Source organism: Heterodontus francisci, chromosome 15 (genome assembly GCF_036365525.1).
Source record: "Heterodontus francisci isolate sHetFra1 chromosome 15, sHetFra1.hap1, whole genome shotgun sequence".
Lineage (NCBI taxonomy): Eukaryota > Metazoa > Chordata > Chondrichthyes > Heterodontiformes > Heterodontidae > Heterodontus > Heterodontus francisci.
The window spans coordinates 84,058,613-84,202,791 of NC_090385.1; the positions used below are offsets into that span (position 1 = coordinate 84,058,613).

Sequence of the window (144,179 nt, forward strand, 5' to 3'; positions counted from 1 at the left end):
GAAGTTTCTCATATCTGGTTTCTATCTTTAATGCCCATATCCAACGGTCAAAATTAATTTGCTTCACCCTCTCAAATTCTAAGTATGTCTGCCCAGCCAATCTCCATAAGTTCCTAAACTTCTGAGGTAACTTCAGGGACTAACTCATAGGCAGCGAGAGTAGCCTTTTTTGCCATCTCATAATCTGCAGAAGCCTCTTCAGGAAGCATGGCATTAGCTTCATGAGCTCTGCCTACCAACCTACCAGTGTCCAACTTTCTTTCGGCCATTTTATCTGTTTGGCTATTTTTTCAAAAGATATGAAAAATGCCTCCATGTCCCTTTCCTCAAACTTAGGAAGAGCCTCTATAAATTTAAATGACTTTTCGCTGGGTCCTGAGATAAATTCAGATTCTTCCTGACCCGAATTTTCCCTGGATTTAAGACTGCCCTTTTGTCTTAGTTCCATTTCTTTTAACTTAAATTCCCTTTCTTCTCTTTCACTGTCTCTCTGAAATGATCTCTCTTTCTCCCTTTCCTCCAATTCAAGTTTTCTTATTGCTATTGCTTTTTCTTTTTCCCTTTCCTCTTTTTCCAATTCAAGTTTTCTTAATTCTTTTCCAGTCTCAAGTTTTTTAATTTCTACCTGAATCCTAGACAATACCACTTCATCACTCTAAGACCTACTACCTTCTTGTTCTTCATATTGTCCTTCATCATCATCATCATCAACAGCAGCAGCAGCTTCTTTCAATACTTTCTGATGTTTGGCTATTATATCAATTAGCTCCACTTTTTTGGCACCTAATTTCAATTCCAACCCCAATTTCACTGCCAATTCTTTTCATTTGTTCTTGGTTAAAGTTATCAAGTCACTCAGGGAAACAATCTGCTTTCCCAAAAACTCTGCTGCAAACGCTAATGCCATTACAATGGTATGGCCTGTATCTTATTATACAAGAGACCTGGTTCTTTTATTTCTTTGTAATTGGTGTTAGATTTAGATCCCAACAATTGAGTTTCCAATTGATATGATCCCAAATGCAAGAGAAATTAAATACGATGCCAGATGCAAGACCCCAATTTAAATATGTTATCCCAGAGACAAGTAATTAATATGATTCCAAATGCGAACCCTCCAAATTAGTCTGATTCTGATCCCAGACACAAGCGCTTAATTAAATATGATTCAATCCTGGACGAGCCCCCAATTTAATATGTTACGACCGGCCGCTCAAGTCAAAGCCCCCAATCAAAAGATATGATTCTGATTGTGGTGGGAGAAACACACTGTTGATTCAGTCCCACCCCTCCACAGATCGCCTAAGATATCATTTTATACTTTCCAAATTAAAGAAAAACCCAGCCAAGCTGTACCATCTATTAACCCCCAAATGAAGCGAACCAAACCAGTTGTCTTTAGATTAACAAATTAACTGTTTAATTAGAAAAACTAAATTCTTAAACACCGCTAAGATATAAACAACATTTAAAATTGAAATATTAGTGTCCTTGCAGATTTACGCTCCTGCCGAAGTAAAATTTTCCAATGTGAAACAGTCTGAGGTTGCTTGAAGTTCTCTCAGCCATCCGATGGGGGTGGGGGGAAGGTTCTTCAACAGTAGACAGTCCATAGTCTAGTTTAGCAGTTGAAATTATGCTTTTCTTCTCCAGCAATGAATTCAGCAATTAACAACTTGCAAACTCTTTTTAATGAATTTATTTGGCTTTAGAATTTTTGAGGGATAAAAGATTGTCACAGTCTAACTTCCCTTCCTTCAGTTTAACTTATCAGAGATCTCTGTTCCATTCATGCTGGTCCAGCTGTCTGTCTGTGTCTGCCAACTGTCTCTCAAAAGCCTGACTTTGACTCAGTCCCTGCAGCTTGCTGTTTTAAAGTGGTACCAATCCTTTTCCAGCCTTAAAGACATACCACATATTTCCTGGAAAAGAAAAAAACACTTTAGGATCATAAAAGGTGGTACAGAGGGAAGTTCACCTGATGGCATCAGTCGTCAACAGCCTTGCAAAATTGGGAAAAAGTTCCATATTCACAAAGTTGGATGCATAAGGCGGGTTCTGGCAATTACCTTTAGATGAGGAGTCTAAACTGTTAACCGCTTTTATCATGCCCTTTGGCAGATTCTGCTTCAACAGATTGCCTTTCGGTATCGTTGGCACCAGAGATATTCCAGCCGACAATGTCAACAATCCTAGAAGGGTTGGATAGAATCATCTGCCACATGGATGATGTTCTGATTCATGGAGCAAACCAAGAAGAGCACAACACAAGGGTAAAAGCAGCATTACATAGATTACAGGAGGCAGGGCTCACATTAACTGACAAGTGCGCATTCTCACAGTTGACTGTGAGGTTCCTTGGTCACACACTGGTTAGCACCGCAGCCTCACAGCTCCAGCGACCCGGGTTCAGTTCTGGGTCCTGCCTGTGCAGAGTTTGCAAGTTCTCCCTGTGATCACATGGGTTTCCTCCCACCGCCAAAGACTTGCAGGTTGATAGGTAAATTGGCCATTGTAAATTGCCCCTAGTGTAGGTAGGAGGTAGGAGAATTGTGGGGATGTGGTAGGAAATATGGGGTTAATGTAGGATTAGTATAAATGGGTGGTTGATGGTCGGCACAGACTCGGTGGGCTGAAGGGCCTGTTTCAGTGCTGTATCTCTCCATGTCTCTATGACTCTATAATTGATGGGTCTGAAATTACGATAAATTCCCAGAAGATGAAGGCAATAAATAATTTCCCAGAGCCAAGGAATGGAACAGATCTATAGTGATTTATGGGTATGGTTAACCAGGTAGGGAAATCTCTGACAAATCTAGCAACTATTAACGAGCCTCTACAACTGCTAAAGAACAGCAGTGCCTGGTGCTGGGGAGACGGACAGAAAGATTCTTTTGAGAAGATCAAAGAAATGTTGACTTCACCGGACATTTTGGCACATTATGATCTAGAACTAGAGACCATTATTGCAGCAGGTGCATCGTCAACAGGATTAGGTGCTGCCCTGTTCCAGGTTCAAAAAGATGGACAATGCAGGCCAGTGCATTTTGCCTCTTGTTCGCTGTCAGAGACAGAACGAAGGTACACAGTGATTGAAAAGGAAGTATTAGCAGCAATGTGGTCATGCGAAAAAATTTTGGACCTCAAGGTCAAGATCGAAACTGACCACAAGCCACTAGAAATGTTGCTTAATTCCAAGGAGTTAACAAAATTACCCCCAAAGGTACAGAGATTGCGACTACGACTAATGAGGTATGACACAACAACTGAATATGTCCCAGGGAAAAAGCAGGTGACAGCTGACGCACTATCGAGAGCATCAAGGGATTTACCTGAACTGGGAGATGTCTCATTTTTGGAGGAAGTGGAAGTCTTTGCTTTAGCGATAACCCAAGATTTGCCGGCAACTGCTCAAAGATTATGCCAAATTCGAAACCTACAGAAAGAGGACGAAGTCTGCGAAAAAGTAAGACAGTTCTGCCAAGAAGGTTGGCCAGAATATATGCTGAATAACCCAATCCTGCAAAAGTATTATGAGCAAAGAAGCCCTCTTACTATTGTCAACGACTTACTAGTCTGCGACGAAAGACTAGTTATTCCTAGTGCTTTCCGATTAGACATCCTAAAGAAACTAGACCAAGGGCACTTAGGAATCACCAAGTGTAGAGCAAAGAACTAGGAACTTGGTATGGTGGCTGGGGATTTCCAAGGAGATTGAAGACATGATCTCCAATTGTATTACATGTGCTACTACCAGACAGGACTCCAGAGAGCCACGGATGTTGACTTTGTTTTCGTCCGGGCCAGGGGAGTGCCTAGGAATGGACCTGTTTGAATTGTCGTGGATTATTACTTTAGATGGGTTGAAGTCAAACCAATACATGGCCAGAGTTCTGAAGCCGTGATAAAGTCACTGAAAGAGGTTTTCGCCACACATGGCATTCCAGTACTAGTGATCTTTGATAATGGTCCACAATTTGCAAATTAGACATTCCAGCAGTTCGTAGTAACGTTTGGGTTTGTCCATGTTATGAATTCACTGAGGTACCTCCAGGACAATGGAGAAGTGGAGAGAAGCATTTGAACCATGAAAATGCTACTGAAGAAGAACGAGGATTTTCAGCTAGCACTGTTAAATTACCGATCAACGCCACTCCAGAAGGGGCGCCATGTGAGTTGCTAATGGGTAGGAGGTTGAGGACACAATTACCCACACTCCCAAGAACTCTTCAGCCACGAGTCGGTGCCGACGACCGGGAAAGGGTAAGGGAGAGTGAAAAGAATAAAAGGTCATCTAAAACAGAGAATCATGATAGGCGTTACAGAGCAAAGAATCAAACAGACCAACGACCTGGAGATTTGGTTTGGATTAAAGACCAGGGCTGATATGGGGGAAGTGATAGAGAAATCTCCATATCTTCGGTCCTACAGAGTTCAGACAGACCAAGTATGGATAAGGAGAAATAGAAAATCTTCAGTACTGTCACATCTGAATAAAGAATTGAAAAAAGATCAAAAGAATCAGCTGCCAGAGAGAGCTGATGAGCTGGTGACACAACCAACAACAGATCACCCACACGACAGTGAAGACAGAGAACATGAGTCTTCCGATAGTTCCACTCACACACAGGAAAGTGAGGGAGAAGAACTGAAAGACCCAATACCCCAAACAAATGAAAGAAGAACATGATATTGCAGAGTCATGATAACCCTATAGAGTTACAGACCTGATGAATGAAGTCAAAGAATTGGGGGGAGATGTACATAAGTGGTTGCTGGATAGATTACGTATATAGACCATAAGCATCTCACAGGATGTGATGTCACGGGTCTATACCTCATGCTAAGTGTTCATGTAGATACCCTGATAAGAAGAACCCTGAAAATAAACTGTTAATTTGGCCCAGAGACTGTTTTCCTTATTCAATTCAAATAGCACATTGACAAGATAGTACAAAATCTTGTTACTAGGAGTTGGAGAAACATGATTTTGCAGCACAGAACTGCTTAGAATTTGCTTCTAAAGATCTTTTATTAATATTACTCAGAAGTCCTAAAGAAGGCTTGTGTCAGCAATAGAAAAATTCAGACTGATATTGAGGGAGGAGGGGGAGAAAGTGTCTGAGGCTGGAGTTTAGATACATTGTTGGGGTAGAATCCGGTTAGTGTTAAACCTCAGCTTAAAATGCCATTCTGATGTCTTTCAAAGACTGTAAACATTTCCTAGTGCTGATATTCCTCAACTTAGTGACTACAAATTCAACCCTCATTTCCCCTTTCAAAAATGAAAGAAGTTAGGAAAGGACTTAACAATTTCCCAGTTAAAAAATGTACTCCAAATACACACACATAAGGCTGGATTTTACAGGCCCCGCCCCCTAGGACGGGATCAGAGATGGGGGGCACAGAGTATCGCAATGGGTGGCGGGAATGTGGGTGGGGGGGGGGGGTGCGGTGGTGGGCCGGAGAGCCCATCGCCTCCCCGTCTCCCAGGGATGTACCCAGGGCGGGATAGGCTGATGATGGACCTCCTGCCCAGAGGCCAACTGAGGTCCTTAAGTGATCTATTAACAGCCAATTAGGGGTCTTTTCCCGCTGCCACTGGCACCTTACAAACAGCAGGGTGGCCTCCTCCACGTGAGGAGCATGTCTTGTAAAATGAGGCACCCTCCTTGTGGGCTTGGGGAGGTTTTCCTCCTCCATGGGCAGTTTGTGGCCCATGGAGGACCCACAATGGGAACCAATTCACCCTCCAGGACCCTCCTCCCCTGGACCGCAAGACCACCCCCAGCTCCCCCTCACCGGGATCTTGCAGAATGGCCCAGGTGACCCCGCCTCACCTAGCTCAGGTCCGGGGTTCCACTGCTGGGCCTGGGTCCGAGAACTCTGCAGTACCGACAGTGACCATTGCTCCCGGTGGCACTGCCAATACTGCTGAGCTGCAGGCCCTCTGACTGGCTGACAGCTCATGGAGGCGGGATACCCGTCTATAAAGGCACGAGGATTCTGCCTCCTGAAACTTACATTTAAAAATACTGGAGGATTACTCGGGGGACGGGGGGGTGGGGGGGGGCACAAAAATGCAGAGGCGGGGCTCCCCCCATCTTTTCGGCCTGGTGTCGGTAGCCCCGCCTCCTACAAAAAATTCAGCCCATAGTAAAATCTCATTTGAACTAGTTGATGCAGTGTTCAGTGAAGTATGTGAACAGGAGAAATAATTAACATTTATTTGACATGTATCAGATGCATGAATATTATAACATAGGCTATATAATTTACCATATTTGACAAGTCTAACACAATCCAACAAAATTTCATGTTTGTGTATAATCTGATCAGTTTTGGATTAGAACATTTCCAGGGTACCCAATCATATATTTTATCTGTGTGGCACAGTGGCGCAGTGGTTAGCACCACAGCCTCACAGCTCCAGCAACCCAGGTTCAATTCCAGGTACTGTCTGTGTGGAGTTTGCAAGTTCTCCCTGTGTCTGCATGGGTTTCCTCCAGGTGCTCCAGTTTCCTCCCACATGCCAAAGACTTGCAGGTTGATAGGTAAATTGGCCATTATAAATTGCCCCTAGTATAGGTAGGTGGTAGGGAAATATAGGGACAGGTGGGGATGTGGTAGGAACATGGAATTAGTGTAGGATTAGTATAAATGGGTGGTTGATGGTTGGCACAGACTCAGTGGGCCAAAGGGCCTGTTTCAGTGCTGTATCTCTAAACTTATCGCATTCTTTTCTTTATATTTGTCAGCAGCAATGAAATTTATTTTGAAAGGAAAAAAAAACATGCTTTATCATGTCTCTCAGATACATCCTAAACTGCTTCACATACAATGAATGAACTATTTTGAAGCACAGTCACTGTTGCTGTGTAGGCAAATGCAGGAGCCATTTTGTACACCGCAAGTTCCCACAAACAGCAATGAGTTGAATGATCAGTTTAATCTGGTTTTGGTAGCGTGAGTAAGGGAAGAATATTGGACTGACACTGTGGAATTCCTTCCTTTTTTGAATACTACTGTGGGATCTTTAACATTAATCTCTCAGTGTCATCTTAGCAATCTCTCAGTGTCATCTTAGAACATATCCTAAGTCTTGGAGTGGGGTGAGAATACAACCAACTAAGCCAAGTTGCTACAAGTTTAGGGTCTTGCCTTAGATTGTCTCCCAGATACAGTGCTAGTCATTCCCATAAGTGGGCTGAGCATTAGGAGAGTGCACGTATTGTTAAATATTTAGCTTTCTGGCGGTGTTATAACCAAGCGATAGTTACAGGGGATTCAATTGTAAGGGGAATAGATAGGCATTTCTGTGGCCGCAAAAGAGACTCCAGGATGGTATGTTGCCTCCCTGGTGCTCAGGTCAAAGATGTCTCAGAGGGGTTACGGGACATTCTGAAGGGGGAGGGTGAACAACCAGTGGTCGTGGTACACATTGGTACAAACGACGTAGGTAAAAAAAAATGAGGTCCTAAAAGCAGAATATAGGGAGCTAGGAAGTAAGTTGAAAAGTAGGACCTCAAAGGTAGTGATCTCAGGATTACTAGCAGTGCCACGTGCTAGTCAGAGTAGAAATAGCAGGATATATTGGATGAATACATGGCTAAAGAGATGGTGTGAAGGGGAGGGTTTTAGATTCCTGGGACATTGGGACCAGTTCTGGGGGAGATGGGACCAATACAAACTGGACGGTTTACACCTGGGCAAGACCGGGACTGATGCCCTAGGGGGAGTATTTGCTAGAGTGGTTGGGGAGGGTTTAAACTAAAATGGCAGGGGGATGGGAACCTTTGCAAGGAGTCAGAGAAGGGGGGATCAAAGAAAAGAACAAAAGACAGTAAGGGGAATAAGAAAAGTGATAGGCAGAGAAATCAAGGGCCAGAATCAAACAGGGCCACAGTGAAAAATAGTGGGAAGGGGACAAGTAATGTTAAAAAGACAAGCCTTAAGGCTTTGTGCCTAAATAGGCAGAGCATTCGCAATAAAGTGGATGAATTAATCGCACAAATAGATGTAAACAGGTATGATATAGTCAGGATTACGCAGACATGGCTGCAAGGTGACCAGGGATGGGAAATGAACATCCAAGCGTATTCAGTATTTAGGAAGGACAGACAAAAAGCAAAAGGTGGTGGAGTTGCATTGCTGGTTAAAGAAGAAATTAAAGCAATAGTGAGGAAAGATATTAGCTCTGACGATGTAGAATCTGTATGGGTAGAGCTGAGAAACACTAAGGGGCAAAAAATGTTAGTGGGGGTTGTATATAGACCCCCAAACTGTAGTGGTGATGTTGGGAATGGCATTAACAGGAAATTAGAGATGCATGCAACAAAGGAATATCTGTAATTATGGGTGACTTTAATCTGCATATAGATTGGGCAAATCAAATTAGTCACAATACCGTGTGGAGGAATTCTTGGAGTGTATACGGGATGGTTTTCTGGACCAATACATTGAGGAACCAACTAGAGAACAGGCCATCCTAGACTGGGTATTGTGTAATGAGAGAGGAATAATTGATACTCTAGTGTTGCGAGACTCCTGGGGATGAGCGACCATAATATGATGGAATTCTTCATCAAGATGGAGAGTGATGTAGTTGATTCTGAGACTAGGGTTCTGAATCTTAGTAAACTATGAAGGTATGAGGCGCAAGTTGTCTATGATGGATTGGGAACCGTTGCTTAAAGGGATGATGGTGGATAGGCAATGGCAAACAGTTAAAGAGCACATGGATGAACTGCGACAATTGTTTATCCCTGTCTGGTGCAAAAGTAAAACGGGAAAGGTAGCCAAACCATGCCTTACAAGGGAAATTAGAGATAACATTAAATCCAAGAAGAGGCATATAAATTCACCAGAAAAAAAACAACAGACCTGAGGATTGGGAGCAGTTTAGAATTCAGCAAAAGGGGACCAAGGGATTGATTAAGAAGGGGAAAATACAGTTTGAGAGCAAGCTTGCGGGGAACATAAAAACTGACTGTAAAAGTTTCTATAGGTATGTGAAGAGAAAAAGATTGGTCAAGACAAATGTAGATCCCTCACAGTCAGAAACAGGGGAATTTATTATGGGGAACAAAGAAGTGGCTGACCAAATAAATGCATACTTTGGTTCTGTCTTCACAAAGGAGGACACAAATATCATACCAGAAATGTTGGGGAACACAGGGCTTAGTGAGAGGGAGGAACTGAAGGAAATCAGTATTAGTAGAGAAATGGTGTTGGGGAAATTGATGGGATTGAAGGCTGATAAATCCCCAGGGTTTGATGGTATGCATCCCAGGGTACTTAAGGAAGTGGCCCTAGAAATAGTGGATGCATTGGTGGTCATCTTCCAAGATTCTATAGACTCTGGAACAGTTCCTACAGATTAGAGGGTAGCTAATGTAACCCCACTATTTAAAAAGGGAGGTAGAGAGAAAGCAGAGAATTATAGACCAGTCAGCCTGATGTTGGTTTTGGGGAAAATTCTAGAGTCCATTATCAAAGATTTTATAGCAGAGCACTTGGAGAGCAGTTGTAGAATCGGGCAGAGTCAGCATGGATTTACGAACGGAAAATCATGCTTGACAAATCTACTAGAATTCTTCGAGGATGTAACTGGTAGAATTGATGAAGGGGAGCCAGTGGATGTGGTTTATTTGGACTTTCAGAAGGCTTTCAGCAAAGAAACCATGCATTTCTCTCATTCATTTCCATTCATTCACCAGTCTTGAAGCTCATTAAGATGGTCTGATCTGGGGGCGCCAGGGTTGCTTTAATTTCCCCCTTTTCTTTCTCCAGGAGAGTTCGTGCGGGAGCGGGGGTTGGTGAATGGTGCGGGTCTATCCTGTACTCTCTGATTCATGCAAAGACTTTTGGCTTCAGGGGATGGGTGCTTCCCATTTCCTCTGACTATGGAGGAGGAGCCTCTGTAACTCTCCCCTTTGTTCTCGGGACACTGCTACCTGCAAGTATTTGTTCCAACTTTTTGGGCGGCACAGTAGCGCAGTGGTTAGCACCGCAGCCTCACAGCTCTAGTGACCCAGGTTCAGTTCTGGGTACTGCCTGTGTGGAGTTTGCAAGTTCTTCCTGTGACTGCGTGGGTTTCTACCAGGTTCTCCTGTTTCCTCCCACAGCCAAGGACTTGCAGGTTGATAGGTAAATTGGCCATTGTAAATTGCCCCTAGTGTAGGTAGGTAGGAGAATTGTGGGGATGTGAGAGGGAATATGGGATTAATGTAGGATTAGTATAAATGGGTGGCACAGACTCGGTGGTCTGAAGGGCCTGTTTCAGTGCTGTATTTCTCTATAAATCTATTAACTGCATTTTCCAGTGCCCCTTCAACTAGGTGAGGCATCACCCTCATGGTTTCTCTGTCCCCTAGAGGTCTCACTTTGTCCCTGCAGGTTCCTGTAACTGCTGTCAGCAACTCTGGTGGGGTGCTTCTAGAGTCTGCATTTATATAAGAGGATGTGGGTTCTAACTTTTCACATTCTTCTGGGTTGGTTGACCGTGTGGTAGGGTTTTCATCTGGGAGTCTTCCTGGACTTCCTTTAACCTGCCTTCTGGGATACTTTTTCCCCTTCTCTTTGTAAACTTTTGCTAGCTGTGTGCCTGTCTGTCCCCTTTTGTTCTTGGCGGGGGTCACTTACAGTTCACCAGCCCTCTGCTGGAGGGTCCTCCTAACACCAGTACAGGACTTAGGGGTGCTGGTTTCACTGTAGATTGGGGTTTCCCCTCAACTTGGCACACGTGGCAAGTCCTGCAGTACTCCACCACATCCTCATGGAGTTCTGGGCAGTCAAACTGCTGCTTTACGCGGGTTTTGGTCTTTCGTACACTGGCATGTACAGCTACTGTAGTCTCGTGGGCCCTTCTTAATATTTTTCCCCATACCTTTATGGCACCACTAACTGGCAAACTACTGTTCACTCCTTGCCCTCAGGTCTGTGAGGAGAACTCCATCAGCACCTCATTCTTTAAATAGTAGCAGTCAGGGACTCCCGCTGCTTCACTTTCAGACTGGGCAGCCTGTGCTAACCCTCACAATACTGGGTCGGCTCACTGAGCCTCACAGAGGGAAAATGCATTTAATTCATTCCCTGGATCTCCTAACTTTCCAAAGAAAGTCTTGGACAGGCAGACCTCATGGTCATTTGCCTGCAGTGTCAATGCAGTCTCCTTTAGGGGAGCTGGTTCGATCATGGCCTGACCCACTACACATTCAGGGACTCTGCAGGAGACCGTCTCCTTCCACCACCCTGTCTCTCTGACCTCCTGTGGCCTTTCTTTCACTACTGGGGCGGGGGGGGGCTACCACCTTCACCCCTGCCAGATCATTACCAAGGAGCAGGTCAACCCCATCCACAGGCAAACTAGGGACAATCCCTACAGTCGCCGGTCCTGAAACTAGGTCACACTCCAGGTGCACCTGTTGTACAGGCATAGATATACACTGCCCTCCAATACCATTCACCACAATTTTGGTGTTTACTGAACTCTCTGGGGGAAAGGTCAGGCCTTTTTCCAGTAAAAGGGATCTGGTGGCCCCTGTGTCCCTGAGAATCACTCTTGCCCCACTTGAGGGATATGGGATTACTTTCCCTTCAGATACAATATCCTGATAACCGTCAGGAATCCTATTAACTTTTCCTACACTGGCCGTAGTAAGCTTCCTGGGTTGCACCCTGACTGCAGTTAAAGCCACAGCCTGTTCAGTGTTTTCCATCAGACCCTCGTCTTCACTGAGCAGGTGACCCCTGATTAACCCTACTGGTTTCCCCTTTAATTTCCAGCAGTCAGCTTTTAAATGCCCTGCTTTGTTATAATGGAAGCACACAGGTCTCCGGGTCTCACTCTTGCTCACAGCACCTTCCTTATTGGCTGGAGGAGGGCCCTTTCTGTCTCCTGCTTTCATTTCTCTTTCAGGACTGCCTGGACTTCTGTCACCTTCCCACCCTTTGTCCCTTTTGGACTTGTGGGGGTGATCAGGAAAGCTTTTCCCCTGGAAGACCGACTGATGTTTTAATGATAATTCATCGGCCAGAACGGCTGCTTGCTGGGCTCCCTGAATCTGCTGTTCCTCGACATGAATTTTTATTGAGAATGGGAGAGAGTTTTTAAATTCCTCGAACAGGATTACTTCTCTGAGTGTCTCGTAGCTGAGCTGTATTTTTAAAGCCCTCAGCCACTGGTCAAAAGTCAGCTGCTTACTTCTTTCAAACTCCAGATAGGTTTTATTGGCTTGCTTTTTGAGGGTTCTAAAGGTCTGGCGGTAGGCTTCAGGTACTCATTCATATGCCCCGAGGATAGCAGTTTTGGTCAGTTCATAGTTTGATGAACTCTCCTCTGGCAATGAGGAATAGACTTCATGGGCTTTTCCAGACAGTTGGCTTTGCAGTAAAAGAGACCAGGTCTCAGCTGGCCATTTTAACTGCCTTGCCATTTTCTCGAAAGACACGAAAAATGCTTCCACATCTTTCTCATTGAATTTGGGAATCAATTGGGTGAGTTTTAGCAATCTTGTACCCAAGCCTGAATTCTGATCCTCCATATTGGCCATGCTTTCACTCGGGTTACTCTGTCGTTCCCTAGCTAACTCAAGCAGCGTCAGCTCTCGCTCCTCAGATTCTTTCCGGAATAGCCTCTCTCTCTCTCTCCTCTTTCTCTCTTTCCTTCTCCTGTCTTTAGAACATAGAACATAGAACAGTACAGCACAGTACAGGCCCTTCGGCCCACAATGTTGTGCCGAACCTTTAACCTACTCTAAGATCAAACTAACTACCTACCCTTCATTCTACTATCATCCATGTACCTATCCAAGAGTTGCTTAAATGCCCCTAATGTATCTGCTTCTACTACCACCGCTGGCAGCGCATTCCACGCACCCACCACTCTCTGTGTAAAGAACCTACCTCTGACATCTCCCCGAAACCTTCCTCCAATCACCTTAAAATTATGCCCCCTGGTGATAGCCCTTTCCACCCTGGAAAAAAGTCTCTGACTATCCACTCTATCTATGCCTCTCATCATCTTGTACCCCTCTATCAAGTCACCTCTCATCCTTCTTCGCTCCAATGAGAAAAGCCCTAGCTCCCTCAATCTTTCTTCGTAGGACATGCCCTCCAGTCCAGGCAGCATCCTGGTAAATCTCCTCTGCACCCTCTCTAAAGCTTCCACATCCTTCCTATAATGAGGCGACCAGAACTGAACACAATATTCCAAGTGTGGTCGAACCAGGGCCTTATAGAGCTGCAGCATAACCTCGCGGCTCTTAAACTCAATCCCCCTGTTAATGAAAGCCAACACACCATCCACCTTCTTAACAACCCTATCAACTTGGGTGGCAACTTTGAGCGATCTATGGACATGGACCCCAAGATCCCTCTGTTCCTCCACACTACCAAGAATCCTGTCTTTAAGCCTGTATTCCGCATTCAAATTCGACCTTCCAAAATGAATCACTTCACACTTTTCCAGGTTGAACTCCATCTGCCACTTCTCAGCCCAGCTCTGCATCCTGTCAATGTCCCGTTGCAACCTACAACAGCCTTCCACACTATCCACAACTCCAGCAACCTTTGTGTCATCGGCAAACTTGCTAACCCAGCCTTCCACTTCCTCATCCAAGTCATTTATAAAAATCACAAAGAGCAGAGGTCCCAGAACAGATCCTTGTGGAACACCACTGGTCACCGAGCTCCATGCTGAATACTTTCCATCTACTACCACCCTCTGACTTCTATGGGCCAGCCAATTTTGTATCCAGACAGCCAACTTTCCCTGAATCCCATGCCTCCTTACTTTCTGAATGAGCCTACCATGTGGAACCTTATCAAACGCCTTGCTAAAATCCATATACACCACATACACTGCTCTTCCTTCATCAATGTGTTTTGTTCCATCTTCAAAGAATTCAATAAGGCTTGTGAGGCATGACCTGCCGCTCACAAAGCCATGCTGACTGTCTCTAATCAAACCATGCTTTTCCAAATAATCATAAATCCTGTCTCTCAGAATCCTCTCCAATAATTTGCCCACTACCGACGTAAGACTGACTGGTCTATAATTCCCAGGGTTATCCCTATTCCCTTTCTTGAACAAGGGAACAACATTTGCCACCCTCCAATCATCCGGTACTACTCCAGTGGACAGTGAAGACGCAAAGATCATCGCCAAAGGCACAGCAATCTCTTCCCTCGCTTCCCGTAATATCCTTGGGTATATCCCGTCTGGCCCCGGGGACTTATCTGTCCTCATATCATTCAAAATTTCCAGCACATCCTCCCTCTTAACCTCAACCTGTTCGAGCATATCAGCCTGTTCCACACTGTCCTCACAAATGACCAGGTCCCTCTCACGAGTGAATACTGAAGCAAAGTATTCATTTAGGACCTCCCCTACCTCCTCCGACTCCAGGCACAAGCTCCCTCACTTTCCCTGATCGGCCCTACCCTCACTCTGGTCATCCTCTTGTTCCTCACTTAAGTGTAGAACGCCTTGGGATTTTCCTTAATCCTACCCGCCAAGACTTTTTCATGTCCCCTTCTAGCTCTCCTAAGTCCATTCTTCAGTTCCTTCCTGGCTACCTTGTAACCCTCTAGAGCCCTGTCTGATCCTTGATTCCTCAACCTTAAGTAAGCTTACTTCTTCCTCTTGCCTAGTAGTTCCACATCTCTTGTCATCCAAGGTTCCTTTACCCTTCCCTGCCTCATCGGGACAAACCTATCCAGCAGTCGCAGCAAGTGCTCCCTAAACAACCTCCACATTTCTGTCGTGCATTTCCCTGAGAACATCTGTTCCCAATTTATGCTCCCCAGTTCCTGCCTAATAGCATTGTAATTCCCCCTCCCCCAATTAAATATTTTCCCATCCCGTCTGCTCCTGTCCCTCTCCATGACTATAGTAAAGGTCAGGGAGTTGTGATCACTATCACTGAAATGCTGTCTCACTGAGAGATCTGCCACCTGGCCTGGTTCGTTGCCAAGCACCAAGTCCAACATAGTCTCCCCTCTAGTCGGCCTATCTACATATTGAGTCAGGAAACCTTCCTGGACACACCTAACAAAAACTGCTCCATCCACCACTAAGGAGGTTCCAATCAATATTAGGGAAGTTGAAGTCACCCATGACAACAACCCTGTTACTTCTGCACCTTTCCAAAATCTGCCTCCCAATCTGTTCCTCCATGTCTCTGTTGCTATTGGGGGGTCTATAGAAACCTCCCAACAAAGTGACTGCTCCTTTCCTGTTTCTGACTTCCACCCATAATGACTCAGTAGACAAACCCTCCTCGATGACCTCCCTTTCTGCAGCTGTGATACTATCCCTGATTAACAATGCCACTCCCCCACCTCTTTTACCTCCCTCCCTATTCCTTTTGAAACATCTAAACCCCGGAACATCCAACATCCATTCCTGCCCCTGTGCTATCCACGTCTCCGTAATGGCCACAACATCGTAGCTCCAAGTACTGATCCATGCTCTAAGTTCATCACCCTTATTCCTGACACTTATTGCGTTAAAATGGACACACTTCAACCCATCATACTGGCTGCAACTTTGTCCTGTCAACTGTCTAACCTTCCTCACAGACTCTCTGCACTCGGTATCTGCCTGTTCAACAGCTACCCCATCCACTGATCCGTGGCTCCAGTTCCCATCCCCCTGCCAAACTAGTTTAAACCCTCCCGAAGAGCTCTAGCAAACCTCCCGCCCAGGATATTGGTGCCCCTCCAGTTCAGATGCAACCCGTCCTTCTTGTACAGGTCCCACCTTCCCCAGAAGGTATCCCAATGATCCACATATCTGAATCCCTCCCTCCTACACCAGTTCTGTAGCCATGTGTTCAGCTGCACTCGCTCCCTGTTTCTAGCCTCACTAGCACGTGGCACCGGTAACAATCCTGAGATTACTACTCTGCTCGTCCTGCCTTTCAGCTTCCAACCTAACTCCCTATATTCGCTTTTCAGGTCCTCATCCCTTTTCCTAGCTATGTCATTGGTACCGATATGTACCACAACCTCTGGCTGCTCCCCCTCCCCCTTAAGAATTCTGTGGACTCGATCCGAGACATCCCTGACCCTGGTACCCGGGAGGCAACATACCATCCGGGAGTCTCGTTCGCAACCACAGAATCTCCTGTCTGTTCCTCTAACCATTGAATCTCCTATCACTATCGCTCTCCTATTCTCCCCCCTTCCCTTCTGAGCCACTGAGCCAGGCTCAGTGCCAGAGACCTGGCCACTGTGGCTTTCCTCTGGTAGGTCATCCCCCCCAACCGTATCCAAAACGGTATACGTATTATTGAGGGGAACGGCCACAGGGGATCCCTGCACTGTGCGCCTATTCCCTTTCCCTCCCCTGACAGTCACCCAGCTACCTTTATCCTGTAATTTAGGTGTCACTACTTCCCTATAACTGCTCGCTATCACCCCCTCAGCATCCTGAATGATTCGAAGTTCATCCAGTTCCAGCTCCCTAACGCGGTCTGCGAGGAGCTGGAGTTGGGTGCACTTCTCACAGGTGAAGTCAGCAGGGACACAAGTGGTGACCCTCACTTCCCACATCCTGCAAGAGGAGCATGCAACTGCCCTAGCTTCCATCCCCTCTGCACTAAATTGACAACAGATATTTAAAAACAAAGGAAAACCTTACCTTACCAAACCCTCCACACAAGAGTCCTTTTTTTTTTGGTTGGAGGAGGAGGATGGGTGGGAGACACTACACGTGTAGTGTTTCGGGTTTAGCCACTGCCCGAATATATAGGTTTACTTACCCAGCAGTCCCCTTGTCCGCCGAAACAAAAGGTAAGTTATTTTAAACTGAAACTCACCTTCCCAGCTGACACCTCGCTCGCACTATCGCTGCTTCAGAAAAAGCTGCTGCATTCCATTTGGAAGGCTCTTTCTTTCTCTTCCCATTCCTTCGAGAAGGCTTTTTCTTTCTCCCTCTCCTGCCTCTCTCTCTTTTTTCTTTCCTCTAATTCATATTTCCTCTGTTCCAATTGTATCTTTGCTAATACTACCCTGTCGGATTCTGCTTCTAAGCCTGTTTCTCCTTCTTCAGATTCAAGGGAAAAATGATGGGCTACTAGCCCTAGGAGTTCAGGCTTCCTAGCCTTGCTGCTTACAGTGATTCTACACTGCTCAGCCATTTTTCTCAACTCCTCCATAGACAGTGCTTTCAACTTATCCCACGTTACTTCACCCTGGCCTGGAGAGCTACTTGCTTCACTTACAGACATGTTAGCATACAATCACACAATACCTGTATTGATTTGCTCTTTTTGATTGGGAACTATTTGGCTTCCCATGTCAATTTTCACTCGTTTGTTTGTGGGTAACAATCCGGACGCTAGCATCCAATTTCTGTTACCACCAGCTGCGCAATGTGTCTCGGGGTCTCTTGCTGTATTCACCTGGTTTTATTGTAACAGTGTTTAATTTTGAACACACTGTGTTTTGAGCTCACCTTTGTGATTCCTTGTTCACAGTATCCAATTATCAAACAAATAACTGAGCACAAACAGGTTTTCTTTGGTTTAAAGCAGTAAGATGAAATTTATTAAACCTTAAACATAAACTCTGATACGGTTCATGCCTATGGATATACGACACTAGCATTCACACGCGATATAAACACGCAAAAAAAGGGACAGAAAAGAGCAGAAGAAAAGATAAGTAGAACAGTTTGAGGCAATATCTTGTTACTGTTTCTTGAGCTTGCTGTAGTCCATGATTGAAGATATGGTCTTGCGTTTTGTTGGGGCCCAGTATTAGTCTTCTTAAAACCCTGTTCACGTTGGAAAACTTTTCTCTCTCTGAGTTTACGTGTCTTCAATGATTTCAGTTCCCTGAGAGATGAACAGGCAGGAGAGGAGATATCCTCAGTCCATGAGCGCATGGCATTCTGATCCCTTTGTCTGAAGTTCAAATTTAAAAACTCCAGCCAGCTAGTCATGTGACCAAAACTGGCCCGACCACTCCTGTGTATTGGAGAAACCACTGCTGGATCCCCATTGCTTCAACATTGTCTGTTACCATGGAAATGTCTTTCTGGTCAGGGCTTGCAATTTTAAGTTTTAATGTCCGTGTGACGAAATAATGTGTGCGTCAGTCTTGGCAGGTGGGGTTTGCCTGATACTCGGTCTCTGGCTTATTGTGCCATTCCACTCATTTTTCTGCTCATAAACACTTCTTTAGCCATTTCCTGCATCTGCTACAGCCATAATACACATTATCCTTAAGAGGCACAGGCTAGCTTTAAGTAGTGGAGGCTAACTTTAGTGGTTCTAGCCTTGTGCGAACTTAGGCCCCTTGTTGAAGCATGCAGCCACTCAGTAGCGTGCTTAGCACTGGGCTGCATGCATCCCTATGAATGGGTGCGGGTTAATCACACATCACGATCCCCATTCCTGATTACTGGCCTTTTCCAAAATTTCCACCTTAATACACTGCACTCTATTTTTATATTTAAATGATGTTTTGGCTGGGAGCTTCCATTTCTTACCGTAAGCCAATCAGATACAAGGACAGTACATAAAATGGGTAGCAATCCATCAGGGACTTATTCCTATGATCTGTTGTGATCTCTTGGGCCCTTTTTGAGATGTCAAAAGTATTACAATGTACCGGCAATGCTAGGAATGTCAGTTTTATTTGCCGATAAGTTAAAGTATCCAGGCTGCCATTAGTTTCTTCAAGATTTGCCACAATTCTGCATCATTACTTAACCTCAGCTAAAGTATCAAGAAAGGATGCCTGCTGACATTCCGATCCATTCCATTATGCATTTTAAATATAACAATATAATGTCCAAAATAATCAAAAAAATCTTTAGGACAGTTTCATGCAGTGCAGAAAGTGATTTCTATAAGTCAACTAATTTTCCAAGTGCTTGACCTGGTACAGACATTAACAGATTAGGGGTGACTCCAACTCCTTGCCTCAGACAGTTAAATTGGATTTGCAATCTTTAGTTGTAACTTCTGAAACCAGTCAAAATAAGATCAGATCACAATCTAATTACACCAGTTTATTGGCAGAGTGTACATCAGGCCCACGAGGTACAGTTACCTGGGTCAGATGCTACCGAGTTCAAGGGGGTAGTCCCCTTGCCCAACTCCTTACTCACCAGAATCTAACTCCAGTTGGGGCTATTAATATCTCCACACCTCACACAGGAGCACAGGTAAACCACATACGGTCACAGCAATTCTGTCTGAAATTCTTCTTTCTGCTATTTTAACAGTTCCTATGCCAATACCCCACAGTGTAATTGCAGGGTCATTGCATGTTCCTTTACAAACAGTTGGAAGCTTTTGTTTGCACTGTTTGAATTTAATTATTTATTTTTAAACTCACGTTTTTTTAACTTTAATCAATTTAAGCAGCATCACTAAAATAATATAAATAATGTTAATGCTACCCCAAGAGATTTTTGTCTCCATGTTTCCTTTAAAAAATGAATGACATTATATTGCAATCTCATGATTTATCTAAGAAAAGGCCTTTGTAAAGTAACAAATATGAGGTGTAGAAACCATGTTCTCCTGCAGGGGGTATAAAAACACCAGGGAGCTTCTTTTTCTAACCTTCCATTAGCCAAGAAATACAGTATCAGGAGAAAAGCGAAAAATTTACTTCCCCGACGTTCAATACTGTATTTCCTTTTGCTATAAAGTAAATATGAATGGCAGGGTTAACAATTTATAAAATAGGATGAAAGGATCAATATACTGAGAACCCCAAGAAAGTCATTAACACTGCAAAACACCATCTGTGTGCAAAGATCATAATGCCATCTGCTGGGATTCAGTCACTGCTTTGTGTCAGTCAGTATGACAACTATTAATTGTAATTAAGGAGTGGCATGTGTTGTCACTTTTAAAAAAAATGGAATTGAATATTTAGAGTATCCTTTTAAAATGCTTCTCTTCATAAAAAGCTATTATTGCAGTCACAGAAAATACATTTCAGTCAAGCGAAGCAGTCTTTTCGTGCCTGTCTTAACTCAGTCTGTGATTTAACAGATCTTATAACTGAACAATGATATTTTTTAGCAAATGGGACACTCGCACATTCAAAAGAAAGTTGTTGCAGTATAAGAAAATATTGGGTTTAATTTTGACTTTGGGTGATACTGAGTCACCAACCCATTTTATATCTCTCCCAATATTGAAGTCAATGGAGGTACAAATCAGGAGGGATGTAAAATGGGCTTAAGATTCATTGTCACTCATTTTGTATCATCGCACAAAGTCAAAAATTATCCCCCTCGTATAGATAATTCTACACTAGATATAAATTTAACTGAGAATACACTTAAATTTGCATTGTTCTTTTTAAATAGGTCATTTAATTTAGGGCCTGTTTAATGAGCTGTAATATAGGCCTACGAGCAGATGTAGCTTAGTGTTGTGCAGATTAATATGAAATGTTATACACTCGGATATCAAGACCCAGTTAGGTTTTGCAAGCTGCTTTGTGACCATGCATCTCCTGAACACTTTTCCCCATGCCATGCAGATTAAACTGTGAAAGGACAATATTGTTGATGTTTGTTGTGCTTTACAATTATGGATGATATTGAAGTTTTTCAAGTGTAAATCTTGCATTCCTGAATTTAATTTGCTTTAATTAGAACAGAATAATTCCATGATTTATAGATTAATATTATTGGCATTTCACTTCTGCATGCAGTAGAATCTCTATGACCCTTCATCATGGAAGGGACCTATTAGTGCATTATGGACACTGATTGCTGACAAAGAGACCCACATTTTGGTCTTACCCATTTGGCACATAACACCCGAGGCATGGGAACAAGGACAAATACAATCGATTTGAATTTAATATTTGCTGGGATGTGAGGTCAATTTATGTTAGAGGGAGGGAGACTGTGTGCTGACGTGACAACTTGCATAAGGCTTTGTTCTACAAATGAAATTGAGAGCACAGTAAATGGAGGTCTTGCTGTACAATAATATTAAATGAGCAAATTAAGTGAATATTAGTATTGCAACATCTGACATCAGAGATTTGTTTTTTACAGATTTAATTTACCTCATATACTGATCAGTATTTATGATTTTCAGCAAAACATATTTTTCACCACTGTGTGAACAAGATTTTAAATTAATATTCAGATCACTTACTGTGGGCAGGGCCTACTGATATGCCCCAGAGACATGATTGCATATGCCTTAAAGCATTGTGGGATTCATGGAGTTGATGCAGAGATTCCATTTTTGAGCAAGATATTTTATTCTACACAGATTGGTTAAATAACTAGAATGCTGTGGTACAACTGGAGCTTAAAGAGCTAAAGCTGATGCTGTTGAGGATCAATGTTCTTTTGAAACAGTCACTGAATTTAATTGTAGTCATTGTTGTGCAATAGACTAATGAATACACACAAATAAACCCTACTCAATGTAATTGTGAGGTTAGCTAATTAATTGGAGCCTTAAATCATACTGCAAGATCGCCTCTAACTGTTCAGTTGCACTTATTTCATGTAAATGGAGGCTGAGGTTTTTTTTGTATTTTAATTAAACAGGAAGATTTTTATTTAAAGCTCAAGCTGATATAGGAATATTGGAACAAGAGTAGGCCATTCAGCTGCACGAGTCTGTCCCACCAAGCCTGATCTGTGTCCTAACTCCATCCACCCGCTTTGGTTCCATAACATTTGCCTGACAACAATCCATCAATCTCAGTTTTCAGATTTTTCAATTGACAAAGCCTCAACAGATTTTTGGAGGAGAAGGTGCTAGATGTGTGAGCAATTTTGAGCTATCAGTGTCCATAATGCACATAATGTATGCAGCAGCTAACAGTCTATGCAAAGTAATAAATTTTAAATGGGGGCTTTTAACCTTTGAAACTCCTTTGATCATCTTAAACACCTCAATTCACCCCTTAATTTTTTATACAAGCCTAGTCTATGCAACCTGTCTTCTGAATCTATGCTTCCCCCTCTTCAAAGCTAATATCTCCTTCCAAGGTGCAAGACAACTAACAATGCAAAGTAATAATGCTCAACTGTGGGCTTTTAAACTTGGCAAGATATAAGTCTTTATGTGGCAAGGTGAAATTTCTTGCTTATTATTAACTCCTCATTGTAACTGACTCTGATGTAATAAGCCTAGGATTTAGCCTTGCCCCAGTGGCAGCATGCTCACCTCTGAGTTAGAAGGGCATGACTTCAATTACCTCCTGAGACTTGAGCACAAAATTTAAGCTGGCCCTTCAAAACAGCACTGAGGTAGTTTGCATTGCCTAATTATGCTCTGGTGAAGCTCCTTGGAATGTTTTTACCACGTTAAAGGTTCTGTATGAATGTAAGTTGTTGTTGTAGGTGCTGTCTTTTGGATGAGATGGGTGGAAGGTTATCGGAGGGAGGTGGAAATATGGAGTAATCATTTCAGCCATGAACTTATTGGATGGCGGAGCACGCTTGAAGGGCCGAGTGGCCAACTCCTGCTCCTAATTCGTATCTTTATATGAGATGTTAAACTAAGGCCCCATCTGCACTCTCAGGTGTTTGTAAAAAAAGCTATGGCACTACTTTGAAAAAGAGCTGGGGAGTTCTCCCTGATGTCCTGGCCAACATCAGTCATCGTTACTGAAACAAATTAGTTGGTCATTTATTTAATTGTTGTTTGTGGGATCTTGCAGTGTGAAAATTGGCTGTTGTATTTCTTACATTATAACAGTGACTATATTTCAATCAATTGCAGCAATTGGCATAGATGCATTTATGAGGAAGCTAGATAAGTCCGTGAGGGAGAAAGGAGTAGAAGGTTATGCTGATAGGGTTAGATAAAGTACAGTTGGAAGATGCTCATGTGGAACATAAACATCGGCATAGACTAGTTGGGCGGAATGGTCTGTTTATGTGCAGTAAATTCCATGCCATTCTATGTAATTGGCTGTAAAGTGCTTTAGGACTTATTGCGATCATCAAAAGCACTATATAAGTGTAAGTCTTTCTATCTTTCTTTCTCATAACAATTTTTTTTGCTTCACCTAGCTAAAACTCATAATCAATAGAGAAACCTCAGAATTGACAAGATGAGTCTGATCATAGAAACATTGACTGGAATATTCCCTTTGAGTTTGTCACAATGATTTGTGAGTATAATCGGAATAGAAATCTCGCCTGGTATAGAATAATATCAATACAATACTAGGGAGGCTTCAATTGAGCTTACACTGAATCTTGTCAAGAAACACTAATCTTTATATCTTAACAGTGTTTTGCAGATTCATCCATATTTTTAATCTCTAATTTTCATGCAAGGGGAGATGTCCCACTTGCAGATAACCTGCTTCCAAACTAGCAGCCTGAAGCTGTATGATCTGGTCATTTGCTGTGTTTCTTTCTTAATGTACACAGGCTACCAAGTATTTTAACAAGCTCTGTAAGGGTTCAGTATTGTAAAGTCCCTACTCTTGTATGTATGTGTACTCGCGTGTGCATAAACCTAAGGCAGTAGATAAGATTATCTCTGTAGTAAGGCCCTGATCCATAAAGATCAGGAAGATCTTAAGTTTGCAGAGTTAGCTGGTCTCAGCAAGAAGTGGTGTTAGGGCTGCTACAATTGGCCTCAGTGCCACTAGGCTATGTAGGGGAATATCATCCAGGGTGCCCACTGCAGACTTTTGGTTAGGAAATGGTTTTGGCAAAGGCCCAATGTTAGGTTTCTGTCTGACCTCGCAGCTGGGGCTTTATTGACAAATGAAAACCTGAAAGAGGAAGAGAAACTTACTTTTAAAATTAAACTTTTTTTGCAAGCACATGAAATTATTCTGGTTTTGCCAGAAAAATGAAGTTTTTATTATATACTTACAGTGCATTTATACCACAGCTACATGTCTGAAATCAAATGGAGTATATATGCACCTTGAGAGTAACAGCAAGTTGTAGGTTACTAGGGCACAGTTGGCTCAGTGACATAACATGCAGTATTATGACATTATCAAGTTAGCATCTATATTGACTGCATTACAGTCTGTCATTGCATCACCAACCCTCCAAGATTATCCTGGAGTCTCCAGGAATTAAAAATCAATCTCTTCAACGCTGTTGCAAGGAACCCAGGAAAAACATCATAGGGATATTAAAATATTGTGTGTTTTTTTTTACATTTTCTTTAAGCAGTTTTGTTTATTCATTGCAAAAATATTGGGGATGGGGTAAATATGCAATTTTACTGAGTGGCTCCTTGGCGATAAGGGCTATCCCTTTATACCTGGCTCATGACTCCACTCCTCAACCCAACCACATGTGGTTAGCATGTATACAACAAGAGACATGCTGCCATGAGAAACATCACAGAGCAGACATTGGGATGTTAAAGCAATGGATCTGATGCTTCGCCTGCTCAGGAGAAGCCCTCCAGTACTCGCAGGAGGGTGGGGTGGGGGGGGGGGGGTCCCTATTTGTGGTATTCTGCTGTTCCCGCCACAGCCTAGCCATCATGACGACACAGCCTTGCCACCAGGGATGCAGCAAGCACCTCAGGAGGAGGAGGAGGATGGGAGATGGAAATAGAGGAGGAGGAAGAAAGGAGGGAGCCAGCATATCCAAGTTCCTCTGGGCTGTTCATGATCGTCTTATTCGATTCTAGTTCCCATGAACACAACCCCAAATCCTCATTGTACAGCAGTCATAGACTTTATCAATCCTCTGGTATGGAAAATGACAGTGTCCTCTTGGTCACAATGCTGAAATAAAAGCCACTACGAAACAAAAACTCCATACCAACTAATTGCAGCATGGCTGGTAGAAGGCTGCTGACTTTCAGTGGGGGAGCCTGCAGATGGCTTTACAGGATGGCCTTGAGCAGCTATGGGTCTAGAAGGCCTGGCTCTGGACTGCACCACCTCGACATGGGCAGCTGCAGTCTGGGCTGACTGACTTACAGGCAACAGCAGGGGACACTGCTGGGGTGGCAGTGATGGAAGCAGGAATGCTGTCATCCTAAGAGAGGATAGTAGGTTCATGCTCCAAGGAGACACTGCCACTCCCTCTCGGTGGTGCCTCAGAAATCCGAGTGAGCTGCTTGAACAGAGATTATTGGACTGCTGTGAGACACTGAAAGCTGGTGTCCATAACCATGATGGCAGCAGTGTGAGCCTGCATGGCAACAAGCTGACATGTCATGACCTCAGTCTGAGCTTCCCCCGCAGCACTGACATTGGGTAGCTTGTGCTTAAGCTGCAAAGGAAGCTGAGACTACAGCCATCAGGCACTGCATCATGGTGAAATCCACAAGTGTTTTCATGGAGTTGGCCACCACTTCCATGCTGGAAAGGCTGGGCTTCAAGCTCTGTGCAAAGCTCTGAGTCAGAATGGTACCAGGCTCCTCCATGCTCCTTGACAGTGACATCAGCCTTTCTGATAGGCTGGCCAATGCACCAAGCATTTCACTATGCATGCCCATCAGCCTTTTTCTGTATGCTGCCCTTTGAAGTCCTCGTCTGAGTCCTCTGCAGCAGAAGTCATGTGCGACCTTGTTGTCTGGGAGCTGGCACCTGCGCTTTCCTTCCCCCCTGCCATGGCTGAAGGTCACTTATGCCCGGTTACTCACCATGCACAGATCCTGCCTCTAAGCTACCCTCTAATGTTTGTGCAGTGCCAGTATCTGAGCTGGTGGCTGTGAGTGTGAGAGCAAAGAAAAAGAACAAAGAAAATTACAGCACAGGAACAGGCCCTTCGGCCCTCCAAGCCTGCGCCGATCCAGATCCTCTATCTAAACATGTCGCCTATTTTCTGAGGGTCTGTATCTCCTTGCTTCCTGCCCATTCATGTATCTGTCTAGATAGATCTTAAAAGACGCTATCGTGCCCGCGTCTACCACCTCCTCTGGCAACGCATTCCAGGCACCCACCACCCTCTGCGTAAAGAACTTTCCACGCATATCCCCCCTAAACTTTTCCCCTCTCACTTTGAACTCGTGACCCCTAGTAATTGAATACCCCACTCTGGGAAAAAGCTTCTTGCTATCCAGCCTGTCTATACAAGAGCAAGTGACAGTGTTTCTTCTTCATCTTGTTCTGCTTCTCATGCACTTTGTGTTCCCGCAACAGTGCTTGACGGGTGGCAGTTCTTAGATATCGAAAGGATAAAGACACAAAGATAGGGTTTGGGTGAAGGAACAGGGAGAAAGCAAGAGGTGCAAGGTTACACATTCTGCAGCTTGTAAATCAGAAGAGAATGTGAGATGAGGGGGAAGTGGGATGTGAAAAGGTGGATTAGGTAGGAACACGCCATCACCCTCTACAGTTGCAGCCCCGATTCTGTCCACGGCCTCAGTCGTGGCCATACCAATGATTGCCAGCACTTTCTCCTCCATGAGGGGGTAAGGGCATGTAGCCATGCCTGTCCCCTACCTGTTAGGTGCTGCTATGGGCTACCTTTTCCTGCAAGAGAGAGGAAAGTGTGTCAATGAGTGTGGAGCAATATGTTTTGGTGATGAGCCTGTCATTGTTGAAAAGCTAACAGTGGGCTGGATTTAGTTGTGCCAGTGGTGCTCCCGGCATTGGGCCGAAAAGTGGGTGGGAACCCTACTCAGCCTTTTGGAGCCCCCTAGTGTGATTCAATGGTGCCCAGGCAATTAACAGCCCAATGCTGGGATCCCACCTCCCAGAGCTGCTAGCCAATCAGAGGGCCCACAACTCAGAAGTATTGTCAGCAGCACCGAAAATGGTGACCACTGCCTGTACTGCAACAGGCCTGGAAGCAGGCCCATCGCTGGAGACCGGGACTAAAGGTAAGTGAGGCGGGGTCAATTGGACCAGTGTGGCAGGCCCCAGCAACAAGTGTTGGGGTGGGTGTTAAGGGAGATGGGTTGTTTGCTGGCCCCTCTCTGGGGCACAGATTGCCCATGGAGGAGGTCACCCCTGACCGCCCCCCACGAGCCTGCAGGGAGGCGGCCCCTATGGCGGAGTCCCCTCTGTCGCTGGTTTAATTCCACCGGTGGCAGGAAGAGGCCCTTAAATGGCCTATTATTAGCCATTAATTGGCCTCTGGGTGGGAAGGCTATCTTCGGCCTTTCCTATTCCCGAATTAATCACATTGCGATGGGAAAGCGACAAGCTGTCCGCCTCCTGCCTCCCGTTGCAATTCAATGGCCCCCTGGCTTCCTAGCCCATCTCTGGGGGAAACACAACAGCCAGCCTATTGTATGCAAACTTTGAGATGTGGGTGTGAGACTTGCAGTGGCGCTAAGTGTGTGAGGGTGAGATGCAAGTATGAATGTGACATCTGAGTCATACTTGATAGAGACTGTTGGTAACTGAATGGAGGAGTTACGGCAAATTTAACAATGTGTGAGAGTAGTGGTTCATTTGTAAGCATCTGGCATGTGAAGATGCATCCACTAACTTTGACTACTCACATGAGGTTATGAGGTTATTAAACTTCTTCCTGCACTGCACCCAAGCCCTTGGAGCTAGACTGCTAGTATTGATCATTATGGCCATCTGCCACTTGCCTGCCTATTCTACTAGCCTATCTATGTCCTGTTGCAGTTGATTGGTATCATCCTCACTGTCTGTCACTCCTCCAAGTTGGTATCATTGACAAATTTTGAAATGTTACTCTCTATTCCAAGTCATTTATATATCTCAAAAAAAAGAAATGGTCCTTGCACTGAAACTTGGGGAACGCCACTGTCTACCATCCTTCAGTCTGAAAAACAACCATTTACCACAGTTTTCTGTCATTAAGGGCGGCACAGTGGTGCAGTGGTTAGCACCGCAGCCTCACAGCTCCAGCGACCCGGGTTCGATTCCGGGTACTGCCTGTGTGGAGTTTGCAAGTTCTCCCTGTGTCTGCGTGGGTTTTCTCCGGGTGCTCCGGTTTCCTCCCACAAGCCAAAAGACTTGCAGGTTGATAGGTAAATTGGCCATTATAAATTGTCACTAGTATAGGTAGGTGGTAGGGGAATATAGGGACAGGTGAGGACGTGGTAGGAATATGGGATTAGTATAAGATTAGTATAAATGGGTGGTTAATGGTTGGCACAGACTCGGTGGGCTGAAGGGCCTGTTTCAGTGCTGTATCTCTAAATCTAAAGCCATTTTTAAAAATCCATATTGCCACTGAACCATCCTATTCCATGAGCCTCAATTTTGGTAACCAGCCTTTATGTGGTAATTTGTCAAATGCTTTCCATAAAGAGAAAATCCGTTGCATTCCCTTCATCAACCTTCTCTGTGACTTCATCGAAAGATGACACAGAGTTACTTTGGCCACATTTTTGTACCTCTCTAACCATTATTAAAATTTTCTGAAGGGGAAAGAGTGGGACAATAAAATTAAATGAAAATACCTCGCATCTGGAATTTCCATGAGCGTTCCCTGGTGGGAGTTCGGGTGAACCACGGAGAAACAACATAAACGTAACAAGATTCAGAGCCCTAACATTTACCAGAAATATCTCAGCACAAGTCTCCAGCTATGTGCACACTGTGTCTGATTTATGTAAGATCACAATATAATCAGAAATGAGGAATGTATTTCAGCTCATCTTTACTCATCCATCCAGAATGACCTACTTGGGAGTTGGAGCAGACCTGCGGGAGACAGTCAGGAGCAACAAAGCATCTATAAATAAAGCCTGTGGATCGGAGTGCAGCTTAACCTACCTAGGAGTCAGAGCAGATCTTCAGGAGACAGTCGGGAGCAGCGGAACACCTATAAATAAAGCCCAGGGTGCGGCCTAACCCACCTGGGAGTCGGAGCAGACTTGCGGGAGACCGTCAGGATCAACACCACCATTTCAGCTGCTGTGAGCCAGCAGGCATGCAGTTTGAAGAAATTAATTGTGCCATCACAGGAAACTAGTAAGTTGATTGGGCGGTATGTGCTTGGTGTAAGTGCTTGGTGTATTAATAGCCAGCTTAGGACACTGGAGTTAGGGATGAGCTATAAATAAAAAGAACTAAGACTTTAAAATAAATACCTAAAACAGATACCTGTCTAATTAAGAAACATATCACTGTTAGTTGTAGGTGTTACTAGCATTTAATAAGCACAGTAAATTACAGTATACATAGGAATTATTCTAAGTTAATTCAGAAAGTAATTAAATTAAATTAACTAAATTGCATAAGTAACAGTGGCAGGACAGGTGGTTTGCAGCTGTGGAATGTGGGATCTCCTGGACGCCAATGCAATCCAGGACAAACACGTCTGCAGAAAGTGTAAACAGCAAGAGGAATTCCGGATCAGGATTATTGATCTGGAAGGTGAACTGCAGAAACTGTGCAACATCAGGGAGGGGGAGAGATACTTGAACTTTGTACTAGAAGACAGTTATATGCCTTAGAGTAGCATCATCTGTTTTGGTCAGTAGTGAGGGACAGGAGGGTGTGACCATGAGTGAGGCAGGTAAAGGGACCAAGCAGACACTAGTGGAGGAGCCTCAACCTTTGCAATTGTCAAACAGGTTTAAGGTGCTTGCAATCTGTGTGAACGAAAGCGAGGTCTGCTGGGTAGACAAGCAGATTGGCCATGGCACCATGGTACAGGAAGCTGTTCAAGTGGCGGAGGGGGGAAGCAAAGAGGAAAGTAGTGGTAGTAGAGGACAGCTAGTGAGGGGGATTGACACTGTTCTCTGCAGCAAAGAGTGAAAAAGTTCAGAAGGCTGTGTTGCCTGCCAGGGTTCGGGACATCTGCTCAGGGTTGGAGAGGAACTTGCAATGGGAGGGGGAGGATCTAGCCATTGTGATCCATTTAGGTACCAATGACATAGGCAGGATAAGGAAAGATATTTTGCTTAGTCAGTATGAGGAGCAAGGCACCAAATTAAGAAGAAATTCAAAGTTAATAATCTCTGCATTATTAGCTGAGCCATCTGCAAATTGTGTTATAATCAGGTGAGAAAGATGTCTAGGTGTCCCTCTCAGCCTTCACCTGGTCTTACTGTAACAGGGTTTAATTTTAAACACACTGTATTTTGAGCTCCATCTTGGTGAATCCTTGTTCACCGCATTCCAATTATAAGGCAAAGAAATGAGCACAAACCGGCTTTCTTAGGTTTAAAGAAGAAAAGTGAAATTTATTAAAACTTAAACTTAAAACTCTAATTCGGTTAACACCTACGGATACGCGATGCACCCATGCTAGCATGCATATGTGATACACACTTGCAGAGAGGGACAGTAAAGAGCAGAAGAAAAACTAAATGGAAAAGTTTGAGGCAATATCTGAAGAGTTGTTACAGTTCTTCGAGCTCACTGTAGAGTCCTTGCTTGTTGGTAATTCTTGCTTCTTGTTGGGGCCCAGTATTCTTCTTAAACCTTGTTCACTGTAGGAGACTTTTCTCTCTTGGGGCTCATGTGTCTTCAATGGATTCCAAAGCTGGTGAGAAAGAGATGGGAGCAGACAGGAGAGAGATGTTCTCAATCCAGGTGCCAGGAGCCTTTTGTGTTCAAACACTGTTACTCCAATTTAAAACTCTCAGTTCAACACTCTGCAACAGCCAGTTAGTCATGTGACTAAACTGGTCTGACCATGTCTGTTCTGTGTCTTGGGAGCAATGACTGGTTCCTTTGTTCCAACACTGTCTGCTAGTATGCAAAAATATTTTTCCGACTAGGGGCCTCACAATTCCTTGTCACAGGCCCTCTTTTCTTCCCAGCAACAATTTGAAGTTTAATGTCCATGTGGCAAAATTAATGTGCCTCATTCTTGGCAGGTGGTGCCCTGCATGATAATTGGCATAGGGCAAATAAGATTAGAGAGATGAATGTGCATCTCAAAGACTGGTGTAGTAAATGTGGGTTCTGTTCGTGGGGCACTGGCACCAGTACTGGGGAAAGTGGGGGCGATACCATTGGGATGGTCTATACCTGAACCATGCTGGGACCAGTGTTCTAGTGAGCCGCATAACTAGGGCAGTAGAGAGAGTTTTAAACTAAATAGTGAGGGCAAGGGATCAAATTTGGGAAGAGGTGATAAATCAAAGAAGAGAGACAAGGCAAGAGGGAAAGGTATTTATATGGGAAATGATAAACAGACTGTGACAGGAAGGGATAGAGAGTACAAATCTAAGAGTAAATTAGCAGAAAGGGCTAGAGGCTACAAAAATAATAAAAGGACAAGACTAAAGGCTCTGCATCTGAATGCTCGTAGCATTTGAAACAAAACAGATGAACTGAGAGCAAAAATAGAAATAAATAAGTATGATCTAATACCCATTACAGAGACATGGCTGCAGGATGACATTGATTAGGACATGAATAATGAAGGGTACATGATATTTAGGAGGACAGGAAACTAGGAAAAGGTGGAGGTGTGGCTCTGTTAATTAATTATGGTATAAGCACAATAGTGAGAGATGACCTAAGTTCGGAAACCAGGATGTAGAAGTGGTTTGGGTAGAGATGAGAAATTATAAAGGCAAGAAGGCACTCATGGGAGTGGTGTACAGGCTCCCTAACAGTAACCACATGGTAACATAGAAACATAGAAGATAGGAGCAGGAGTAGGCCATTTGGCCCTTCGAGCCTGCTTTGCCATTCATTATGATCATGGCTGATCATCCAACTCAGTAACCTGTTTCCCCCCATATCCTTTGATCCCTTTCACCCCAAGAGCTATATCTAACTCCTTCTTGAAAACATACAATGTTTTGGCCTCAACTGCTTTCTGTGGTAGTGAATTCCATAGGCTCACCACTCTCTGGATGGGGTATAAAGGAAGAAATAATGTGAGCTTGTCAGAAAGGTTTGCTGATAATCATGGCAGGTTGTAATCTATGTATAGACTGGAAAAATCAGCTGGGCAAAGGTAGACTAGATGAAGAGTTCATAGAATGTTTTCAGGATAGTTTCTTAGAACAGCACGTTCTGGAGTCAACCAGAGAGCAGGCTATACTAGACCTGGTATTGTGCAATGAGATAGGATTAATTAATGACCTCTTAGTGAAGGTGTCCCTAAGCAGCAGCGATCATAATATGATTGAATTTTGCATTCAATTTGAGGGAGAGAAGAGTGGGTCTAAGACTAGTATTTTAAACTTAAATAAGGGCAATTATGAGGGCATGAAAGCAGATTAGCTAAAGTGAACTGGCAAATTAAGTTAAGGGATAGGTCAATAGAGATGCAGTGTCAGACATTTAAGGGTATACTTTATAATACACAGAATAGATATATTCCAACGAGAAAGAAAAATTCTAAGGGGAGGACCCACCATCCATGGTTAACTAAAACAGTTAAAGATGGTATCAACCTTAGAGAAAAAGCATACAATTGTGCAAAGATGGGCAACAGGTCAGAAGATTGGACACAATATAAAAACAGCAAAGGATGACGAAAATATTAATAAGGAGGGAAAAATTACAGTACGAGAGAAAGCTCGCGAGAAATATAAAAACAGATTGGAAGGGTTTCTATAGATATTTAAAAAGAAGAGTTCACAAGGTGAGCATTGGCCCTATAGAAAGTGAGTCTGGGGAATTAATAATGGAAAATAAGGAGATGGCAGATGAATTGAACAGGTATTTTGTATCGGTCTTCACTATAGAGGATATAAGTAACATCCCAGAAATAGCTGTAAATTAGGAAATGGAAGGGACGGAGGAACTCAAGAAAATTACAATCACCAGGGAAGTGGTACTGAGCAAATTGTTGGAGCTGCTGGCTGACAAATCCCCGGGTCCTGATGGACTTCATCCTAGGGTCTTAAAAGAAGTGGCTAGTGAGATAGTTAATGCATTGTTTTTAATTTTCCAAAATTCCCTAGATTTGGAGAAGGTTCCATTAGATTGGAAAATAGCAAATGTAACTCCTTTATTCAAAAAGGCAGGGAGAAGAATGAGAGGGGATCTCGTAGAAACCTACAAAATTCTAACTGGACTGGACAGACTAGATGCAGGAAGGATGTTCCCGATGACGGGGGAGTCCAGGACTAGGGGTCACAGTCTAAGGATAAGGGGTAAGCCATTTAGGACTGAGATGAGAAGGGATTTCTTCACCCAGAGAGCAGTGAACCTGTGGAATTCTCTACACAGAAAGCAGTTGAGGCCAAATCATTAAATATATTCAAGAAAGAGTTATATATAGTTCTTAGGGATAAAGGGATCAAGGGATACGGGGAGAAAGCAGGAACAGGGTACTGAGTTTGGATGATCAGCCATGATACTATTGAATGGCGGTGCAGGCTCAAAGGGCCAAATGGCCTACTCCTGCTCCTATTTTTCTATGTTTCTATGAGACAGAAAGCAGGAAACTACAAGCCAGTTAACTTAACAAGTGTCAAAGGAAAATATTAGAAACTATTATTAAAGATGTTATGGTAAGGCACATAGAAAAATTCAAGGTAATCAGGCAGAGTCAATATGGTTTTGTGAAAGGGAAATCATGTTAACCAATTTAGTGGAGTTCTTTGAAGAGGTAACATGTGCTGTGGATAAAGGGGAACTGGTGGATGTACTGTACTTAGATTTCCAGAAGGCATTTTATAAGGTGCCACATCAAAGGTTGTTGTGGAAGATAAAAGCTCATGGTATAGGGTAACATATTGGCATGGATAGAAGATTGGCTAACTAACAGGAAACTGAAAGTAGCATAAATGGGTCATTTGCTGGTTGGCAAGGTGTAAGGAGTGGTTTTCCACAGGGATCAGTGCTGGGGCCTCAACTTTTTACTATTTATATAAATGATTTGGATGAAGGGGCCGAAGGTATAGTTGCTAAATTTGCTGATGACACAATGATAGGTAGGAAAGTAAGTTGTGAAGAGGACATAAGGAGGCTACAAATGGATATAGATAGGTTAAGTGAGTGGGCAAAGATCTGACAAATGAATAATAAGGTGGGAAAATGTGAAATTGCCTATTTTGGCAGGAAGAATAAAAAAGAAGCATATTATTCAAATGGTGAGAGATTGCAGAGCTCTGTGATGCGGAGGGATCTGGGTATCCTAGTGCATGAATTGTAAAAGGTTAGTATGCAGGTACAGGTAAAACTAATAGAATGTGAGGGGAATTGAATACAAAAGTAGGGAGCTTATGCTTCAGTTATACAGGGCATTGGTGACACTACATCTGGAGTACTGTGTACAGTATTGGTCTCCTTATTTAAGGAAGGATGTGAATGCGTTGGAAGCAGTTCAGAGAAGGTTTACTAGACTAGGCTTACCCACTGTTTTTTTTCATGTTTGTACTTGCGGCTGTTCAATTTTCAGTCCGTTAACACCGTTTCTGTACTAATGCTTTGTCTTTCAACACACCATTAACATATCTTTGCTCCATGACCTTCTGGTCAGCTATTCTGTGACCTTGTCCTATCTACACCTTCTCCTTTGTTATCTCTTGCCCCACCCCCACTTTACTTGCTTATAACCTTTTACATTTCTAATATTTGCCAGTTCTGAAGAAGGGTCACTGACCTGAAACGTTAACTCTGCTTCTCTCTCCACAGATGCTGCCAGACCGGCTGAGTGTTTCCAGCATTTCTTGTTTTTATTTACTAGACTAATACCTGGAATGGGTGGGTTGTCTTATGAGGAACGGTTGCTCAGGCTAGGCTTGTATCCTCTGGAGTTTAGAACAGTAAGAGGCGACTTGATTGAAACATATAAGACCCTGAGGGGTCTTCAGAGGGTGGATGTGGAAAGTATGTTTCCTCTTGTGAGAGAATCTAGAACTCAGGGTCACTGTTTAAAAACAAGAGGTTGCCCATTTAAGGCAGAGATGAGGAGAAATTTTTTCTGTCTGGGTCGTGAGTCTTTGGAACTCTCTCAAATGGCGGTGGAAGCAAAGTCTTTGAATATTTTTAAGGCAGAGGAAGATAGATTCTTGATAATCAAGGGGGTGAAAGGTTATCGGGGGTAGGTGGGAATGTGGAGTTGATGTTACAATCAGATCAGCCACGATCTTGTTGAATGCTTGAGGGGCCAAGTGACCTACTCCTGCTCGCAGGGTAGTGGCGTCCACTGCTCCAGCTTGCGTTCCGTTCCAAGAATTAATCACTTTTTATGTGAAGTAAACCTTCCTGACATCAGTCCTTAATTTACATTTTACTAGTTTGAACCTGAGTTCTGCTCTTGCAAATTAATTTAGGATAATTTTCTGGATTTACATTTTACACATCATTTACAATCTTATATACCTCCGTTAGATCACCTCTCTGACATCTCCTTTCAAGCTCAAAGACCCAAAACTTCTCCAATATTTCCACATAACTAAGATTTCTAACACTAGGGATCAACCTTATGCTCTTCTCTGCAAAACCTCCAGTGCTTCAATGTATTTCTTGTGTCTCGGAGGCCAGAACTGAACACAGTGTTCCAGGTGCAGTCTGTCCAGAGCACAATAATGTTTTATCATGACCAGCTTACATTCTACTCTTTTGGCTATATCGTTCACTTTTCTATTGTTGTTGCAGATTGCTGCTCTGCATTGATTGGACAGGTTGAGCATTATTTCTACTGAGGTGCCTGGGTCTCTTTCAATTTCATCATGAGCTATTTCAACATGGTTTCATGGAATCCATGTGTTGTATATTTTACCTTTATAGGTGACATGCCATAGACATGTCTGCATTAAATGTCATCTGCCATTGTTCTGCCTGCCCACTTATATATTTTGTACAATGCATTCTGTAATTTTTAAGTTGCCTCTTCCAATTCATCTGCCTCTCCTAGTTTGGTATGATCTTCAAATTTGATCAATTTGTATTGGGTTTCTGAGTCCAAATTATTGATGCAAATGAGAAGTAGAGGTCCCAAGACAGACCCCTGAGGCATTTCACTCAGTACTTCACCCCCACCCCAACATAATTTCTCTATTGAGTCGCTGTTGTTTTTCTATCCTGCAGCCAATTTCATATCGATAGCCAAGTTGTTCCCTGAATCCCCACAGCTTATTGACCAGATAAGAAGACAGCAATATGCGATGACGGTGTGGAATCTGAGCATTTCATTGTACTACAAGTGCTACAAGGATGTTCACAATTCACTGTGTCAGAGGCTAAAGCTTCATCCTGACCAGAGCTCGGAGGATTATAGCGAGAGGTGTGCCACTAATTCTTCAGTCTTGTTGTGGGTGTGTTATTTACTTAAACAAGTCTTTCCATAATCTTTGCAAGCCTATTGTGCACTAAGCTATCATATCAGCATCCTTTGAACCTTACATTGGACCATCTCTCATGGGGGACAGTTTGTCAATGAAGCTTTTACTTCAGTGCATAATTATTAATAATGATTGCCTTAAGCCTCACAAATTTGCTTGCACATCACATTGTGCCATTCTGTAACAATGAGTGATGCACTGCAGCTGAAATCATAGTTGCTTTACACAATTAATGCATATAATGTCCTTAATATTATAATAAACCTTTTAGAACCAGTGTACAGTATGTGTACTGTGTTTGTTCAGGATCTGCCAACGGGCACTTTTATGGCACCTTTTGCATTCCTATTGGGTCATTATGCTTAAATAATATTAAGCGCTTATTATGGAAATGTCTTCTGGACAACTTGAAACTTGGTTTAATGATTTATTGTATTACTGTTTGTCAATTTCTCTTTAATACAGATTTTGATTAAATTGGAACCTGTTTATATTTTGTTCATACAATGTCACAGAAAGCAGTAATAGTAAGGCTTTGCCGTAATGTATAGGATGGACTTCCCTGGACAAGCAACAGGAACCATATCAGGGTTCTGTACTGTTACACTGCATGGTGTTAGATAGTTACGGTTTATCAATAGTTTGTGCACACAAGGGGTCCTTAAGTCTTCCCTCCAACATAAGGTCAGAAGTGGGGATGTTCGCTGATGATTGCGTGGTGTTCACAACTCCTCAGATACTGAAGCAGTCCGTGCCCACATGTACCAAAACCTGGACAACATTCAGACTGGAGCTGATAAGTGTCAAGTGTTAAGGTCAGGTGGAAAATGCTGGGAATGGTTTCCCTTTTTCACCCTTCAACTGACTGAATACAGCATTTTTATTAGAAATGTGTTTTAACTCTTGAATGTTTTAATGGTCAACAAACAGACGAATGACAGATTTTCTTGTAGGTTTAAAGAAAGATAAATGTTTATCAAACAACACCCAAAAATATTCGCAACTCCACCCACACTCACATGCACACAGAGACACACACACACAAGAAAAGAGAGAGATTAAAAGATAACATGTGTTCAGGTCTGATGGGTTTTAAAAGTGTTCGTCGTAAACCTTGCATTCTTCCCCAGGGGGTGAAGATTTAAAGAACAGTGCAGGCCTGTTTTTCCTTTTTCCTGGTTCACTAAAGACAAAACTTAGAAAGTTTCAGGAAAGTGAATGCATTATTGCAGACTTCATTTTGTTGCATCTAAGTCACAGTTCAATGTCGAAAACATGGTACAATTTCTCAGGTACAGAGTCTCAAAGCCATTTCCACTCTCTGCCTACAGATAGTTTAATGTTGTGTTCTTGGCAGGATCCTTCTTCTTCCACTGGAGCAAATGGTCTCCCTCTCTCTCTGACTCTGCCTTTGTCTGCCCAGCATATACTTTTATTAAGTTCCTTATCAGACCCCTGTTTTTTTGTCATGTGACCATGGTTATTCTTTACCATTGTCCTCATAAATGGTGTCTGATGGGGCCATTCTTCGACAATGGGATCTGGCATTACCCATCTTCATTACATTTTGATAAAGTAGAATTTTTTCACACCCATTCATTTGAGTTTGAATATGGAGACACCATGTCTGCCATCTGCTATGTCATTGTTAACCCAATTTGTTGAAGAGAGGTAGCCATTAACACATAATGCGCCTTTTACATTTTGATGCCTTTTCCAAGGCTGGTCCAGACATAAAGATTGACTCAGGGTTCTTGTAGTTTCCATGTGTATTGGTAGTACAGGATAAGGTCACCCGGTGTCTCCTCTCCATCTTGTTTTTCAGGAAAAGTGCCCATTTTGTGTTTTATTTATAAGTTCAATATATAGCTCCTTGCATGAGCGTGACACAAGTAATAGTCACACCACACAAGTGCTGGGCAATGGCCATCTCCAACAAGAGAAAATATAGCCATCTCTCCTTGACATTCAACAGCATTACCATCGCTGAATCACCCACTATTAACATCCTGGGGTTACCATTGACTATAAACTTAACTGGACAAGCCATATAAATACCGTGGCTACAAGAGCAGGCCCTGGGAATTCTCCAATGAGTAACTCACTTCTTGACTCCCCAAAGTCACCATCTACAAAGCGCAGGTCAGGAGTCTGATGGAATACTCTCCACTTGCCTGGATGAACACACCTCCAACACTGAAGAAGCTCAACACCATCCAGGATAAAGCAGCCCACTTGATCAGCACCATCCACCATCATAAACATTCAATCCCTCCACCAACGGTGCACAGTGAACCATGTGTACCACCTACAAAATGCATTGCAGCAACTCGCTAAGGCTCCTCCGACAGTATCTTCCAAACCCTCGACCTCTACCACTTAGAAGAACAAGAGCAGTAGACACATGGGAGCACCACCACCTGCAAGTTCCCCTCCAAATCACACACCATCCTGACTTGGTACAATATCACCATTCCTTTACTGCATCTGTGTCAAAATCCAAGAACTCCCTCCTTAGCAGCATTGTGGTTTTACCTACACTACATGGACTGCAGCTGTTCCAGAAGGCAGCTCACCACCACCTGCTCAAGGGCAATTAGAGATGGGCAATAAATGCTGGCCTTGCCAGCAATGCTCACATCCCAAGAACTAATAAGAAAAAGTCTTGTCTACACCAACCTACACATAAGCTTAGCAAATAAACAAAGATCTAGAAATCTGATCACTGTGCCCATTTTAAAGACATGTGATGTGTGTCTAAGGGTCTAATACGGCAAGCAGCATGCATACACTCAATCCACACTGGAGGTACTCTGTCCGCCATATTGGATTGAGCTCCTCTAGGTGTACAGGGCCTGGGCCAGAGGCATGTAAAAATCTCATTATAATATTGAAATAAAAGATCTGTGCTTGTTGTAGTACCTTTTTGTGAAATTGAGCTGCCCTAGTGTCTGACTCGTTACATGACAAACTCGCTCAGCAAATCACAGCACTATCGGACAGCAAGAAAACTGCAGCAGTGCTATTTAAAGGGCTCATCTACTCCATACAGTTTGGTTGCTTGTTTGTCCTTTTAGGCTACTGGTTAACTTTTTTAAAGCTATTTTCTGGCTTCTACAACTGATTTCTGGCAAGGTTTTGCTGTTGCTGGACTGCTTTTATTTGCCCCTCAGAACAGTTTTGTTGCAGTTATGGTAGCTCTGCCTTTGGAGTTGGAGGATGAGGGTGAGCAGCAAAGAAGACAGGACACAACTGGGAGAAGAGGGAGGAGGAGGGCACTACACAGAGGCCATACCCACAGCAGGGAGCATTTCTCTTACTTAAACTCCACTGAGGAGCAATGTGTCAGGTGGTTTCATTTCATCAAGCAAGCTGTCACTGAGCTATATCGCCTGCTGCAGCCACAACTCTAGCCTCGAACCAGGGCATTGTCATGCAGGCCCCCATCTGCCAAGAATGAGGAATATTAATTTTTCCACATGAACATTGATTTTGAACTGTTACTGGAGTGAAGAAAGAACTGGGTTAAAAAAAACACAATGGATCCTTGGCTGGAGAGACATTTTTTTGCATATTAACTGACAGTACTTGAAAAGGACAAAGGGGCTACTCCCTGCTTCAATTTAATCCACAATGGACTTTTGATTGCAAGACATTAAGCTCTTGGCTGATCTTTGACCTCAACTCCACTTTCTCGCCCATTCCCTTCGAGTTTAAAAATTCATTTATCTCAGCCTTGAATATACTGGGGTAATAAATTCCAAATATTCACAACCCTCTAAGTGAAAAAATTCCTCCACATCTCAGTTTTAAATTATCAACCCCTTATCCTGAAATTATGTCCCCTGGTGCTAGACTCTCCAGCCAGGGGAAACAACCCATCAGCATCTACCCTGTCAATCGTATAAGATTCAATGAAATCACCTCTCATTCTTCTAAACTTCAGAGAGTATAGGCCCAATCTACTCAACCTCTCATCAAAGGACAATCCTCTCATCCCACAAACCAATCCAGTGAACCTTTGCTGTACCATCTCCAAGGCAAGTATATCATCCTTCAGATATGGAGACATAAGCTGGTCCAAGTGTGGTCTCGCCAAAGCCCTATATAATTGTAGCAAAATTTCCTTATTCTTGTACTCCGATCCCCTTGCAATAAAGGCCAATGTGCCATTTGCCTTCCTTATTGTAGCTGTATCTGTATGCTAACTTTCTATGTTCCTTGTATAAGTATACCCAAGTCTCTCTGAACATCAACATTTACAAGTTTTATGCCTTTTAAAAAATATTCTGCTTTTGTATTATTACCATCAAAGTGAATAACCTTTATCATGCCAACTGGCTTTGTTGAATGATGATTTTCTTTAATCCACTGACTGGAGATCTGAATTTATATTTTCTGAAGAAATTTAAAAAAAGAATAGATAAAAAAGATGATTTTGCTGACAGCTTAGGATGGCCACCTAATATACAACGCTGCATCCTACATTGCAAGGCCTGTGAGGAGGTATACAAAATGTCTGCTCATTTCCCAGCAAGAACCAAGACCCAGGAAGTTTAAGGGAACTACCTGTTCTTTTAGCAAGAGAGAAATACTGCTATCTGCTATGTTTGAATCAGAGTGACTGCCATGAACTCACTGTCCTTGCAAACTACCATCTTCAAATTCCCTTTCCTCTTCAAAGTTCTTGAATGCGTTGTCACCTTCCAAATCCATTCCCATCTTTCCCGGTGCTCCATGTTTGAACCCATCCAATTAGATTTCCACCCCATCACAGTATCAAAACAGCTCTTATCAAAGTCACAAATAACATCCTACGTGACTGTGACAAAGGCAAACTTTCCCTCATCTTTCTCCACCTGTCTGCAACCTTTGATACGGTTGACCATACCATCCTCCTCCAACGCCTCTCCACTGTCATTCAGCTGGGTGGGACTGCTCTCACCTCGTTCCATTTTTATCTAATCATAACCAGAGAATCATTTGCAATGGCTTCTCTTCCTGCTCCCGCATTGTTTCCTCTGGTGTCCCCCAAGGATCTATCCTTGCCCACTTCCTATTTCTCAACTACATGCTGTCCCTCGGTGACTTCATCCAAAAGCACAGTGTGAGTTTTCATATGCATGCTGACAACACTCAGCTCTACCTCACCACCACCTCAACTCCTCACTGTTGCTAAATTATCAGACTTCTTAGCCGACATCCAGTACTAGATGAGCAGAAATTTCCTTCAATTAAATTTTGGGAAGACTGAAGCCATTATTTTTAGTCCCCACTCCAAACTCCATTCCCTAGCTACGGACTCCATCCCTCTGCTTGGCAACAGTTTGAGATTAAGCCAGTCTGTGTGCAGCCTTGGTGTCACATTTGACCACGAGATGTGATTCTCACCTCATATTTGTGCCATCACTAAGACCACCTATTTCCACCTCCGTAACTTTGTCCAACTTTTCCGCTGCCTCAGCTCATCGGCTGCTGAAACCCTCATGCCTTCAGTACTATTAGACTTGACTATTCCAATGCACTCCTGGCTGATTTTCCACATTCTACACTCCCTAAACTTGAAATCATCCAAAACTCTGCTGCCCGTGTATTAACTCGCGCCAAGTCCCGTTTGCCTATCACCCATTGGCTCCCGGTCAAGCAACGTTTTGATTTATAATGCTTCAGTGAAGCACCTTTGGATGTTTTATTACATTAAAAGGTACTAAAAAATATAAGTTGTTGTTGTGATTATGAGGTGCTATCCCAATGGCTGATGACTTTCTGTGAAAAAGTGTAGCATCAAAGAGCCCCAGCAGAAGTAAAGTCAATGGGAATCAGGGGGAAATTCACCTCGCCAAACAAAGATAGTTGTGGCTGTTGGAGACCAATCATAGCAGCCACAGGACATTGCTGCAGGAGTTCCTCAGTGCAGTGTCCTCGGCACAACTATCTTTAGCTGCTTCATCAATAGCCTTCCGTCCATCATAAGGTCAGAAGTGGGGATGTTTGCTGATGACTGCACACTGTTCAGTACTATTTGCAACTCCTCAGATACTGAAGCAGTCCGTGCCTGCAATTAGCAAGACCCGGACAACATTTAGGCTTGGGCTGCAAAGTGACAAGTAAAAATCACAACACACAAGTGCCAGACAATGACCATCTCCAACAAGAGATAATCGAACCATCTCCCCTTGACGTTCAACAACATTACCATCACTGATGCCCCATCATCAACTTCTTGGGGGTCACTATTGACCAGAAACTTAACTGGACCACCCACATAAATACTATGGCTACAAGAGCAGGTCAGAGGCTGCGTATTCTGTGGCAAGTAACTCACCTCCTGATTCCCCAAAGCATGTCCACCATCTGCAAGGCACAAGTGAGGAGTGTGATGGAGTAGTCTCCAATTGCCTGGAGAGTGCAGCTCAAACAATACTCAAGAAGCTCTACACCATCCAGATCAAAGCTGCCTGCTTGATTGTCACTCCATTCACCATCTTAAGCATTCACTTCCTCCAACATGAGTGCACCATGGCTGCATTGTTACCACAAGATGTACTGCAGCAACTCATCAAGGCTTCTTCAACAACACCTTCCAAACCCACAGCCATGACCACCTAGTTCAATAAGGGCAGCAGGCACAAGGGAACACCACCATCTTCAAGTTCCCCTCCAAGTAACACAACATGCTCACTTGGAAATATATCACCATTCTTTCACTGTTACCAGGTCAAAATCCTGCAACTCCCTCCCTAACAGCACTGTATTTACCTATACCACATGGACTGCAGCGGTTCAAGAGGTAGATCATCACCACTGTTACGGACAGAATTGAGAGAGAACTGAAACCTCAGTTCTTTCCCATTCACTGTCTGTAATCAGTGTGTTTTTGACAAGGAAGATGTGTGTGTTTCTTTAGCCTTGAGTGTATGGACAATGTGAATAACCAGCGGTACACCTTTTGTGGGTTTAAATAAAGAGGATTATTTTTATTCATACGCTCACTTTGAAAGTCTAATGCTGCGTCACTCACTCACCACTCACACACACACACACCTGTGAAAGAAAGCTGTTAAAAAGGGTAGTGCAGTTTAACAAATTACAAGCAAAGGAATAGTTCATAAGTCACGTGATTTGGCTCGTCTTAGGAAAAGGCATGCATTGCGGGCCTGGTGATGAAGGCGTTTTCATTCCTGAAGTGTTGGTGGATTTTCAGCAGGACGTGAAGTTCATCACTAGGAGGTTGGTTTTCTGCACTGGTGGACTTGAAAAGGAACACATTCGGAGCCCTTAAGATCTTATAGGCTCCAGTTCTTTTAAGGCACAATGATACTGCCTGGTCTGCTCGCTGCTTTTTCTGCAATCAGTATTTTAAAAGATTTTTAAAAGGAGCCAAACATGGCTGCCCCGCCATGTGACTTCTCTGTTCCTTTTCCAAATATGGTGGGGGTCTAGGTTGATTAGCCTTATCCTGTTTATTGTTCTAAGACATTCATCCTGAGGAGGGTTAAGACAATCACCTTCTTTGTTTCAGTAGAAACCCATTCAATTCAGGAATGTCTCCCTATGGTTTTAGAATGGGTGTTGATGACACCTCTTAGCCTGGAAGGTATTCTTCTATCCTTTCGGATAGTGAGTCAGTTTTTGAATACACAGGTCAAGGTCAGTTGAACTACGATGGCCACCTTTGCAGCCTATGTCCACTTTTAATATCTATTGAGATTCATTTAAGACAAAAGGGAAATTCAGTTCCAGAATAAAGACCATGTGTAAAGTTATCAATCGGACATGGCTGTACTGGGCATGACACACCTCCACTGTACGAGAAAAAAAATGCAATTTCAATTACATTTTTTTTTACATTGCTTTCCTGGTAAAGCAAGAGAAATATGAACACACGTATTCTGTGCACAGTCATTCCACACATCAATCTTATAACTGCTGCAGCTGTCATTGTCTGTAAGAAACAGTTCTTGTTCAAGTTTGGAGGTTTTTTTCATCATCCCTCCTTTGGATTAGGTACCATTAAAAAAAATTGCATTTCTTTTGGTTGCGTGTCATCAAATTTGGTTAGAGTTTCTCCCGCACCAATTGGTGGTACTTTGGGCATGTGAATCTCAATAAACATGTGGTTGTTGGTGAAGGCTGGAGTATGCAAATTTCCATTACTGCTGGTGGAGGTTTCCCTGTCTGTACAAGCTTAAGTGCTGTTTCCACAACACATGGCTTTAACAATTCAGGTTCCGGCATATTGATAGTTCTTATTTCTAGGCTGATAGTGCGTGATAAATTGTTTTTAGCCCCTGTGGGGCATCTGGGATTTCTTCCTGGCCCTTATTCTTGCTGAGTTCTGAATCTAAATTGTTGGGTTTGATTTGCTTTCCATTTGGAAAATGACATTTGATTCTTCAATGGGTAGATCCTTACTGACCTCACTTTTAGTTTTCTTGTGATTTTCACAAGTGTGGGTTTACCTTCGGGCATTTTTCCATCCCTTTTTCCTTTACTTTGGGGAAGGTTTTTTCCCTAATCTGCCCCATGTCCTCTAGGACACTACTGCTCACAGGTAGTTGTCCAGCTTTCACTGCACTCCCCTGTGGCACTGCAACTAGGTGAGGCATCTCTCTCACTGTTGGCTTGTCTGTTTGGGAACTTTCCTTGTCCCTATTTAAATTTGTAAATAAAATTTTCTGCTAACCATCTCTCTGGTGTGTTTCCTTCAACCTCTGCTGCTTTCATCTCAGTTCTTTTTACTTTCCTCTGGCTCTATCTTGGCCTCTTGTGGGATTTTTGAGACTTCCCCAGCCCTCTACATCTGTGCAGAATTTCATTTGTTCTGCTCAGTTTCCCCAGTCTCCATGGACTGTTCTGGACCCTCTGGAAACAATACCATGTTTCCTGCCAAGTCATTGCCCAGCAAAAGGTTGACCCCCCTGCATTGTTAAGCTCAGAATGACTCCAACTGTCACTACCCCAGTGACCAACTTACTCTGCAGATAAACTTTAAGGGAACCCTTAAGCATTTACCAGTAAGCCCTTTCACCAATACCGTAGTACCTGTTCTGCTTTCAGGGGTATCTCTGTAATCTTGGCTGCCAGTAGTGTTTGAAAACAACCAGTATCCCTGAGGATGGTTGCCTGGTGCCTGTGATACAACAAGAGTCGGTTTTCCTTGATGCAAAAAGTTTTTATAGGTGTTTTGATCCGATGCCACCTTAGCACACATGCTCCCCACTTTCATCGCGACAGATACTGGCTTGACTGCAAAGCCTCTTGTTGGTTTTTTCAAGTACCAACAATATGTCTTGATGTGCCTAGATTTCCCACACTGAAAACACAGGGCATGCCCCTACTGGGTTTACAATCTTGTCTCCTTCTTTTAAAAGTTGGAGACTGTTCTGTTTTTCCTTCTCAGCTCTTCTTTTCACTTGAGCCCCTTTCTGCTTCATCTATATCCATCCTTTCTCTCCCTAGCCTGTAAGAGTTACTAGACACAAGTTCATCTGGAGTTGGAGGTCTGCGTGTTATTCATAGCTATCTGCAATGATGGCTGCTTCCCTGGCTTTTGAAACACTTTGTTCTTCTATATGAGTTTTAAGGCTGTATGGAGGCAATTTTTGAACTCCTCCAACAGGATTACCTCTCTTAATCCCTCGTACGTGTGGTCAATTTTGAATGTCCACACCCACTGGTTGAAGGTGAGTTGTTAAATTCTGTCAAATTCAAGGAAGGTTTGAATGGGCTTTCTGCCAGTGTTTCCAAACTTCTGGGTGATAGGCTACCAGTACTAACTCAGAAGCATTCCACAGAACCAAAGAAGAACCATCGACACATTATGGCATGGAAGGAGGCCATTCAGCCCATCATGTCCTTGCTGGCCGAAAAAACTAATTGCCCAATCTAATCCCACCTTCCAGCACCTGGTCCATAGCCTTGCAGGTTACAACACTTCAGGTGCATGTCCAGGTATCATTTAAAAGAATTGAAGGTTTCTGCCTCCACCACCATTTCGGCAGCGAATTCCAGACAGCCACCACCCTCTGGTTGAAAAAGTTTTTCCTCATGTCCCCTCTAATCCTTCTACCAATCACCTTAAATCTGTGCCCCCTGGTAATTGACATCTCTGCTACGGGAAACAGGTCCTTCCTGCCTACTCTATCTAGGCCCCTCATAATTTTGTACACCTCAATTAAGTCACCAATCAGCCTCCTCTGTTCTAAGGAAAACAACCTTAGCCTATCCAATCTTTCCTCATAGCTGCAACTTTCAAGCCCTGGAAACATTCTTGTAAATCTCCTCTGTACTCTCCCCAGATCAATTATGTCCTTTCTGTAATGTGGTGAACAGAACTGTACACAATACTCCAGCTGTGGCCTAACCAATGTTTTATACAGTTCCAGCATTACATTTTGTATTTTGTATTCTATACCTCGGCCAATAAAGGAAAGCATTTCATATACCTTCTTCACCACTCTATCTGCCTGTCCTGCCATTTTCAGGAACCTGTGGACATGCACTCCAAGGTCTCTCACTTCTTGTACCCCTCTCAATATTGTCAGGCAAACCCCCTCAACTGCCAAGACTGAGGCACATATTAATTTGCCAGGTGAATGTAAAAACTTAAAATTGCCGGCCCCTGACTAGAAGGACATTTGAATAGTAACGGACAGTGTTGGAACAATGGAGACCCAGTCATTGCTTCCCCAATACACAGAAGAAGTAGTCAGACCAGTTTTGGTCACATGACTGACTGACTGTTAATGGTTTTGAATTTGAACTTCCAACAGAGGATTTGAACTCAGAAAGCCGTGTGCTCCCAGTTGGAACTGAACCTCCTCTCCAGTCCTGCCAGTCTTCATCTCTTTCCCACGGAACTGAATCTTGTGAAAACACGTGAACCTCAAAGAGAGAAAAGTCTCCTATGTGAACAAGTTTAAGAAGAACACTGGGCCCTGACCAACAGCAAGACTACCTACAATCAAGTGAGCTCGAAACACAGTAAACAAGAAATTCTTCTGATATTGCCTCAAACCCCTCTCTCTATATTTTCCTCTCCTCTTGTCTGTCCCTATTTGCATGTATCGCATGTGCATGCTTGCGTGGGCTTGTCGTATATCTGTAGGCGTGAACTGTATTAGAGTTTAAGTTTAAGTTTCAATAACATTTCATCTTTCTTCTTTAAACCTTAAAACTTGTGTGAATTGGTTTCTTTGCCTTATAATTGGAAAGGTATGAACAAGGATTCACAAATAGGGAGATCAAAATACAGTGTGTTTAAAATTAAACCCTGTTACAATAAGACCAGGTGAAGACAGTAAAATACCCCTAAACACCTTTCTCACCTGCTCATAACAATATCCTCCCGTTTATTGTGTATTCCCTTGCTTTGTTTGCCCTCCCCAAATGCATTTCCTCACACTTCTCTGGATTGAATTCCATTTGTCATTTTTCCGCCCACTCAACCAAACCATTGATATAATTCTGGAGTCTACAGTTATCCTCTTCACTGTCAACTACACGGCCAATTTTTGTGCCATCAGCAAATCTCCCGATCATGCCTCCCACATTTAAGTCCAAATCATTAATATATACCACAAACAGCAAGGGACCCAACATTGAGCCATGTGGAACACCACTGGAAACTGCTTTCCAATCGCAAAAACATCTGTCAACTACTACCCTTTGTTTCCTGTCCCTGAGCCAATTTTGGATCCAACCTGCAACATTCCCCTGTATCCCATGGGCTTTCATTTTACTGACCAGTCTGCCATGTGAGACCTTTGTCAAATGCCTTACTAAAATCCATGTAGACCACATCCACTGCACTACCTTCATCAATCCTCCTTGTTACTTCTTCAAAAAAACTCAATCAAGTTAATAAGACTTGACATTCCCTTAACAAATCTATGCTGACTATCCCTGATTAATCCATGCCTTTCTAAGTGGCAGTTTATCCTGTCCTCAAGATAAAAATTTTTGTTTGCTTGTAGTTTGAGGACCTCTTGGCCGACAACAGGGAATAAACCTCTTGGGCTTTTCCTATTAACTGGCCTTGCAGCATGAGAGTCCTTATTCCTTCAGGCCACTTCAACTGATCTGCAAGCTTCTCAAAGGATACAAAGAAGGCGTCAATATCACCTTCTTCAAATTTGGGTACTAACCTGGAATACTTTAAGACATCAAAGCTTGTCTCTGGACTGGGATCACTTGAATTACCAGCAGCTTCTCCACTGCGTAAAGACAATTTTTTCCTAGCCAATTCAATCTGTTTCATATCACTGTCTTTTTGTGCTTGTAATTCCTTCTCGAACTTTTCCCTGTGGAAAGCTCTCTCTCTCTTTGTCTCTCCTGGCATTCTTGTTCCTCCTATGTCTCCTGAAATTCTAACTCTAGCCTCCACTCTTCCAGGTGAATTTTTGCTAGGGTAACCAGGTCTGTTCAGATTCTATATCTCCTGCCTGTTCCAGTTCTGGGGTGAGGGAAAAATGTTCAACCAGCATTTTTAGCATCTGGGGGCTTCTTGCCCTTTTCCTCACAATAAGTCCTACCTGGTCAGCTACTGCTCTGAGCTGTTCAACGTTTAAGATCGCTAACTTATGGCAAGTTAAATCCACCTGTTCCATGAATGATTTCACATTGAAGTCAGTGATTCTATTTTCTATTGTTAATATACACAAAGCCTGCTGCTGCAGTCCTCTTTTTTTTCAAATAAAATTATTGAACTTTTCCTTCTTGCTTCCAATTAATTCCTTTAAGGTCAGTTTCAACTCATTATAGTCCAATTGGTTCAGATCCTGGATGCAGCTCCCAATTCTGTTATGGACAGATTGTAGAGAGAACTGAAATATCCAGTTCTTTCTCCTTCACTATCTGTAATCAGTGTGTTTTTGAGAAGGAAGATGTGTGTGTTTCCTAACCTCTAAGTATATGGCCAATGTGAATAACCAGCAGTATACTTTTCATGGGTTTAAATAAAGAGGAATATTTTTATTGACACGTTCAACCCAAAGATCTAACACTATGTCATTCACTACTGACACACACTTAAGAAAGAAAGCCGTTAAAAAGGATAGTGCACTTTAACAAAATACAAGCAAAGGAATAGTTCATAAGTCACATGTTTTGGCTCGTCTCGGGGAAAAGGCATGCATTGCGGACCCGGTGAAGAAGGTGTTTTCACTGCTGAAGTGTAGTTAGGTGGATTCGATAGCTGGAGTTATATATCGAAGTCAATGCAGGAGCCTGCGGAAGAGGTGGATTTTCAGTTAGTTGCTTGTAGTCTCATCATTAGGAGGTTGGTTTTCTGTACTGGTGGACTTGAAAAGAGACAGGCTCGGAGACCTTAAGATATTACAGCCTACAGTTTTTTTAACACATGATGGTACTGCCTTGTCTGCTTGCTGCTTTCTTCTGCAGTCAGTATTTTAAAGATTTTTAAAAGGAGACCAACATAACTGCCCCACCGTGTGACTTCTCACAGTTCCTTTTTCAAATATGGTGGGGGTCTAGGTTGATCAGCCTCATCCTGTTTATTCTTCTAAGACATTCATCCTGAGGAGGGTTAAGACCTTCTTTGTTTCAGGAGAAAACCATTTAATTCAGGAATGTCTCCTTATGGTTTCAAGATGGGCGTTGATGACACCTCTTAGTCTAGAAGGTTTTTTTTGTCCTTTCAGACAGTGGGTCAGTTTTTGAATACACAGGTCAAGGTCAGCTGATCTTCAGCAACCACCTTTGCAGTCCATGTCCACTTTTAATGTCCATTGTGATTCATTTAAAACAAAAGGAAAATTCAGTTCCAGAAGATGCTGCACTGAATAGAGTCCATGTGTAAAGTTATGAATAGGACATGCCTGCGCTGGGCATGACAACCAACTTCTCAAGGGCAATTAGGGATGCTCAATAAATGCTGGCCTTGCCAGTGATGCCCACATCCTATGAATGAATAAAAACATACTGGAAGGGTGACCTTGAGCAGCTTAGGGCCTAGAAGGCATGGGCTGCAGCAATCAGGACTGGTTGACTCACAGGCAATGCCAAGGGCACTGATAGATTAGATTAGATTAGCGATACAGCACTGAAACAGGCCCTTCGGCCCACCGAGTCTGTGCCGACCATCAACCACCCATTTATACTAATCCTACACTAATCCCATATTCCTACCAAACATCCCCACCTGTCCCTATATTTCCCTACCACCTACCTATACTAGTGACAATTTATAATGGCCAATTTACCTACCAACCTGCAAGTCTTTTGGCTTGTGGGAGGAAACCGGAGCACCCGGAGAAAACCCACACAGACACAGGGAGAACTTGCAAACTCCACACAGGCAGTACCCAGAATCGAACCCGGGTCCCTGGAGCTGTGAGGCTGTAGTGCTAACCACTGCGCCACTGTGCCGCCCATATATGATAGAAGCTCCTGAGAGAGGGCAGCATTCATGTTCAGTGGGATCATGGTCATTCTCCTGAGACAGCGAATTAACAATCCTAGTTATCTGTTGGAGAACAGGTTGATGAACTGCTGTGACACCCTGTAAGCCCTTTTGCTTGCTGGTAACCAGAACAATGATGGCAGCATTCTGAGTTTGCACTGCAGCATTTGGACCTTTGCTGGAAGCTGCTTGTGCTGCATGCAAGTGGTGCCATTAGCCATCAGATGCTGCATCATGGTGGGTTCCATAATTGTGTTGATGGAGATGATCACCCATTCCATGTTGGACAGGTCAGGCACCAAGCTCTGCGCAAAGCCCTGTGCCATGTTGGTGCTGGACTCCTACATGTTCCTTGACATCGTGTACAGACTTTTTGGCAGACTTCCCAATGCCCCAAGAATTTTAATGTGTAAACCCATCAGCCTTCTTTGTAGCCTGGCCCATTGAATTCCTCATCTGACTCCTCTGCAGTCCAATTAGTGTGTGACCTCGACTTCTGGTGAGCTGGCACCTGCACTATAAATTTCCCCAACCCGTGTCACATCCGCCCCATGCTTTCCACTATATTTTGCGCACTGTCTATCTGAGCTGGTTTCTGCAACAGTGAAATCAAGTGACAGTGTGTCTTCAACTTCACTGTTTTCTTCCTCTTCCTCCACTGACTGGAAAGGTTCTATTTCTTGAGTATCTGAAATGAAAGGAGACAAAGATTGGGTTGTGTTGAAGGGAGAGGAGAAAGTAAGAGTGCATGCTTACACCATCAGCAGTTTCTCAGTCAAAAAAAAAGGCCAGTTGAGGGAGAAGTGGAATGAGAGAAGGAAGATTAGACATGAGGATACCATCATCTTCAATTGCTTCAGTCCCATCAGTAGCTACAACCTTAGTGATGCCTCTCCCCATAATGGCCAGGGCCGTCTCCTCAATTGTGTTTGGAGTATGCAGGCATATATCTCCCCCTCCAGTCAGTTCCTGCTGTCTGAGGTTCTGCAACACCTTCTCCTGCAAGAGAGAGGGAAGTGTGTCAGTAAGTGTTGTGCAATCTGTTTGGATGCTGCGTTTATAATGGTTAAATAGCTGATAGTGTGTGCATGCTAAATGTGTGAAGGTAAGGTAAAGCATTTGAATGGTAGAGTTGAATCCTTAATGGGGTGTGATGAGTTGGGCAGTGGCTGAGGTTAGTCATGCAGTTGGTAGGATATAGCATTTGAAGATGTATTCACTGACCTTGACCACCTGTATGAAATCTTTAAACATCTTCCTGCACTGCATCCAGGTCCTTGGGGCTATACTCCTGGCATTGACCTTTGTAGCTATCTGTTCCCACTGCCTTCTCATTAAGGATACAGGATATTTCTCCTCCTTTCCACCTCTTCCACTAGATTCCATCTGTAGGCCTGTGGGCCTGCTCTCTCCATGCCCAACCATTATTGCTGGTTGCACAGCACAAACTTCAGAGTGATCTCAGTACCTATTCCAACTGCTATGCACCTCCCCTTTAAGAGGTGCAAGCTGACTTTAAATAGTGCCATGCACTCATGATATTAGGCCCCCTGCTGATGCATGCAGCCAATGAACATCACGGGTAGTGCTGGCTGCACGCAGAAATCATTATCATCAGCAGGCAATACAAAGTTGGCATGCTGTTGACATTGCGCTTAACAGGCGCAGGTTAACAGCACATTGTGGTCCCTACATCCATTTTTGGTGGTGAACAAACTTAACCCCATAATCTTTCATAGGAACATAGGAGCAGGAGTAGGCCATTCAGCCCATCAAGCCTGCACCGCTATTCAGTACAATCATGGCTGATCAGCCACTTCAATGCCTTTTTCCCACACTATCCCCATATCCCTTTATGTCATTGGTATTTAGAAATCTGTCAATCTCTACTTTAAACATATTCAATGACTGAGCTTCCACAACCCTCTTGGGTAGAGAATTCCAAAGATTCACAACCCTCTGAGTAAAGAAATTTCTCCTCATCTCTGTCCTAAGTGACTTCCCCCTTATTTTGAAATCATGTCCCCTGGTTCTGGGGACATCTTATTCAAATTTTTATTTTGGGCATTAAAAATTTCAGTTACTGAGGGAAAAAAACAGCAGACTGAAATTGTATTTTGTTTCGAATCATTCATCAACAAGTGAAAATGTTATTGAAAGTTGATGTAAGAAAATTGAATAGAAAACATAGGCATAGGAAGTTACAATGAGTAAAGCTGAAGCAATATATAAGCAGAAACATGACATGACAACAGAAAACATGGGTTGTAGACAGGAAGTGCACATAAAAGTCATATTTATAATATGATTTGGATATAAAAGAATAGTGCAGAATTTTTTTTCGCTTTTCTGTTAAGGAGCCCGATAGAAGGATTTATATTGTATATTTATGCACTTATTCACCATTTATGAAATAAATTTGCTTGACAGATTCAACCTTAAACCTGGCATGTTATTGTGAGGCTCTACCACTTATCAAAGATGGAAGAGAGATCTAATAAAGGCAGAGGATGATTCCAGTAGCTAGAATATTTAAGAGAGAGCTTGTTCTCTTAATTATCCTGGCTATGTTACTGAAAGTTTATTTAGATTTTTTATTTTTTATTCATTCAAGGGATGTGGGCATCACTGGCCAGGCCAGCATTTATTGACCATCCCTAATTGCCCTTGAGAAGGTGGTAGTGAGCTGCCTTCTTGAACCACTGCAGTCCATGTGAGGTAGGTACACCCACAGTGCTGTTAGGAAGGGAGTTCCAGGATTTTGACCCAGCAACAGTGAAGGAACGGCGATATAGTTCCAAGTCAGGATGGTGTGTTACTTGGAGGGGAACTTGCAGGTGGTGGTATTCCCATGCATTTGCTGCTCTTGTCCTTCTAGTTGGTAGAGGTCGCGGGTTTGGAAGCTGCTGTCTAAGGAGCCTTGGTGCATTGCTGCAGTGCATCTTGCAGATGGTAAACACTGCTGCCACTGTGCGTCGGTGATGGAGGGAGTGAATGTTTGTGGATGGTGTGCCAAACAAATGGGCTGCTTTATCCTGGATGATGTCGAGCTTCTTGAGTGTTGTTGGAGCTGCACCCATCCAGACAAGTGGAGAGTATTCCATCACACTCCTGACTTGTGCCTTGTAGAAGGCTTCGGGGAGTCAGGAGGTAAGTTACTCACCGCAGGATTCCTAGCCTCTGACCTGCTCTTGTAGCCATGGTATTTATATGGCTACTCCAGTTCAGTTTCTGGTCAATGGTAGCTGCCAGGATGTTGATAGTGGGGGATTCAGTGATGGTAATGCATTAAATATCAAGGGGAGATGGTTAGATTCTCTCTTGTTGGAGATGGTCATTGCCTGGCACTTGTGTGGCGCGAATGTTACTTGCCACTTATCAGCCCAAGCCTGGATATTGTCCAAGTCTTGCTGCATTTCTACATGGGCTGCTTCAGTATCTGAGGAGTCACGAATGGTGCTGAACATTGTGCAATCATCAGCGAACACCCCACTTCTGAACTTATGATTGAAGGAAGGTCATTGATGAAGCAGCTGAAGATGGTTGGGCCTAGGGGAGGCGGTGGCGTAGTGCTTTTATCACTGGACTTGTAACCCAGAGACCCAGGGTATTGATCTAGAGACATGGGTTCGAATCCCACCACAGCAGAAGGTGGAATTTGAATTGTATTAATAAATCTGGAATTAAAAGCTAGTGTAATGATAGCCATGAAACCATTGTCGATTGTTGTAAAAACACATCTGGTTCACCAATGTCCTTTAGGGAAGGAAATCTGCTGTCCTTACCGGGTCTCTCCTACATGTGACTCCAGACCCACAGCAATGTGGTTAACTCTTACATGCCCTCTGAAATGGCCTAGCAAGCCACTCAGTTGTACCTAACCGCTACAAAGTTAATAAAAAGGAATGAAACAGGACGGACCACCCGGCATCGACCTAGGCACCGGAAACGACAACGGCAAACACAGCCCTGTCAACCCTGCAAAGTCCTCCTTACTAACAACTGACGGCTTGTGCCAAAGTTGGAAGAGCTGTCCCACAGAGTAGTCAAGCAACAGCCTGACATGGTCATACTCACGGAATCATATCTTACAGACAATGTCCCAGACACTGCAATCACTATGCCTGGGTATGTCCTGTCCCACCGGCAGGACAGACCCAGCAGAGGTGGTGGGACAGTGGTTTACAGTAGGGACGGAGTAGCCCTGGGAATCCTCAACATCAACTCCGGACCCCATGAAGTCTCATGGCATCAGGTCAAACATGGGCAAGGTAAACTCCTCTTGATTACCACCTACCGCCCTCCCTCAGCTGATGAGTCAGTACTACTCCATGTTGAACAGCATTTGGAGGAAGCACTGAGGGTGGCAAGGGCACAAAATGCACTTCAATGTCCATCACCAACAGCAGCACCACTACTGACCGAGCTGGCTGAGTCCTAAAGGACATAGCTGCTAGACAGGGTCTGCGGCAGGTGGTGAGAGAAACAACAAGAGGGAAAAACATACTTGACATTGTTCTCACCAATCTGCCTGCTGCAGATGCTTCTGTCCATGATAGTATTGGTAGGAGTGACCACCGCACAGTCCTTGTGGAGACAAAGATCCGCCTTCACATTGAGGATACCGTCCATCGTGTTGTGTGACACTATCACCGTGCGAAATGGGATAGATTTTGAACAGATCTAGCAATGCAAAACTGGGAAACCATGAGGCGCTGTGGGCCATCAGCAGCAGCAGAATTGTACTCAACCACAATCTGTAACCTCATGGCCTGGCATATCCCCCGCTTTACCATTACCATCAAGCCAGGAGACCACCCTGGTTCAATGAAGAGTGCAGGAGGGCATGCCAGGAGCAGCACCAGGCATACCTCAAAATGAGGTGTCAACCTGGTGAAGCTACAACACAGGACTATCTGCATGCCAAACTGCGTAAGCAGCATGCAATAGACAGAGCTAAGCGATCCCATAACCAACGGATCAGATCTAAGCTCTGCAGTCCTGCCACATCCATCTGTGAATGGTGGTGGACAATTAAACAACTCACTGGAGGAGGTGGCTCCACAAATATCCCCATCCTCAATGATGGGGGTGCACAGCATATCAGTACGAAAGATAAAGCTGAAACATTTGCAAAAATCTTCAGCCAGAAGTGCCGAGTTGATGATCCATCTCGGCCCCCTCCTGAAGTCCCCAACATCACAGATGCCAGATTTCAGCCAATTCGTTTCACTCAGCGTGATATCAAGAAACGACTGAAGGCAATGGATACTGCAAAGGCTATGGGCCCTGACAATATTCCGGCAATAGTACTGAAGACCTGTGGTCCAGAGCTTGCCGCGTCCGGAGTCGATGTTGAGGACTCCCAGGGCAACTCCCTTCCTACTGTATACCACTGTGCCACCACCTCTGCTGGGTCTGTCCTGCCGGTTGGACAGGACATACCCAGACATAATGATTGCAGTGTCTGGGACATTGTCTGTAAGGTATGATTCCGTGAGTATGACTATATCAGGCTGTTGCTTGACTAGTCTGTGGGACAGCTCCCCCAACTTTGGCACAAGCTCCCAGATGTTAGGAAGGAGGACTTTGCAGGGTCGACAAGGCTGTGTTTGCCGTTGTCGTTTCCTAGGTCGATGCCGGGTGGTCCGTCCGGTTTCATTCCTTTTTATTAACTTCGTAGCGGTTCGGTACAACTGAGTGGCTTCCTAGGCCATTTCAGAGGGCATGTAAGAATTAACCACATTGCTGTGGGTCTGGATTCACATGCAGGCCAGACCCGGTAAGGACAGCAGATTTCCTTCCCTAAAGGACATTAGTGAACCAGATGTGTTTTTACAACAATCGACAATGGTTTCATGGCCATCATTCGACTAGCTTTTAATTCCAGATTTATTAATTCAAATTCCACCTTCTGCTGTGGTGGGATTCGAACCCATGTCCCCAGGGCAATACCCTGGGTCTCTGGTTTACTAGTCCAGTGATAATACCACTACGCCACTGCCTACCCTGGCGAGTAACCCACCCTACCTGCGGCGAGTAACTCACCTCCTGACTCCCCAAAGCCTGTCCACCATCTACAAGGCACAAATCAGGAGTGTGATGGAATATGCTCCACTTGCCTGGATGGGTGCAGCTCCAACAACACTCAAGAAGCTCGACACCATCCAGGACAAAGCAGCCCGCTTGATTGACACCCCATCCGCAAACATTCACTGCCTCCACCACCGACGCACAGTGGCAGCAGTCTGTACCATCTACAAGATGCACTGCAGCAACGCATCAAGGCTCCTTAGACAGCACCTTCCAAACCCACAACCTCAACCACCTCGAAGGACAAGAACAGCAGATTCAAGGGAACATCACCACCTGCAAGTTCCCCTCCAAGTCACACACCATCCTCACTTGGAACTATATCGCCGCTCCTTCACTGTCACTCAATCAAAGTCCTGGAACTCCCTTCCTAACAGCACTGTGGGTGTACCTACCTCACATGGACTGCAGCGGTTCAAGAAGGCAGCTCACCTTCTCAAGGGCAATTAGGGATGGGCAATAAATGCTGGCATAGCCAGTGATGCCCACTTCCCATGAATGAATAATAAAAAAAGGACACTACCCTGAGGTACTCCTGCAGTGATGTCCTGGAGCTCAGATGATTGACCTCCAACAACCATCTTCCTTTGCGTTAGGTATGACTCCAACCAGCGGAGGGTTTTCCTGATGATTCCCATTGACTCCAGTTTTACTAGGGCTCCTTGATGCCATACTCGGTCAAAAGCTGCGTTGATGTCAAGGGCAGACACTCTCACCTCACCTCTTGATTTCAGCTCTTTTGTTCATGTTTGAACCAAGGCTGTAATGAGGTCAGGAGCTGAGTGGCCCTGGTGGAAACCAAACTGAGCGTCACTGAGCAGGTTATTGCTAAGCAAGTGCTGCTTGATGGCACTGTTGATGACAGCTTCCATCACTTTACTGATGATTGAGAGTAGGCTGATGGGGCGGTAATTGGCCGGGTTGGACTTGTCCTGCTTTTTGTGTGCAGGACACACCTGGGCAAAATTCCACATTGCAGGTCAGATGCCAGTGTTGTAGCTGTACTAGAACAGCTTGGCTAATGCCGCAGCAGGTTCTGGAGCACAGGTCTTCAGTACTATTACCGAAATATTGTCAGGGCCCATAGCCTTTGCAGTATCCAGTGCCTTCATTCGTTTCTTGATATTACGCGGAGTGAATCGATTTGGCTGAAATCTGGCATCTGTGATGCTGGGGACTTCAGAAGGAGGCCGAGATGGATCATCAACTTGTCACCTCTGGCTGAAGATTGTTGCAAATGCTTCAGCCTTATCTTTCGCACTGATGTGCTGGGCTCCCCCATCATTGAGGATGGGGATATTTGTGGAGCCACCTCCTCCAGTGAGTTGTTTAATTGTCCACCACCATTCACGGCTGGATGTGGCAGGACTGCAGAGCTTAGATCTGATCCGTTGGTTATGGGATCACTTACCTCTGTCTATCGCATGCTGCTTATGCAGTTTGGCACGCAGATAGTCCTGTGTTGTAACTTCACCAGATTGACACCTCATTTTGAGGTATGCCTGGTGCTGCTCCTGGCATGCCCTCCTGCACTCTTCATTGAACGAGGGTTGATCTCCTGGCTTGATGGTAATGGTAGAGTGGGGGATATGCCGGGCCATGAGGTTACAGATTGTGGTTGAGTACAATTCTGCTGCTGCTGATGGCCAACAGTGCCTCATGGATGCCCGGTTTTGCATTACTAGATCTGTTCGACATCTATCCCATTTAGCTCGGTGGTAGTGCCACACAACATGATGGAGGGTATCCTCAACGTGAAGGTGGGACTTTGTCTCCACAAGGACTGTGCGGTGGTCACTCCTACCAATACTGTCATGGACCGATGCATCTGCGGCAGGCAGATTGGTGAGGACGAGGTCAAGTATGTTTTCCCCTTTTGTTGGTTCCCTCACCACCTGCCACATACCCAGTCTAGCAGATATGTGCTTTAGGACTCGGCCAGCTCGGTCAGTAGTGGTGCTACCAAGCCACTCCTGGTGATGGACATTGAAGTCCCCCACCCAGAGTACATTCTGTGCCCTTGCCACCCTCAGTGCTTCCTCCAAGCGCTGTTCAACATGGAGGAGTACTGACTCATCAGCTGAGGGAAGGTGGTAATCAGTAGGAGGTTTCCTTGTCCATGTTTGACCTGATGCCATGAGACTTCATGGGGTCCAGAGTCACTGTTGAGGATTCCCAGGGCAACTCCATCCCTGCTGTTTACCACTGTGCCACCACCTCTGCTGGATCTGTCCAGCTGGAGGGACAGGACACACCCGGGGATGGTGATGGCAGAGTCTGGGACATTGTCTGTCAGTTATGATTCCGTGAATATGACTATGTCAGGCTGTTGCTTGACTAGTCTATGGGACAGCTCTCCCAACTTTGGCACAAGCCGTCAGATGATAGTAAGGAGGATTTTGCAGGGTTGACAGGGATGGGTTTGCCATTGTTGTTTCCGGTGCCTAGGTCGATGCCGGGTGGTCCGTCCGTCTTCATTCCTTTTTATGGACTTCGTAGCAGTTAGATACAACTGAATGGCTTGCTAGGCCATTTCAGAAGGCATGTAAGAGTTAACCACATTGCTGTGAGTCTTGAGTCACATGTGAGCCAGACCAGGTAAGGACAGCAGATTTCCTTCCCTAAAGGACATTAGTGAACCAGATGTGTTTTTACAACAATTGACAATGGCTTCATGACCATCATTTGACTAGCTTTTTAAATTCCAGATTTATTAATTGAATTCACTTCCACCTTCTGCTGTGGTGGGATTCAAGCCCATGTCCCCAAAGCAATATCCTGGGTCTCTGGGTTACTAGTCCAGTGACAATACCACTCCGCCACCGCCTCCCTATTAAGATAGTGAAGCTAGTGTCGAAAGCATAGGGAGCTGAGAGTGATCTAAGAACAAGCAAAAAAGTGTGAATAAAAATTTGGGAAATCTGAACTAACAGCAATATATACAGGAGCACACACGGCATACATGGAGAGAATTGATGGGTCAATGTTTTGGATCAGGCCCTTTTTAAAGAACTGCGAAATGCCAGATGAATGTTAATAGACAATAAAGGAGTGGAGGAGAAAGAGAAAAACAAATAGATCCTTAAAATATGACTCCAAGAATATCAGATGAGGTAAAAGGTTATCTCAGCCAGACAACAGAAAGAAACAATAAAGGTATAAATCAAACAAGGAATGTGTGATTAACTATGGCAGTGTGGAGCACAACCAAAGGAAAAGGAAACGAGTAAAAGGGACTGATTGAAAAGCCTGCCAATCAGCTACAAAAGGTAAAACAGAAACTGTCAGCAAACATATTGGGTCCACCAGTCCACCAAGAGTAAATAAAATTGGTCAACACTAAGGACACACATCCTTCCTCTTCCAGCACTGTGTTCTGATGAAGGGCTTCCACCGCAAGTGTTAACCTGTCTCGCCTCCCCACTAGAATAAACTAAGATATATAAGCTGAAGAATTTGGAGGAATAAGGGTGCAACAGACTCAAAAACATAACCTGTGAATCCTAAGTGACTACAGAAGATGGCAACCCAATAGTCTGTCATATCTCTGCTAATTCTCCTACTAAATCTTGCGAACAAAATCGAATAATGTACAGATGCATATTTACAGCACACTCTTGGTCCAAAGACTGAAACAGCAGATGGAGTGCAGCTTTAAGAGGCAAATTGTACAGATTAAAGCCCCTAAGTTCCTGAGCAGCAAAACTGAAAAGCTGATAAACAACTGTCTAGGTCTGTAGTAAAGCACCAACGTTAAGTAAGAAAAAAACGAACAGCAGGTAATGACAGTGTAAAACTTTGGTGAAGGGGCCTCCCTTCGAAGTGCCAGTTATAAAAAGATGTTGTACATCTGAAGCACTGTTCAGGCACTCAAGGGGCATTATGAGAGTTTGTCTTAATTAAGTAAACAATGAAACCTTGCACATAGTGAATGTGTCGGCTCTAAGCACAGTGTACAGTGGGAACACAGTAGGACTTGGATGCACACAGGATTATACCACAACGCATATCATCAGGCCTCCTAACTTTAACAACATAGACTTAGCCATTTCCTTTGCTTAATGGTCACTGACCCGAAACGTTAACTCTGCTTCTCTTTCCACAGATGCTGCCAGACCTGCTGAGTGGTTCCAGCATTTCTTGTTTTTATTTCAGATTTCCAGCATCCGCAGTATTTTGCTTTTATTATCCTTTGTTTACTTGCCTGTTTTTCCTACCAACCTTCTGCTTAATTACCTCTACTTTGGAGAAGCAATTTTGTGTACATCTTTGCCAAGCCTTTTCATTAATTTCCTGAACTTTTTCATATTCCTGTGTTGTTGCAATAATTTTCTGTACATTATCGACTTTCACTATTTTCCAACTTTCAAGAAACATGCTTGGTGACTATTAAATTCATCAAGCCTTCTCTGTGCTAGTGGAGTCTACACTTCCAGCTTAATTTTGGACAGTGATATATAGAGCTCTGATCAGAGGTCTACACCCAAAGTTGCGCTCTGTCTTTTTTCTTTTCAGATGCTGATGAACCAGTTTGTGCTAGCAGCATTTTCTCTTATTTAGTTATTTTGTACTTTAAGATGTGCTGTGCAGCCATGGTAGTTGCTGTAGTATAAGGACCTGAAAGGGTTAATGTTGGAGACAGTGAGAGCAACCCCTCCCACTGTAGTGATGATGATGTAATAGTCACATGGTATTGGGCTTTGGTAGAAGAGAGTAGCAGCACAAGGGATGCTAGCAAGAGAAGCTTGTGAAGAGTGTAAATAGAGATGTGTAAAGAATAAAAGAGTTATTAGTTGACCTATCCAGACTCTGAGACTTTATCAACAATGCCCCAGCTATACTATACAATATGGTGGCATCGCTTAAAATTACCAGAAAAAATGAGAACGCGTTACCTCGTGAAGTAGTACCAAGAGAACAGCAGATCTCATTGGGGGACTGCAAAGAGCTATAGAACTGCTCCATAGCTGAAGAAGTCATGGACAGTCAGTGAGATAGCTGGGCAGGCATTCAGACTGTACCACAGAAGGGTGGTGGTCTGCAACGAAAGGTCCAGCAATCCGAGTCACAGTGTTGGGCGACAGTCCAGGATTGGGTGAGAGAATTTTAAAAGGAGACATTATTGGATAATGGTGCACTGAGTTGGAAAAGCGGGGAGAGAGATCGATTTCTAGCGAACAGGCAAATCGGGAGTCAGGCGGAGTTGGCAGCCAATACGCAACCAGAATGCACAGAGAAAGCATGGGAGCTCCTGGAAAGTGGAGGAAACCCCCAGAAAGAGCATGACCACCTCCACTGAAGCTAAAACGATTTAAAAAGAAAGGGGATACACTAAAAAGCCTAACAAAGCCTAGGAAAACAAATGAATATGAGATTCAGAATGCCTGAAAGCTTCCACAATCAGGAAGGACCCAATCAGGTGCAAACTTTTTCCTTATGGAGACAAAAATTTATACAATTTAGGATAGCTTCCCAGCTGCATACTAAATTGGAAACAGAACAAATAAATACCTTTTAATACTCTATGGGTGCAATTGTGGATGACGTGATTGTGGGGCAAGGCAAAAATGGGGCTTCTGACAAATTTGAGGATGTGCTCCAAAGTATTTGATAAATATTTCAATTTACAAAGTAACAAAATTCTGAACATTTAACTAGCGAGTCCAGAAGATAAGTGAATCTTTTATAAATAATCTGTACAGATTGGCTGAGGGATGTGACCATGGAGAATTGAAGGCAGAATTGATGAGGGACCGAATAGTTGTTGGAATAGCTGATGAGTCTTTATTAGATCTCTTACAGTCGAAAGATGACCTTACACTCGAGAAGGCAATTCAGATTGTATGACAGGCACAAGTCCAAAGGCAAAACGGAGCCGTTCTGCGGGCTGAAGAGAAGCCTTGGATTAGAAGAAATCCAATAACTGTACAGTTCTCGAAGCCAAAGACAGGGAGGCAATCTATTGAGAAGAAGACACACACAAATAGGAAGGTGCATGACACTGGGAAACCTTGCCAGTGTTGCAGAGCCAGGAAGACCCAAAGCCAGGAACAGTGTCCTGCTAATAAAGCGGAATGTTTCAATTGTAAAAAGACAGGCCATTATGGAAAAATATGCCATGGGAAAGACCTCTTCATTCAAAATCGTAAAGAGCAATGAATGAAGTGCATCAACTTCCAGCAGAAAAGAAACCAGGAGATTTCCTAGGAGAAATTAATGACTCAAATCAAGCATTTTGGACAGTGAACATTTACATAAATATACACCTGATGAATTTCAAATTGGACACAGGTGCTAGTGTCACAGTTCTGTCAGACCATGAGCCATGGTTGATGAGACATTGCCTACAACTGGCAGATACACAGATGCATGGTCCAGGCAGGAATCAACTGAAAGTGAAGGGTAAGCTTGAAGCAACTCTCCAATATAAAGGGAGACAAATTATTGGTAACCCTATATGTCTTGCAAAACCAAAAATGTTCCCTCCTAAACAGAAAACTGTGCTTAGACCTGCATCTGATCAAGAAGATCGATGAAGTCAAACAACCACAGGTAAACAGTCGCTTTCAAGTAGACCATCCGAAACTTTTCTCAGGTCTAGGAAGATGGAACACAGAGTATAGAATTGCACTTAAAGAAGATGCAGAAGAGTTTGTATCTTTGCACCCAGAAAGATACCACATCCGTTGATGAACCAAGTTGAAGACCAGCTGGAAGAGATGACCAGGATGGGAGTCATTTCTCCTGTTACGAAACCAATGGAATGGTGTTCGGCTATGGTTCCAGTCCCAAAACAAAATGGTACTCTTCATATCTGTGTGGATTTAACACAGCTTAGGAAAGCAGTGGTGTGTGAAATTCACCCAATGTCCACAGTGCTTGGCAAAATTATCTCAGAGCATCATGTTTACCAAACTCGAAGCCAATAGCGGATTTTGGCAGGCACCCTTAGATGAGACCTCAAGATTATAAACCACATTTATAAAACCATTCGGAAGCTTTCGTTTCAATCGGTTACTGTTTGGGATAACTTTTGCACCAGAGATCTTCCAAAGGCCTATGTCTAACATCTTAGAAGAGCTCAAGGGAGTTATTTGTCACATGGATGACATCCTGATACATGGGCAGTCAGTAGAAGAACATGACCAAAGAGTTCGAGCAATTTTACAATGGCTCCAAGAAGCAGAGCTAACACTGAACGAGAAGTAAAGATTCTCCAAGACATCAACCCATTTCTTGGGACATTTGTGAGCTGTAAAGGTATTATGGCAGACCCATAGAAGACATGGGCCTTTAAAGAATTCCCTACTCCTACTTCCGTTCAACAGCTCCAAAGATTCATTGGAATGGTGAATCAGTTAGCCAAATTTCCACCTCATTTAGAGCAGGTAACACGACCGCAAAGACAACTTCTCAAAAACGATCAAGTGTGCTGTTGGAGTTCACATCAAGAAGACCAGTCATTCCCAGTTCACTTAGATGGTATATCTTAGAATGTCTACATCAAAACCATGTGGGAATAATGAAGTGCAGAGCAAGGGCACAATCATCAGTGTGATAGCCAGGAAGATTAAAGAAGATTAAAGAAATGCTCATATCGCCAGACATCTTGGCACACTATAACCTTACACTACCAACATCAACAGCTGCAGACACCTCCTCTACTGGGTTAGAGGCAGTCCTTTTCCAGGAGTAACTTGATGGTTCTCGCAGACCAATAAACTATGCATTGTCCAAGACAGAGACAAGATATTCAGTAATTGAAAAAGAAGCACTTACCATTGCAGGGGCATGTGAGAAGTTTTCTGATTACATTGTTGGATTGAGAGTCATCATCGAAAGAGACCATAAACTTTTGGTATCTTTGTTGGATGAAACGAAGATCAAAGGAATCCAAAGATTGATGAGATATATATACCAGACTGTATATGTTCACAGTGTAGAACTGAGTTTATTTTATTATAGGACTGTTAGAACTTAGTTGTAAGTATATCAGTTAAAATTGTTTTCTGTATGCAACGTGACCACAAAGCATGATGCTAGCTAAAGGTCTGTACAAGTCATGACATTTTGAGAAGCAATGGAAAGGGTTAATTCAGATTATGTAAAGACGCTTTATTTAAAAGTCATTAGACTGTGGATTACCCCAGGGAGACTGTTGTCTTTTGAACTGGTAAAATATCATAAACATGTCTAAGCCAAATAGCTGTGAAACAAGACAAGTGCATATCAATCTTGTTAAGTGGTCATTGTTGATGAATAAACAGCAAGGAAGTACAAATCTGGAGCTCCCCTGAATGACAATGACAGTGACCTAAACTAGGCTCAAGGTACCATCATGGAAAGGCAGTTAGGTAATGACTGACCAATCAGACGGACAGAAACAGAGTTTTACCGAATATGGCACAGAACCAAGCTGGGAACAGTGTATAAAATAAGGATTTGTAAGATACTAAGCGCACATCATCATCTCGAAGAAGGGAAGACAGAAGATAAACTTCAATCAAGAGACAAAGCACCCAGTTAACCATAGGTTGACGACTAGTGTTCTATCATGAACTCAATTGCTGACCACTATCCTTTGCTAACTATCATGATTTTGTGCTTATTGTAGAAAACTTAATAAAGTCTGCGAAGCTTGTGAAAACACCCTCGTACCCATGTGGTTTTGTAGCTAGTCTGAGCTGGAAGTCCCTTTTAGATCTGCTGTCCCAACTTAGTCTGTAATTGTAATTGACCTTAGTCTTACAATTAAATTAAAGCAAACAACAGATCTTATGAGTGGAAGTTGCAAATGTTCATTGATGCGCTATCAAGAGCGATGGAAAACCATCCGACTCAACAGGACGTGAATTTTTTGGACAACATAGTGCAGTATATATTCACAATATACTACACAATGGCTGGCAAGTATACAGAAACTGCAAGAAATTCGTCACACCCAAAAAAATGAAGAATGTATTCATATAAGGCAGTATTGCACACAAGGGTGGTCGCAAGAATAGTGGGAAGGCAATGAAAATTTTCTATGAATAGAGAAAATACTCGACAATCATCAATGATTTATGAAATTATAATGACAGACTAGTCATTCCCGGTTCACTTAGATGGGATATCTTAGAACGTCTACATCAAGACCATATGGGAATAACAAAGTGCAGAGCAAGGGCACAATCATCAGTGTGATGGCCAGGAATATCCAAAGACATCAAATCCGATCCAGAACTGCCAGATCTGTGCAATACAAAGACCAGGACAGCGTGAACCTCTGATAACTATTCAATTTCTGACCAGATCATGGAAACGTCTAGGTATTGTTACGACGAGGTGAGAAATGTGTCGACGGGTCTTTTGTTGTCTTTACCTGGTTTTATTGTAACAGGGTTTTATTTTTAAACATTTTGAGCTCCCTCCTTTTTGTAAATCCTTGCTCACAGCTTTCCAATTATAAGGCAAAAGGAACCAACCAGGTTTTCTCAGGTTTAAAGAAGAAAAGTGAAGTTTATTAAAACTTAAACTTAAACTTTAATATGGTTCACACCTATGGATATACGACGCACCCATGCTAGCATAAACATGCGATATACACATGCAGATAGAGACAGAAAAGAGAAGAGGAAAATGTAGTAGAGAGGGGTTTGAGGCAATAGCAGAAGAGTTTCTTGTTTACTGTGCCTCAAGCTCACCTGATTGTAGGTAGTCTTGCTGTTCATTGGGGCCCAGTGTTCTTCTTAAACCTTGTTCACGTAGGAGACTTTACTCTTTTTGAAGTTCATGTGTTTTCAAAAGATTCAGTTCCATGGGAAAGAGATGGAGGCAGGCAGGACTGGAGAGGTTCTGCTTCAGTTCCAGAAGCACACGGATTTCTCAGTTCAAATCCTGTTTTCTCCAATTTAAAACTCTCTCAACAGCCAGTTAGTCATGTGACTAAAACTGGTCTGATCACTTCTGCTGTGTGTTGGGAAAGCAAAAACTGGGTCCCCATTGTTCCAACACTGTCTGTTACTATTCAAATGTCTTTACAGTCAGGGGCTTACAATTTTAAGTTTTAATGTTCATGTCGTGAAATGATGTGTGCCTCAGTCTTGGCAGTTGGGGGGTTTGCCTGACAGTATGGATTTATTCATAAAATAAAAACCGAAAGTGTTGCAAATACTCAGCAGGTCAGGCAGCATCTTTGGAGAGAGAAGCAAAGTTAACGTTCAGGTCTCTGACCTTTCATCAGAACTGGCAAAGGTGAGAAAAGAATGAGGTTTCAAGCAAGTGAAGTAGGGGGTGCGGGGAGGGGGGTGGGGGGAAAGAACAAAAGGGAAGGTGTGTGATAGGGCAGAGGGCAGGAGAGATTAAATAACAAAGCTGTCCTGGGGAAAAGGCAAAGAGCATGTTAATGATTGTGGTGAAAGACAAAGCATTAGTCCAGAGAGAGTGTTAATAGCAGAATAATGAGCAGCTCTGTCTACATGAAAAACAGGCACATGGTTAAAAAATAAAGTAAAATAATATAAAAATATTTTTAAAAAGCCAGTCATGCTCTGAAATTATTGAACTCAATGTTCAGTCTGCAAGGCTGTTGCAGATCAGGTGCTGTTCCACGAGCTTGCATTGATGTTCACTGGAACACAGGAGCAGTCCAAGGACAGACATGTAGGCATGAGAGTGGGGGAGGTGTTGAAGTGGCAAGCAACTGGAAACTTGGGGTCGTGCTTTCGGACTGAGCGGAGGTGTTCCGCAAAGCGGTCACCCAATCTGCATTTGGTCTCCCCGATATAGAGGCGACCGCATTGTGAGCAGTGAATACAGAAGGAATTGAAGGAAGTACAAGTAAATCGCTGCTTCACCTGGAAGGAGTGTTTGGGGCCTTGGATAGTGAGGAGAGAGGAGATAAAAGGGCAGGTATTATACCTCCTTGTATTGCATGGGAAGACGCTGTGGGAAGGAGACAAGATATTGTGGGTGATGTAGGAGTGGACCAGGGTTTCGTGGAGGGAACCATCCCTTCAGAATGCTGACAGGTGAGGGGAGGGGTAGATGTGTTTGGTGGTGGTATCACGCTGGAGGTGGCGGAAATAGCATGTGATGATCCTTTGGATGTGGAGGCTGGCGGGGTGGAAACTGAGGGCAAGGGGAACCCTGTCATGGTTCTGGGAGGGAGGGGAAGGGGTGAGGGCAGAAGTACCGGAAATAGGTCGGACAGGGTTAAGGGCCCTATCAGCTACAGTGGGGAGAATCCTCGGTTGAGGAAAAAGGAAGACATGTCAGAAGCTCTGTAATGGAAGGTTGCATCATCAGAACAGATGCGTCGGAGACGGAAAAACTGGGTGTGAAGAAGTGTAGTTAAGGTAGCCGTGGGAGCCGGTGGGTTTAAAATAAATATTAGTAGACTGCCTATCCCCAGAGATGGAGACAGAGAAGTCAAGGAAGGGAAGGGATGTGTCGGAAATAGACCATGTATAGGTGAGAGAAGGGTGGAAATTGGAAGCGAAGTTGATGAAGTTTTCCAGTTCGGGCGAGAGCAGGAAGCGGCACTGATACAGTCATCAATGTACCGGAAAAAGAGGTGAGAGAGGGGGCCTGAATAGGACTGGAACAAGGAATGTTCGACATATCCCACAAAAAGACAGGCATAACTAGAACCCATGAGGGTACCCATAGCAACACCTTTTATTTTATTCCTCCACCTTTTCCGTCACCTCCCGCATGATGCCACCACTAAACACATCTTCCCTTCCCCTCCAGTCAGCATTCCAAAGAGATCTTTCCCTCCGCTACACCCTGGTCCACTCCTCCATCACCCCCGACACCTCGTCCCCTTTCCACGGCACCTTCCCATGCAGTTGCAGGAGGTGTAATATCTGCCCTTTTACCTCCTCTCTCCTCACCATCCAAAGTCCCAAACACTCCTTCCAGGTGAAGCCGCGATTTACTTGTACTTCCTTCAATTTAGTATACTGTATTCGCTGCTCACAATGTGGTTGGTTCTATATTGGGGAGACCATATGCAGATTGGGTAACTGCTTTGCAGAACACCTCTACTCAGTCTGAAAGCATGACCCTGAGCTTCCGGTTGCTTGCCATTTCAACACTCCCCCCTGCTCTCATGTCAACATGTCTGTCCTTGGCCTGCTCCAGTGATCCAGTGAACATCAATGCAAGCTCGAGGAGCAGCACTTAACCTTTCGATTAGGCACTCTACAGCTTTGCAGACTGAACATTGAGTTCAATAATTTCAGAGCATGACTGGCCTTTTTTATATTTTTATATTATTTTACTTTTTCACCATGCGCCTGTTTTTCATGTAGACAGAGCTGCACATTATTCTGCTATTAACACCCTATTTCTGGACTAATGCTTTGTCTTTCCCCACGAGCATTAACACACCCTTAGCCTCTGTCCCAGGACAGCTTTGTTACTTAATCTTTCCTCTCCTTTGCCCTATCTCATATCTTCCCTTTTGTTCTCTTTCCCACCCCCACCACCACCCCACCTCACTTGCTTAAAACCTAATTATTTTCTAACCTTTGCCAGTTCTGGTGAAAGGTCACATATCTGAAACGTTAACTCTGCCTCTCTCTCCACAGATTCTGGCAGACCTGCTGAGTATTTGCAGCACTTTCTGTTTTTATTTCAGATTTCCAGCATCTGCAGTATTTTGCTTTCATTATGCATTTATTCATGTTCAACAGAAAGACCTACATACTCATCATTGATTACCTGTCAAGGTGGATAGAAGTGAGAAGGTTATATTCAACAACCACAGAAGCAGTTATAAGACATCTTTGTGACACATGGTATCCTTGACGAAGTACTGTCAGACAACGGACCACAGTCTGTGAATGACTATTTCACACAATGAATATTTTTCAACAGCGCACAAGTTCACCATGTTATAAAAGCAAAATACTGTGGATGCTGGAAATCTGAAATAAAAACAAGAAATGCTAGAACCACTCAGCAGGTCTGGCAGCATCTGTGGAAAGAGAAGCAGAGTTAACGTTTCGGGTCAGTGATCCTTCTTCGGAACTCACCATGTTATCCACAGTCGAGTGGTGAAGCAGAAGGAGGTGTAAGAACCATAAAGTCCTTACTGAAGAAGAATGAAGACTTTCCAACCTCACTTCTAATTTATCGATCTACACTGTTGATGTATAGACTATCATCTGCAGAGTTACTGATGGGCAGTAGGTTGCGTAAAAAAATTGCTTCCAGGATTGGATATCCGGGACGACAAGAGAGTAAGAGTGGAAAATGCTTATAGAAGGCAACAAACTCAAAATTACAGCAAAAGATTTCATGCCAGAGACTTTCCGAAACTGAATGAAGGCCAGAGAGCATGGATACGTGACTTAGAAAGGGAAGGAACTGCAATCCAGAGATGAAAACTACCAGAGATCATGTATGGCTAAAGGGAACATACGTAGAAATAGGAGAAACATTATCCTTATTCCCTAGAAGCAACAGTCAATCATTTATTTGGAAGAACCAGATGATGATGAAGAAGCACAGAGCAAACAGAATAGTACAGTTCTTAGTAAAAAATCAACCAAGTCAGTGATCAAGACATACAAAGAAGACTACTGATCATCCTATTCAGAATAGAACAAGATCAGAGAGAATTGTGAAACCTCCTAACAGACTAAATCTGTAAAGTGTCATGGTCCAGTAGTTTTATTTTCTCCGGGGAATATGCAGTTTGCCTTTAAGGCTGGCAAAGGATCAGTACTGCTTTAAGAACCAGCAAGCCTCAGGAGTTAGAGAAAATACCTTTTCATTTGCCATTGGATACAACCGTTGGGAGACTGCGATTCAAAGGGTACATTCTCATTACCATGGATACAGCCACTTGGAGTGAGTATCAAGCGATACATTTGTTATAATTCAATTTTGAACTGGTTTTTTCGTTGAAGACAGCCTGTTCTAACAGAACATAAACAGACAGCTGTGGTGTTAGCACCTGAAAAAAGAGCTCTCAGCCATTTAAACTGAAGGAAGAGAATTTTAGTCTGTTTAATTATTATTATCTCTCAAAGGTCTCTGAGGGACTTGGGGTTGTTTTCGTTGGAGAGAAGGAGGAGGAGAGGTGACTTAATAGAGACATACAAGATAATCAGAGGGTTAGATAGGGTGGATAGTGAGAGTCTTTTTCCTCGGATGATGATGGCAAACACAAGGGGACATAGCTTTAAGTTGAGGGGTGAAAGATATAGGACAGATGTCAGAGGTAGTTTCTTTACGCAGAGAGTAGTAGGGGCGTGGAACGCCCTGCCTGCAACAGTAGTAGACTCGCCAACTTTAAGGGCATTTAAGTGGTCATTGGATAGACATATGGATGAAAATGGAATAGTGTAGGTCAGATGGTCGGCGCAACATCGAGGGCCGAAGGGCCTGTACTGTGCTGTAATGTTCTAATTCTAATTCTAAAAAAAATTCTAAAAAAAAAGTCAAGTCAAAACAGAGATCTCTGATCATTTGAACTGAAGGAAGGGAAGTTAGATTAGAGATACAGCACTGAAACAGGCCCTTCGGCCCACCAAGTCTGTGCCGACCATCAACCACCCATTTATACTAATCCTACACTAATCCCATATTCCTACCAAACATCCCCACCTGTCCCTATATTTCCCTACCACCTACCTATACTAGTGACAATTTATAATGGCCAATTTACCTATCAACCTGCAAGTCTTTTGGCTTGTGGGAGGAAACCGGAGCACCCGGAGAAAACCCACGCAGACACAGGGAGAACTTGCAAACTCCACGCAGGCAGTACCCGGAATCGAACCCGGGTCCCTGGAGCTGTGAGGCTGCAGTGCTAACCACTGCGCCACTGTGCCGCCCCTGTGACAATCTTTGATCCCTAAAAAGCTCCAAAGTCAGATTAATTCCATTGAAAGTGTTCGCAAGTTGTTAATTGTTGAAATCCATCACTGAAGAAGGAAGCATCACTTACTGCTGGAGTTAGATTACAGACTGTTCTACTGTGGAAGAATCTTTTTTCCCCATCGGATGGCTGCGAGGACTTCAAGCAACTGTAAGTTTGCAAGGACTCTGATTTTTTCTATTTTAAATGTTGTTTATATCTTCATAGTATTTAAAAATTTAGCTTTTTTTCTAATTAAACCGTTAATTTGTTGATTTAAAGACACCTGGTTTTTTTTAGCCTCATTTGGGGGTTAATAGATGGTACAATTTGGCTGGGTCTTTCTTTAATTTGGAAAATTTTAAATGATATGTTAGGCAATCTGTGGAGCGACGGGACTGAATTAACTGCGTTTCTCCCGCCACAATCAGAACCGTATATTTTGATTGAGGGCTTTGACAGGAGCGGTCGGCCGTAACAAAAGTCAGAGACTTGGGGGTAGAAAGAATAGTAGGTAAAGTCAAGAATATATATATGTTAAAGAAAATGGATAAAGACTTGAGGGGAGATGATGTACAGGACCCAAAAGGGTTAATGTTAGAGACAGTGAGAGTATGATGATGCTGCAACAGTCATATGGTATTGGGCTTTGGGAGAAGAGAGTAGCAGCACGAAGGATGCTAGCTAGAGAGGCTTGTGGGGAGTGTAAATAGAGATGTGTAAATAATAAAAGAATTATTAGTTGAACTTATCCAGACTCTGAGGCTTTATCAATAAGGCCCTAGCGACGCTACTACTACAACAACAACACACAGCAGTTGCTTTCAACACTTTCAACACTGACAACCACTGAGCAACCTATTGACTGAAACTGACTTTGAGAGGTTGGGGCGACGTTGTATTTCACAGGATCAAAACATGAGTAGTTTGCAAATGATGTTTGGTAACTGATTAAAAAAAAATAAATTATGTGCACTTTCATTCTATCTTTGGTCTAAATATGCTCAAGATTGGATGTGAAGCTGAAGTGACATTTTGTTTGAACAGCGTGGTGTTTGAGATGTGCAGAAACTCATCACCATACTTAAGCATCTCCAAACCGAGCTACTCTGAATGTATATAGGTAGTTTCTCTTGACTTGATATGGAGCTCATCCTCTCATCCTGTGGAGACACACTCCACTTACCAAAGTCGAGTGCTGAGAAGCAAATAGGCAAGTTTTAAGTACTGCCAAATGATAGTGGTAGTGGGAAGGAAGAGAATGGGGCATTTACTTGGTTTAGGGTTGGTTTGACTCTTCTGCATTATCTGTTCAACAAGAGCTGGACAAGGGATTCACTGGTCTCTATGCTTCATTCAATTCCACTTGCTTTGTAATGTAAGTGTGTTCCTTTAATCGTATTCCGTGCTTATGGATTGGAGCCAGGTACTGTCGTCAGGGCGCTAAATGCTACAATTGTTGACAGAAAGCAGGAAACTATAGTTAGCTTGACATCTGTGTTGGGGAAAATGTTAGAATCTATTATTAAAGACGTTATAGCAGGGCATTAAAAAAAATTCAAGGTAATCAGGCAGCGTCAACATGGTTTTGTGAAAGGGAAATCATGCTTAACCAATTTATTGGAGTTTTTTGAGGGTGTTACATGTGCTGTGGATAAAGGGGAACTGGTGGATGTATTGTACTTAGGTTTCCAGAAAGCATTTGATAAGGTGCCACATCAAAGGTTATTGCAGAAAATAAAAGCTCATGATGTAGGGGGTAACATATTGGCATGGATAGAAGATTGGCTAGTTAACAGTGCTGTTTCAGTGCTGTATCTCTAAATAAAATAAAATAAAATAAAATAAACAGGGAACAGAGAGTAGGCATAAATGGGTCATTTTCTGGTTAGCAAGATGTAATGAGTGGTGTGCCACAGGGATCAGTGCTGAGGCCTCAAATGTTTACAATTTATATAAATGACTAGGATGAAGGGACCAAAGGTATGGTTACTAAATTTGCTGATGACACAAAGATAGGTAGGAACGTAACTTGTGGAGAGGACATAAGGAGGCTACAAAGGGATATAGATAGGTTAAGTGAATGGGCAAAGACCTGGCAAATGGAGTATAATGTGGGAAAGTGTGAAATTGTCCATTTTGGCAGGAAGAATAAAAAAGAAGCGTATGATCTAAATGGTGAGAGATTGCAGAGCTCTGAGATGCAGAGGGATCTGGATGTCCTAGTGCATAAATTGCAAAAGGTTAGTTTGCAGGTACAGCAGGTAATTAGGAAAAATAATAGAATGTTATCATTTATCATGAGGGGAATTGAATACAAAAGTAGGGAGGTTATGCTTCAGTTATACAGGGCATTGGTGAGACCACATCTGGAGTACTGTGTACAGTATTGGTCTCCTTATTTAAGGAAGGATGTAAATGCGTTGGAGGCAGTATAAAGAAGGTTTACTAGACTAATACCTGGAATGGGAGGGCTGTCTTACGAGGAAAGATTAGACAGGCTAGGCTTGTATCTGGTGGAATTTAGAAGAGTAAGAGGTGACTTGATTGAAACATATAAGATCCTGAGGGGTATTGACAGGTTGGATGTGGAAAAGATGTTTCCCCTTCTGGGAGAATCTAGAACTAGGGGTCACTGTTTAAAAATAAGGGGTCGCCCATTTAAGACAGAGATGAGGAGGAATTTTTTCTCTCAGAGGGTGGTGAGTCTTTGGAGTTCTCTTCCTCAAAAGGTGGTGGAAGCAGAGTCTTTGAATATTTTTAAGGCGAGGTAGATAGACTGTTGATAAGCAAGGGGGTGGAAGGTTATCAGCGGTAGGTGGAATTGTGGATTAATCAGTTCAGCCATGAACTTATTGAATGACGGAGCAGGCTCAAAGGGCCAAGTGTCCTATTCCTGCCCCTAATTCGTATGTTCGTATCTATGTTCGTATTTCTACTTTCTGGAGTTTAACCCCCTAAATCCACACAGCATACAAATACAGAACATTTCTAATTTTCCCACTGCTTGTGAACTAAGACCATTCTATCCAGAAGGGCATTGACCTACAGGGTTATCTGTAGCTGGGTTGGAAGAATCCCAATTCCCAACAACAGGTTTACTTTGCTGGGACAGACCCATTCGTGAGCAAGACTGGCTACAACAACAACTTATATTTATATACTGCCTTTAACATAATAAAACATCCCAAAGCACTTCACAGAGGCATTATAAAACAACATATGACACCAAGCCACATAAGGTGATATTAGGGCCGATCTGGAACTTGCTGCCTACAAGAGTGGTGCAAGCGGAGACAATCAATGATTTCAAAAGGAAATCTGATGGGCACTTGAAGAAAATAAACTTGTAGGGCTATGGAGGTCGAGCCGGGAGTGGGACTGACTGGATTGCGAATGCCAGAATGGATTTGAAGGGCCAAATGGCCTCCTATGCCATAAATGACCCTCTGCCCAAAAGCTTGGTCCAAGAGGTAGGTTTTAAGGAGTGCCTTAGAGGAGGAAAGCGAGGTAGGGAACTGGAGAAATTTAGGGAGGGAATTCCAGAGCTTAGGGCCTTGGCAGCAGAAGGCATGACCACCATGCGACTAAAATCGGGTCTGGTCAAGAGGTCAGAATTAGCAGAGTGCAGATTATAGAATCATAGAGTCATGGTGTCATTGGTCGGGATTTAACGAGGAGGCAGTGGCCCTGTCCACCGGCTGGAATGTCAGGGGTGAGCCTGACTCCACCAGCCCTGAAAGCCACAATGCTATTTTACATGGCTCAGGCAATTAGTTTCTTCCTTTAAGATGCTCCTTAAAGCCCATTTCTTTGGTCATCTGCCTTATTATCACGTTATGTGGCTCTGTGTTAAACTTTGTTTGATAATGCTCCTATGAAGTGGCTTGGCATGTTTTATTATGTTAAAGGCTCTATATAAATACAAATTGTTGTTGTTGTAGCAGTACCTCACGAGCAGTACAATTTAGTATAAAATATATGAGTGTGCTGTGACATAAGACAAAGGATATTACCACTGGATTCTCACATTCAAGCCGAAGATGTAGTGCATCATGTGATGGATACTGTAGCTTTGAAAGGTGCTTTCTGGCTGGGATTCCTAACTTGGATGAAGGGAGAGAATGTATAGTTGCTAAATTTGCTGATGACACTAAGGTAGGTTAAGTGAGTGAGCAGAAATATAGCAGATGGAGTATAATGTGGGAAAATGTGAACTTGTCCACTTTGTCAGGAAGAATAGAAAAGCAGAATATTAGTTAAATGGAGAGAGATTGCAGAACTCTGCGGTACAGGGGGAATCTGTGTCCTGATACATGAATCACGAAATGTTGGCATGCAGGTACAGCAAGTGATTAGGAAGGCAAATGGAATGTTGTCATTTATTGCAACAGGAATGGAATATAAAAATAGGGAAGTTCTGCTACAGTTATACAGGGTGTTAGTGAGACCATATCTGGAGTACTGTGTACAGTTTTGGTCTCCTTACTTAATAAAGGATGTAATTGCATTAGAAGTAGTTCAGAGAAGGTACACTTGACTGATTCCTGTAATGAAGGGGTTATCATATGAGGAAAGGTTGGACAGGTTGGGCCTGTATCCATTGGAATTTAGAAGAATGAGAGGTGATCTTATTGAAACATACAAGATCCTGAGGGGCCTTGAGAGGGTGGATGCTGAAAGGATGCTTCCCCTTATGGGATAGGCTAGAACTCGGGGACACAGTTTAAAAATAAGGGGTCTCCCATTAAAGACAAAGATGAGGAGAAATGTTTTTCTCCCAGAGAGTCGTTAGTCAGTGGAATTTCTTCCCCAGAGAGCGGTGGAGGCGGGGTCATTGAATATTTTTAAGGCAGAGCTAGATAGATTCTTGATTGACAGGGGAATCAAAGGTTATAGGGGGTAAACAGGAAAGTAGAGGCCACAATCAGATCAGTCATGATCTTATCAAATGGCGGAGCAGGCTCAAGGGAATGAATGGCCTACTCTTGCTCCTAATTCGTATGCTTGGATGATCTATAACCTAGAAATCAGGCAGGTTTTATGATGATAAGAAATGTAATATTTGGTAGGGCTACATTTGCAAAGAAGCATGTTTAAAGTTAATTCATTTGGAAATGAAATCTTGGTCAATATGCTTCTAAATATGAGACGTTACATTATGATGTGATAATTATCTTTTACGGAATAATTAGTAAGTGATAGGAAGTGAAGTTGCTTCTTATTATCTTGTCACTGAGCTGTCTTTGTCTATATAAGAGCACTCTCTTCCTGTGGGTAACACTGGCCTACATTGGTTCCTGGTCCCCTAGCACCTTGATATTAATATTCCCATCCTTGTGTTCAAATCCCTCCATGACCTCACTCCTCCCTATGTTTGTATCCTCCTCCAGTCCTACATTCATCTGAGAAATCTGCATTTCTCCAACTCTAGGCGCCTGTGCATTCACTGATTTTCCTCACCCTCAAGATTGGCAGCCATGTCTTCAGCTATCTAGGCCTTAAGCTCTGGAGTTCCCTCCCTCAACTTCTGTCTCTTTATCTCTCTCTCTCTTCCTACAAGACGCTTCTTAAAACCTACCTCCTTGACCAACTTTTTCATTACCTGTTCTAATGTCTCCTTTTTGGCTCAGTGTGACTTCTTTTGGCTGTTAATGCTCCTGTGCAACTATTTTAATGCAAGTTGTTGTTGTAATGACAGTGATGGATTTTGGACAGGCTAGCAGTAAGGAAGAGTGTGCATGCTGCAATATTTACTTTGGAACACTTGGCAGAAGATGTGTTCCCCACTGCCTTCATGCAAAGCTTTCTGGAGGGAGTAGAATATAATTAAGATGCATTTTTTACGGTGCCAGTATTTCCTCTACTTCAGTATCAAGTCCAGGTGATTTGCTGCTTGAATGGAATGCCTACAGGTGCAGCAAAATTAACTTGTGCAATGCATGTAGACTGGAATATTTTATGGGAGCTGGTTGCTAGCCAAAGAGAACACCAAAAACGTAAGTCCCCAACATTTTCCATCTTGCCCATTGGATCTTTGGGCTTTAGGGCTTCTCGCTGCTGCTCACTTGAAGTAATCCCGAGTACCTGGGAATATAGCTACAAATCTCTGAGACCTGTGCTGGGAGCAGGAAATCTTGACACTCCTGATCTGGAGCAAAATCTGTGTAGTCCTAGGACAGGACGAGAGCAGGAAAATTGGCTTTTCTGAACTAAAACAATTTTAAACGTTTTCTTTGTACAACAGAGAAAAATTGTGCATCTGGTTTTCATGCTGAAGTCGTTGTGGAGTATATTGCACTACACCCCAACTCTCTTACTGCATTAGCCTCCAGTCTTTCTTAGGGTTCCTTCTGTGCTGAGAAAGAAGGAACTCTCAGCATTGGGAGTCCCCGTCCCTGGCTTAATTGGTTTTGAAAAGGGTGTCTTTTTACAAAACCCACTGAGAAATCCAGGAGTTGGTGTGGACTCAGTGGGCTGGATTTTAAGAGCATTGGCAGCAAGCTCCAAACATGGTGGCCCGCGGTTAAGAGCCACCGCAATCTCAAGCATGGTGGCTCATTTAAATAGCTGGGGCGGCCCGCCCCCAGTCCTGTGGGGAGGGCAGGCCGTTCATCCCAGCAATGGCGGCAGCTGCCTGTGCACAGATGCTGGCGCCATTTTTAAAGGGCAGCCAGCCCTGCCACCAATTAAAATTTTTAAAGTCCACTCTCCCAAAATTAAATAAATAAATTTCTAATGCACCTTTCCCACCTGCCCCAATAACAATTACAATAGCTATTTGCCCTTCACCCCAAAAACACATACTTTTAACATCTGATCTTTCCCTCCCAAACTACACAAAGTTTAAGGTTCAATCCTTCCCACCATCCGCTACATGCATTATGTTTATTTGACCCTGTTTCCCCGCTTCCCGCACTGGCAAACTTACCTCCTCAACCCTCCCCACCAGTGTGGTGCCGCGTTTTCCCGGACGGGGATCTGAAAGCGTGGGAGTGCCAGCTCCGGCACCGAAGATCGTGGCAGGCCCTCAAGATTGGAAGTAAGTGTATGTAAATTAATTAATTTTATTCATTTGCATATTTAAATTATTGTCCTATCACCCAGAAGCAGGAGAGCTGCCATGGAACCTCACCACCGTCGGGAGGATCGGGCCAGTCCCTCTCGGCGTTGAGGTCCGTGGTGGGCCTCATCCGGAGGCATTTTCAGGCCCCCCCCACCACGGATCATGACATCAAAGGATGGTAAAATCCAACCCTGTGTATCTGGGTGATCAGAGCAGTGCTAAAGTTGGGAGGGGCTACCCCCAAGGCAGACGATTGAGTGAGTGAGTGTGGACATGAAGTGTATGCAGACTGTGTATTTTTCGTCTATTATCGGTCAATCTCCTGTGGTGTTCCATCTACCAGAATCTGCTTTCATCTTTCTTTTTTTAAGCACTTCTATCATATCACCCCATAATCTGTGCCATTCTAATAAAAACAGCTGCAGGTTTTTGAGACTTTCTTTGTTTTTGTATTTCCTCATGTCAGGCAGTATCCCAGTAAATTTGCATTGTATCTTCTCTAAAGCCTTAATATCCTTCCTATAGTGTGGAGCCCAATACTGTACACAGTACTCTTGTTCAGATTTTATATAGGATCATTATTACCTCTTGGCTTTTATCTATTGTAATAAATCTAGAACTCCATTATATTGTTTTACAGCCTTATTGACATGAGATGCTGCCTTCAATGCCCTGTGAACCCTAAACTCCCAGATCCCTTTGCTCTGCATAGCACTGAGCATATTCCATGAAGAGTATAATTACTGATGATTTTTTTTACAAAAATATATCACCTCATCATTAAATACTGCCTGCCACTTTTTAGTGTGACAACTGAAGTGTGATGGACTCAAACTTTTTAGCCCATTCCCCCAATTTATCACTATCCATTAGCAGATTGCTTTGGTCTTTAAAGAATCAACTATACCTCCTAGTTTGGGATCATCTGCAAATTTTAACACCACTCCCTCTAGGCCTAAATACAAATCATTGATACACACAGTGAACTGAAATGACCCCCGAACTAAACCCCACAGGACACCAGTACTTAACATCTTATCACTCTGTAAAATAGCCTTTGATTTGTACTCTCTGTTTTGTCCCTTCTAACCAATTTTTAATCTGGTTTGCTATCTTCCCACTGGCTGGAGGGCAAGTCCATTTAATAGCAATTATCCTTTAGAATAATGCCGCCCTAGTACAATGGTATTGTGTGTGCTGCTTTTCAGGCACAGTGTGGTGCATTCTGCTGACCTCGTGCTATGATGTGAGGTTAGCTCATTATATTAAATAATTGGGGATTTCTGTGTTCAGCACATAGCATGCTGCAAGTACTGAAGAGTTGAGGGGGGAGTCAAATTATTAGATACAGGCAATTCTTAAAGGGCTGCTAGTCATTCTTAAAGTAGTCCTGCCAATGGAGAGTATAAAAATGACTGAAGGGAGACAAAGAATGAGAGCTTCCCCATTTAGTGACACAGCTCTGAAGGCTCTGCTGGATGAGGTCTTGCAGATCAGGTTGGCTTATCTTGGAGGTGAGGGACATCCTGTGATAAATGGCAGCATTAGAGCAGCTTGGATGGAAGGAACAGAGCCAGTGAATACTGTCTCACCTTTGGGTAAAATCTGTTAGCTTGTGAGAAAGAAGTTTGTTGTGCTACAAAAGGTTGCCAAGGCAGCTGTATTAACATGTAGTTTTATTGCAAAATGTTGGCCCACAATGCATATTAATTCTAAACTTGGTGCACCATCACAAAGGCAGAATGCACTGAAACTATGCTAACTGTTCATCTTTCTAAATGCACAGGAATCCTTATACAATATGATGTTACCTTGCCATGCTGTTCTAGCACATTAAATGTGACAAACAATAAGCGTTGTTACAAACATGTGAGAGATGATAGGGATGACTCCCACTTTTCACCTCTCGACTGACCGAAGAAATCATGTTTAAAAAAAGTGTTTTAGCTCCTCAGTGCTTTAACTGTTAGGAATAGACAAATGACAGGTTTTCTTGTAAGTTTTAGAAGAAAGATAATTATTTATTGTTCAACACCCGAATATGCGCAACTACACCCACTCTCACACTCATTCAGATACACACACGCTCAAGAAAAGATAGCGATTATAAAAGTAGCATACATTTAGATCTTGTGATTTCAAGAGTTGTCTGTTACACTTACTTTTCCCCGGAGTGAAAACTTGAAACAATGCAGCCCTGTAATCCTTCTTTTGTCCACTGAAGAAAAGCTCTGGAGGTTCGGGAGAACAACTTCGCGGTTGTTTTATGTTTGCAGCAGCAGATTTCTCTTGTTATACTCCAGTCAGGTTTCAATGGCAAAGCCCTGGTACAGTTCCTCAGGTGATTTTTTTTTTTGTTTTTTTTTCAGGGCTAAGTTCAGTCTCTGTCTACATGTGGCTTAAAGCTGGTGGTCTTAGGCAGGGTCCTTTCCCTTTGCTGGCATAATGTCTTTCTCTGTCTCTGTCTGCCCAGAATGTGCCTCATTAAAACGTCTTATCAGAAACCTAGGACTGGGTTTTGTGTTGGAGGCAGGGCTCCCCGCACCAGACCAAAAAGATGGGGGAAAGCTTGCCTCTGCCTTTTCGTGCACCGCCCCCCCCCCTCCCCCGCAGCAATCCTCCAATGTTTTCAATGCCTATTGTCCTGTAACAGGACCCCTGTCACTTTGAAGATGGGGATCCCACCTCCAAGAGCTGCTGGCCAATCAGAGTGGTGGTCGTTCAGCAGTATTGGCAGCTTCACTAGGAGCGGTGGCTGTTGCTGGTACTGCAGAGGCCTTGGACCCAGGTCCAGTGCTGGAACCCCAGACCTCAGGTAACTGAGGTGGGGTCACCGGGGCCAGTCCAGAAGGGGGGTTGGGAGGATGGTTGTGCAATCCAGGGAGAGGGGTGTCCCAGGAGGTAAAGTGGTTCTCAGCAAGGGTCCTCCATGGCCACAGATTGCCCACAGAGGAGGGACCCCCCCTCCCCAGCCTGCAGGGAGGGCGCTTCATGTTACAAGGCATCCTTCCCTGTGATGAAGGCATCCCGCCACTGGTAAGATCCTAGTGGCAGTGGGAAGAGGCCCTTAATTGGCCATTAATAGGCCACTTAAAGACCTCAATTGGCCACTGGGCAGAAAGGCCGTCGCCAGCCTATCCCACCACTGGGAAGATCGCTTGCTGACTTGGAGGCAATGGGCCCTCTGCCCTTTCGTCACCCATGCGATACTCCGTGCCTCCCTGCCTCTGACCCCGCCTCAGGGGGCACAAAAATCCTGGCCCAAGTTTCTGTCATGTGACCAGAGCATCTCTTTCCATTGTCCTCATAAATAGTTTCTGATGATTAGGCCATTGTCAGACAATGGAGTTTGGGTATCAGTCATCCACATACCATGTTGATAAAATAGAGCTTTTCACACCCATTTTCTGGATTTCAAGTTTGGAGTCGAAAGCCGGGGTTTTATCTGGACAACGGGCATCTCGACTACCAGCAAAAGCGTCAGTGAGAACCCTGCGTCTCCTCCTCTGGGGAAGGCCCACCGGATGGAGTGACAATTAGGAACTTACGTAGACAATGGCAGGCCTTCCCCAGGATCAAGGACCCCAGCAGTGGAAGTCCCGCCCGCTTTGTGCTGTCAGCCAACTGAGCTGCACCACCGCTGAGGCAATAGCTGCTGTTGGTACTGGACTCAACTGAGGCCCTGGACCCAGGCCACAGGTACTCAGGACGGGAGGGGTTTCACGGGGTGAGGATCCTTGGGGAGAAGGGCTAGGGGGCTCAGCTGCAAGGGTAGGGGGGTGACTCTCAGCCAGCAACCCTGTTCCCAATGCCTTGTTGGTCATTCAGGCATAAGTGGCTTTTAACAAGGGAACACCCCCCTCCCACCCCACCCCCGGAGATGGCTAGCAACCTGCACGGGTTTGTTTGGCGTGCTCCCCATGTGGCTACAGGCCCACCTGTTGCTGGGCTAATTGCGGAGACTGTGGCATGAGGCCCTTAATTGGACATTAATTGCCCATTTAGAGCCTCAAAAGGCCTTTCTGCCTCGGACTTAATTTGGGTAGAGGCGGGAAGGTGGCGGGTTTTCCCCTGCCACCATCCTGCCCAATTATATCCTCTCCCCGCCTCCAAACCCGATGTGGGGGAGAGCATAAAATTCCCCCTCGAAGAGTCTGCAACAGTATTGTGGATCCATTTTCTTTAATTAATTAGAGAAATACAGCAATTACCACAGGAAGGGTCGTTTGCATTTTAATGACTTCTCAAAGATATTCCCAGATAGGTCATTTGCATTATAAGACTTCGCCAAGACTTGTCCAGACATGAAAATTAGCTTGGGGTTCATGCTGTTCCATGTGTATTGGCAGGAAAGAAAAGGTTACCTGACCTCTTGACTCCATTTTATTTAACAGCAAAGTGTCTGTTTGGGTTTATACTTCATAAGTTCATATTTATAGTTCATAACTTTGTATTGCATGAGCAAGAGTTAAATATGTTTCTATTATCAGAGCCTCAAATGCTGCATTATCACACTCTCAGAAAATGGCTGGTGGGCTGGCTACTTTGGCACCACACACCTAACATTATCCTCTCTCCAATAGACATCCCTTTTATATTTGTTTGCAGGAGATGTTTGCACATAACCCAAGTCAGCACATACAGATATGCAAGGTCATGATGTTTGACTTATAGAAATATATATAATTTATAACATGGAAACAAGCCATTTGCCCCAACCAGTCTGTGTCAGTGTTGCTGTGCTTCTTCTTTATCATCTACATGTACCAACAGTTCCAATCACCTTTAACCAGACTTCTAAGGGAAATGGTGTGGAGATTTTGGGCATGGAGACAATAGAAGGATGCGAGAGAATGAGATCAGGGGTCTCCCAGAAGCTGATGATTAACATCTATTACTTTGCATTGCTTATCTCTTTATCCATTCATTCATTCACTCCCTCCCTCATGCACAAGCAGAAGTTGTACCCTCCCAACCTGACATAGTGCAATCTCTTGACACACAAAACTGTTTCGATGGGTGTGCTCAACTGTTATTCTCTCATGTTGTTGCAGGGAGAATACAAACTCCGCCAGCAAGTGACTGGCTTTTACATGGAGTCTTCACACCACGGTGAAAGTTTAGGAAGTCACTAGAATAACGGGGCTGATTTCACAATGGTGCGTGGTCTTTTGCCAGCAGTGTGCACAGTTTGTAGCGTTGGGTGAGTAGACCTCAGTGTACTCAGCACTGAACTCCTAATCCTCTGGGGAGAAAGATTTATAAAGTTTCTGAGACAGCCCCTCTGCCTAGATATTCTTGTTAACATGTTAATTAGCTGACTTGGCAGGATTAGGCTATCACTTTTCTATTGTAGGCATGGGCTGAGTGTCAGTCTACAGGCATATTTTGACCTGACTGCAGCTCAGTTCTTTTTTAAAAATTCATTCACGGGCCAGCATTTATGGCCCTTCCCTAATTGCCTGTGGTGAGCTTCCTTCTTGAATTGCTGCAGTCCTTGGGGTGTAGGTACAACCACAGTGCTGTTAGGAAGGGAGTTCCAGGATTTTGATCCAGCGACAATGAAGGAACGGCGATATAGTTCCAAGTCAGGATGGTGTGCGGCTTGGAGGAGCACCTACAGGTGGTGGTGTTCCCATGCATCTGCTGCCCTTGTCCTTTCAGATGGTAGAGGTTGCGGGTTTGGAAATTGCTGTCGAAGGAGCCTCAGTGAGTTTCTGCAATGCATCTTGTAGATGGTACACACTACTGCCAATGTGCGTCGGCAATGAAGGACTGAATATTGAAGGTGGTGCATGGGGTGCCAATCAAGTGGGCTGCTTTGTCTTGGATTGTGTCGACCTTCTTGAGTGTTGTTGGAGCCACTACCGAGCCACTCTTGGTGATGGACATTGAAGTCCCACATCCAGGCAAGTGAACATCCCCACCTCTGACCTTATGATGGAGAGAAGGTCATTGATGAAGCAGCTGAATATGGTTGGGCCTAGAACATTACCCTGAGCAATTCCCACAGTGATGTCCTGGAGCTGAGATGATTGACCTCCAACAACCACAACCATCTTCCTTTGTGCTAGGTAGGACTCCAACCAGTGGAGATTTTTCCCCTGATTCCCATTAACTCCAGTTTTGCTTGGGCTCCTTGATGCCATACTCGGTCAAAAGCTGCCTTGATATCAAGGGCAGTCACTCTCACCTCACCTCTTGCACCCGTGATATGCTCCTCCTGTAATATGTGGGAAATCAGGGACGCTTCCAGTGTGCCTGACGACCATGTGTGCAGGAAGTGTATCCGTCTGCAGCTACTGGCTACCCACGTTACGGAGCTGCAGGTGGATTCACTGTGGAGCATCCGCGATGCTGAGATCATCGTAGATAGCACATTTAGTGAGGTGGTCACATCACAGGCAAACGTTGCAAAGGCAGAAAGGGAATGGGTGACCACCAGGCAGAGTAGAGGAAGGCAGGTAGTGCAGGTAATCCACTGTGGCCATCCCCCTCTCTAACTGATATATTGCTTTGGATATTGTTGGGGGAGATGACTCAGAGGAAAGCTTCAAGAGCCAAGTTCATGGCACCATAGGTGGCTCTGCTGCACAGGATGGGAGGAAGAAGAGTGGCAGGGCTATAGTGATAGGGGATTCAATCGTAAGGGGAACAGACAGGCATTTCTGCGGCTGCAAAAGAGACTGCAGGATGGTATGTTGCCTCCCTGGTGCTTGGTTAAGGAGGTCTCTGAGTGGCTGCTGGGCATCCTGAGGGGGGAGGACGAGCAGCCATTTGTCATGGTACATATCGGTACCAATGACATAGGTAAAAAAAAGGGATGAGATCCTCCAAGCTGAATATAGTGAGTTAGGATGTAAATTAAAAAGTAGCACCTCAAAGGTAGTAATCTCAGGATTATGCTTTCCAGGTGTTCTGCTATCACATCCTTTATAATAGACTCTAGCATTTTCCCCACTTCTGATGTAAGGCTCACTGGTCTGTAGTTCCCTGTTTTTTCTCTCCCTCCTTTTTTAAATAGTGGGGTTACATTTGCCACCCTTCAATCTGTAAGAACTGCTCCAGAGTCTGTAGAATTTTGGAAGGAGAAATTTCTTCACTCAGAGGGTGGTGAACCTGTGGAATTCTCTACCGCAGAAGGCAGTGGAGGCCAAGTCATTAAATATATTCAAGAAGGAGATAGATATATTTCTTAATGCCAAAGGGATCAAGGGATATAGGGAGAAAGCGGGAACAGGGTAGTGAGTTAGACAATCAGCCATGATCTTTTTTGAATGGCGGAGCAGGCCCAAATGACCAAATGGCCTACTCCTGCTCCTATTTTTCTATGTTTCTATGTTTCTTGAGTTCAGCTCTTTTGCCCACATTTGGACAAAGGCTGTAATGAGGTCAGGGGCTGAGTGGCCCTGACGGAACCCAAACTGAGCGTCAGTGAGCAGGTTATTGCTGAGCAAGTGGTGCTTCATAGCACTGTCGACGACCCCTTCCATCACTGTGCTGATGATCGAGACTAGACTGATAGGATGGTTATTGGCCAGGTTGGATTTGTCCTGCTTTTTGTGTTCAGGAGATACTTGGGGGCAATTTTCTGCATTGCTGATAGATGCCAGAGTTGTAGCTGTACTGGAATGGCTTGGCTAAGGGCGCAGCTAATTCTGGAGCACAGGTCTTCAGTACTATTGCCGAAATATTGTCAGGGCCTATAGCCTTTGCAGTATTCAGTGCCTTCAGCAGTTTCTTGATATCACGTGGTGTGAATCGGATTGGCTGTAAACTGACATCTGTGATGCTGGGGACCTCAGGAGGAGGCCGAGATGGATCATCCACTCGGCACTTCTGGCTGATGCAAATGCTTCAGCCTTGTCGTTTGCACTCATATGCTGGGCTCCCCCATCATTGAGGATGGAGATATTTGTAGAGCCTCCTCCTCCTGTTAGTTGTTTAATTGTCCACCACCATTCACGACTGGATGGCAAGACTGCAGAGCTTGGATCTGATCCATTAGTTGTGTGATCGCTTAGCCCTGTCTATCACATGCTGCTTCCGCTGTTTGGAATGCAAGTAGTCCTGGGTTGTAGCTTCATCAGCTTGACACCTCATTTTGAGATATGCCTGGTGTTGCTCTTAGCATGCTCTCCTGTACTCTTCATTGAACCAGGGTTGGTCCCCTGGCTTGATGGTAGTGGTAGAGTGGGGGATAGGCTGGGCCATGAGGTGACAGATTATGGTTGAATACAATTCTGCTGCTGCTGATGGCCCACAATGGCTCATGGATGCCCAGTTTTGCGTTGCGAGATCTGTTTGAAATCTGTCCCATTTAGCACAGTGGTAGTGCCACATAACACGATGGAGGGTATCCTCAATGTGAAGATGGAACTTCCCCTCCCCAATGTGTGGCAGTCTTTCCTATCAATACTGCATGGATAGATGCATCTGCAACAGATTGGCAGAGCCAGTCTGGCAGCTATATCCTTTATGACTCGGCCAGCTCGATTAGTAGTGGTGATACCGAGCCACTCTTGGTGATGGAAATTGAAATCCCCTACCTAGAGTATATGCTATTCCCTTGCTACCCTTAGTGCTTCTTCCAGTTGGTGTTCAACATGGAGAAGAACTGATTCATCAGCAGAGGGGGGTGTGGTTGGTGGTAATCAGCAGGAGGTTTTCTTACCCATGTTTGACCTGATGCCATGAGACTTCATGGGGTCCGGAGTCAATGTTGAGGATTCCCAGGGAAACACCCTCCCAACTGTATACCACTGTGCCACTACCTCTGGTGAGTCTATCTTGCCAGTGGGACAGGACTTAAGGGTGGCACAGTGTTGCAGTGGTTAGCACCGCAGCCTCACAGCTCCAGTGACCCAGGTTCAGTTCTGGGTACTGCCTGTGTGGAGTTTGCAAGTTCTCCCAGTGACCGCGTGGGTTTCCGTCGGGTGCTCTGGTTTCCTCCCACAGCCAAAGACTTGCAGGTTGATAGGCAAATTGGCCCTTGTAAATTGCTCCTAGTGTAAGTAGGTGGTAGGAGAATGGTGGGTATGTGGTAGGGAATATGGGATTAATGTAGGATTAGTATAAATGGGTGGTTGTTGGTCGGCACAGTCTCGGTGGGCCGAAGGGCCTGTTTCAGTGCTGTATCACTCTTTGACTTACCCAGTGATGGTGGTGTCAGGGACATTGTCTGTAAGGTATGATTCTGTGAGTATGATTATGTCAGGCTTGACTAGTCTAGCTCTTCCAGTTTTGGCCCAGATGTTAGTAAGCAGGACTTTGCAGGGTCGACAGGGCTGGGTTTGCTATTGTCGTTCCGGTGCCTAGGTCGATGCCGGGTGGCCTGTCCAGTTTCATTCCTTTTCTTACACCTTGTAGCAGTTTAGTACAACTAAGTGGCTTGCTGGGCCATTTCAGAGGGCACTTAAGAGTCAACCACATTGCTGTGGGTCCAGAGTCACATGTAAGCCAGACCAGATAAGGATGGCAGATTTCCTTCCCTAAAGGACATTAGTGAACCAGATGGGTTTTTACAATTGACAATCGACAATGATTTCTTGGTCACCATTAGACTTGCTTTAATTCCAGATTTATTAGTTGAATTCAAATTTCACCGTCTGCTATGGTGGGATTTGAACTCATGTCCCCAGAGCATTAGCCTGGGCGTCTGGATTACTAGTCCTGTGACATTACCACTACGTCACCACCTCCCCATGCCTTATATGCATTGAAAATTATTTTTACTGACACTTTGTTGATATTTATGGCCAGGCTGCCATAATATTATGTTACTTAAGCTGTCAGTATTCCTCAGAACTTCCTGAGCCACAGAAGCACAGCCCCTGCTCAGGACATTTCCTGACAATAATTTAGTGGACTTATTGAAATGATCAATGACTGAACAACACAATGAACATAATGTAACTCAATGGATAATCTTAACCTAATTTACCGGATGTGAACCCCATGGAATATGATGCAACAGTGGGTTTACACCCTGACAAGTATTACTCCCCACTAACTTTAATGAAGAATAAAATCAGATGGGGTGACAAAACAGCCTTACACCTATTTCCGCCAGCTGCCGGTGGGCAGGTTTGGTGAAAATGTTTCCCAATATCTTTCCTCAGAGAATGTCACAAACTGCAGTCACTTCTGTGCAGAAAAGATTTCCTGAGCTCAGAATTGCAACTGGGCATTCTCATTGTCCAGCTAGATCCTAGTAACTGGGGCAAGTGATTGGTTCCCACTCATTAACTGGCATGAACATTGTCTTGAGGACTTTTTATGTAGAACTGAAATACTTGGGCAGCCAGTCACGCAACAGTAAATGTGGAACTTCACTTAAGATGTCGGCTGAGCCAAATCACTATTATTTAAATTAGGAACAATTCAGGATAGTTACATATTGAGTTAGTTACCCTTCTTGTGGTCATCCAGGTGAGGGAAGTCAGTGCTGGGAAATGGGACAGTTTTGCTCCTTTTGCTCAAATCTAGCCTGGCCACATACAGAGAAAGGTTTCTTCAAATCTTTCCCCACAACTATTTTAAATTGAGCCTGAGGACAAGCCCTTTCTCCTGCACTGGGATGATTTTTTTTCCATTTCCCAGACCTGCTTTTGTGACTGAGCTATGAATTTAGTGTTAATTAACAACATTAACGTTGACTAATGTACTTCACTTCTGTTCGCTAAAAGCTGGATTGAGATTGTCCAGGTTTGTTTCTCATAGGATCTGTATTACCATTTCGAAGTGGGAGACCATAATGCTATCCAATTGGAACCCAGGTCCCAGGGTAAGCAAACAATATTGTTGTGTATTCAGTTAACATGAGGTCTTAACTGGGAGCAACCATGTTGGAATGCTTTATTTACACCTCCCAACAGAGAGCGCAGCAGAGAGGCAGTATACAAAAGATATTGCAATGTACCACACTCCCTTCCCACTTAAAAAAACTTGGACAGTAAGTGTAGATAAATTCCCAGAATACAACAAGACCCTGAAATTTAACAGGTTGGGTTGCACTCTCGTTACTGTAATCACAACTAAAACACATATAGTCAATACTTGCAGGATAATTTACATGGAAAAAGGTGTTCTTCCTTAACACCAGTATGTCTTTAACAAAAATATCATCATTGACAAAAAAATAATGGAAGGAACAACTTGTTTCTTCTTCCTTCCTACCTACTTTCAACTAACCTATCTGGCTTCTTCCTCTTTGTCTGGGTATCTTCTTCCATTTTCTTTCGCTTGACTCTGCTCTCCAACATTTCAGACTGTGTCGACGCTGAACTTTAACTTTGACTACCAACTCCACTTAATGCTTGGGACTGTTTAATTGATTGATTAGTCTTAATCAAAGACCCTGACTCACTTTGCTCTACCAGTGAATTCTGTAATACTGACAAACTTTCAGTTTCTTTGTGAATTGCATTTTCCTCCTGCTTTCCCTTTGTCAAATTTTCTCTTTCAAGCAAATGATCTACATGAAACTGATGGAGTCTCTCTCCAACCCTCACTAGTTATGTGAATACACCTAGTCTTTTTACAACAACACCAAGCACATACTTCTCTTTATCACCTCAGTGGTTTTTCAGCATTACCTTCTGACCTGCACTGAACTCTATAAGTTTCATGCCTCAGATATCATGACTCATCTTCACTCTGTCATGCTTTTCTCTTACCTTGCTATTGATGTCTGGTTTAAGCAAACTAAATTTTGTCCTAACACATAAGGTGAACAACCTGTTGTAGACTATGGGGTTATTCTGTAAGAGAACAGAAAATTGTTTCGCCTGTGTTGAAGAGAAACATGGAAATTACTGCCTAGCTTGCCACCTAGCAAATACTTCTGCAAAGACATCTTCACAATATTTCCATTTCTTTCTGCAGCACCATTTGACGCTGGGTGATATGGTGGTATCAGAGTGTGTTTGACTCCATTCTTACTCAGAAATATTTCAAACTCTTCTGATGTAAACTGTGGATCATTGCCTGACACCAACACCTCCTGCAACCAATAAGTTACAAACCAACTTCTCAAACTCTCAGTAGTTTCGGCACAAGTGATATTGGGAATAAACTCAACATTTATCCACTTGCTATAGCTATCAACCAAAACAAAATACTCTTTCCCTTCCACTTTAAATAAATCGACATGTACTCGTTCCCATGGTTTTCTTGTGTTTGACTACGGAATAAAAGGAACTTTGGTTGGATCATTTCTCATTCTATGACACACTTCATAACTTTTCACCAATATCTCTATCTACCTTTGAATACCAAAAATAGCTTCTTGCTACTACTTTCATATGGACTATTTTTTGAAAAGGTAAAGCCAATTTTGATAACTCTTCTGTTTGTGCCTGTATTTTTTCATTGTCACATTTCTCGTAAGCATGACAGATGGCACGAATTGTCCACAATGTTATTTGTGACAAAGTACCAAGTGGACGCCAGGCACATACACACCAATTACAAAATGCTTAATATGGGTTCTCTATTACAGAGAGACCCATAAACGATATACATTATAGTATATTGGACTGTCACAAGGGAGAGGGAGAAGACTTAAGTAACAAGAAAAACAAATTTAATTGATAATTCTAATTATTATCTTATGATTCTCTCTTGCCACAATTGTAAATGATTATGCTTATGTTTCTTACCTTTTTCTCGTCCAGTGCACCTTATTCCCTTGCAAGCTCCATAGGGTTCAATACCATAAATGAAATATTCTGGTGTTTTCTGATCTCACTGAGAAAGGCATTGAGAACCTATATTCATATTCTCCACCAATGCTATTCTAGAACAAGGCTAAATGCAACTCTCCTGGAAAATCTGGTATCAAACACTCATTTCTGAATTTCTGACTGGCTTTTCGATTTTGTATTTTAATTTATTCAGCCACCTCACCTGAGGTGTGTTGCAGTGAGTCCCAGCCCAGACACCAGATTAATTTCCTTTCTCACTATCTCCTATTTTTTACAGACTGTAGTTCTGCTTCTTATAGTAAGAAATAAATAATGCAGCCATTTAGAGACAGAGTTTGGTATCAAGAGACAATAATTACCACAACAGAGAAAACACAAACAATGCCATTTTAATTGGCTTTACAGTGCATGATGTGATATATTACACGACCCACTCATTACACACAGAAGCCTTTGTTGCTTTTCTTTTTGTTAAATTATAACCATGTCGTTGAAAGACTTCATGTTAATGTTTGACAGTCATAAAAAACACAGTACAGAATAATGATGTGACGCTATCATACAAGCTGATTCTCTTTCACAGCGACTGCAGAGCTTCTATCTAAATACTGTTATAAACAACAGATCAGATAGCAGCACCCAACATACTCCACAGCACACTGCTTCAGGAGAGAAACAGAATAAATAGCTTTAAGATTTTAATTTGATGGAAGTGTACATCAGATTGAATATTATAACTTTCCCTAGTTAAACGTCAAATATAGTTGGCACATTATTAACAAACATTTCAGGCACCCTTTGGACTGTACCACATGGGAGCAATTGTTGGGAAAACATTAATCAGGCCTCAGTAAGTAGTGCCTCAGCTGCTTTAGGCTCAAGCACTTGGGTACAGTTTCAGCTGCATCTAGCTCCTTCCCTCTTCAAAAAAAATTGTGTTTGCTTGCCTTGCCTATTCATAACACATTTTCAAACCATTTACCGATTAGGCAGGTGGTTCTTCTCATAGAAAAATAAATAAAATCACAATAGCCTGAAACTTTCTGCTTTCCCTGAGCCATCTGCCATTGCCATGACACTACGCTTCCTTTTCATGCCTCACTAGCTGCAGCAGCTAGGCATGAAAAGGGATTTTAGGGCTTTGTCTAGGAAAGCTGCATTCGTAAGTTGCAGAAATCTCTGCTATTTACCTCCAGCATCCACATCTGTTGATATAATTTGATCTTTAATGCTTCCCCCATTTCACCCCCTTTGGAAATGAAGAAAATTCCTGAAATATTTGTATAAAAACCAAGGTTTCACGTCAGACTCTGGCATATTTTTAGCCACCGATAAAGATTCAGTCAGCTACAGAACAATTTGTTCCAGATGAGTGATGCAATGTGTTTTGTCAGGTGTTGTGGTTCATCGAGAAAAAGTGAAGCTCCATACATTCAGAGATCAGAATCGAGATTCTACAAGAGTTTAGGGTTTCATAATTGTCCCGGGAAATTGTTTCAGTGAAAGTCACCCCCATCTCTATAGCCAAAAAAAAACCGGTGAAGAAGTCTGTGAGCTCGGAAACAGTTTTTTTGGGAACAAATCATACATCACAACAAAAAGGACCCTCACACCCCAGCACACCTCAATAAGCCTTTCATGCCTTCACAATGTACTGCTATACATTTTAGCTGCAATTCAGAACATGTTTATTTTATCTTAAACATTATAATCCTAAGGGGTTTAAAGCAGAAAAATTAAGAGGATTTTTAGTTTATCTGTGTTCCAGAAGATGCAATCAAACATTAATAAATATCTTTCTTTACTGTTTGCTAACATTCCTTTCTTCCTCCCGACTTCATCCAGCTGGAAGGGATTAGAGACCTGCTTATCTGTTGAATTGTCAGATAAAAGATAAAAGCAGATAGTTTAATTCTGACATACTTTACATTTAAAGGGAAGCCCTATTATACTTCTATTACTAAATTAAAGCAGTTTGCAAACACTGATCCAACTATGTGTCACAGTTTGTTTTAGCCATGAAAACATACATATTTCTATGCACCAGGATATGTAAATCACAGTATTCTCATATTAGATCTGAGGTTGCCTTTACATGGATCCAATTAAGATATGTTGATAAAATGTTTAACAGAAATTAAAATTTAGCAGCTAACAGCACAGATACAACACTCCAAGAATAGAATGCTTCTTCATTCAGATATAGAAATACTGGCCTAGAAATGTGGCTGTACCGCACCCATTTAATGGGCAATGTACAGCCTCATAAGCTTCCAACATGGTGCATGGGAAGCCTGCCATATTGTTAAAGGTCAATCAGCCTATTGTGCTCACACCTGAAACAAATGAAAGGTCCATTGCATACGAAAATAAGCAGCCAAAAACATGTTTGAGGCGAGATTGGTTTACCCTGAAGATACACCGAGGAAAACCAGGTCAAAATACAACCGAACTGGTGGTCTCTAAAGAGCGCAATCAACAAAGTAAGATTTTAAAATGTACTTACCAGAACATGGTACCAAGAGGAGCAGCTACTCACAACCCCACATTCAGAAAACACTGAGTTCTACCATCCACTCTGCCCAACCCCCGGATCACCACCACTATCCTGGGGAAAATTGATGTCCAGAGAGATTTGGGTGTTCAGGTCCACTGTTCCCTGAAGGTGGCAACGCAGGTAAATAGAGTGGTCAAGAAGGCATACGGCATGCTTTCCTTCATCTGACGGGGCATTGAGTACAAGAGTTGGCAGGTCATGTTACAGTTGTATAGGACTTTGGTTCGGCCACATTTGGAATACTGCGTACAGTTCTGGTCGCCACATTATCAAAAGGATGTGGATGCTTTGGAGAGGGTGCAGAGGAGGTTCACCAGGATGTTGCCTGGTATGGAGGGCGCTAGCTATGAAGAGAGGTTGAGTAGATTAGGATTATTTTCATTAGAAAGACGGAGGTTGAGGGGGGACCTGATTGAGGTGTACAAAATCATGAGAGGTATAGACAGGGTGGACAGCAAGAGGCTTTTTCCCAGAGTGGGGGTTTCAATTACTAGAGGACATGAGTTCAAAGTGAAAGGGGAAATGTTTAGGGGGGATATGCGTGGAAAGTTCTTTACGCAGAGGGTGGTGGGCACCTGGAACGCGTTGCCAGCGGAGGTGGTAGACGCGGGCACGATGGAGTCTTTTAAGATGTATCTAGACAGATACATGAATGGGCAGGAAGAAAAGAGATACAGAACCTTAGAAAATAGGCGACATGTTTAGAGAGAGGATCTGGATCGGCGCAGGCTTGGAGGGCCGAAGGGCCTGTTCCTGTGCTGTAATTATCTTTGTTCTTTGTTCTTTGTTCTTTGTTCCCCCCACCCCCAGTCACCACCACTACCTACACCCTCACTGATCACCACTGTTCCTTCCTTCGGATCAGCACTACTACCTTCACTAATCACCACCACCCTCTCGCCCCAATCAACAAAACCACTACCCCCCTGATCACCATCACTACCCCCTTGATCACCATCACTACCCCCCCGATCACCACCATTACCCCCTGATCACCATTACTATCCCCCCAGTCACCATCACTACCCCTCAGATCATCATCACTACCCCCCGATCACCATCACTACCCCCCCGATCACCATCACTACCCCCCCGATCACCATCACTACCCCCCTGATCACCATCACTACCCCCCTGATCACCACCACTACCCCCGTCCCCTGATCAGCACCACTAACCCCCTGATAAATGATACTGGCAAAAATGAAAAGTAAAAAATTCAGCATAATTACAACCTCGACAGATTGCTAACATAGAATGTTGATGGCGTACGGAATGCAAAAATTAGAACTTTGGCTATCCCCTCATGCTTTTGACTAGTGGAGGTGATCGAGGGGGAGTTGTGATGGTGATCAACGGGGGTAGTGATGGTGATCGGGAGGTAGTGGTGGTGATGGGCAGGTGGTAGATGTGATCAAGTGGTGGTGGTAATTGAGGGAGAGTAGTGGTGGTGATCAGGGGGTAGTGACGGTGATCGGGACGGGGTAGTGGTGGTGATAAGGGGTTAGTGATGGTAATCAGCGGGGTAGTGATGGTGATCGGGGGGGTAGTGGTGGTGATCAGGGGTTAGTGATGGTGATCGGGGGTAGTGATGGTGATCGGGGGTAGTGATGGTGATCAGGGGGTAGTGATGGTGATCGGGGGGGTAGTGATGGTGATCGGGGGGGTAGTGATGGTGATCAGGGGGTAGTGATGGTGATCAGGGGACGGGGTAGTGATGGTAATCAGGGGGATTGTGATGGTAATCAGAGGGGTAGTGATGGTGATCGGGGGGATAGTGATGGTGATCGGGGGGATAGTGATGGTGATCGGTGGGGTAGTGATGGTGATCGGGGGTAGTGATGGTGATCGGGGGGGTTGTGATGGTGATCAGGGGGTCGTGATGGTGATCGGGGGGATAGTGATGGTGATCGGGGGTAGTGATGCTGATCGGGGGTAGTGTTGGTGATCGGGGGGGTTGTGATGGTAATCAGGGGGGTAGTGATGGTGATCGGGGGGATAGTGATGGTGATCGGTGGGGTAGTGATGGTGATCGGGGGTAGTGATGGTGATCGGGGGTAGTGATGGTGATCGGGGGGGTAGTGATGGTAATCAGGGGGGTAGTGATGGTGATTGGGGGGATAGTGATGGTGATCGGTGGGGTAGTGATGGTGATCGGGGGGGTAGTGATGGTGATCAGGGGGTCGTGATGGTGATCGGGGGGATAGTGATGGTGATCGGGGGTAGTGATGGTGATCGGGGGTAGTGATGGTGATCGGGGGGGTTGTGATGGTAATCAGGGGGGTAGTGATGGTGATCGGGGGGATAGTGATGGTGATCGGTGGGGTAGTGATGGTGATCGGGGGTAGTGATGGTGATCGGGGGGGTAGTGATGGTGATCAGGGGGGTAGTGATGGTGATTGGGGGGATAGTGATGGTGATCGGTGGGGTCGTGATGGTGATCAGGGGGTAGTGATGGTGATCAGGGGGGGGTAGTGATGGTAATCAGGGGGGTAGTGATGGTGATCGCGGGGGTAGTGATGGTGATCGGGGGTGTAGTGATGGTGATCAGGGGGTGTAGTGATGGTGATCAGGGGGTGTAGTGATGGTGATCAGGGGGGTAGTGATGGTAATCAGGGGGGTAGTGATGGTGATCGGGGGGGTAGTGATGGTGATCAGGGGGTGTAGTGATGGTGATCAGGGGGGTAGTGATGGTGATCAGGGGGGTAGTGATGGTGATCGGGGGGTGTAGTGATGGTGAACGGAGGGGTAGTGGATCACCACGACCACCTGCCCATCCCCACCACTACCACCCCCAATCAGCACTAACCCATCCAATCCCCACCACTACCTCCCCCCAATCAGCACTAACCCATCCAATCCCCACCACTACCTCCCCCCAATCAGCACTAACCCATCCAATCACCAACACTACCCAGCTCCCGATCACCACCATTTCCTCCCCCGATCACCACCACTAACCCCCCTTGCAATCACCACCACCATCTTCCAAATTACCACTGCTACCTCCCCCGAACACCACTGCTACCTCCCCTGATCATCACTGCTACCTCCCCCTGATCACCACTGCTACCTTCCCTCTGATCACCACTGCTACCTCCCCCTGATCATCACTGCTACCTCCCCTGATCACCACTGCTACCTTCCCCTGATCACCACTGCTACCTTCTCCTGACCATCACTGCTACCTCCCCCTGATCATCACTGCTACCTCCCCTGATCACCACTGCGACCTTCCCCTGATCACCACTGCTACCTTCCCCTGATCGCCACTGCTACCTTCCCCTGATCGCCACTGCTACCTTCCCCTGATCGCCACTGCTACCTTCCCCTGATCACCACTGCTATTCCCCCCTGATCATCACTGCTACCTCCCCCGATCCCCACTGCTACCTTCCCCTGATCACCACTGCTACCTTCCCCTGATCACCACTGCTACCTTCCCCTGATCGCCACTGCTACCTCCCCTGATCACCACTGCTACCTCCCCTGATCACCACTGCTACCTTCCCCCTGATCACCACTGCTACCTTCCCCCTGATCATCACTGCTACCTTCTCCCTGATCACCACTGCTACCTTCCCCTGATCGCCACTGCTACCTTCCCCTGATCGCCACTGCTACCTCCCCTGATCACCACTGCTACCTCCCCTGATCACCACTGCTACCTTCCCCCTGATCACCACTGCTACCTTCCCCCTGATCATCACTGCTACCTTCTCCCTGATCACCACTGCTACCTTCCCCCTGATCATCACTGCTACCTTCCCCCTGATCATCACTGCTACCTTCCCCCTGATCATCACTGCTACCTTCCCCCTGATCACCACTGCAACCTCCCCCTGATCACCACTGCTACCTCCCCTGATCACCAGTGCTACCTTCCCCCTGATTACCACTGCTACCTCCCCTGATCATCACTGCTACCTTCCCCCTGATCACCACTGCTACCTCCCCCTGATCACCACTGCTACCTGCCCCCTGATCACCAGTGCTACCTCCCCCTGATCACCAGTGCTACCTTCCCCCTGATCATCACTGCTACCTTCCCCTGATCGCCACTGCTACCTTCCCCTGATCGCCACTGCTACCTCCCCTGATCACCACTGCTACCTCCCCTGATCACCACTGCTACCTTCCCCCTGATCACCACTGCTACCTTCCCCCTGATCATCACTGCTACCTTCTCCCTGATCACCACTGCTACCTTCCCCCTGATCATCACTGCTACCTTCCCCCTGATCATCACTGCTACCTTCCCCCTGATCACCACTGCAACCTCCCCCTGATCACCACTGCTACCTCCCCTGATCACCAGTGCTACCTTCCCCCTGATTACCACTGCTACCTCCCCTGATCATCACTGCTACCTTCCCCCTGATCACCACTGCTACCTCCCCCTGATCACCACTGCTACCTGCCCCCTGATCACCAGTGCTACCTCCCCCTGATCACCAGTGCTACCTTCCCCCTGATCACCAGTGCTACCTTCCCCCTGATCACCACTGCTACCTTCCCCCTGATCACCACTGCTACCTCCCCTGATCACCACTGCTACCTCCCCTGATCACCACTGCTACCTCCCCCGATCATCACTGCTACCTCCCCCGATCACCACTGCTACCTCCCCTGATCACCACTGCTACCTTCCCCCTGAGTACCACTGCTACCTTCCACCTGATCTCCACTGCTACCTTCCCCCGATCACCACTGCTACCTTCCCCCTGATCACCACTGCTACCTTCCCCTGATCACCACTGCTACCTCCCCTGATCATCACTGCTACCTCCCCCTGATCACCACTGCTACCTCCCTTGATCACCACTGCTACCTCCCCCTGATCACCACTGCTACCTTACCCCTGATCACCACTGCTACCCTCCCCCTGATCACCACTGCTACCATCCCCCTGATCATCACTGCTACCTCCCCCTGATCACCAATGCTACCTTCCCCCTGATCATCACTGCTACCTTCCCCCTGATCACCACTGCTACCTTCCCCCTGATCACCACTGCTACCTTCCCCCTGATCACCACTGCTACCTTCCCCCTGATCATCACTGCTGCCTCCCCCTGATCACCAATGCTACCTTCCCCCTGATCATCACTGCTACCATCCCCCTGATCATCACTGCTACCTCCCCCTGATCACCAATGCTACCTTCCCCCTGATCATCACTGCTACCTTCCCCCTGATCACCACTGCTACCTTCCCCCTGATCACCACTGCTACCTTCCCCCTGATCACCACTGCTACCTTCCCCCTGATCATCACTGCTACCTCCCCTGATCATCACTGCTACCTCCCCCTGATCACCACTGCTACCTTCCCCCTGATCACCACTGCTACCTTCCCCCTGATCATCACTGCTACCTCCCCTGATCATCACTGCTACCTCCCCCTGATCACCACTGCTACCTTCCCCCTGATCACCACTGCTACCTTCCCCCTGATCACCACTGCTACCTTCCCCCGATTACCACTGCTACCTACCCCCCACCAGCACCACTCCCCATGCATCCCCAATCCAATGAAATATCTCTAACCCCCAACCCTGTTTCCCCTTCCTCATTTACCTGAGGACCACTGGATCACACCAGACTCCACAAATGATAGCTGCATCCCCCACTTGAATCAAAATGGATTTTTAGGGGAACTAGTTGAAATGCTGTAAATTGTTTCAATACTGTTGCATCCATATATACCCCAGTGAAACGGTATTTGTATAGGAATTAGACTTGCCAGCACAAATACACGTCTGAAACTTTTTACTAGCCCTCCAGATCCCGGAGGTGAGACAGTTAGGTTTGGGCGGCACAGTGGCGCAGTGGTTAGCACCGCAGCCTCACAGCTCCAGGGACCCGGGTTCGATTCCGGGTACTGCCTGTGTGGAGTTTGCAAGTTCTCCCTGTGTCTGCGTGGGTTTTCTCCGGGTGCTCCGGTTTCCTCCCACAAGCCAAAAGACTTGCAGGTTGATAGGTAAATTGGCCAGTATAAATTGTCACTAGTATAGGTAGGTGGTAGGGAATGTAGGGACAGGTGGGGATGTTTGGTAGGAATATGGGATTAGTGTAGCATTAGTATAAATGGGTGGTTGATGTTCGGCACAGACTCGGTGGGCCGAAGGGCCTGTTTCAGTGCTGTATCTCTAATCTAAAAAAAAGGACTGACACCAATATTTTAAATTCCTGGCTGAAGGCCAGAAGAAACTAATGGGAAATGACTGCTTTTCCTTTTTTGACTGTCTTGGCACTTTGAGATGTGACAACTGTAATGTAATGGGCTCAAAAGACGGTACTGTGAATGTTCTTTGTCTGCAAATGGGGGTCTTTTTGGACGTGTCATTCCGATGACAGAAAGGAGGAAGAGGAGCAGCAGCAACTGTTGGAAAAACCATATGGAATGCCGTTGCAGGGAAACCGCAGAGGAGGAGAATCTCGAGCAGACATCCTTACCCTCTCATAAAGCAAAATACTGCGAATGCTGGAAATCTAAAATAAAAACAGAAAGTGCTCGAAATACTCAGCAGATCTGGCAGCATCTGTGGACAGAGAAGCAGAGTTAACGTTTCAGATCTGTTCTGATGCAAGGTCACAGACCTGAAACATTAACTCTGTTTCTCTCTCGACAGATGCTACCAGACCTGCTGGGTATTTCCAGCACTTTCTGTTTTTATTATCCCATCTTTTAGTGGCTTGCTACATGCTGCATAAGTTTGCAGTGCAAGAAGGAACAACAGATAGAGCAATTATTGGAGGAGAACCTTCAACCAGATGATGAAGATGACACAGATGACATTGAGGATATGAAATCAGAGGGGGCCCAGCACTTGCCAGGAGCTGGAGCTGTTTAGCTGCAACTGACTGAACAGTGCTTCAGCCGAACAGATCCTATCCCCATCCTTACATTAACAGTCATGTCCTGCTAGGGAACTGTAGCTCAGTCGTCTCACTGATCTATGAGAGAGCAGACTGTGGGAAATCCATGATGTGACTGCAGCCCCTATCCATTCAATCTCCCAGCCTGTCTGAGGCAAAGGAAATGGTGGATCGCAAAGCACTGATAATAGATGCTACTACTGGTACCATAGGCTCATCCAAGGAGCTCCCAGCTGCAGAGTCCATTGAGGTGACCAAAAGCTCCATGACTGACTGCAGGGTGTTAAGGTAATGTTCCAGAAGCCCACACAAGTTAGAAGTGGACTCCTCCATCATCTCTGGCATGTGGCAGTCACAATTTGGCACATTGCTGGCACACAGAACGAATTTTTCATTGTAAAGGTGGGTCGCTAAAGTTTGCACCTCTGCCTCCTTCAACAGAGCTAAGACTGTGTGTGTGTCTGTGTGTGTGTTTGTGTGTGTGTACGCACGCGCACACACATCTGTGTGAGTTCAAGTTAAATTCAAAAGTAAAGGGAGGGAAAATAACCATACACCCTGCTGTGCGTGGCCTTGCCATCTCCAACATTGCTCTACTAATGATGTCAATGGCGAAGGCTTCTGTTGCAGTGACAGTTTGCAACTTGACTGCTTTTCACTCAGTTCTTCCAGACTCCCTTTTTGCCCAAGCTTCACCTTCAAGACGAATGGCAATGGGTTAATATGTGGCGTGTGAAAGAGTTGTGAATATGTGTGAGGCAGCTTCGCACAGTTTGCATGCTGAGAGAAAGATGTAACAATTGTGTGCATGAGGGGAAAGTTGTTGGATGAAAGGAAGTGTGAAGTATCAAAGATCTTAATAAATGTGAGAATTAATTCAATTTCACACAAAATAAAAACAGAATATGGCCTGTGCCAGCAAGTGTTGAATGTGTGTTTGGAAACAAATGGAGGTGCAGCCAAGTATCCTGTTGTGTTGGGAGGAGACTTGTGCAGTGTGGGAGACAAGGAGTAAGTAGCTGTTGAAAAGATGCATTCAGAATAAGAAAGATGTGAAGAGGAGTCTTACTTTGCTGAGCCTGGTAAGGTCATTAAACCTTTGCAGTCACATTCTGGGAGTGATGATATAGTTTAGCCACCTCTCATTGTGTATGCTGAATTATTTGTTTGTGGGACTCATCTGCTGTCTAGGGGAAACAGGGCCTCTTCCCTGGCCTTGACCTCTTCAATAGGACTTTAAATGTAGTATTGGAAAATTGGGGTGCCCTGGGTGCCAACCATGCCTGTTGCTGTGGGTCCGAAGAATTGTACTAGCTTTTCCTCAAAGAAAGAAAACCAACAGAGAACATTACCATCTTTTGGATAGCCTATTTTAATAATTATGGCTAAGTCATAAATATCCCAGATATTATAAGGGTGTGGGAACTCTCTTCAATACGTATCTCTTCACATAAAGAGACAAAGAGAGGGGTTTCTTTGTAGTTGTATAAAAAATGCTACAGGAGACTATTTATTAACTTTTATAGATTTATTAAAGAATTTAACATTCAATACACTTCTAAGTAATAAGTATATCATAATATCAAAAGATGTAACACATAATCTTATTTCTAACAAAGAATCCAAAAGTTTAACCTTGCTAATGTTACAGCAAAAATATCTTAGAATATCCAGAATATCCATCAAAATTTAAAGTAAATTAAAATTAAATTAAAGGACGTAGGTGAGGTTTTAAATGATTACTTTTCATCTCTGTTCACTATGAAGAAGGATGATGTAGGTGTAGAGATCAGGGAGGGGGATTGTGATATACTTGAACAAATTAGCATTGAAAGAGAGGAGGTTTAAGAAATTTTGGCGGGCCCAGATGAGATGTATCCCAGGCTGCTATGTGCGGCAAGGGAGGAGATTGCAGGGGCTCTGATACAAATTTTCAAATCCTCTCTGGCCACAGGAGAGGTACCAGAGGACTGGAGGACAGCGAATGTGGTACCATTATTCAAGAAGGGTAGCAGGGATAAACCAGGTAATTACAGGTTGGTGAGTCTAACATCAGTGGTTGGGAAAATATTGGAAAAAATTCTGAGGGACAGGATTAATCTCCACTTGGAGAAGAAGGGATTAATCAGGGATAGTCAGCATGGCTTTGTCAGGGGGAGATTACGTCTAACAAATTTGATTGAATTTTTCGAGGAGGTGACTAGGTGTGTAGATGATGTAGACTACTTGGACTTCAGTAAGCCTTTTGATAATGTCCTTCATGGAAGATTGGCCAAGAAGGTAAGAGCCCATGGGATCCAGGGCAATTTGGCAAATTGGATTCAAAATTGGCTTAGTGGCAGGAGGCAGAGGGTGATGGTCGAGAGTTGTTTTTGTGAGTGAAAGCATGTGACCAGTGGTGTACCGCAGGGATCGGTGCTGGGACCCTTGCTGTTTGTAGCGTACATTAATGATTTAGACGTGAATATAAGAGGTATGATCAATAAGTTTGCAAATGACACGAAAATTGGTGGTGTCGTAAATAGTGAGGAGGAAAGGATGATATATATAGGCTGTTAAGGTGGGCAGAATAGTGGCAAATGAAATTTAATCCTGAGAAGTGTGAGGTGATGCATTTTTTTTTTTTTAGATTAGAGATACAGCACTGAAACAGGCCCTTCGGCCCACCGAGTCTGTGCCGAACATCAACCACCCATTTATACTAATCCTACACTAATCCCATATTCCCAACAAACATCCCCACCTGTCCCTATATTTCCCTACCACCTACCTATACTGGTGACAATTTATAATGGCCAATTTACCTATCAACCTGCAAGTCTTTTGGCTTGTGGGAGGAAACCGGAGCACCCGGAGAAAACCCACACAGACACAGGGAGAACTTGCAAACTCCACACAGGCAGTACCCGGAATCGAACCCGGGTCCCTGGAGCTGTGAGGCTGCGGTGCTAACCACTGCGCCACTGTGCCGCCCCTTTTGGGAGGACTAATAAGGCAAGGGAATAAACAATGGATGGTAGGACCCTAGGAAGTACAGAGGGTGCTTGGTGTACTTGTCCATTGATCACTGAAGGCAGCAGCACAGGTAGATAAGGTGATTAGGAAGGCATATGGGGTACTTGCCTTTATTAGCCGAGGCATAGAATATAAGAGCAGGGAGGTTATGATGGAGCTGTATAAAACGCTAGTTAGGCCACAGCTGGAGTACCGTGTACAGTTCTGGTCGCCACACTATAGGAAGGATGTGATTGCACTGGAGAGGGTGCAGAGGAGATTCATCAGGATGTTGCCTAGGCTGGAGCATTTCATCTATGAAGAGAGATTTAATAGGCTCGGGTTGTTTTCCTTAGAGCAGAGAAGGCTGAGAAAGGACCTGATTGAGGTATACAAAATTATGAGGGGCAAAGATAGGGTAGATAGGAAGAAACTTTTTCCCTCAGCAGAGATGTCAATAACCAGGGGGCATAGACTTAAGGTAAGGGGCAGGAGATTTAGAGGGGATTTGAGGAAAAAACTTTTCACCCAGAGGGTGGTTGTAATCTGGAACACACTGCCTAAAGGGGTGGTAGAGGCAGGAACCCTCACAACAATTAAGAAGTATTTAGATGAGCACTTGAAACACCATAGCATACAAGGCTATGGGCCAAGTGCTTGAAAATGGGATTAGAATGGATAGGTGCTTGATGGCCGGCACAGACACGATGGGCCGAAGGGCCTGTTTCTGTGCTGTGTAACTCTATGACTCTATAAACTTTTAACCTTATATTCCCCTTAGTTGAGAGACATTGTTTAAGGATTCTACCCTTCTAATCATTGCTTCAAAACCTTTCACGTTTATACTGTTTCTGAAGTGTCATCTGACTTTTAGCATTTAAATGTGACCTTCCTGTGTGTGTTTTGCTTCCTTTTAAAATCTGTATTTTTAATTACCATTTCCACTTAATGTTTTACTGAAATTCCTTTGCTGTTGAAGTTGTGAGCATTTATCTGGTCAAAATGATTATAATTGTGTTTACTTAACCTCTCGTTCCTGTTAGTCCATTCCATTTATTGCTTCATTATCTATAATTGCCCTTTCCTTGGCACCTTAAAGCAACCTGCGGAGCCGACTTGTCTGCAAAAACCAATTAAGTTTATTGCTACAGCTTACTGACAGGATATTTCAATGTGTGTGTTTATCTTCCGAGCCCCTGACAACAGAGACACAAATGGATTTCCCAACTTGTTTCTGGTTCAGAATCAAGGGACCTTGATTTTCTTTAACTCTACTTTATTAAAGGGGAATCTCAGTGAGTTCTAAAAACTCACCATCCATTCAATCCCGAATTCTAAAAGGCATAATACACAATTTCCAAATTCTACTTAATTAAGCCTATTATACCTATATTCCATCACAAGGGGAGAGAGAGAGAGGAGGGAGAGAGAGAGCGCAAGAGGATGGGAGAGAGAGAGAGGAGGTGGGAGAGAGAGAGGAGGTGGGAGAGAGAGAGGAGGTGGATGAGAGAGAGGGGGGAGAGAGAGAGTAGGGCAGAGAGAGGGGGCAGAGAAGGGGTAGGGGGAAGGGGTGAGAGTGGTGGGGGATGGGTGGGAGAGAGGGGGAGGGAAGAGGAGAGATAGAGAGGGGGGAGGGAGAGGAGCGGAGAGAGAGGGATGTGGAGAGAGAGAAGGGAGGGAGAGAGAGAGTAAAGAGTGAGAGAGGGGGAGAGAGGGGAGAGAGTGAGGAGAGAGGGAGGGAGAGGGAGAGAGAGGGAAGGGGGAGAGAGGGACAGAGGGGAGAGAGTGAGGAGAGCGAGAGGGTGGAGAGAGAGGGGTGGGGAGAGAGAGGGGTAGAGAGAAAGAGTGAAGAGCGGAGGAGAGAGAGAAGTGGGAGAGAGAGAAGGGGAGAGAGAGCAGGGAGAGATAGTGGGGGGCGAAAGATAGTGGGGGGACAGAGAGAGGTGGGGGAGAGAGAGAGGTGCGGGGGGCGAAAGATAGTGGGGGGAGAGAGAGAGGTGCGGGGGGAGAGAGAGAGGTGCGGGGGGAGAGAGAGAGGTGCGCGGGGAGAGAGAGAGGTGCGCGGGGAGAGAGAGAGAGGTGCGCGGGGAGAGAGAGAGAGGTTGGGGGGGAGCGAGAGAGAGGTTGGGGGGGAGCGAGAGAGAGGTTAGGGGTGAGAGAGAGTGATGGGGAGAGAGAGAGAGGTTGGGGGGGAGAAGGAGAGAGGTGGGGGAGCAGAGAGAGAGAGGTGGGGGGGGAGAGAGAGAGGTGGGGGAGAATAGGGAGGTGGGGGGAGAGAGAGGTTGGGGGGAGACGTGTGGGGGAAGAGAGAGAGGTTGAGGGGGAGAGGGAGAGAGAGAGAGAGGTGGGGAGAGAGAGAGAGAGAGAGGTGGGTGGAGGGAGAGAGAGGCAGGGAGAGAGAGAGAGGTGGGGGTGAGAGAGGTGGGGAGAGAGAGTGGTGCAGAGAAGGGGGAGGGGGGTGAGAGTGGGTTGTGAGCGTGGTGGGGTAGGGGGGAACAGAGAGGGGGGAAGAGAGAGAGATGGGAGGGAGGGGGAGGAGAGGGGAGAGAGAGAGGAGAGAGGGAGAGAGAGGGGGGAAAGAGGGGGAGAGAGGGAGAGGGTTGGGGAGAGAACGGGGGAGAGTGGGGTAGAGAGAGGGGGTAGAGAGAGAGGCGGTAGACAGAGAGGGATTAGAGAGAGAGAGAGAGGGGGAGAGGGAGTGCGAGAGGGGGGAGAGAGAGACAGAGGGTGAGAGAGAGGGCGAGAGAGAGATGGGGGGAGAGAGGGGAAAGAGAGAGGGCAGAGACACAGAGGGGTGGGGAGAGAGTGGTAGAGAGAAAGAGGGGAGGGGGAGAGAGAGAGAGAAGGGTAGAGAGAGGCGGGGAAAAGAGAGAGGGAAAAGAGAGAGGACGGGTGGGGGGACAGAGAGAGAAAGAGAGGGGAGGGAGAGAGAGAGAGTGAGAGAGGGGGAGAGTGGGGAGAGAGTGGGGAAAGAGAGGGAGAGGGAGAGAGAGGGAAGGGGGGAATTAGAGACAGAGGGGAGAGAGAGAGAGAAGGGAGAGAGTGAGGCGAGGGCAGAGAGACAGAGGGGTGGGGAGAGAGAGGGGTAGAGAGAAAGAATGGAGAGCGGAGGAGAGAGAGAGAGAAGGGGAAGAGAGAGAAGGAGAGGAGGGAGATAGTGGGGGGCGAGAGATAGTGGGGGAACAGAGAGAGGTGGGATGAGAGAGAGTTGGGGGGAGAGAGAGAGGTGTAGGGGGGAGAGAGAGAGGTCAGGGGGAGAGCGAGTGGTTGGGGGGAAGAGAGAGAGAGGTTGGGGTGAGAGAGAGTGATGGGGGAGGGAGAGAGGTGGGGGGAAATAGGGAGGTGGGGAGAGAGAGGTTGGGGTGAGGGAGAGAGAGAGGTGGGGGGAGAAAGAGAGAGAGGTGGGGAGAGAGAGAGAGAGAAGTGGGGGGAGAGAGAGAGAGAGAGAGGTGGGGAGAGAGAGAGAGATGGGGGAGAGAGAGGGGGCGAGAGAGCGAGAGGGAGAAAGAGAGTGGGAGAGAGAAAGAGGGGAAGAGAGAGAGGGTGGGTGAGTGAGAGAGAGAGGTGGGGGGAGATATAGAATTGGGGGAAAGAAAGAGATTGGGGGAGAAAGAGAGAGAATAGAGAAAGGGGAGGGGGATGAGAGAGATTGGGGGAGAGAGAGATTGGGGGAGAGGGAGAGTGGGGCAGAGAGAAGGGAGGGGGTGAGAGTGGGGGGTGAGTGTGGTGGGGTAGGGGGGAACAGAGAGGGGGGAGAGAGAGAGAGATGGGGGAGGGGGAAGGAGTGGGAGAGGGGAGAGATAGAAAGGTGGGAGGGAGGGGGGTGAGAGAGAGAGAGGAGAGGGAGAGAGAGAGGGGGGGAAAGGGGAGAGAGGAAGAGGGATGGGGAGAGAGTGGAGTAGAGAGAGGGGAGTGAGAGAGAGGGGGTAGAGAGAGAGGGAGCAGAGAGAGAAAGAGAGGGGGAAGAGAGAGACAGAGGGGGAGAGAGAGGGCGTGAGAGAGAGGGGGGAGAGAGGACAGAGAGAGAGAGGGCAGAGAGACAGAGGGGTGGGGAGAGAGTTGTAGAGAGAAAGAGGGGAGGGGGGAGAGAGAGAGGGGGGAAGGAGAGAGGCGGAGAGAGAGAGGGATGGGGGAGAGAGAGAGAAGGGTAGAGAGAGGCGGGGAAGAGAGAGAGGGGAAAGAGAGAGGATGGGAGGGGGGACAGAGAGAGATAGAGGAGGGAGAGAGAGGAGATTGAGAGAGGGGAGGGAGAGGGAGAGAGAGAGGGAAGGGGGGAGAGAGAGAGAGGGGAGGGAGAGAGAGAGAGAGGTGGGGGAGAGAGAGAAGGGTGGGGGGGGGGGAGAGAGAATTGGGGGGAGAGAGAGAGGGAAAGTTGAATCCAAAATTGACTCAGAGGCAGGAAGCAAAGTGTAATGGCCAATGGGTGTTTTTGTGACAGGAAGACTGCTTCCAGTGAGGTTCCACAGGGCGCATCACTGTGTCCCTTGTTTTTTATGTTATGTATCAATGATTTGGACTTAACTGTAGGCGTATGATTAAGAGGTTTGCAGACGATACAAAAATTTGCCTTGCGGTTGATAATGAAGAAGAAAGCTGTAGACAGCAGGAAGATATCAATGCGCTAGTGAAGTGGGTGGAACAGTGGTAAATGGAATTCAATGTGGAGAATTGTGAGGTAATGCATTTGGGAAAGTTTAATAAGGCAAATGAATATACAATAAATGCTGTGAATTGTAGAGGAACAGAGGGACCTTACAGTGCATATCCACAGATCACTGAAGGTGTCAGGACAGGTAGATAAGGTGGTCAAGAGGGCATATGGGATATTTGCCTTTATTAGCTGAGGCATAAAATATAAGAGATGGAAAATTATGCTGGAACTGTATAAAACACCAGTTAGGCCAAAGCTGGAGCATTGTGTGCGGTTCTGGTCACTGCACTATAGGAAAGATGTGATTGCACTGGAAAGGGTATAAAGGAGATTGACGAGGATGTTTCCTGGACTGGAGAATTTTTGTTAAGAGGAAAGATTTATAGGCAAGGGTTTTTTTTGGCACAGAGGAAGCTGAGGGAAGACCAAATTGAAATGTATAAAATTATGAGGGGTCTGGATAGATTGGATCGGAAGGCTCAATTCCCCTTGGTTGAGGGGTCCAGTTCCTGGAGACATAGATTTAGCAAAGAGGGAAAAGGTTTAGAGAGGACTCAAGGGGACATTCTTTCACCTAGAGGGTGGTGGGTATCTGGTACTCACTGCCTGAAGGCATAATAGAGGCAGAAATCCTCATAACATTTAAAAAGTATTGGGACATGCACTTGAAATGTCGTAACCTACAAGGCTATGGACCAAGTGCTGGAAAGTGGGAAATGTAGCTGGTTGATTAGTAAGTTTGCGAACGACACAAAGGTTGGTGGAGTTGCGAATAGTAATGAGGATTGTCAGAGGATACAGCAGGATATCGATCGGTTGGAGACTTGGGCGGAGAAATGGCAGATGGAGTTTAATCCGGACAAATGTGAGGTAATGCATTTTGGAAGATCTAATGCAGGTGGGAAGTATACAGTAAGTGGCAGAACCCTTCGGAGTATTGACAGGCAGAGAGATCTGGGCGTACAGGTCCACAGGTCACTGAAAGTGGCAACGCAGGTGGATAAGGTAGTCAAGAAGGCATACGGCATGCTTACCTTCATCGGTCGGGGCATAGAGTATAAAAATTGGCAGGTCATGCTGCAGCTGTACAGAACTTTAGTTAGGCCACACTTAGAATATTGCGTGCAATTCTGGTCGCCACACTACCAGAAGGACGTGGAGGCTTTGGAGAGGGTACAGAAGAGGTTTACCAGGATGTTGCCTGGTCTGGAGGGCATTAGCTCTGAGGAGAGGTTGGATAAACTCGGATTGTTTTCACTGGAATGACGGAGGTGGAGGGGCGACATGATAGAGGTTTACAAAGTTATGAGTGGCATGGACGGAGTGGATAGTCAGAAGCTTTTTCCCAGGGTGGAAGAGTCAGTTACTAGGGGACATAGGTTTAAGGTGAGAGGGGCAAAGTTTAGAGGGGATGTGCGAGGCAAGTTCTTTACACAGAGGGTGGTGAGTGCCTGGAACTTGCTGCCGGGGGAGGTGGTGGAAGCAGGTACGATAGCGATGTTTAAGAGGCATCTTGACAAATACATGAATAGGATGGGAATAGAGGGATACGGTCCCCGGAAGTGCAGAAGGTTTTAGTTTAGACAGGCATCAAGATCGGCGCAGGCTTCAAGGGCCGAATGGCCTGTACCTGTGCTGTACTGTTCTTTGTTCTTTATTCTTTGTTCTTTGTAGGCTGGATGGCTCCTTGTCGGCCAGTATGGACATGATGGGCCAAATTTCTATAATTTCTATGATTAAAATTAAATAGCTTCTTCAATGCTCTATCTACATCAGGGATACATTGCATCTACAGATGCTGGAAATTATTAGGGGGTGGTGGCATTAAGGTGAAAGTTGGGAGAACTGGGTCAGAGGAGTTGGCCCCATTTATAAGAGTCGGATAAATCTCTTGGAGTGCCTTGGAAGGCGCAGGCCTTTTTTGAGAGGATAAATGAGGTACGTTTTACTCTTGTTTACCACTCCAAATACACCCAGAATGGGCAATGGCTCAGAGGAAAATCCAAGCATTAATGTCAGATGTGCTTTACCCCATGAACACATCATTGTTTTCAGAGAGTATAAATTCAGGGGACTCCCGGTGCTGCTTGTCTGCACTTAATGTTGCTGGAGGGCACAGAGTGTGAAGGAGGGAGTTTGGTAAATGAGGGAGTTCGGTAAGGAGGGGAGCTATATATTAATTAAGAGAAAATAAATTTCAATAAATTAGTACCATAAAGATGGCAGAACAGGTGATGTGTCACAGCTGCAGTATGTGGGAACTCCTGGATGACACTGCAATCCATGGCAACCACATCTGTAGTAAGTGTCTGTGACTTGAGGAGCTTCGGTTCATAGTCATTGAGCTGGAGGCTGAGCTGCACACAGTGCGATTTATCAGGGAGGGGGAAAGCTACCTGGACACTTTGTTCCAGAAAGCAGTCACACCCCTTAGGATAGGGTCATCTGTTTTTGCCAGTGGTCAGGGACACGAGGGTGTGACTGCGAGTCAGGCAGGTAAGGGGATCGAGAAGGTGGGAGTGGATGAGCCTCAGCCCTTGCAACAAGTTCAAGGTCCTTGCAGCTTGTATAGACAAAAGAGAGGGCTGTAGTGTGGATGAGCAGGCTGACAATGGCACCATGGTACAGGAAGCCGTTCAACTGGGGGGAGCAAAAAGGAAAGTAGTGGTAGTCAGGGATAGTATAGTGAGAGGGATTGACACTGTTCTCTGCAGCAAAGAACAAGAGTCCAGAAGGCTGTGTTGCCTGCCTAGTGCCAGGGTTCGGGACATCTGCTCAGCACTGGAGAGGAGCTTACAGTGGGAGGGGGACAATCCAGTCGTCATGGTCCATGTAGGTACCAACAACACAGGCAGGACAAGGAAAGAGGTTCTGCATAGTAAGTATGAGGAGCTAGGCACCAAATTAAAATACAGAACTTCAAAGGTAATAAAAGCAAAATACTGCGGATGCTGGAAATCTGAAATAAAAACAAGAAATGCTGGAATCACTCAGCAGGTCTGGCAGCATCTGTGGAAACAGAAGCAGAGTTAACGTTTCGGGTCAGTGACCCGAAACGTTAACTCTGCTTCTCTTTCCACAGATGCTGCCAGACCTGCTGAGTGATTCCAGCATTTCTTGTTTTTATCTCAAAGGTAATAATCTCTGGACTATTACCTGAGCCAAGTGCAAATTGGGGTAGGGCAAATAAAATTAAAGAAATGAATGTATGGCTCAAAGACTGGTGTGGTAGAAGCGGATTCCAATTCATGGGACAATGGCACCAGTACTGGGAAAAGTGGGGGCTGTACTGTTGGGACGGTCTACACCTGAACCATGTAGGGACTGGTGTTCTAGCGAATCACGTAACTAAGGAAGTAGAGAGGGGTTTGAACTAAATAATGAGGGCAAAGGATTAAATTTGGGAAGATGTGTTAAAGCAAAGAGTAGATATAAGGCAAGAAAGAAAAGTATTAATATGGGAAAAGATAAACAGACCGTGACCGGAAGGGACAATAATTACAAATCTAAGAGTAAATCAGCAGATAAGGCTAGAGGTTACAAAAATAAAACTAAAGGCTCTGTATCTGAATGCACATAGCATTCAAAACAAAACAAATGAACTGATAGTGCAAATAGAGATAAATAAGTATGATCTGTTAGCCATTACAGAGACATGGCTGCAGGATGACATAGATTGGGACCCGAATATTGAAGGGTACATGACATTTAGGAAGGACAGGAAGTAAACAAAAGGTGGAGGGGTCGTTCTGTTAATTAACTATGGTATGAGCACAATAGAGAGGGATGACCTAAGTTCAGGAAACCAGGATGTAAAAGTAGTTTGGGTCAAGAAATAATAAAGGAAAGAAGGCACTTGGGAGTGGTATGCAGGCCCTCTAACAGGAACCACGCAGTAGGATGGGGTATCAAGGAAGGAATAATGGGTGCTTGTCAGAAAGGTACGGCGATAATCATGGGGGATTTTAATCTACATATAGACTGGAAAAATCAGATGGGCAAAGGTAGCCTAGATGAGGAGTTCATATAATGTTTTTAGGATAGTTTCTTGGAACAGCACGTTCTGGAGCCAACCAGAGAGCAGGTGATACTAGACTTAGCATTGTGCAATGAGATAGGATTAATTAATGACCTCATAGTGAAGGCGCCCCGAGGCAGCAGTGATCATAATAGCATTGAATTTTACATTCAGTTTGAGGGAGAGAAGAGTGGGTCCAAGACTAGTATTTTAAAGTTAAATAAGGGCAATTATGAGGGCATGAAGGCAGAGCTAGCAAAAGTCAACTTACCAAGTAGGTTAAGGGATAGGTCAATAGAGATGCAGTGGCAGACATTTAAGGGGATATTTCAGAATACACAGAATAGATACATTTCAACTGGAAATAAAAATTCCAAGAATGATACCCGCCATCCATGGTTAACTAAAACAGTTAAAGATAGTATCAAACTTAAAGAAAAAATATATAATAGCGCAAAGCTTGGTGGCAGGTCAGATGATTGGACAGAATATAAAAAGCAGCAAAGGCGACTAAAAGATTAAGAAGGAGGGAAGAATTAGAGTATGAGAGAAAGCTGGTGTGTAGATACTTAAAAAAGGAAAGGGTTAACAAAGTGAGCATCGGTCCTATAGAAAGTGAGTCTGGAGAATTAATAAGGGAAAATGAGGAGATGAATTGAATAGGTATTTTGCATCAGTCTTCCCTATTCGGGATACAAATAACATCCCAGAAATAGCTATAAATCAGGACATGGAAGGGAGGGAGAAACTCAAGAAAACTACAATCACCAGTGAGCAAATTGTTGGAACTGCGGGCTGACAAGTCCCAGGTCCGGATGGACCTCACCCTAGGGTCTTAACAGAAGTGGCTAGTAAGATAGTTGATGCGTTGGTTTTGATTTTCCAAAATTGCCTAGATTTGGGCAATTCCATTAGATTGGAAAATAACGAAAGTTAAAATAAAAACAAGAAATGCTGGAACCACTCAGCAGGTCTGGCAGCATCTGTGGAAAGAGAAGCAGAGTTAACGTTTCGGGTCAGTGACCCTTCATCGGAACTGACAAATATTAGAAAAGTCACAGGTTATAAGCAAGTGAGGTGGGGGTGGGGCAAGAGATAACAAAGGAAGTCTAGATTGGACCAGGCCACATAGCTGACCAAAAGGTCACGGAGCAAAGGCAAACAATATGTTAATGGTGTGTTGAAAGACAAAGCATTAGTACAGATTAGGTATAAATACACTGAATATTGAACAGCAGCAAGGGAAAACCTGAAAAAAAACAGTGGGTAAGCAAACTGAACAAAATAAGATGAAATGAAATAAATGCAAAAAAAAGATTGTAAAAAATGTAAAAAAGAATGTAAAAAAAAAAGGAAGAAAAAATAACTAAAAATGAAAGTAAAATGGGGGGCTGTCATGCTCTGAAATTATTGAACTCAATGTTCAGTCCGGCAGGCTGTAGTGTGCCTAATCGGTAAATGAGATGCTGTTCCTCGAACTTGTGTTGATATTCGCTGGAACACTGCAGCAATCCCAGGACAGAGATGTGAGCATGAGAGCAGGGGGGAGTGTTGAAATGGCAAGCAACCGGAAGCTCAGGGTCCTGCTTGCGGACTGAGCGGAGATGTTCCGCAAAGCGGTCACCCAGTCTGCGCTTGGTCTCCCCAATGTAGAGGAGACCACACTGTGGGCAGCGAATACAGTATACTACATTGAAAGAAGTACAAGTAAATCGCTGCTTCACCTGAAAGGAGTGTTTGGGGCCTGGGATAGTGAGGAGAGAGGAGGTAAATGGGCAGGTATTACACCTCCTGCGATTGCAGGGGAAGGTGCCCTGGGACGGGGACGAGGTGGTGGGGGTAATGGAGGAGTGGACCAGGGTGTCGCGGAGGGAACGATCCCTTCGGAATGCTGACAGGGGAAGGGAGGGGAAGATGCGACTGGTAGTGGCATCACGCTGGAGGTGGCGGAAATGGCGGAGGATGATCCTTTGGATATGGAGGCTGGTGGGGTGAAAAGTGAGGACAAGGGGAACCCTGTCACGGTTCTGGGAGGGAGGGGAAGGGGTGAGGGTAGAGGTGCGGGGAATGGGCCGGACACGGTTGAGGGCCCTGTCAACCACAGTGGGGGGAAATCCTCGGTTGAGGAAAAAGGAGGTCATATCAGAAGCACCGTCATGGAAGGTAGCATCATCAGAGCAGTTGCGTCGGAGACGGAGAAATTGGGAGAATGGAATGGAGTCCTTACAGGAGGCAGGGTGTGAAGAAGTGTAGTCGAGGTAGCTGTGGGAGTCGGTGGGCTTATAATGGATATTAGTAGACAACCTATCCCCAGAGATGGAGACAGAGAAGTCGAGGAAGGGAAAGGAAGTGTCAGAGATGGACCATGTAAAGGTGAGAGAAGGGTGAGAGACCAAAGTTAAAATGACTGGCCTGTAGTTGCTGGGCTTATCTTTAAACCCTTTGTTGAACAAGGGTGTAATGTTTGCAATTCTCCAGTCTCTGATCCTGAAAACCTAATTATATATTTGTGGAATGTCAAATTTCTTCATTCTATGATAAAAAATTCCATAGGCTTTTAAAATAATATATTTTTTAATTTGTTTATGATAGTTTAGCTTCCACCTTAATCCCATGTGTATGTCTCAATATTAATTTCGCTTTCTATAAAATTATAAAAGTGAATGGTAAAGCCTATTGGTTAATTCTTGGTTTGCTGTGCTAGAATTCTTCAATGACATTGGCCGCTTAACCTGCTTAATGATGTCATTATAATGAAATCAAAATACTGCGGATGCTGGAAATCTGAAATAAAGACAGAAAGTGCTGGAAGTACTCAGCAGGTCTGGCAGCATCTGTGCAGAGAGAAGCAGAGTTAATGTTGCAGGTCAGTGACCTTTCATCAGAACATTATTAATGATATCATTTATCCTGGATGCCCGGACATCCCCTATAGCTGGCGCCAGGGTGAAATTAATTTCTGGAAAGGTAAAATCCATACTACAGAGCTTGCTAGATCTTTATGGACAGCTTTCTTCAAGGTCAGTGGTGAGCATCTCCACTTCGCTGTTGACCGCAAAATCCGGACCAATAAAGACACAACTTTCTTACTCCTGAAACATGGGCCGTAAGACAGAAGAAAACTTAAGTGAGCTTAACCCTTTGAAGCTTAGTTAGCTCAAATTTTAGAATACAGACTCCCTTTTGCTGATAGATGCAAAAGTCACAAGACTCAATGGGGGCTAAATTGGATAACCCCTGAAAATGGACACAGGGATTGTGATGCGCAATTAACCCATGCCCATGCAGGCAGCATGCCAACTACATGGTGTCTGCTCATTATAATGATTTATGTGTGCAGCCCTGCATTAACTGCTTTTCATTAACTGCACACATCAGCAGGGGTCCCAAAATTATAACTTCCTAGCACCACTTAAAGCTAGCCTACACTGCTGAAAGCGAGCCAGCACCCCTTAAAGGGGAGGTGCATTTTAGCTGGAGCAGGTGCTGGCAGTTGAGCAGGGAGTGAGTCTGACCCGGGAAACAGTGAAGAATAGCACAACATGGGAGAGAGTGGGCTGCAAGGTATTTGGACTGTACTGGAGTTCTTGGTGGAGGAGGTGGAAAGGAGAGACATCCTGTATCTGCAAGGGTACAGGAGGCCCTCAAGACACACAGTCAAAAAGCAATGGGAGCAGATAGTTGTTGGCATCAATGCCAGGAGTCAAGCCCGAAAAACTGGACACAGTGCCGCAAGATGTTCAATGATCTCACATGAGTGATCAAGGTCAGTGAATGCATCATCAATACCATATCCCACCAATTGCACCAGCTGAAGTCATTGAAGAAGACACTATCCTCATACTCAATCCACCTTCACATTCACACTTCCCCTCATCCCACACTCTGTACTGATTTACAAGCCAAAGATGGCGTAAGCATGCACCTCTTGCTTTACCCTCCTAACCTCATCACAACCTCACCTTTGTGCCTTTTTCGTTTCACATACCCAAAAGGTGAAAGCTGGCCAGGTAGTGGAGGAACACCAAGAAGACAGTGGTGATCAAGACATAGCACCATCACTTGATTTCACACTCGCAGCCACCAGCTCAGATACTGACACAGCATGTATCTTAGAGGATAGATTAGAGGCAGGATCTGCATGTGGTGAGACACTGGGCACATGTGCACTCCAGCCAGGGCAGGAGGCAAAGGTAGCGCAGCTGCCAGCTTGCCAAAGGATGGGAGTGGCACACGGGTTCTGCTGCAGAAGACTCAGATGAGGAGTTCAAAGGGGCAGCCTGCAGAGGAATGTTGATGGGTATGCACGACAAAATGCTTGGTGTACTGGGAAGTCTGGCAGAAAGCCTGTATTCAATATCAAAAAAGAGAGGAGTCCAGCACCAACTTGGCACAGGTTTTATGCAGAGCTTGGAGCCCATCCTTTCCATATGGAAGTGATGGCCAACACTGCTTGCACACTTGTGGACCCAACCATGATGCAGCGTCTGATGACTGATGTTGCAACTTCTATTGTAACCATCTGAGTGTTGCAGTGGAAACACATTGTGGTTGTGGAGTAGGGTGTCACAGCAGTCCAGCAATCTGGCCTCCAACAGATTACTATGACTGCTGAGGTGTTACTCTAGGTGAGTGGCATTGGCTCCATGGAGTATGAACTTGCTGATCTCCCTCGGCATGAGAACATTTGCCCTCCCACCCCTGCCACCCCCCCCCCCCATTGCCCTTGTTATTGCCTGTCAGTCAGCCAGCCAGCCCAGCTGCGGCTGCCCAGCTGAGATGATACAGCCCGCAGCTGGGCTTTCTAGGGTCAGAGCTGCTCAAGAACATTCTCCAATGTATGCCATTTCTGCCACTGAAAGCCAGAAGCCTTCCACCAGCCATGCTATAGTTACTGGGGTAGTACTGCTTAGGAGCACTGGGACAGGCAAGAGCGCAGAGAAAACAGGCTCTCAGGGAATGCACAAGGGTGGTTAGTTTACGTTTGCATTCAATACGACAGGCTTTGATTTATAAATTTGTTTTGGAATGTTTATTTATGTGGTGGCTTTTGTTTTTCCAGTGTGGCCAAGCTTTTGTTGTGATGGTCAGTGGTTGAGGAAAGGGAAATCATGGGACTGTAGGTGAATGAGAGATTGGGTTTGTGGTTATTGGTATTGCACTTGAATTAGTTCTTCACGGACAGCCTGGGCAGAAATCAGCTGTCCAGGATGCCTCTTCTGTTCCATTTTCTGCTCCTCTACTTTCTCCTCCTGTCCCTCCTCATGCTCCTGCTCTTCAGGTGCTTTCTGCATAACTGGTGGCAAGAACTGTCCCCTTATAAATGGGTCCTTTTCTGGTTGGCAAGATGTAACTAGTGGGGTGCCACAGGGTTTGATCCTCAGGCCCCATCTATTTACAATCTAGATAAATGACTTGGATGCAGGGATAGAAGGTACTATTGCCAAATCTGCAGATGACACTAAAATAGTTGGGATAGTAAGTTGCAATAAAGAAATAAGAAATTTACAAATGGATATAGATAGGTTAGGTGAATGGGCCAAAATTTGGCAGATGGAGTTTAACATGGATAAGTGTGAGGTTATCCATTTTGGTCGGAAGAATAGAAAGGCAAATTATTATCTAAATGGAGAGAAACTTCAGAGTGCTTCGGTGCAGAGAGATCTGGGTGTCCTCGTGCATGAATCGCAGAAAACTAGTATGCAAGTGCAGCAGGTAATAAGGAAGACAAATGGAATTTTGGCATTTATTGCTAAAGGAATAGAGTATAAAAGTAGGGAAGTGTTGCTGCAACTGTACAAAGCATTAGTGAGACCACACCTGGAGTATTGCGTGCAGTTTTGGTCCCCTTACTTGAGGAGGGATGTAGTTGCATTAGAGGAAGTTCAGAGGAGGTTCACGAGATTGATTCCAGAGATGAGGGGTTTGTCTTATGAAGAGAGATTGAACAGTTTAGGCCTTTATTCTCTGGAGTTTAGAAGAATGAGAGGAGACCTAATTGAGGTATATAAGAAGATTAAGGGGATTGACAAAGTAGACGTAGAGAGGATGTTTCCTCTGGTGGGGCAATCTAGAATGAGAGGTCATAGTTTTAGGATAAAGGTTAGCAGATTTAAAACAGAGATGAGGAGAAATTACTTTTCTCAAAGGGTCGTGAATCTGTGGAATTCACTACCCCAGAGTGCGGTGGATGCCGGGACATTGAGTAAATTTAAGGAGGCGGTAGACAGATTTTTAATTAGTAATAGGTTGAAGGGTTATGGAGAACAGGCAGGAAAGTGGAGTTGAGGCCGAGATGAGATCAGCCATGATCGTATTCAATGGCGGGGCAGGCTCGAGGGACTGAATTGCCTACTCCTGCTCTTTGTTCTGATGTTCTTATGATGGTGAGGTTGTGCAGCATTAAACAGACTACACCAGGGTTGTCCAACATATGGCCCGCGGGCCAGAATCCAGCCCATGAAAGGTTTCCATCTAGCCTGCGGGTGTAAACTATACTCGGAGCTGTTCCTCATCCTCCCCAAGTCTCCGTAACTGGAGATGGGAAATTTTCTTTTGTCTTCTTCTTGCAGTGCGGCCTTTTTTAAAAACATCACACTGTCAGTTTCACAGCTCAGTTGCTGAAGTAGGAACGCGCTTCCCAACTTTGACAGATTCAGGGTTTTCTGACTTTTTTTTAAAAGCCCACCAGAAAACCCTGAACCTGTCCGATGTTAGGAAGTGCGTTAATGCTTCAGCAGCTGAGCCATGAAACTCAGCGCAATGTTTTTTAAACTGACCTAGCACAAAGCTGCTGTGCTGAGCATTCCCACACAGTGCAACTGTCAGTGGGGGTGGGGGGTGGGGGGCGGTGGAGACGGCGGGGGGCAAGGGAAACAGAGAGACAGATGGTGGAAACAAAGTGGGGTGGAAAAGGGAGAAAGAAGGACAGAGATAGAGGGGGAAAACAGAAAGAGGGGGGAACAAAGAGAGAGGGGGAAACAACGAGAGAGGGGAACAGAGAGAGAGAAGGGGAAACAGAATGGGGGGATCAAAGAGAGGGGCAAAACAGAGAGAGAGGGGGAAGAAAGAGAGAGGGGGCAACACAAGGAGAGGGAGAGACAGAGAGAGAGATCAAGATCACTTCTGACAGATGGATATCTATCCAGAATACTCTGCATCGTTACATCAAGTGTGTGGGCAGAGATTGACTACTTATGCAAGCAAAAACAATGCCAGGTATGTCACTAAATCAGTTTTCAATATAGCGACAAGAAAGTAAGTCAATAAATTAGTATTCTCATTTAAAGCTTCTTCACAAAAATGCATATTTGTCGTTGTTTTTATTAGTAAGATAAATTTTTAATGCCTTTATCTTTCAAAATTTGCTCACCGACCCCCGCCCCCCCCCCACCCAGGCCAAGCAAAAATGGCAATGTGGCCCTCCGCCCGAAAAGGTTGGACAACCTTAGACTACACGAATCCTGACACTTTGCTGAGTACTGCAGGACTCCTCCAGAATGGTCCAGGCAGTGAAAGCATTGTTTCAGCACAGCAATGGTCTGCTCTATAACATTTCATATGGCAGCATGGCTCTCATTGTATGCATGCTGTGCATGTGTGCATGTGTTACACACCGGAGTCATGAGCCATGTCATCAGCAGATGGCCTTTGCCATCCAGTAGTTACCCTTTGGATTGCTGTGGTGACTGAAATGCACATGGCACAGAGTACTGCTGCAGAATGAAGGGCTGTCTATGGTCATGCACCAGCTGGACATTAAGGGAATTTAATCCCTTTTGGTACCTATACATGGCGGAGTTGACATGCTGCCTGCAAAGGAATATGCATGCAATCAATGGCACCCTGGGGAAGCCTGAAAACTTAGCAAAGCCGCATGCTTGGTCTCTGGGAAGGGAGAAGCAAATGTATTTAGCTCTCTTTGAGTAGAATGCCTCAGTGACATCCTTCACACGACAGTGGGTGGCAAACTGTGAGATGTTGCAAATATCTCCAGTTCCAGCCTAGAAGGAGCCAGCTGTGTAAAGGTTTATTGCCACAGTCACCTTCACAGCCACCGGCAATGCAGTCCCTGCCTTGCTCTGAGGTTGTAGTTGTGGCAGCAGAGGGTGTCAGATTTCAGTGATCACCTCTTTGGTGAAGTGCACATGTCTCACACTCTGTTCCTTGCAGAGGTTCAGGTTGGAGAATTGCTCTCTGAATACCTTGGGTGGATATGGTCTGCTTCTGATAGACCTTCTCTCCCTTCTCCTCCCTCTTCTAGAAGCTTATCCTGTTCTGTATGACCTTTGCTCATTCTTCCAGTCATGCATTATTCCAAGGGGAATGCTTACTGCTGCACCCATTTCTGGGAGCAACTGATAAGTGCAGAAACTTTGAAGTCAGGATGAAGCCCTTCAACAGCTGCCACACCACTACCTGTAGACTCTTGCAACATCAAAGAAATATGGAAAGCAGTTGTGCAATCGTAGCAATATCCAGAAGAATTCAACCAGTAACTAACTTGAAAGTACTTGATGATCCCTGGTGGTGGGGTACTTCCTGTTGCTTAACAAGTGTTCAGTTGTGGAAGATTAAGAGACGGCATTAGCTGAAACATTGAGCTCCAAAATGGCAGCACTGGCAACAAACCTGCATTGCACACTGACTGACATCAAGATCTGCCTGTGCTGCATTTTTCCAGTAGACATTAGCTGCGTGCACACTGACGCCCTCACCAAGATGGCTTCTGGCAAGTTTATGCAGAAGGGGGCACGTGCACATCGGACGACATTTTGGTCCCCGAACAGTGCCCATAGTGCCCAAACAATGGGTGCCATTGAGTCCAATTTCACACCCAATCTCTCTGTAAATTATTCTTCATGTCCTTGAGATGGGGATCTTTGCCCACCAACCTGTCAATCATTGTGGACTCCAGCTAAATAATGACCTATTCCTTTCTTCAAGTGACTCATACATAGTTGTCAATCAAAGTCACCACCCTGAAATGACAGCTGACCCTCTGATGCATTGCAGGGGACTCTCAATTGACTGTATTAACCCCTTGTCCACTATGCGAATGTACCATCAGGTGTCACAAGAAGCTCCCTCTCACAATAATGAACCCACCAGATAACTAATTCACAGGAGGTGGAAAGGAATGTTGTGGAGAAAATAACCACTCTTTCGAGTCCACGGGATTAAAGTAAATAAAGGTTTTTATTCAAACACTGGTGCAAGGGAGAAGTGTCTGGTGAAACATCCAGAGGCTTCTCGGTGAAACAGAGTCTGTAGTACAAATTTATAGAATACAATACCCATTACTCATTTGTTCACACTACCCTAACATATTTCAGGTCTGCAGCTTGATCAATAAACTGGATTGTATTGCCCCACTGACATTCCAGTGTCGTCTCTTTTCCCAGCCTTGAAGCTGACATCTCCCACGGTTTATAGTCTCCTGTTTCATCTGTACTTGCACCCTTATCTCCTTGATTAGTGAAGCAAGGACAGTATATTTACACAGATGTGGAGGCAATTAGGCTCTGGATTGTTCAGTTTCCCATGACCATTGCCATGCATCCCATCATGCCCTGGTTCTCCACAATAATAGTGCTTCCATATTCCTTCCAAGACTGTTAATGTATCCTAATGCTAAATAATCTACTAATATTGCCCTACTGGTCCCACTTCAGGGAACCTAAGCTAGAGCCCTCTGCACCCTCTGAGCAATGAAAGAGCCGTAACAGCCAGCTATCATATCTGTGCACACTCAGATGTGACAGCCATGGAAGACCCGACTGTAGATTTAATAGTAGAAGGAAAGAAAGGGGAATCCCTGATAGATATAGGGGCATCGCATGCAAAGGGTCCGCGATAGTCCAATTGGTCTAGTGGTGAGCCCTACATTTTGGAAGGATTTACGGGAAATATGCTGGCTGGCACAGTATCAAAACCTCTTCGCATACAAGTGAGGATACTTGAAACAAAGTGGATATGCATATTAATGAATTGGGAAGACGAGAGAGGAGTATTGAAATCAGACTGTATGGAAGCATGTATAGATTAGTGATAGATCTAATTGATCACTGGTTACAGAAGGGGAATGAAGGGCAGTGCATTCTGCTGGATGGGCAAGGAAAGATTTGTGTGGTTTCAGGAAAGCGGGCATATGACTGGCAAGCATTAGTAAAAAGGAGCCCGGAGTGGAGTAAAACCATTATAGAGCAGGAGAAGGTAGTGTTTGCCCAACACAAACAAGATTGTGGAAGAATGCCAGGAGTAGTGGTAGGAGTGGAAGGAGGATCTATGAAAACCCTTGAGAGGCAATATAATTTCCCCAAAAGAAGCAGCGGTATTTAGAGTTAGCAGTAAATTCTAATGTGAATCAAGGGGTTTTAAGACCTCTGGCGACACATGTAAATTGACCAATTTGGCCTGTTAAGAAACCAAATGGATCATGGAGGATGACAATAGATTATAAGATATTAAATTAGAACATTCCAGCATGCGCCCCAACAGTCACTACTGTCACAGATTTGATTGGCAGTATACCAAGCTCTGCAAAAATATACACTGTGTTGGACATTTCTAATGGGTTTTGGTCAGCAGAAGGAATACTTACTGTATAGTTCTGGGACATAAGTTTACCAAATGGGTTGAGGCATTTCCAAGTAAGGCAGCTACCGTGAAAATCTTGGTGGAGTAGGTAATCTCTACATGGGAACTATCACGGATCGTAAAACCAGATCAGGGAGTCCACTTTCGTACAAACATACGAATTAGGAGCAGGAGTAGGCCATATGCCCTTGAGCGTGCTCCGCCATTCAACAAGATCATGGCTGATCTGATTGTAACCTCAACTCCACTTTCCCGCCTACCCCCACTAACCTTTCACTCCCTTGCTTATCAAGAATCTATCTACCTTTGCTTTAAAAATATTTAAAGACTTTGCTTCCACTGCCTTTTGAGGAAGAGAGTTCTAAAGAGGCACGATCCTCTGAGAGAGAAAAATTCTCCTCATCTCTGTCTTAAATGGGCGATCCCTTATTCTTAAATAGTGACCCCTAGTTCTAGCTTCTCCCACAAGAGGAAACATCCTTTCCACATCGACCCTGTCAAGACCCTTCAGGGTCTTAGATGTTTCAGTCAAGTTGCCTCTTACTCTCATAAACTCCAGCGGATACAAGCCTAGCCTGTCAAACCTCCCCTCATAAGACAACCCACCTATTCCAGGTATTACTCCAGTAAACCTTCTATGAACTGCTTCCAACACATTTGCACCCATCCTTAAATAAGGTGGCCAATACTGTACACAGTACTCCAGATGTGGTCTCACCAATGCTCTGTATAACTGTAGCATAACCTCTCTACTTTTGAAAAGCAAAATACTGCGGATGCTGGAAATCTGAAATAAAAACAAGAAATGCTGGAAATACTCAGCAGGTCTGGCAGCATCTGTGGAGAGAGAAGCAAAGTGAATGTTTCAGGTCAGTGACCCATCTTCAGAACTGGCAAATATTAGAAATATAAAAGGTTATAAGCAAGTAAAGCGGGGGTGGGGCAAGAGATAACAAAGGAGAAGGTGTAGCTAGGACAAGGTCACAGAATAGCTGACCAGAAGGTCGTGGAGCAAAGGCAAACAATATATTAATGGTGTGTTGAAAGACAAAGCATTAGTACAGATAGGGTGTTAACGGACTGAAAATTGAACAGCCACAAGTACAAACATGAAAAAAAACAGTGGGTAAGCAAACTGAACAAACTAAGATGAAATAAAATAAAATAAACACACAAAAAAAATTTTAAAAAGGAAAAAGAAAAAAATAACTAAAAATAAAAGTAAAATGGGGGGCCCGTCATGCTCTGAAATTATTGAATTCAATGTTCAGTCCGGCAGGCTGTAGTGTGCCTAATTGGTAAATGAAATGCTGTTCCCCGAGCTTGCGTTGATGTTCACTGGAACACTGCAGCAATCCCAGGACAGAGATGTGAGCATGAGAGCAGGGGGGAGTGTTGAAATGGCAAGCAACCGGAAGCTCAGGGTCCTGCTTCCGGACTGAGTGGAGGTGTTCCACAAAGTGGTCACCCAGTCTGCGTTTGGTCTCCCCAATATAGAGGAGACCACATTGTGAGCAGCGAATACAGTATACTACATTGAAAGACGTACAAGTAAATTGCTGCTTCACCTGAAAGGAGTGTTTGGGGCCTGGGATAGTGAGGAGAGAGGAGGTAAATGGGCAGGTATTACACCTCCTGCGATTGCAGGGGAAGGTGCCATGGGAAGGGGACGAGGTGGTGGGGGTAATGGAGGAGTGGACCAAGGTGTCACGGAGGGAACGATCCCTTTGGAATGTTGACAGGGGAAGGGAGGGGAAGATGCGTTTGGTAGTGGCTTCACGCTGGAGGTGGCAGAAATGGCGGAGGATGATCCTTTGGATATGAAGGGTGATGGGGTGGAAAGTGAGGACAAGGGGAACTTGTTGCGATTCTGGAAGGGAGGGGAAGGGGTGAGAGTAGAGGTGCGGGAAATGGGCTGGACACGGTTGAGGGCCCTGTCAACCACAGTCGGGGGGAATCCTCGGTTGAGGAAAAAGGAAGACATATCAGAAGCCCTGTCATGGAAGGTAGCATCATCAGAGCAGATGCTTCGGAGACGGAGAAACTGGGAAAATGGAATGGAGTCCTTACAGGAGGCAGGGTGTGAAGAAGTGTTGTCGAGGTAGCTGTGGGAGTCAGTGGTCTTATAAAGGAATGTTTTTGCATTCAATTCGCCTCACAATAAACAATAACATTCTATTAGCTTTCCTAATTACTTGCTGTACCTGCATATTAATGTGACAGAAACCACACCTACCAAATGGAAACATTAATTTCATATGGAACACTATTTGAACTGGCACTGAACCTTGAACAAACTTGTTTAAAAAAGACCACAGGATTGAGTGGCTGAAAACATGGTTGCATATTTGCATTCTGAGAGACAGTTGCCAGAGACACAATGGAAGTACTCCAGGATTCAATTAGCCAAATGGGTTTTGTCAATAGTGACGATCAAGAGACATTGAGTATCATTGAATGTGTAATAGCCAGCATTCCAACCCTCCACCACACACCCCCCACCCCCCGACTCCGAGCCCCCACCCCACTGAGTGTGTCTGGTAAACATGAAAAAAATAATAAGCTTCGCAGACGATGCTGTTTCAAAAAAAGCTAGTCACATGACTAACCTGCTGGTCAACCTGGAATTGATTAAATTGTGCTCACAGTAAAGTTTAGAGACTGCAATTGAACTTCAAGAAGAAAGCACGTCTCTCTCTCAGTCTCTCTCTCACACCAAGTTCCAGGGACCCACGGAAACCTCAAGACAAAAGACCCCTGCAACTTTCTGGTACCAGTGATGTGCACTGGGCCCCAAAGAGGACTGCAAGACTTAACTTCATTCAAAGACTTTACATCCAGCCCAAAATCAGTAACTGAATTCCATCAACTACTTCAAACATTTCCCCTTTAATTCTTTCTCCTCCTCTGTCTCTATCTGCGTGTGTTTATCACATATGCATGCTAGCATGGTCGCGTCATGTATTCTTAGTAGTTTTAAATGAGTTAGAGTTTTAAAGTAATAAACTTACATCTTTCTTGTTTAAATCTGAGAAAACCTGTCTGGTTGATTTCTTTACAATTACAATTAGAGAGCAGTGAGCAAGGACTCACTGAAGGGAAGCTAAAAACACGGTGTTTTAAAAGTCAAACCCTGTTACAGTCAAACCAGGAAAAGGCCAAGAGGGGAGCCCTAGGCCCCTTCCTCACCCAGTCGTAACTGAGATTTGGGAGCTAGTGACCCAGATTGGACCACAGGCAAATGAGAAATTGGAAGTGGGAAATCAAATCGATCCTATCAAAAACAGAAAAGATTTCAATACAGGTTTTCTTGTGATTGTGTGTGCTAGAATACTAACACGTCCGCGACTGAAGCCAGTACACTCCCAAGTCAGGGTGAAGTAACTTGGAAATAAGCTAAAGGCACTGTCTATGGAACCATTGAGAAATATGGCTGAGCAGTGTGGGATCACTTTCCGGGCCAAAGCTAGTAAATTGGAACTCCTAAGACTAGTGGCCAACCATTTTTCCCTCGATTCTGAAGCAACAGAGACAGAGTTAGAAATAGATTCCGACAGGGTATTGCTAACAAAGATACAATTAGAACAGAGGAAACTTGAGTTAGAAGAGAGAAAGAACCTTCCAGAAGAAACGGGAGGAAAGAGAGCTGAGGTGTCTTGAGTTAACTAGGGGGTGACAGAGTAACCCCAGTGAAAGCATAAAAAATACAAGTGGTGCTGGGCTGTGTACGGAAGTTTTTAAAGTTTTCCCAATTGATTCCAAAATTCAATGAGGGAGACGTGAAAGCATTTTTTTGTATCTTTTGAGAAACTTGCCAGGCAGTTAAAATGGCTTCTTCTGCTGCAAAGTAAGCTAATCGGAAAGGCCAATGAGGTTTATTCCCTGTTGTCAGATGAGAGGTCATCAAATTATGAACTGACAAAAAACTCTATCCTCGGGGCATATGAGCTAGTACCGGAAGCCTACCACCAGAAGTTTAGAACCCCCAGGAAGCAAGCTGATCAAACTTACTTGGAGTTTGAGAGAAGCAAGCAGCTGGTTTTTGACCAGTGACTGAGGGCTCTTAAAGTACAGCCCAGCTATGAAAGCCTCAGAGAGGTGATTTTGCTAGAGGAAGTATAAAACTGTCTCCCACTCGCCATAAAGACCCATGTGAAGGAACAAAAAGTGCATCGAGCGAGGCAAGCCGCAGTTCAGGCTGATGACTTTTCTCTAATATACAAGTCGGTTCCCCAGGGGGAAACCTTTCCTAATCACCCCCACAAATCCGAAAAGGACAAAGGATGGGAAGGTGATAGAAGCCCAAGCAGTCCTGGGAGAGAAGGAAAATTAGGAGACACAGGGGGCCTCCTCCAGCCAAAACGGAAGGTGCTGTGAGTAGGATTGAGACCTGTAGACCTGTGTGCTTCCATTGTAATAAAGCAGGGCATCTAAGAGCTGACTGCTGGAAACTATGGGGAAAGCCTGGAGGGTTAATCAGGGCACACCTGCTCAGTGAAGGAGCAAGGATCCTGATGGAAAGCACAGCTGAACAAGCTGTGGCTTTAACTGCAGCAGTAGAAAGGCCCAGAAAACATACTGTTGTGGGTGCAGGAAAATTTAATACGATCCATTAAGGTTATCAGGATTTTGTGCCTGAAGGGAGAGTAACCACATACCCCTCAAATGGGGCAAGCAAGCCCAGAGTAATCTTCAGAGACACGGGGGCCACCACATCCCTTTTGCTGGGAAAAGGCCTGACCTTTCCCCCAGAGTGCAGTAAATACCAGAATGGTGGTGAATCTTATTAGAGGGCAGTGTATGCCTGTATCTTTACACCAGATGCACTTAGATTGCAACCTTATTTCAGGACCGGTGACGGTAGGGAGTGTCCCTAGTTTGCCTGTGGATGGGGCTGACCTGCTCCTAGGTAATGATCTGGCAGGGGTGAAGGTGGTAGCTTCCCCAGTAGTGAAAAAGAGACCGCAGGAAGTCAGAGAGACAAAGCAGTGGCAGGAGACGGTCCCCTGCAGTTCCCATGAATGTGTAATGAATTGGGCCATGACCAAACCAGCTCCCCCAGAGGAGACTGAATTGACACTGCAGACAGATGACCATGAGGTCTGTCTGTCTGAAACTTTCTTTGGAAAGTTAGATGACCCAGGGAATGGATTAAATGGATCTTCCCTAGCTGAGACTCAGCGAGCTGACCGGTATTGAAAGAGTTAGCACAGGCTGCCCAGTCTGAAATTGAACCAGAGGGAGCCCCTGATTGTTACTATTTAAAGAATGAGGTACTGATGAGGAAGTGCAGTTATCCTCACAAACCTGAGGACTAAGAGTGGACAGTGGTTCACCAGTTAGTGGAGCCACAGAGATACCGGAGAGAAATATTAAGAACGGCCCATGAGGTTACAATGGCTGTACATGCCAGTATACGATAAACCAAAGTCCGCATAAGACAACAGTTTGACTAGCCAAAACTCCACAAAGATGTGGCGGAGTACTGTGGGAGTTGCCACATGTGCCAGGTTGAGGGGAAAGCCAAACCCACAGTGAAATCTGAACCCCTAATTCCTGTATCAGCATTTGGGAAATCCTCCAGCAGAGGGGTGGTTAATTGTAAGGGACCACTGCCTGAACAAAAAGGGACAGACAGGCACAGGGCTGGCAAAAGGTTAGAGAGGAAAGGGAAAAAAGGGACAAAGACGACAGGTTAAAGGAAGTCCTGGTGGATTCCTAAATGAAAACCCCTACTGTCTGGTCAACCAACCCTGAAATGTTTGTAAAATTAGACACCACATCTTCCTATGTAAATGCAAACATCAGAAGCACTCCACCAGAGTTGCTAACAGCATTTACAGGAACCTGCAAAGGCAAAGAAAGTCCTCAAGAGGGTAGAGAAACTCTGAGGGTGATGCCTCGCCGAGTCGATGTGCTGCAGTATAGTGCAGTAGAATCTGGAGAAATACCTGCAAGCAAAGGGAAGATTAGCAAAGAATCCTCCCCCACAGTCAGGCAAAAAGGGAACCAACCATACCCTAATGTGAAAAGTACTGGCATGACTCATCAGAGCACTGAAAGAGAGATCAGAGTGGATCCACCCACTGCCGACTCTCATGGTCAGAACTCCAAACCATGGCTAATTAAATCTAACCTTCACCCTGCAGACCTCAACAAGAACAAAGGCACCCTAGACAGTCATGGAAATGTGCAAACTGCAAGCCTCCCCAAAACTCACATGTTTATTGAAATGCCCATTCCCAATGCATTGCAGGTTGATAGTAAAAAAACTTTAAACCTCTGGGGCAACGTATAACTATCTCAGACCCACCTCAAGAAAATGGCAGTTTAAAGGAAAGACAGACTGTAACAATTTTAAGATTTCTGAATGAATGAGAGAAATGCATGTGTGTTTTCCTGTACTTTCTCTTCTTTCTATTTTATAATGAAATGCTTCCCTTAATGTCGCATTTCATTCGGCCAGATGTGGAGGTGTGACAGAAACCGCACCTGCCAAATGGAAACATTAATTTTGTCATGTGGAACACTATTTGAACTGATACTAAACCTTGAATAAACTTGTTTAAAAAAACCACAGGTGGCTGAAAACATGGCTGCATATTTGCATTCTGAGAGACATTTGCCTACAGCGACAATGGAAGTAGTCCCGGATTCAATTAGCCAGATGGGTTTTGTCAATAGTGATGATCAAACTAATAAGCTTGAAAGAATTAACAGACTTTTCAGGCGATGCTGTTTCAAACAAAAAGCTAGTCACATGACTAACCTGCTGGTCAACCTGGAATTGATTAAATTGTGCTCACAGTAAAGTTTTGAGACAGACTGCAATTGAACTTAAAGAAGAAAGCACCTCTCTCTCTCTGTCTCTCTCACGCCAAGTTCCAGGGACCCATGGAAGTAACTTAAGCCTCAAGACGAAAGACCCCTGCAACTATCTGGTACCAGTGAAACAAGTTTGAAAGTGTGCACTGGGCCCCAATGAGGACTGTAAGACTTAACTTCAATCAAAAACTTTACATCCAACCCAAAACCAGTAACTGAATTCCATCAACTACTTCAAACATTTCCCCTTTAATTCTTTCTCCTCCTCTGTCTCTATCTGTGTGTGTGTTTATCACATATGCATGCTAGTATGGTCGCGTCATGTATTCTTAGTAGTTTTAAATGAGTAAGAGTTTTAAAGTAATAAACTTACACCTTTCTTGTTTAAATCTGAGAAAACCTGTCTGGTTGATTTCTTTACAATTACAATTAGAGAGCAGTGAGCTCTCACTGACTCACTGAGGGGAAGCTAAAAACACAGTGTTTTAAAAGTCAAACCCTGTTACAGCCATACCAGGAAAAGGCGGGAGGGGAGCCCTAGGCCCCTTCCTCACCTGGTCGTAACACTAACCTTTTGCGATTCATGCACCAGAACACCCAGATCCCTTTGCATCTCAGAGTTCTGCAATCTCTCACCATTTAGATAATATGCTTTTTTTTCTTCCTGCCAAAGTGGACAATTTCACATTTTTCCACATTATATTCCATTTGCCAGATCTTTGCTCATTCACTTAACCTATCTATATCCCTTTGTAGACTCCTTATGTCCTCTTCACAACATACTTTTTACCTATCTTTGTTTCATCAGCAAATTTAGCAAGCATACAGTCCCATCATCCAAGTCATTTATATAAATGGTAAAATGTTGAGGCCCCAGCACTGATCCCTGTGACACACCACTTGTTACATCTTATCAACCAGAAAATGACCCATTTATGCCTACTCTCTGTTTCCTGTTAGCTAGCCAATCTTCTATCCATGCCAATATGTTACCCCATACATCATGAGCTTTTATTTTCCATTTATTACCTTTGATGTGGCGCCTTCTGGTAATCTAAGTACAATAAATCCACCAGTTCCCCTTTATCCACAGTACATGTTATTTCTTCAAAGAACTCCAATAAATTGGTTAAACATGATTTCCCTTTCACAAAACCATATTGACTCTGCCTGATTACCTTGATTTCTTCCAAATGCCCTGCTATAATGTCTTTAATAATAGCTTCCAACATTTTCCCTAAGACAGATATTAAGCTTTCTGGCCTGTAGTTTCCTACTTTCTGTCTCCCTTCGTTTTTGAATAAAGTGATTACATTCACTATTTTCCAATCTAATGGAACCTTCCCTGAATCTAGGGAATTTTGGAAAATTAAAACCAACTATCTCACTAGCCACTTTTTCAAATCCCTAGAATGAAGTCTGTCAGAACCCGGGAACTTGTCAGCTGCAGCTCCAACAATTTGCTCAGTTCCACTTCCCTGGTGATTGTAATTTTCTTGAGTTCCTCCCTCCCTTCCATTTCCTGATTTACAGCTATTTCTGGTGTTACTTGTATCCTCTATAGTGAAGACCGAAGCAAAATACCAGTTCAATTCATCTACCATCTCCTTATTTTCCATTATTAATTCCCTTGACTCACTTTCTATAGGACCAACACTCACTTTGTTAACTCTTTCCTTTTTTAAATATCTATAGAAACTCTTACTATCTGTTTTTATATTTCTAGATAGCACTCTTAATTTTGCTTCCTTATTAAACTTTGAGTCATTTTTTGCTGTTTTTTAGTGGATAAATAATGCAAGCGACTTTGAAACAGCTAGGTATTGAAGGTAAATGGCATGTAATTCATCATCTGCAGTCCTCAGGAATTGTAGAGCGCATGAATAGAACACCAGAAGAAAGACTTATGAAAGAAAAAAAGAAGAAATGGGATAAAGTGTTACCACTGGTCTTGATGAATATTAGGGAGACCCATGAGAACACCAACACACTTATTGTTACCTCTTTTGACTGAAAGACAGGAGAAAGAAGTAGCTCAGGACAGATTTGTAAGAGACCTGAAGAAACAATTAGAGGAGCTCTGGAGGTAAACTGCAGGGAATATTGGCAGAAAACATCAAACTAATAAAATGAATTTAGAAACACATAATGCACAGGACCAGGGAATCAGGTGATGGTAAGCAATTATGCTTGAGTAGGAGTGTTTGAACCGTTATATATGGGACCGTACAATATGGTGGAAAAAGTGAGCCCAATGGTATATGTGGTACAACTATCCAAGTCAGTAAAATGGTTCCACATCAATCAAATGAAACTGTACAAACCCCAAAGAAGCAGAGAGCGAAAAGGACTGTTATGAATATGATAAAGTGGTGGACCATGGAAAATGAAGAACCAGTTCTGATGAAAGATCATTGACCTGAAACATTAACTCTGCTTCTCTCTCCACAGATGCTGTCAGACCTGCTGAATTTTTCCAGCACTTTCTGTTTTTATTTCAGATTTCCAGCATCTGCAGTATTTTGCTTTTACCTCTAATTCTCATGCCAGTTATTGAGGAAGCACTTAGTAAGGTGTTGGTAGACTGCGTAGGATCCTTGCCAAAAACAAAAGCGGGACATCAATACATACTCACTATCATCGATGTGGCTACTCGATTTATAGAGGCCATTCCTTTGAGGGGAATTACTGCTAAAGTAGTAGTCGAGAAGTTAACCCAATTCTTTACGAGATATGAATTACCACTTGAAGTTCAATTGGATCAAGGTTCTAATTTTACGCCTAAGATATTTCAAGATGTCATGAGTAATCTGGGTATCAAACAGTTAAAATCTTCAGCATATCACGCATAGGCACAGGGAGCTTTAGAGAGGTACCATCAAACTCTCATAACAATGATTAGAATATACTGTCACGAATATCCCCATGATTGGGATAAAGGGCTAGACTTTCTTTTATTTGCCATGAGAGATTCACCGAATGAGTCTACATGTTTTAGTCCTTCCAAATTGGTTTATGGACATGAGGTAAGAGGTCCTCTAAAACTCATCAAAGACAGGTTCTTAGAACAATGGGATGCATCTTCGGTCCCAGCCTATGTATCCATGTTCCGTGAAAGGCTCACGAAAGCTCGTAATGTAGCTCAGGAATACATTAAAGCATCCCAAACCACTATGAAAAAATGGATAGACAGGAACGCAAAGACCCGAACGTTTCAACCAGGGGATGAAATATTTGTATTATTACTTTTACAGGGTGAACCATTAAAAGCACGGTTCAGTGGTCCGTATAAAGTGGTCAAAAGAGTTGGTAAGGTAAATTACTTGATTGACACCCCAGATCACCGGAAAAAGAATCGGTTGTGTCATATCAATATGTTAAAGCAATATTATCGTGGGAGGAGGATAGACAGGTATAGAAATGTCAGGTAATAGGGACAGATAAGAATGAAAGGTATAGTGAGGATGAGGCAGAAGGAGGCCTAGACAATTTGTAAATTGAACATCCGACTATTTGGTTAGCTAATGCAGAATGGTTAGCAAAATTGGACAACATGCTTTTGTACTTAGCTGCAGAGCAACAAGAAGACCTAAAAAGACTACTAAAAGAATCTTTAGGGATAAGCCAGGAAGCAGCTGTAAACCAAAAAATCCTTTTACCCCAGTTAACCAGTTTTTTGAATGGATGTGTGTGTGCATGAGGGTTAAGGAAATAAGGAGTTTCTCATAAACATAGGTTTATCTTGTTAATAATTAAGATGTATTATTTCTTTTCTAATAAATAGTTAATGTTGTTGTTGTTTAAAGAAATCTGGTTTGGTGTGCTTAATTCTGGGGAACAAATAGAGTGTCTAATTTGGCTATTCTTCGGTAGGTGGGAAACTTTCTTGATATTCTGTGACATGTGGAGTAGTGGGACTGAATGAACAGTGCATTACTCTGGCCTTGGTCGGAACACTTGTAGATTGTGAACAGGTTTTGTGGGGTCAGGGGGTGAGTAACTGGTCTCAGAATTCCCAGCCTCTGACCTGCCCTTGTAGACATAGTATTTATAGGGCTGGCGCAGTTAAGTTTCTGATCAATGATAACCCCCAGCGTGTTGATGATGGATCCAGTGATGTAATGCCATTGAATGTCAAGGGGAGATGGTTAGAATCTCTCTTGTTGGGCATGGTCATTGCCTGGCACCTGCATGTCACGAATGTTACTTACTACTTATTAGCCCAAGCTTGAATGTTGTCCAGGTCTTGCTACATGTAGGCACAAACTGCTTTAGTTTCTGAGAAGTTGCGGATGGTACTGAGCAGTGTGCAATCATCTGTGAACATTCCCACTCTGACATGCTGGAGGGAAGGCCATTGATGAAGCAGCTGTAGATGGTTGGGCCTAGGACATTTCCCTGAGGAGCTCCTGCAAGGATTCCCTAGGGCTCAGATGATTGGCGTCCGACAACCACAACCATCTTCCTTTCTGCTAGGTATGCCTCCAACCAGTGAAGAGTTTTCCTCCTGATTCCCATTGACTTCAATTTTGCTAGACTCTTTGATGCCTCAATCAGTCAAGTTCTGCCATGATGTCAAAGGCACTCACGCTCAGCTCACCCTTGGAATTCAGCTCTTTTGTCCATGTTTGGACCAAGGCTGCAATGAGGTCTGGAGTCGAGTGGCCCTGATGAAATTAGACCTGAATTTCCTATAATATACTTTCACTGCAATAACTTACAACAGCAATAACAATTTGCATTTATATAATGCTTTTAATGTAGTAAAACATTTTGAGGTGCTTCACAGAAGCATTATCAGCAAAATTTGACACTAAAACACATAAGGAGATATTCAGTCAGGTGACCAAAAGCTTGGTAAAAGAGATACTTTTAAGGAGCATCTTATAGGAGGAAAGAGAGGTAGAGGTTGAGAGGTTTAGGGAGGGAATTCATGTTTAGAGCCTAGGCAGCTGAAAGTACAGCCACCAATGGTGAAGCAATTAAAATTGGAACAACGAGTCAGAATTGGAGGACGCAGAAATCATGGAGGGTGGTTGGGCTGGAAGAGGTTACAAAGGTAGGGAGAGATTTGAAAACAAGGATGAGAATTTTGAAACTGAGGTGTTGCCGGACCAGGACTCAACGTATCTCAGAAAGCACAGGAGTGATGGGTGAACGGAATTTGGTGTGAGTTATGGAGGGTGCAAGGTAAAGGCCAGCCAGGAGAGGTTTGGAATAGATATGTTTAGGTGTAACAAAGGCATGGATGAAGGTTTCAGCAGTAGATGAACTGAGACAGGGGTGGTGACAGGTGGTGTCATGTAGATGGAATTAAACGATTTTGGTAGTGGAGAGGATATGGGGTCAGAAGCTCAGTTCAGGATCAAATAGGTTGCCAAGGTTGTGAACATTCCGATTCAGCGTCAAACAGTGGCCACGGAGAGGGATGGAGTTGGCAGCAAGGGAGCAGAGTTTGTGGTGGGCACTGAAGACAATACCTTTGGTCTTCCCAATATGTAGTTGGAGGAACTTGCTGCTCATGCAATATTGGATGTTGGACAAGCAATGGGGTGTTACATTAGGTAACACCCAAAATTGGGTGTACAGATCACAGTCCGAGATTAACATTTTTTTTATTCATCCCTGGGATGTGAACATTGTTGGCAAGGCCAATATTTGTTGCCCATCCTTAATTGCCCTTGAGAAGGTGATGGTGAGCTGCCTTCTTGAACTGCTACAGCCCATTTGGTGTATGTGCACCCACAGTGCTGTTAGGAAGGGAATTCCAGGTTTTTGACTCAGCAACAGTGAAGGAATGGTAATATAATTCCAAGTCAGGATGGTATGTGGCTTGGAGGAGAACTTACAGGTGCTGGTGGTCCAATGTTTCTGCCATCAGCCATCAGATGCTGCATCATTATGGGTTCACAGGTGTACTAATGGAACTGAACACCTGAGCTAACCTTTCTCCTAATCTAGCTCCTGCACACTGTGCCTCTTTTATCCGCAATGTCATAATTGCAGTGTCAGTATCTGAGTTGGTGGCTGCAACTGTGAGATTGAGTGACTGTGTCTGTTGTTATGACCGAGGCGGGACTAATGCACTGTCAAAGCAGTCCCAATACTCCACAGGTCACAGCATATTATTAAAGTTTCCCACCTACCGGAAATTAGCCAAATTAAACACATTATTAACCCCTAGAATAAAACACTCCAAACCAGATATCTTTAAACAACAACAAACTAACTATTTATCAATGGACTAAATCTTAAGCAATGCTGAGATAAATCTATGTCTGAAAAGACTTTATAACTTCTTATTCCTCCTAACCCTCACGCACACACACATACATTCAAAAACCAACGGTTAACTGATTTAAAAAATGATGTTTTAAATTAGAGCTGTTTCTTAGGAATAAATAAATTGCTGAGTTGTAAGTCCTAGTGGGTTACGTTCCCAGTTCGGTGAGGTGTCCCAGAATCAAATAGTCAGATGCCACTCAAAGTCTCCAGGTGAGTTTGATGAACAGTCTGTAATGGATAGGCGTTCATGGTACTTTGGCTGTAGTAGGTGTCACACAGATCATTCAACAAGGAGTATAACAATAGGTCTATTTAAGTTTTGAATTAGAAGTCTATCAGTAGAAACTTTACTGTGTTTCCAGAACTCCCAGAAACACAAAAGGCAACAGAAAGTAAGTCCTAAGGCAGAGACTTCTTAGAGATGGGAGTAAGAAGGAATTTTCTACCTTCAATAATACAAATATTCCTTTCCAGGGGTCTTTTCTTCTTTAGGAAAAACACAGCCTGTAGGTCAATGTAGATCTTCTGCTGAGAAAGACAAATCCTTCCTTTCTTCAAGTAGCACGCTTCGCTAATCTGCCAGTTCAAGCCTGTTCTAGCTAGTCTTTACTCACAGTCAAACTGATACAATGCGGATGTGACCTCTCTCTCTCTTGCTGTTGCTTAGGAAACAGGCTTGGAGCTCACACGCACTGTCTTCAGAGAGACAAACACCTCTCAGTCTTAAAGATACACAGACCCCCCCTTTAGTTATTAAGCAGAGAAAAAAGAACACTTTCATGACACTGTCCATCTTCACTGTCTTCCTACTATTCCACCACTGCCAGGGCAAGTTCCAGTTCATGGAAAATGAAAAAGGGACAAGGTTTGGGTTGTGATGAGGGGGTTGAAGAAGATAAGAAGTGTGTGCTTACACCGCCTGCAACTTCTCACTCAGAAGATATTGAGGAATGAAGGGGAAGTGGGATGAGAGAGGAGGATAAGTTATGCGGATACTCTCTTTATTAATCACTTCAGTCCTACCAGTGGCCCCCACTCAATGATGCCCCTTCCCATGGCCAGCACTATCTCCTCCATGGGGATGAAAACATGCTGGCATGCTTGTTCTCCTAGAGTTTGGTGCTACTACCTGTTGTTATGCACCAACTTCTCCTGCCAAAAAAACAGATCTGTATCAGTGAGTGTCATGCAATATGTTTGGGTGATGTGGCTGTCATGCTTGAATAGCTACCAATGTGTGCAAGCTGTGAGTTGTGGACTTGAGGATTGTCACAATGCTAAGTGAGGGTGAGATAAAGCATATGAATGGCAGGATTGAGGCCTGATTGATTGGTGTTAGGTGTTAAATTCCAGATAGCTTGTTGTGGAAGGATAATACTGGAGCCTATCTTCGCTCAGTTTCACATTTATTGTACAGAGTAAAAGGATAACAAACATGTAGCTCCTCACTAAAATACCCTCCACCAGTCTCAGAGTCTCCTTATAAGTGCCCAAGTAAGACCTCAGTTAAAACCCTCCACCTGCATATAATTGAACAATTGATACACACTTAAAAGTAGGTGGGTGATGGGGTTGTAGTGAACAATGCCGTGGATGAGAATATTGCTGCAGCTGGTAGAATACGTCATTTGAAATGAACTCATTGACCTTGACAACTCGTGTGAGATCATTAAACTTCTTCCTGAACTGCTTCCATATTCAAGGAGCAGCACTCCTGGCATTGACCTCCAGCATTATTTCTTCCCAATGCTTCCTGAGCATGTGTCCTCAACTCACACCACCATCCCCCACCCTACCACCCATTACTCACGCCCAGCAGATACAGGACAACGCTCCTCCATTCCACCTCTTCCACCAATGCCTCCAGCTCATGCTCTCTACCACAGTCAACAATTATTCACTCTTTCACGAGACAGATTCGCTTCTAAAATGACTCCCAGCATCTATTCCAGCCAAAATGCACCTCTACTTTAAGAGTGCAGGCTGTCTTTTAGTAGCGATAGGCATATGCGATATTGGGCCACCCTGCTGATGCATGCAGCCAATGAACATCATGGGCAGTGCTGGCAGTATGCAGTAATGAATTTGATGTGCTGTCTGCATCGCAATGGACAGACATGAGTTAATCTCGCATCACGATACCTCTGTGCCCATTTTCAGGGGTTATTCAGTTTAACTCTCCATATTCCAGAAGCACTAAAGGATACAAATTAACTAAGTCCATTGTTTCTTTGGTATAGGATATATTAGAGAATAAGTATGATGGGTGAAGGGGAGGCGGGTTAATATTTCACATATGGGTGGCCACGGATCGGCAACGTGTCCATACACAAACCCCACTGTCCACGGTAAAAAATTTGAGCTCCGTGACTGTTAATTTCAGGGATGAGAAATTTCCCATTGGCTTCTTCTTTCTCCAGACCGACTTTTAAAAAAAATCGCACTACCATGTTTCACGGCTGAATTGGCATTTCTAAACTCAGATCTTTATCTAATGCTCATTAACGTACCTTGCCATCTTCACAGCTGACATGTGCTAATTGCAGGAATAGTGGCTTTCAAACTTCAGACAGATTCGGGGTTTTCCGGCTGTTCGAATTTTTTTTAAAGCCCGCCGGAAAACCACAAAGCTGCAGGCGGAGAGAGGGAAGGGGACAGAGAGAGAGAGAGGGAAAGAGAAAGGGGGTACAGAGAGAGAGGGGGGGACAGAGAGAAAGAGGGGGCAGAGAGAGCAGGAATTACACAGTGTGGGGGGTGGTGATACAGAAAGGGGGACAACACGGTGGGGGGGAAACAGAGGTGGTGGAACATGTTGAATGGGGAACGCTGAGAGGGAGGAGACAGAGAGGGAGGGAGAGAGAGACAGACAGAGAGAGAGAGGAGGGAGAGAGAGCGATAAAGATCACTCCTGACAGATGGACATCTAACTTTTTTTTTTCTTCTTTGGCCTCCTTATCTCGAGAGACAATGGGTAAGCGCCTGGAGGTGGTCAGTGGTGTGTGGAGCAGCGCCTGGAGTGGCTATAAAGGCCAATTCTAGAATGACAGGCTCTTCCACAGGTGCTGCAGAAAAATTTGTTTGTCGGGGCTGTTACACAGTTGGCTCTCCCCTTGCGCTTCTGTCTTTTTTCCTGCCAACTGCTAAGCCTCTTCGACTGGCCACACTTTAGCCCTGCCTTTATGGCTGCCCGCCAGCTCTGGCGAATGCTGGCAACTGACTCCCACGACTTGTGATCAATGTCACAGGACTTCATGTCGTGTTTGCAGACGTCTTTAAAGCGGAGACATGGACGGCCGGTGGGTCTGATACCAGTGGCGAGCTCACTGTACAATGTGTCTTTGGGGATCCTGCCATCTTCCATGCGGCTCACATGGCCAAGCCATCTCAAGCGCCGCTGACTCAGTAGTGTGTATAAGCTGGGGGTGTTGGCCGCCTCGAGGACTTCTGTGTTGGAGATACGGTCCTGCCACCTGATGCCAAGTATTCTCTGGAGGCAACGAAGATGGAATGAATTGAGACGTCGCTCTTGGCTGACATACGTTGTCCAGGCCTCGCTGCCATAGAGCAAGGTACTGAGGACACAGGCTTGATACACTCTGACTTTTGTGTTCCGTGTCAGTGCGCCATTTTCCCACACTCTCTTGGCCAGTCTGGACATAGCAGTGGAAGCCTTTCCCATACGCTTGTTGATTTCTGCATCTAGAGACAGGTTACTGGTGATAGTTGAGCCTCGGTAGGTGAACTCTTGAACCACCTCCAGAGCGTGGTTGCCAATATTGATGGATGGAGCATTTCTGACGTCCTGTCCCATGATGTCCGTTTTCTTGAGGCTGATGGTGAGACTCTGCAGACACTCTTCAGTGTGAGATGTTAAAGCAGCATCGTCAGCAAAGAGGAGTTCCCTGATGAAGACTTTCCGTACTTTGGACTTCGCTCTTAGACGGGCAAGGTTGAACAACCTGCCCCCTGATCTTCTGTGGAGGAAAATTCCTTCTTCAGAAGACTGGAACGCATGTGAAAGCAGCAGGGAGAAGAAAATCCCAAAAAGTGTGGGTGCAAGAACACAGCCCTGTTTCACGCCACTCAGGATAGGAAAGGGGTCTGATGAGGTGCCGCTATGTTGAATTGTGCCTTTCATATTGTCATGGAATGAGGTGATGATACTTAGTAGCTTTGGTGGACATCCGATCTTATCTAGTAGTCTGAAGAGACCACGTCTGCTGACGACGTCAAAGGCTTTGGTGAGATCAATGAAAGCAATGTAGAGGGGCATCTGTTGTTCACGGCATTTCTCCTGTATCTGACGAAGGGAGAACAGCATGTCAATGGTCGATCTCTCTGCACGCAAGTCACACTGTGCCTCAGGGTAGACGCGCTCGGCCAGCTTCTGGAGCCTGTTTAAAGCGACTCGAGCAAAGACTTTCCCCACTATGCTGAGCAGGGAGATTCCACGGTAGTTGTTTCCACAGTAGGCACACATTACTTTCAGTTGGGACACAAGTTCAGTGACATGTTGAAAGTTGTTGAACTTTTACTTCTATATAAATGTAGTTGTAGACATCTAACTAGAATCCTCGATACATCACTGCAAGTGTGGCTGCTTGTGCAAGCAAAAATAAAGTGCCGGGTATCCCACTAAATCAGTTTCCAACATAGTGGCGAGAAAGTAAGTCAATAAGTTTTCTTCTCATTTGAAATTTCTTCACAAAAATGCACATTTGTTGTTGTTTTGATGAATAGTAAGATAAATTTTTAATGCCTTTATCTTTCACCGGCCCCCTAAGTAAGACAAAAATTGTAATGTGACCCCCACACGAAAACTTTGGCCACTCCTATTCCAAGACTTTAACCTAGCAGCTCGGTTATTTTAAAACACAAGTTAAAAGGCTTGTGCTATGTAAACTCATTTTAAAATGGCAAAAGTCACGAAGGAATGTCTTGATTTCTATGCTCTGGCACACATTACTTTCAGTTGGGACACAAGTTCAGTGACACGTTGAAAGTTGCTGAACTTTTATTTCTATATAAATGTTGCAATTCCACTGCTATCCATTTCGAATCACATTCTTTCAGAACTTATACTGAGGGGAAAATAGGCAAGAAAACCCAAAGAATCTTGAACATTCAAACATAGGAATTAAGAGCAGGAGTACGCCACTCGGCCCCTTGTGCCTGGTCCACCATTCAATAAGATCATGGCTGATCTGATTGTAACCTCAACTCCACATTCCCGCCTGCCCCGATAACCTTTAACCCCCCTTGCTTATCAAGAATTTATTTACCTCTGCCTTAAAAATATTTAAAGACTCTGCTTCCACTACGTTTTGAGGAAGCGAATTCCAAAGACTCACAACCTTTTGAGAGAAAAAAGTTCTCCTCATCTCTGTCTTAAATGGGTGACCCCTTATTTTTAAATAGTGACCCCTAGTTTTAGATTCTTCCACAAAGGGAAACATCCTTTCCACATCCACCCTGTCAAGACCCCTCAGGATCTTTTATGTTTCAATCAAGTCACCTCTTACTCTTCTAAACTCCAGCAGATACAAGCCCAGCCTGTCCAATCTTTACTCATAAGCCAACCCACGCATTCCAGGTATTAGTCTAGTAATCCTTCTCTGAACTGCTTCCAATGCATTTACATCCTTCCTTAAATAGGGAGACCAATACTGTACACAGTACACCAGATGTGGTCTCACCAATGCCCTGTATAACCTCTCTACTTTTGTGTTCAATTCCCCTCATAATAAATGATAACATTCGATTAGCTTTCCTAATTACTTGCTGAACCTGCATATTAACCTTTTGTGATTCATGCATTAGGAAATCCAGATCCCTCTGCATCTCAGAGCTCTGCAATCTCTCACCATTTAGGTAATATGCTTTTTGTTTATTCTTCCTGTCAAAATGGATAATTTCACATTTTCCCACATTATACTCCATTTGCCAGATCTTTGCCCACTCACTTAACCTATCAATAACCCTTTGCAGCCTCCTTATGTTGTCTGCACAACTTACTTTCCTACCTATCTTTGTATCATCAGCAAACTTAGCAACCATACCTTTGGTCCCTTCATCCAAGTCATTTATATAAATTGTAAAAGGTTGAGGCCCCGGCACAGATCCCTGTGGCACACCACTTGTTACATCTTGCCAAATAGAAAATGACCCATTTATGCTTATTCGCTGTTTCCTGTTAGCTAGCTAACCTTCTATCCATGCCAATATGTTACCCTCTACACCATGAGCTTTTATTTTCTGCAATAACCTTTGATGTGGCACCTTATCAAATACATTCTGGAAATCTAAGTCCAATACATCCACCGGTTCTCCTTTATCCACAGCACATGCTACTTCTTCAAAGAACTCCAATAGATTGGTTAAACATGATTTCCCTTTCTCAAAACCATCTTGACTCTGCCTGATTACCTTGAATCTTCCAAGTACCCTACTATAAGGTCTTTAACAATCGCTTCTAACATTTGCCCTAAGACAGATGTTAAGCTAACTGGCCTGTAGTTTCCTGTTTTCTGTCTCCCTTCTTTTTTGAATAAAGGAATTACATTTGCTATTTTCCAATCTAATGGAACCTTCCCAGAATCTAGGAAATTTTGGAAAATTAAAACCAACGCATCAACTATCCCACTAGACACTTCTTTTAGGACCCTAGGATGAGGTCCATCAGGACCCGGGGACTTGTCAGCCCGCAGCTCCAATAAATTGCTCAGTACCACTTCCCTGGTGATCGTAATTTTCTTGAGTTCCTCTCTCCCTTCCATTTCCTGATATACAGCTATTTCTGGGATATTACTTGCATCATCTATAGTGAAGATTGATGCAAAATACCTGTACAAATCATGTGTAGGACCAACGCTCACTTTGTTAACTGTTTTTTTTAAAAATAGCTCCAGAAACTCTTACTATCTGTTTTTATATTTCTAACGAGCTTTTCCTCATACTCTAATTTCTCCGTCCACATCAATCTTTTAGTCATTCTTTGCTGTTTTTATATCTCCAGAAGGCAGCACTGTAAGGTCCTCATGAATACAAGAGTATGGTGTAGTAGGGACGATATTGGCAGAAACAGGATGCTGCTGACCCATATAGAATAGTTAGTCAATATGGTTCATTCCTCACGGCATTGCTTTGGCCAATCAGAGTCAAGCTGCCTGGTTTAAATTTCAAACAAAGCTTGGCAGTTAACTGTCAGTCACCATAAACTGGGGCATTCTCCATGGCAACGCCTCTACCAATCAGAGTTCATTGCCAACCGATCTCTTCTCATACAGTATAAAGTTGTTGTTTTCCCTTACTTTGGTATTCTTTCAGATTACCCTGCTGAGTGCAAGATGAAAAGCTTCAGCATGTCTCTATTTTCAGCAATATTCAACATTTCTAGAGGTTTGTAAGGTATCAAGTGGAATAGAAAAATGATAATCTGAGCACTATGGATTCATTCAAGAAGCAGTTAAATGCTATGGTTTTCTATTGGAAAGATGAGCTACATAAGATCAATAACCTTCCTCATCTGGACTTACCTTTACAAACAGGAGTCCCAAGCTTTTATGATGACCAATTAAGCTCAACCTGATGTTGAATTCTTCAATTTTTTAAAAAAGCATTTGCACCAAGGCAGCTTGAGTGAGACACTACTATGGGGGATTAGTTTGTGAATTTGTGGCTTTGTATAATTGTTGAATTTAAGAAATTGCATATTCAACTGTCAACCCCTAAATTAGGCACAACTGTGGGTAAAAGTCTGTATAGAGTTTTTGAAATGGTTTTAGTTCAATCTAGCCTGCAAATTTTCATATCTGCTAAGGTAGCAATATTATAATTTCTGCAGTACAGCGTGGAAATTAACAGGTTAGAGCAAATAACAATTTTCAGTCATGACAGTCAGAGTAGAGGCCTCAATTGCTATTTTTCTTTGTTTCTTTTCTAACAGTTTTAACCTGACAGAACGAACAGGAGAGAGTCAACTCCTTCAGTATTCATTAAGATTAATAGTTTACCTCAGTCATTTTTGATTTTCTGGAGTGATTAACATGATTCAACAGTTAATCAAAAAGAGGTGGGAGGTACAGTGAGGAGGAAGAGGAAAATTAAAATAAACATGGTTGGACTTGGCAATTTAA

At 44.3% G+C, this 144,179-nt stretch overlaps 1 long non-coding RNA gene across 4 annotated transcripts; it reads right to left on the bottom strand.

The window, feature by feature from the left end:
• Positions 1–1,450: 1,450 nt before the first annotated feature.
• Positions 1,451–91,610, bottom strand: LOC137377760 (uncharacterized). 4 transcript variants are annotated; one of them, XR_010976481.1, is made up of 4 exons: positions 91,190–91,610; positions 51,268–51,510; positions 2,070–2,234; positions 1,451–1,922 (listed from the first exon to the last, which is right to left on the bottom strand). It is a non-coding gene; the product is annotated as an uncharacterized lncRNA (long non-coding RNA). The 4 variants fall into 4 exon arrangements; XR_010976480.1 differs by lacking the exon at positions 2,070–2,234 and having other exon boundaries at positions 91,190–91,608; XR_010976483.1 differs by lacking the exons at positions 1,451–1,922; positions 2,070–2,234 and adding an exon at positions 49,059–51,199 and having other exon boundaries at positions 51,351–51,510; positions 91,190–91,608.
• Positions 91,611–144,179: the final 52,569 nt, after the last annotated feature.